The following is a 144,179-nucleotide window of genomic DNA, read 5'->3' as shown; positions in this document are numbered from 1 at the left end:
ATTTTTTGTTTCTCACCTAGTGGTACTTTATATATATTTTTAAATAATTTAGTAAAAGCTATGTTTTAAGATACCCAGTTCACATATAAATTCCACATAAAAGGGTACCTCCAATTATATAAACAACGTTCAATCAAAAGTACAAATTAAATATTGATAACAGAAACTTTGTAATACATCTAATTACAGAAAATACCTCTTTCTTCAGTTATCAGGTTCCTTTCCTCTTCTCTGTTTACTTATTCAGAATTCATCTCCAGAGAGGTAAACTGCTTTTCATCTTGACTGAGCAATCAAGTTGCCCAAAGAAGTCCTTGGGGAAGAGAAAGGAGACCAGCTGTTATGGTGCCTCCAATACAAGGCACACACAAAGAGAAGAGATGATCCTGATCTCTCTGAAGCATGGAGAACAGTACTGCATTACTGAGCAGTGTAGCTTTGAATCCAGAAATGTTGTGAAGTAGAAAATTTACTACAATGGGCAACATTCTCTGTGTGTCTCTCTAACTCTCACTAAGGTCCCTTTACACTGCCTGATGTTCAGGCAGATTATCGCTACTTAGCATTTGTTCTAAAACTCGTTAGCAATAATCTGCCAGTGTAAAGATGCTGCTGATTACCCAATGAATGCGGCAAAAAAAAACGGAACACTTGCCTGAATGCATTTTTTTTCCATTTGAATGTATTAGTGCCGCATTGCTGGATCTGGTATTGACACCGGAAAAACTGATCCGGTATTGCAATGCAAAAATGCCTGATCAGTCAGAAAAAATGACATGCGTTTGCATACAGTTTGCCTGATCAGACAGGCAGTTCAGGCAACGGAACTGCCTGCCGGAATCAAACAACGCAAGTGTGAAAGTACATTTCAGTACGCAACTGCTTTGGACCATGAAATAAGTATTTTTCCCCAATCCTGAGGCACGATCAAGTCCTCATTTATAAAGCCAGAGATGTTGAATTATAGCAGTGTGGATTAATGTTTATGGATTAGCTGCTTTAGACTGACGCATTGTTTGTTTAGTTTTTTGTTTTTTCAGGGGGGAGCTGGGTTGGGATGTGTTTTTTTTGCATTTCTTTGGGGCATTTTTTTGCTGTCAGTTTTTTTATTTAAAGAGTAACTAAACCTTTGTATCAAATTTTAATATGATGTCCCTAATGCCCTATTAAAACTTTTTCTAATATACTTTATTTATTTTATATTTTTCTTAGTCTTTTCCCTCCCTAAAGCTTAAAACTCAGTTCTCTGTACACCGCTGTCAGCTCAGCGGTGTATGGAGTACGGGCTGTGAAATTTATGAGGGGCCACAGCAGCGCTGTGAGTACTGGCGGGAAGGCATATTGCTGCTCCTGCTCGTGCTCCCCAAAGTATTACCCTGAGGTACCCTGTACCCATGTGCTATGCCAGGATTAGCTAAGTGGAGCGGGCTCCTGCTTCTGACTGCTCTGCTTAGCTAAAAGCTGCTATGCAGTGCTCTTAGCTTAGTGAAGCAGGCAGAAGCAGGAGCCCGCTCCACTCAGCTAATCCTGGCATAGTACATGGGTACAGGGTACCCATGTGCTAAGCCAGGAGCTAGTAATCCTCCGGAGAGCACGGGCAGAAGCAGCAATATACGCTCCTGCCTTTACTCACAGCGCTGCTGCAGCCCCATTGATAAAATGTACACTGTAAATCGGTGAGCTGTAAGCGGTGTACAGATAACTGAGTTTTAAGCGCACTGTGAATGCGCTTTAGGGAGGGAAAAGACCAAGAAAATACAAAATTATTAAATAAAGTATTTTAGAAAAAGTTTTATTAGGGACATCGTATTAACATTTTATACAAAGGTTTAGTTAATCTTTAAATAAATGCCAGCCCCAGACATTACACAGAAGTCTGTGGGAAATATTAAATTCAGGACAAAAACACACATTTTGTGAAATGGCATTTTTTCACCTTCTTTGAGTTAATGCCATTCTTTTTTTAAAATCCCTGCATACACTGGCTGAAGTATTTTTCTCCTCATTGCATGGCATTTGTCTCCAATAGACCTCTATTCTTGTTGTTTTTTCTGTTTAAAAAAATATGCATGTTCAATGTGTGTTGAAGTTTTTTTTATTTGTTTTTTGCATGGCGTTTTCTCAGATTACCCACCCACACCACCAAGAGTGAGATGGGGACTAAACACATTTTTTTTTTTCACCTTGATGTTTAACATGAGGACATATGTTAACAAAATGTCCCCCTTTTCCACAGAAAAAGCAGTCTCAGCTTAAGCCTAAAGTTCTTATTACCAGATCCAGGGGTAGCTCCCCCCAGCTGCATTGGCTTATCACCAGACATGTGCTCGTGTCTCTTTACCCGAAGTGTCAGAAGAGGCCGCCACCTTATATGATAGTACGTCCTGAGTGTGAGGAGCCTTAGATCTCTCCCTCAAACGTCTATCAATACGCACAGCAAGGGACATAGCCGCCTCCAATGACTCGCGATATTCGTGAAACGCCAATGCATCCTTCAGGCTCTCGGAAAGCCCTTGACAGAATTGACTATGGAGAGCAGGATCATTCCACTCTGTATCCGTAGCCCATCTCCTAAATTCAGAGCAATAGGTCTCCGCAGAACGCCCTTCCTGTCGTGAGCCACACAACTTGGTCTCGGCCAGGGAGATCCGATCTGGGTCATCGATAAGCCCTAGAGCTCTAAAAAATTAATCTACCGACTGGAGGGACTGTTATCCGGTCAGCAACGAAAAAGCCCAGGACTGAGCGTTTTACGAATGCTTTTCTTCTATACATCACAGGAGGGCCCATACATTTCTCTAAAAAATACACTGGGCATGCAGGTAGTAAAACACACTATATGGGCAAAAATACCGGGGGAAAAAAGCTATAAAAGCGCTGATAAAGTATGGCTTTGTTGTGGCCTTTTTTTTTTTTTGCAGAAAATTTGTTATAAGGAAAACTGTGAAAGTACTCGTAGGTTAAATATAAGGTCATCTAATACAGGGTCAGCTAATAAGTACCAAGGAAAACCAAATCAGGCTTCAATGACACAACTTTTCTGCTCTAGTCAATGGGATTCGTATAGACACCAGAACTTGCTCTATTCTCATGGGATTTTCCTCATGGAGAAGACTCAAACTCCTATTCAGTTAAACATTTACAATAAAGAAGATTTTAAGACGTTATCATCTCATTCTTTCCTACATACCCACCATCCATGAGCTTTTCTATTGTACCATTAAAACTAAAGACCTGGAAGTTCCACCTCCATGGTAGAGTAAATTATATCCCACTAGCTTGCTAATCTTCGTCATATTTGTTTTCCTTTTTGAAAAATTTTAACTTCTCTCATCGTGGATGGATGCACAGTACCTAAATCTATACATTTATGGTGACTTTTTGTGATATCTAACACATCAGATTACATATCTTTATAACTGTTCACAATGTTATTGTCACAAATAACGGGGAGGAGAGGGACACCAGAAAGACGACAGAAGGGAGAAGACAAATATCTAGGCCTCAAGGCTAGTGAGAAGGGAAAGGTCACCTCCTTGGAAATCCTACAAGTAATTCAATATAAATTTACGGTAGTAGTTGGTGAACCAAAAATTGCATGAACGCTTTTCGGATTTTCGGGTCGATCCCAGTCCAACACAGCATGGACTTTTTCCAGATCCATACGAAAACCTGAAGATGAGAGTAGGTAACCCAGGAATTGCACTTCCGGAACTGCAAATACACACTTTTCCATCTTAGCATACAATTTTTATTCTCTCTTAGGATCTGTAACACTTGTCTCACATGATCCTGATGAGTTTCCATGTCTGGAGAATAAATTAGTATATCATTCAGATACAGCACAACAAACCTGCCCACCAGATGATGAAAGATATCATTAATGAAATGTTGAAAAACCGCAGGAGCATTGGTCAACCCAAAAGGCATGACCAAATTCTCAAAATGACCTTCAGGGGGTATTAAAGACCATCTTTCATTTGTTCCCCTCCTTGATTCTTACCAGATTATGTGCCCTCCTCAAATCCAATTTAGAGAACACCTTGGCACCAATAATCCGATTGAATAAATCCGGGATCAAAGGAAGAGGATAAGGATCACGGACAGTAATGTGATTAAGCTCACAGAAGTCCAAACATGGCCTAACAGTTCCGTCCTTATTCTTAACAAAGAAGAACCCTGCATCCACTGTGGGTATTTGGATGGTCTAATATGACCTTTAGCCAAACTCTCGGTGATACATTCTCGCATGGCTACAATTTTGGGTTCAGAAAGATTATACAACTGAGACTTGGGCAACCTAGCTCTGGGAATAAGGTTGACTGGGAAATCATACTCCCAATGTGAAGGTAGCTCCTGGTCTCCACTTTCATATAGAAAATATGAAATAAATGAAGGTACAACTTTAGTGGTTTCAACAGAAAGCGATTTGCCAAGACAGTTGTCAATGCAATAATTACTCCAATCAAGAATCTGTCTTGCTTGCGAATCGAAGGTAGGATTATGTTTGCTTGAACCTAGCACCAAGGGAGCAGGCAGACCCTCCAGCACAAAATACGAAATAGATTCTTGATGAAAATCACCCACCGTTAAACGGATGTCCTTCACCATTTGTGATAAACATTTTTGTGTGAGAGGAGCGGAATCAATTGCAAACATTGAAATATTTTTATCCAATGCACTTGTTGTTAACCCATGCATACAAATGAACTGACCATCAACTAGGTTAACCCCTGCCCCACTGTCAATAAATACTTCAATTCTCACAGTTTTGGAGTTTAGCACCACCTTGGCAGGCAGGAGAAATAGCGTACTACCGGCAAAAGACAAAAGCAATTTCTCAGATTACCCACCCACACCACCAAGAGTGAGATGGGGACTAAACACATTTTTTTTTTTTCACCTTGATGTTTAACATGAGGACATATGTTAACAAAATGTCCCCCTTTTCCACAGAAAAAGCAGTCTCAGCTTAAGCCTAAAGTTCTTATTACCAGATCCAGGGGTAGCTCCCCCCAGCTGCATTGGCTTATCACCAGACATGTGCTCGTGTCTCTTTACCCAAAGTGTCAGAAGAGGCCGCCACCTTATATGATAGTACGTCCTGAGTGTGAGGAGATCTCTCCCTCAAACGTCTATCAATACGCACAGCAAGGGACATAGCCGCCTCCAATGACTCGCGATATTCGTGAAACGCCAATGCATCCTTCAGGCTCTCGGAAAGCCCTTGACAGAATTGACTATGGAGAGCAGGATCATTCCACTCTGTATCCGTAGCCCATCTCCTAAATTCAGAGCAATAGGTCTCCGCAGAACGCCCTTCCTGTCGTGAGCCACACAACTTGGTCTCGGCCAGGGAGATCCGATCTGGGTCATCATCGATAAGCCCTAGAGCTCTAAAAAATTAATCTACCGACTGGAGGGACTGTTATCCGGTCAGCAACGAAAAAGCCCAGGACTGAGCGTTTTAGCAAAGAAATTATTATACCCAGGACTGAGCCTTTTAGCAAAGAAATTATTATACCCACTCTGACTCTCATCCCCAGAAGAGCGTGGCCGCAGTTTAAAATATATTTTGCTCGACTCCCTGAACTGACTAAAATTGTCACTTCCCCCAGAAAATCTGTCCGGAAGAGCCACTTTGGCTTCAGGGCAGACCAGGTTCCCGCTATCGGAACCAGCCGCCTGTGGTGTCTGGATCCGTGAGACGGTCATGCTGAGGTCAGCTACCTCCAGAGACAGCCCCTGGATGGTCCGACCAGTGCAGAAATCGGATCCTTTGCTGCACTGATACAAATAAAATTGTTGTTTTACGGCGGTTGATAATGTCATGAATAATAGGGAGGAGAGGGACACCAGAAAGACAACAGAAGGGAGAAGACAAAGAACTATGCTTCAAGGCTAGGGAGAAGGGAAAGGTCACCTCCTAGGAAATCCCTAGATCTGGCCCTGACTCCTGTCAGTATGTATAGACCCTGAAGGTGGGAAAATACATACGCCGTAACCTAAACCCCAATAGCCCTAGGATGCCCTAGAGTTAGTGAAAGGGAATGAGACTACTGGTTCCTTCCCAGGTGAACGAACCAGCGTCTCCCTGAGGCCTAGTAACAACAAGCACAAGGGAACAACCAAATACAAAGAGCAGTGCAACTTATCTTATAGAAAATAGATGAGCAGGAACACAGGTAAGGTCCACACACCGTTAGACCAACCTATAAAGAAGAACTCACTCAAATGGTATGTAAGATAACACTGGGGTCTGGTATACTATACTCAACCAAACAAAAGAACCAGACCAATAACCCCAAAGAAGATGAAAAATGCACATATAAAATATATGTAATTTATTAAGACATATTCAAATAACAAAAAATAGAATGACATAAGGCACAAGGATAGAGGAGGGTGGAGGGCCCCCATGTAGCAGGGTCAAAAGCAACCACCCTCACAAAACCCAACTGACAGGGAAAAAGGGGTCACAGCCCTGGGTATGAGACCGCATAGATATGGGTGAACTGTAGGTACACCCAAAGTGACATATAATGGTAAGTATACTGCATGCTTATACAAGGTAAAAAAAAAAGGTCACACGTAGCCAAGATTGCCCACCCCAGAATAATAAAAAGGCTGCATGGAATTGCAGGTGGCCAAATCACACAGAATAAGGCAGGGCAAAAGTGCTAGGTGTGATTAGTATCCTTAAGATAACAAACTAACTAACAAGGCATGACAACAGATGCAAAGTTACCCATGGTATGCTGGAACCCAGAGTATGTGACCAGAGTTTGTTATCTTAAAGAGGACCTTTCACTACAGCATAAACTAAAAACTAACTAGATCAGTGGGCAGAGCGGCGCCCAGGGGTCCCCCTGCACTTACTAGTATGCCTGGGCGCCGCTCCGTTTGCCCGGTATAGGCTCCGGTGTCTGCGCTCCCTCTGACAGATTTTTTGTAGGAGGCGTGTCCCTTGCTGCAGCACTGGCCAATTGCAGCGCAGAGCCCATAGCCTGGCTATGAGCTGTGCGCTGCGATTGGCCAGCACTGCAGCAAGGGACACGCCTCCTACAAGAAATCAGTCAGAGGGAGCGCAGACACCGGAGCCTATACCGGGCAAACGGAGCGGCGCCCAGGCATACTAGTAAGTGCAGGGGGACCCCTGGGCGCCGCTCTGCCCACTGATCTAGTTAGTTTTTAGTTTATGCTGTAGTGAAAGGTCCTCTTTAAGGATACTGATCACACCTAGCACTTTTGCCCTGCCTTATTCTGTGTGATTTGGGCACCTGCAATTCCATGCAGCCTTTTTATTATTCTGGGGTGGGCAATCTTGGCTACATGTGACCTTTTTTACCTTGTATAAGAATGCAGCATACTTACCATTATATGTCACTTTGGGTGTACCTACAGTTCACCCATATCTATGCGGTCTCATACCCAGGGCTGTGACCCCTTTTTCCCTGTCAGTTGGGTTTTGTGAGGGTGGTTGCTTTTGACCCTGCTACACGGGGGCCCCCCACCCTCCTCTATCCTTGTACCTTATGTCATTCTATTTTTTTTTTATTTGATTATGTCTTAATTACATATATTTTTTTCTTCTTTGGTGTTATTGGTCTGGTTCTTTTGTTTGGTTAAGGTCCACACACCAACTGTTCCAAATCCGAGCAGAGAATATCAACCGCATGGTATGAAGTGTGAAACCAAACTAAATAGGGAAGCAGTAATGACTACCAGCTGCACCTGACAAGAGGTGTGGTCATTACCAAACAGCACTGAGAATTAAGAGACTGTCAGTTAGCTTCACGTGCAGTCAGTTTCTCTGATCTTCTAACCTCTGTCACAGAAGGTACCGTGACAGTTATAGCCTGTGACTTTATATCCTCGGAACTTCTACTTGCTCTCAGAACCATTTTAAAGAGTTTAAAAGGGCATCTGTCGGCAGGTTTGTACCTATGAAACTGACTGACCTGTTACATGTGTACTTGGCAGCTGAAGGCATCTGTGTTGGTCCCATGTTTATGTTTGCCTACATTGATGAGAAAAATGATGTTTTAGTTTATGCAGATGATCCTCTAAGTGCTACGGTGGCATTGTCATTGCAGATAGAGCTGAGCCCATTGCTCCTAGAGGCTAGAAATAAAATAACAGGGGAGTCATAAGAATAGATGCTCAAGAATTGTTATATTATGGGGAGTGCATTTAGCTACTACAACATACATGTCAGGAGAGATGGCAGGTTTTTAAGGTATACCATGTCACTGCAATGGGGCCCATAGTGAGAAGAGGGCCCAGCTCTGAACTCCTGCTGCTTCAGGACATAGAGCCATAGTATCTCCTGCAGCTACCCCTAGGGGGAGCTCAGTGCAAAGAGATTTTTACAGCTTTCATTAACTAGAGGACCTGTCAGCTTTCTTGAAGTGTCTGTTTTAGTCCTCCCCAGTAAAAATAACTATTCTGGAGCATTTTTCTGTAATAGGGTTGTGCAGGGATTTTATATTGATGACCTACTCTATGTGTCGTCTCCCCTGTATACCAGTGGTGTAGTGTAATTACAAGTTCTATTCAAGTGAATCAGGCGAGTACTTGTAATTACACTCACTTCCGAGGCAACAAGTGGTGTAATAAACAGGAAGCAGCGCTCATTTGGAGCGCCGCCTCCTTGTTAACCAGCTGATCGGCGAGGGAGCCGAGTGTCGGACGTCCGCCTGTCAGATATTAATGACCTATGTTCTGCCTAGCAGGGTTTGGGAAAATAATTATATTTCACATCAGCCAGGGTTTTAGTATTTCTGTAGTGATTAATGTGGTAATAGCACCATCTAGCGGTGTTAAATTGTATCTTTTTTTTTCCTTGTTTCGAAGACTGCTGTATTGAGGGTGGTGCAAAGCATTGTGGGAGTGCAAAGCATCCTGGGAAAGAGAAGTCTCCAGGACACAGCACAGAGCTGTCCTTCTGCATATCTCCTTCTTAACCCCTTCACGTCCGCAATCTGTCTATATACGTGATAACTACACATGCCCCGTGCAGTTATCACGTATATAGACGTCGAGACCTTTAATTAGAGGAAGCGCTGCTTCACTGCTCTATGCAGCGCTTCCCCGCAATGAAATCGGCTTCCTGCTTCTGCCCAGAGATAACCGAGCCTTTAGCTTCGGTTTCTGGGCAGAATATTTTCTGTGGACTACCATGATTATTGTCCAATCGTGGTGGTCAGAAAGCTTACATGAATCGGCGCTCCCCTGCAGCTTCCGACTCACTCCTCCTCCCTCCTCCTCCCTCCTCCTCCTCCTGAACAATTAAAACATGCCTCGATCTTCTGCCCAGGGATAACTGAGTTTCTGGGCAGAATAGTCTCTTTTGACCACCATGATTTTCGGCCAATCGTGGTGGTCATATTGCTTACATGAACCGGCGCTCCCCTTCAGCTTCAGCCGGGCCCCGACTCACTCCTCCTCCCTCCTCCTCCCTCCTCCTCCCTCCTCCTCCCCCCTCCTCCTCCAGGACATCAAAAAGTAAAAGACATGCCTCGATCTTCTTCTGCCCAGGGATAACTAAGTTTCTGGGCAGAATATATTCTGTTGACCACCACGATTGTCCAATCGTGGTGGTCAAATGTTTACATGACACAGCACTCCTGTCCTTATTTCAGCCCCCCTTCTCCCCCTTCCTCCTTCACAGCGATCCAGTGAAGGAGGACTGAAGACACAGTGTGACACTTCTCTCTATATCTTTATACATAGTATATAGATATATAGATCACCATATTATCTATCATTTGCCCCAACCAGATTAGTCAGGTAGGAAAAAAAAAAGAAAGAAAGATAAGGGTATCTCTCTCTCTCTCTCTCTCTCTCTCTCTCATTCTCTCTCTCTCTCTCTCTCTCTCTCTATCTATCTATCTATCTATATATATATAGTACACGTCACATCCAGGTAAATTGAAAAAAGTGGTGTCCTTTAGTGATGTTTCAGTTCTTTTACTGGAAATAATCCGCTTAACCCCTAGTAAGAGAACTGAATAACAGACACCACTTTTTTTTTTTTTTTCACTTCACCTTGATGTGACGCAGCTTTTCTTCATATATATAGTGTACATATATATATCAAAAGGAAAATTCAACCCACCGTCTTGAAATACAAGTTTCAGAAAGCGGACTGAAACGTTGCATGGGTGAATAAAGGACCTCACATTTTTTTCACCGATTGGAAGTGCTGCAGTCTTTTCTTCTTTGTATTTCAAGACGGTGGGTTGCGTCTTATTGCGGGCAATCCATACTTTGGTTACAATTTTGTGCTGCCTTGAATTTTCCTTTTGATATCTATACAGTATATAAAAAAAAAGCAGTGTCACATCCAGGTAAATTAAGTGGTGTCCTTTAGTGATGTTTCAGTTCTTTTATATAATCTGCTTAGTACCAGTAAGAGAACTGAAATATCGCTACTTGGGTGAATATAGGACGCCACTTTTTCACTTTATCTGGGAAAAATGTGACACCGATTTTTTTATCTTTTTTATACAGCAGATAATTGGTAAGGCACACGATTTATTCCTACACTGAGAGTGCTGCCCTAATTTTTATATATATATATATATATATTTTTTTTTTACTAACTTGATTAGGCAGAAATGGAAATAAAGTGACAGACAGAGTGATAGCAGTTTAGGTGGGGATCAACCATCTGACAGATAAGTCTCATTCACACATCCGTGTCCGTGCCCGTGCTCAAATCTGTGAAAATGTGGTCAGTGATGCATCCATAAAGGATCTGTCTTAGTTTTTTCGTTCTAATAATCCACGAAACACGGATGGCATTCTGCACACTTGCATGGAACACTGATGTGTGAATGAGGCTTTAGAGAAGAAAAAAAAAGCCGCACAATATCCAATTTCAGTGAAAAGAGTAGTGTCCTTTATTCACCCCATAAAGTTGGATGTGCTGCGGCTCATGCACATGACCGCATGAATTTTGCAGTCCGCAAAACAAGGATCCGCAATAAAATGTATAACTGCATGACACCTGTGTTGCATCCCTTTTACACAAGCGAGCTCCACACATTAGTCTCTCAGCACGTGTCAGCAAGAGCACCCATCCTGACCTTCCAGCACTGACGGGGTTACATAGCATTATATTGATTTATGATGCAGTGTAACCCTTGCATAATGCTGTCAGTGTTACTGTATGCAATACATTCCAAAACGGTAAGGCCCAGTTCACACTTCAGTTATTTGATCAGTGATTTCCATCAGTTATTGTGAGCCAAAACTTGTAGTGACTCCTACTCAGAGATCAGCTATGATGGAAAGATTTGCACCTAGTTTTGGCTCACAATAACTGATGGAAATAACTGACCAAAAGTCACATAGGGCTAATTAGGTTGCAAGGGGGGGGGTCACTCACATAAGCGTTTTGATTTCCGTATAACATGGTTATAATGAAAAATAACAGAATTGTTATAACGAAAAACAAAAGGAACACTTTCTGTTTTAATCCATCCTAATATAGTTAAATGGAGAATAAATAATAGTGTTCACTGATAGTTATTTTTTAAATTTTATTTCAGAAATATGTCTCAGAAACAGTACAGTGCAGATGAGGCTTACGAACTGCTGTGCTTAGACAGTGAGCTGTCTGATAACACTGATAGTGATGTCAGTTTCTGTGGTTTTGAGGAGAGCGACACAGAGAGCTCTGACAGTAGTGTGCATGCTGGACGATTATCAAAGAGGTGCAGAACCACCAAACCACAAAATTCTGACACGCCTAGCACCAGCAGAGACGTGCCAACTACAAGTGCACCAAGTTCAGACACGCCTAGCACCAGCAGAGATACACCAACTTCCAGCAGAGAGGCACAAGTGCCTGAAATGCTCCCTCAAATTGCATCTCTGAATTGGCAACCCCCAAGTACAGGCATCCCGTTTGTCCCAGAATTTAATGCTGTACCAGGTATTACAGTGGATGTAACTGGATTTTACCCACTACAGTTTTTTCAGCTGTTTTTCCCGGACAACCTTTTTGAGCTTTTTGTAAAAGAGACAAATTTATATGGTGCTCAATATATTTCAAATAACCCCTCCTCTTACTATGCCCGGCCTGGACAATGGACACCCACAAATGTGGAAGAAATGAAAAAATTTTTGGCCTTAACATTTTCAATGGGTATCGTAAAAAAACCTACAATACGGTCTTATTGGGAGGCAAGTCCCATTCATAGCACCCCAAGTTTTGCAACTGTTATGTCCAGACAGCGATATGAAATACTCCTCAAGTTCTTCCACTTCAATGACAACAGTCAGTGCCCCTCAAATTCTTCTCCGGATTACGACCGGTTATATAAAATTAGGCCGCTTCTTGATTACCTGTCAGAAAAATGTTTAACGGTTTATACCCCCTCTGAAAATGTCTCAGTTGATGAGTCACTTGTAAAATTTAAAGGAAGGTTACATTTTAAGCAATTCCTTCCATCCAAGCGGGCCAGATATGGCATCAAACTTTACAAGTTGTGTGAAAGCACAACAGGTTACACTTCTGCATTTCGAGTGTACCAAGGGAGGGACAGCGAATTAAACCCCCAAGGATGCCCAGCTGGTTTAGGAGCAAATGGAAAAGTTGTCTGGGAACTAATGGGTCCTCTGTTACAAAAGGGATACAAATTATTTATAGACAATTATTACACAAGCATTCCCCTTTTCCAGAGCCTGCAAGAAGCAAATACGGGAGCATGTGGCACATTCAGGAGAAATCGCAGAGGTTTTCCACAATCCCTGCTGGCAAAAAAACTACAAAGAGGACAATCTGATGCCCTTCGTAGTGGCAACCTGCTGGCACTACGCTACAAGGACAGAAAAGATGTACTTATGCTAAGTACGATTCACACAGAAGCCACAGTGCCAGTTAGAGAAAGGGGGTCAACGACCGATAAACAAAAACCGACTTGCATACTAGAGTACAATAAGTACATGGGGGGCACTGACCTGTCTGATCAGGTACTTAAACCATACGAGGTAATGCGCAAGTCCTATGTATGGTATAAAAAGTTATCAATCTATTTGCTACAGATGGCAATGTACAACTCCTATGTGCTGTACAAAAAGTCTGGGGGAACACAAACATTTCTTTGCTATCAAGAAATAGTTATTGAGAAATTAATGTACCCCATTAGAGGCCCCACCCTACCACTGGAAGTAGAAGAAATCAGGAGATTAGTTGAAAGGCACTTTATTGCAGCTATACCCCCAACACAAAACCAAACACATCCACAAAGGAGGTGCCGTGTCTGCTCAAAAAGAGGCATCAGACGAGACACAAGATACTTTTGCCCTGACTGCCCCTCTCGGCCAGCACTGTGTATTGGAAACTGTTTTAAAGTGTATCATACACGGGCACGCTTTTAAATTTTCTTGATGAAGAAAAAATATATATAATGCTGTTCTCTTTTGATATTTTTGGTACATAAAGTACTTATACTAGTATTTATTTATTTTTGTAGTTTGCTAAATCAGCAGCATAGTGAAAAAATGCAGTTTTGTTACATGTTCCAACAAAAGGTGTAAAAAATTGAAAAAGTTATTTTACAATAAACCTCTTGTTGAATACTTTGTATTGTCTATTTTACCCAGTAGTGTCCTTTTTGGGTGATTTTTTATGTTTTGGCTGCATAGGGCCACTGCAAAGACAACATGCTGCTATCTGATAGACTATGGAAAAAATGGCACTTTAAAGCTGAAAGGTATGCCTTTACTTCTGGGCGCCATAAAGTGCCCTGGGAATGGGCGACGTACACAATTGGGGTGTCATTTTGTGCAGGAGAGTTTCCTGCATTGATATTGGGGTGCTTTTTCTTGATAGCTTGCAGCATGTTTGCAGTAATTTGGGCTAAATTAGCAGCAAAGTGAAAAAATTCCATTTTTTTTTTGTTCCATTTTCCAACAAAAAGTGGGAAAAAATGGAAAATGGCATTTTTACAATATACCCCTCGTTGAATACTTTAAGATGTCTATTTTACCCAGTAGTGTCCTTTTTGGGTGATTTTTTATGTTTTGGCTGCATAGGGCCACTGCAAAGACAACATGCTGCTATCTGATGGACTATGGAAAAAATGGCACTTTAAAGCTGAAAGGTATGCCTTTACTTCTGGGCCCCATAAAGTGCCCTGGGAATGGGTGATGTACACAATTGGGGTGTCATTTTGTGCAGGAGAGTTTCCTGCATTGATATTGGGGTGCTTTTTCTTGATAGCTTGCAGCATGTTTGCAGTAATTTGGGCTAAATTAGCAGCAAAGTGAAAAAATGCTATTTTTTTATTTTTTGTTCCATTTTCCAACAAAAAGTGGGAAAAAATGGAAAATGGCATTTTTACAATATACCCCTCGTTGAATACTTTAAGATGTCTATTTTACCCAGTAGTGTCCTTTTTGGGTGATTTTTTATGTTTTGGCTGCATAGGGCCACTGCAAAGACAACATGCTGCTATCTGATGGACTATGGAAAAAATGGCACTTTAAAGCTGAAAGGTATGCCTTTACTTCTGGGCGCCATAAAGTGCCCTGGGAATAGGCGACGTACACAATTGGGGTGTCATTTTGTGCAGGAGAGTTTCCTGCATTGATATTGGGGTGCTTTTTCTTGATAGCTTGCAGCATGTTTGCAGTAATTTGGGCTAAATTAGCAGCAAAGTGAAAAAATGCTATTTTTTTATTTTTTGTTCCATTTTCCAACAAAAAGTGGGAAAAAATGGAAAATGGCATTTTTACAATATACCCCTCGTTGAATACTTTAAGATGTCTATTTTACCCAGTAGTGTCCTTTTTGGGTGATTTTTTATGTTTTGGCTGCATAGGGCCACTGCAAAGACAACATGCTGCTATCTGATGGACTATGGAAAAAATGGCACTTTAAAGCTGAAAGGTATGCCTTTACTTCTGGGCCCCATAAAGTGCCCTGGGAATGGGTGACGTACACAATTGGGGTGTCATTTTGTGCAGGAGAGTTTCCTGCATTGATATTGGGGTGCTTTTTCTTGATAGCTTGCAGCATGTTTGCAGTAATTTGGGCTAAATTAGCAGCAAAGTGAAAAAATTCCATTTTTTTTTTTTTGTTCCATTTTCCAACAAAAAGTGGGAAAAAATGGAAAATGGCATTTTTACAATATACCCCTCGTTGAATACTTTAAGATGTCTATTTTACCCAGTAGTGTCCTTTTTGGGTGATTTTTTATGTTTTGGCTGCATAGGGCCACTGCAAAGACAACATGCTGCTATCTGATGGACTATGGAAAAAATGGCACTTTAAAGCTGAAAGGTATGCCTTTACTTCTGGGCCCCATAAAGTGCCCTGGGAATGGGTGACGTACACAATTGGGGTGTCATTTTGTGCAGGAGAGTTTCCTGCATTGATATTGGGGTGCTTTTTCTTGATAGCTTGCAGCATGTTTGCAGTAATTTGGGCTAAATTAGCAGCAAAGTGAAAAAATGCTATTTTTTTATTTTTTGTTCCATTTTCCAACAAAAAGTGGGAAAAAATGGAAAATGGCATTTTTACAATATACCCCTCGTTGAATACTTTAAGATGTCTATTTTACCCAGTAGTGTCCTTTTTGGGTGATTTTTTATGTTTTGGCTGCATAGGGCCACTGCAAAGACAACATGCTGCTATCTGATGGACTATGGAAAAAATGGCACTTTAAAGCTGAAAGGTATGCCTTTACTTCTGGGCGCCATAAAGTGCCCTGGGAATGGGCGACGTACACAATTGGGGTGTCATTTTGTGCAGGAGAGTTTCCTGCATTGATATTGGGGTGCTTTTTCTTGATAGCTTGCAGCATGTTTGCAGTAATTTGGGCTAAATTAGCAGCAAAGTGAAAAAATGCTATTTTTTTATTTTTTGTTCCATTTTCCAACAAAAAGTGGGAAAAAATGGAAAATGGCATTTTTACAATATACCCCTCGTTGAATACTTTAAGATGTCTATTTTACCCAGTAGTGTCCTTTTTGGGTGATTTTTTATGTTTTGGCTGCATAGGGCCACTGCAAAGACAACATGCTGCTATCTGATGGACTATGGAAAAAATGGCACTTTAAAGCTGAAAGGTATGCCTTTACTTCTGGGCGCCATAAAGTGCCCTGGGAATGGCCGACGTACACAATTCAGATATTCTATATGTCCTGATCAGTAAGGTAATATATTTTGGTATCAATATTTGCATTTGTACTACTAATCAAGGGATTGTAGTGGCCAAATTAACAAAAAAAAGTTAAAAAAATGACTTTTTTCACTATTTCTCTGCTCATAATAATAAAAAAAACACAGTAATTTATTAAATCAGTCAATAAAATATTTACCCTATGTGTCTGTGAAAAAATAAAGTCAAAACAGTTATGATATGCAAAGCACTTGTAAAGATATTATAATTTAAAACAGTGCATACCAGAACTGTAAATTTTGACCTGGACATTGGGGCATCAATGACCCTTGGTCATGAAAGGGTTAAACTCCACCATCCTGGTAAAATCATATCTGCTGAGAGATCTAACTTTGTTTCAGAGACATTATGTTATGCAGAACTGTTCAGCTAGTTATCATTGTCACTCAGGGAGTTAATACTGTTAGCTAGCCATGGAATCTATGTTAAGCAGCCATTTTACCATGTGCTTCAGTGTTAATGTAATGTTACAGTACATGCTATGCTATATACTTATTCATGTTATTTGTATTCTTATAGTTTTACCATTAAATACTCCTGTTTTGCCAATAAACAAGTTAGACTACAAAGAACAGTCCTCCTATTTGGAAGACAGGAATGGTTTATGCTGAATGTCAGACTGCACACTTTGTGAACGTGTATGAAGACAGAACAACCTATCCTGAGGATAGATCATCAATATAAAAACCCCTGCATAACCCCTTTAAGTCTTTTATGTTGTGCCATTCCTCTTTTGCTGCTTTTTGAAATTCATGAATAAATTGACAACTGGGTTGTTATTTCCGCTACACCCTCCAATACAATCCAAAAAGTGCTGCAACTGTCAAATCGGATAGGTTCACCTAATTGACTTGGGGAATGGTGGCACATAATTGTCCATTTATTAATATATTTTTAGGAGGAATCACAAAGAGATGGTATTTAGTAAAACTGAAGAGCTGACCAGTCCCCCTCAAATTGATTGCTAGTTGTATAAATTCTTATGCAATAAATTCCAGTGGCGTAGCCAAGTGGGGGCCAGAGGGGGCCACAGCCCCCCTTACATCACGCTGTGCCCCCCATGTGCCCTCCCAACTAAAACTGAGCGGCTGCAGCCGGGCACAGGGAGATGAGCACTTCCATTGCGCTCATCTACATAGTCATCTGCCTGTGCTGCGGCGGGGCAGGGGAGGGGGAGGCGTGTCCCTTCCCCTTCCTCTTATAGGCTGCAGGCACTAGGCCAGCAGCCTGTCAGAGGCCAGCGCAGGCGGCGCGATGACATCATTGCGCCGCCTGAGCCATACAGCGCCGGACACAGGCCGGAAGAGGCCTGCATCGCATCGCTGACATGGAGGTAAGTATAAGTGTTTTTTTTTATAATAGTTTTACAGGCACATTAGGGGGCTCTTGTTACTGGGACATTGGGGGGGGGGCTTATTACTGGCACATGATGGGGGGGCTTATTACTGGCACATGATGGGCTTAAAACTGGCACATTATGGAGGGGCTTATTACTGGCACATTATGGAGGGGCTTATTACTGGCACATGATGGGGGGCTTATTACTGGCACATGATGGGGGGCTTATTACTGGCACATGATGGGGTGATCGGGGGCTTATTACTGGCACATGATGGGGGCTTATTACTGCCACATGATGGGGGTCTTATTACTGGCACATGATGGGGGGATTATTACTGGCACATGATGGGGGGCTTATTACTGGCACATGATGGGGGGCTTATTACTGGCACATGATGGGGGCTTATTACTGACACATGATGGGGGGCTTATTACTGGTACATGATGGGGGGCTTATTACTGGCACATGATGGGGGGGCTTATTACTGGCACATAATGGGGGGGTTATTACTGACACATGATGGGGGGCTTATTACTGGCACATGATGGGGGGCTTATTACTGGCACATGATGGGGGGCTTATTACTGGCACATGATGGGGGCTTATTACTGGCACATGATGGGGGGCTTATTACTGGTACATCATGGGGGGCTTATTACTGGCACATGATGGGGGGCTTATTACTGGCACATAATGGGGGGCTTATTACTGGTACATGATGGGGGGCTTATTGCTGGTACATGATGGGGGCTTATTACTGGCACATAATGGGGGCTTATTACTGGCACATGATGGGGGCTTATTACTGGCACATGATGGGGGCTCTTGTTACTGGAACATTGGGGGGGCTCTTATTACTGGCACGTGATGGGGGCTGGGCTCTTATTACTGCCACATTGGAGGGCTCTTGTTACTGGCAGGTGATGGGGGGGCTCTTGTTACTTGCACGTGATTGGGGGCACTTATTACTGGCACGTTATTGGCACTTATTACTGGCATGTTATTGGGGGCACTTATTACTGGCACATGATGGGGGCTTATTACTGGCACATGATGGGGGGGCTTATTACTGGCACATGATGGGGCGCTTATTGCTGGCACATGATGGGGGCTTATTACTGGCACATGATGGGGCTTATTACTGGCACATAATGGTGGGGCTTATTACTGGCACATTATGGGGGGCTTATTACTGGCACATGATGCGGGCTCATTACTGGCACATGATGGGGTGCCTATTACTGGCACATGATGAGGGGCTTATTACTGGAACATTGGGGGGGCTCTTATTACTGGCACATGATGGGGTCTGGGCTCTTATTAGTGGCACATTGGGGGGCTCTTGTTACTGGCACATTATTGGGGGCACTTATTACTGGCACATTATTGGTGGGCACTATAGGGGAATCTACTGAGGTCACAAAGAAGGGGTATTTTATATGGGGGGCTCTGTACAGTAGCATTTTATACTGGGACACATTATGGTGTGTACTATGGGGAAGGGGGGAGAGGAGTACTATTAAGTCATCTACGGGGCGCACTAAGAAGGGGTATTTTATACTTGCAAATTATGGGGGACACTGAGGGCATCTACTGGGGCACGATATATGGGGCATTTTATACTGGTACATTATGGGGGGCACTAGGAGGAAGGGGGAGAGGAGCACTATGGGGGCATTTACTGGGGGCACTATATAGGGGTATTTTATACTGGCACATTATGGAGACATTAGCTCAACTGAAGGCATTACAAGGGGGTATTTTTTGCATTGTCACATTATAAGGAGAATTATTTCTACTGGGGGGGCATTATGGTGGGCTTTATTACTCCCCCATGGTATGACTCCCCAGTAGCAGCACCAGCCTCTCCCTGCTCTGCTATCCCTCTGCCCCTTCTCCAAATCCTTATTATGAAATCTTTTTCATTAGGATAAAACACAACATCAGCTCAGCCGAGCCCCCCAGCCAAGTGTTGAAGTGGTGTTCGAAATCCCCAAGGGTCAAGCCAAGTAACTGTAAGTTTCATGTGAAATATGTTTATTTTACACATATAGCCTACACTGTGCCACACATTATACAGTATACCTCTACACTGTGCCACACAATATACAGTATACCTCTACACTGTGCACACAATATACAGTATACCTCTACACTGTGTAGTCTGTTCTATAAGCACCATTGTTCTGTGGCGGCGGACAGAAAATAATCTGGAAGTGCCCCTCCCGAGACTAGGCTCTAGATCCGCCACTGGACCGCTCACAGGAGTGTACATTTCTTCTAAACTGTAATCCGTATCCTCTGACCTGCAGAAATCAGCGCTCTTTCTGTAACAACTAACAAGCAGTGCCTGTAGGCTGTAGCCTGGCCCTGTTACTGAAGCTAGCCGAGTGGTGTAAGATTAAGGTACTAGTAGAGATGAGCTGCCGCTTAATCCTGATTTAAAGTTAAAGTTACTGCAGGATATGGATTACAGTTTAGAAATGTCAAATGTACACTGCTGTGAGCGGTGGGGAGGGAGATCTGTGGATGACACTGTTATAGGCAGGGGGATCTGTGGATGACACTGTTATAGGGAAGAGGATCTGTGGATGACACTGTTATAGGGAGGGGGATCTGTGGATGACACTGTTATGGAGGGGGAAATGGGGATGACACTGTCATGGGGTGGATCTGTGGATGACACATAGCATAAGATGCTACTGTCATCCACAGATCCCCCTCTCTATAAAAGTGTCATCCACAGGCAACTAGGACATGTTGAAATCTGAGTGATTGTTTTTCTTTAAACCACAGACTGCAGGACTTTTCTTCCCTGTTGCGGTTTTAGGTATTGGGTAAAGTATCGCAGCATTTCTAAGCGTACTTGTGTAAATGTATCGTTGTTATAGCTGCCCCCCTACTTTTTCCCTGGCCCCCAGTGTGCCCCCCCAAAATTTTAAAGCTAGAGACGGCACTGATAAGTTCCCCTATTGGTGGTTGAAGGTGGTCAGTTTTATCACGTACTGTATTGAGGGAAGCAAGGGATTTGGCTCTATAAGTGTATTATGCCCAATGTCTGGTGTAAATACATTGAAATATATGGTGATCAGGCCGGACCATGCAGTACTTGACTTATTAAGAAATGTCAAAGTGTTGGAAAAGAGCGCATTAGAGCAGCAAAGCGCCAGCATATACCGCTGCGCAGCAACTGATCCCTGAGTGAGCAAGCAAAGACACCTCAGCGGAGCTACAATAGAGGCCATAGAACGTGTGCATTAGTCAAACTGCAGCCGACTCTTAAAGTGGCAGAACGGCAAAGGCAAAATAGTCAGAGAAAGAGCGCCAACCCTTCTGCGATCCCTAGAGAGAGAATGGTGGGAGGCCAAAGTCCAGAGCTAGAGTGCCCGCACCGCTATCCACGGATAGACCACGTACTGCAGCCAGCTAGTTTCCCTCCTCTAGGCCCAAAGCCTGCAGCAGCGTATCCAAGCCAGAGCATCGCAAGTCATCACAGAGCATCCATCGCAAGTCATCACAGAGCATCAGAATAAGGTCAGAGCTTTCCTTTTAATACTTATCATTGCATATAGGCTTTGGCATAAAGGGACTTTTTCGTGTTTAGGAATAAAGTAAAACAAAGGACAGTTTGTATTACACGGAAGCTAAAGTATTTTAAGTGAAAGTCATTTATTGCCTGCATCTATTGCTATTGAATTTAAAGTATAACTGTCATATTTTTTTGGGGGGGGACTATTGGATTGTGGTGATTAATATCACCTTGGTGGCCTATTTCAACTTTTCACTGTATATTCAATTACCCCTTAATTCCACATTTTTGTTCCCTGTAGTGCCTACTTTTACCTGTGCTTAAAATAGGGTTGCTAGGCATGGTCCGTCTATCTGTTGAAGGACCGAGGACGCAGAAGCAGGCTGTGTGCAAGGTCAGATTACTGACAGCCAGGGACTGTAAGTAAATGATTAAAGCCAGGTCCTCCCCAGCAGCTGATAACAGTGCCTGGGCTGTGTGCACTTCTCCCTGTCCCTGCGCTTGGCAGACGCTCCCTCACTCAGCAGAGCTGGAGAAGTAGCGTTGAAGCAGCACAGAGCAGTGAAGGGAGATCTGCCGTCTGCTCAGTGTATAAATGAAAGCAACATGTGGTAAGAGGACCCCTTTGTGCTGCAGGAGATTAACCCTTTAGGGGGAGGGCTCTGGTTACTGACACTTTTGGGGGGCTATTGTTACTAGCTAGTGAGGGCAGGCGGGATTAGCCTCAGGGTGAGGGCAGTGGCGGCCATCTTAACTGAATAGTGAAATTTCAGTTTTATGCAGACTGGTTGCTAAGGGCTGAATCTTATTTAATATGGGGTGAGTCAGTCTAATAGTAACTGATTCTGGAATATCATGTTATTAGTAACTACATATATGAAAATTGAAATTAGGGTCTAAGTGTGACAGTTATCCTTTAAAGTGAAAATAATTTATTTCTGCATTTGTCAGTATTGCATTTAAAGTGAAAGTTTCTTTAATATTCGTATTGATTGTTATAGCATTTAAAGTAAAATCTCTGAACCTGATATTACTATGCCACTGTTAGAGGATGCAAAGATAGAGTAGAGGGGGAAGAGCAAGAGAACCTGTCTGAGTTAGAAGAGTCTGATGCAGCATTAGCCTTGCCTCAAACAAATCTAGCCCAAACAGATGAACTAAGATGTTCATCACGTGCCAGAAAACTGACCCTAAAGATGCTGGAGCAAGAAGCAGCATTAAAAGGAAAAAGTTCACCAGAATGTATGAGAGGTGGAAATTATACATTAATGGCATTCATGGAAAATTAAAGCAAGAAAGTATAAAAGGGAACTTGAGTGATATGGTAGAGACTGTAGACGAATCTGAATCAGAGCTTATGGCAGCATATGGTAACCTGCAGTCGCTTACGACACCTTCCCAGGACATTGTAAGGAACATGGACACGTATTGCAGTCACTAAAGATTTAGCAAAAAGAAGTTAAGATCATAGAAGCCAGACTTAGAGTACACAAAGAGGATATGAATCAGAGTAGTCTTAGGTTAAAATCTGTACTAAGTAAAGAAACGGACTCCCATTTTCCTCCATACGCCCAGGAGAATGAAAGGAAATCTCCAGCACTTAGCGAGGAAATAAGTCATTATCCTTCCGTCCTTGCTCAGAAAGACAAAGAGAGACCTAGTCCAGTGTTAGGAAAAAGGTGTGTGAACTTACCTTCTATCTCTAATGGAAAAAGGAAGAAGAGGACTCCCCTAATTCAGAACTAAATGAGGAAATAGAACTGGATGATTGTATTCCTAGATGTTACTGCAACGGTCAGGAGAATGTTACAACCATTGTCCCAGCAAGCCAACAGAGAACAATCCTCGCTACACTTCCTGTTCCGGAACCTACTGTATTTTCAGGAAACATACTGAAGTTCATAGAGTGGAAGGCAAGCTTTGAATTCATCATTGCTTCAGTCTAGTTGACAAGTTATTCTACCTTCAGAGATATGTTGGTGGAGAAGCCAAGGAAGTTCTTGAAGGTAACTTCTATAGAAGAAACAAAGAAGCCTACAAGCAAGCTTGGGAAAAATTAAATGCAAGATATGGTCATCCTTTCTTAGTACAAAGAGCCTTTAGAGAGAAACTGAATAACTGGCCTAAAATAGGTCCTAAAGAACCCTTCAGACTCCAAAAATATGGTGACTTCCTGCAAGCATGCAGCAATGCTATCCCACATGTTCAAGGACTAGAAGTACTGAACGACTATCTAGAAAACCACAGGATGCTAACTAAGCTACCTGAAGAAGTGGCTTCTAGATGGAATCGTTATGTGACTAAACAGATCTAGGTAAGAACTTCCCAAGTTTAAAGAGTTCTCTGAAGTCATCAATGAGGAAGCACGGATATATAATCCAGTAACATCATCTTACGTCTTAAAATCATTAGAAGAAAGGCCTGCAAGGGAGATAAGATGTGCCAGAGCAACTAGCTTTGCAACCAACACAGCAGCTAAAAGTCCAGATACCTACAAGAGCAAGTTCAAAGTGACTACTCGGATCAATAGAGAGACAGAACCGACAAATCTTCAGACTACCTTCAAATGGTATGTTCTTTGGAGAGACTCTATACACAAGTGCCAAAAATTTAAGGAGAAGTCCCCAGAGGAAAAGAAAAAATTTGTACTGGATTATCAACTGTGTTTCGGTTGTCTAGGAAAAGGCCAAGTTACTAAGGAGTGTAAGAAAAAGGCCACATGCACAGTTGTAAAGGATGCCATCCTACACCACTACATGAAGAACGTCCAAAGAGACATAAATCCTCAATACCTAAAGATATTGAGGAAGAAAAGAAAGTATCAGTATTATCTGTGAAAGGAGAAAGCAATGGCACATCAATGGTTGTACCAGTGTGCATTTCAAATCCTAAAATCCTAAAAGGAGGAATAAGAAGGTATACGCTTATGCACTACTGGATGCTCAGAATGATGTCACCTTCATTGATCAAGAAATCTGCAAGAAATTACAAGTAGCTACAGAACCAGTGAAGCTCAAACTCTCCACAATGACAGGAAGAGACACATTAGTGAACAGTCAAAAGGTCAAAGGACTGAGAGTTAGAGGACTTCATTCAAACTTCACATTAGATGTACCTCCAGCTTATACAAAAGGCGATATACCTCTAGATTGAGATCGTATACCTACCTGTGAAACAGCCAATAATTGGGAGCACCTGTCATATCTCATGAAATGTCCCACTGAAGGAGTTTGGTGTTGGACTTTTGATAGGCTACGATTGTCCCGAAGCCTTGGTACCACAAAGGTGATCACAGGAGGAAAGGGTGAACGCTACACTGTTGAAACTGATCTAGGATGGGGTGTTGATGGAGGAAAACAGCAGATCGCAAACTCAAGACAGGTGACAGGATTGTGTCATCGAATATCTGTCCAAGAGTTAGCAACTGTAAGTTCAGCAAAAGTAATCAAGATCCTTAAATCCGACTTGGCAGACATAAGTTCTAAAGTTCGTACGCACTCTAGAAGAAAGTATTCAGCAGAATTAACAAGGTCTTCTTGAAATGCCCTTACCTTTTAGAGAATGACCTAGTCTGCCAAATAACAGAAATCTTGCCTTAGCACGATTAAAATGTTTGAAGAAAAGAATGGGATGAGATCCCAGAATCAAGAATGATTATTTGAAATTCATGGAAGGCATCCTCGAAGAAGGACATGCAGAGAAAGTTAATAACCAACCTAAAGAAGGAGAAGTGTGGTACATCCCACATCAAGGTGTTTAGAACTCAAAGAAACCAGATAAGATTAGAGTAGTATTTGATTGCTCAGCAAAGTATGATGGTGTTACATTGAACTATCATCTACTAAAAGGACCCGATCTTACAAACACTCTGCCTGGAGTACTCTGTAGATTCAGAATGTATCCCGTAGCGGTCATGTGTGACATTGAAAAGATGTTCCACCAGTTTCATGTGAAGAATTAGGATAGAGATTTCCTATGGTGGGAGGACGGAGATACAGATTCAGAGCCAACAGAATACAGAACGAAAGTACACTTGTTTGGAGCAGCATCATTTCCAGGTTGCGCCAAATATGGTATGAAGTACCTGGCCAATCAGAATGAAAAGGATTGCCCATCAGCAGCAAATTTTCTGAAGAAAAACTTTTATGTAGATGATGGTCTTATAAATCTAGAGTCTGCAGAATCTGCAATCAAACTAGTGAAAGAAAGACAAAAGTTATGCGCAAGAGGAAACCTGTGCCTTCACAAATTTATCTCAAACAACAGAGAGGTACTCTGAACGTGCAGCAAAAATGAAGAATGTAGATCTAAATTATGATCATCTTCGAGTTCAGAACCTATTTGGATTGGGATGGAATGTAGAGAATGACATGTTCTTTGAAGTATCTATTGAAGAGAAAGTTGCAATTAGACGTACCATTATTTCCGCAGTGGCTTCTATATTTGATCCATTAGGATTCTTGGCCCCAGTAATCCTCAGAGCAAGAGAAATACTACAATAATTATGCAGACAGGATGGGATTAGCCCATATATGAAAATTTGAGGCCATGGTGGGAGAGTTGGATAAGAGACTTGCAAAACTTGAGAGAAGTTCAGATACCCAGATGTTTTGTACCTCATAATTTAGAAAAGTATAAGAAAATAGAACTTCATCACTTTTCAGATGCCAGTAGTTATGGCTATAGTCAGTGCTCCTACATCAAAGTTATAGAAGAAGATACAGTAAGATACACTGTGCCCTGATTATGGGGAAGGCCAGAGTTGCACCTACTAGTATTCAGACAATACCAAGACTTGAACTGACAGCAGCTGTTGTTTCAGCATCAGTAAGCAAGTTTCTGAGAGGAGAATTGGAGTTGAAAATAGATGTAGAATATTTTTTGACAGACTTGTTTGGGAAAAGGAAATCATGTCAAGTAAATGTTCGACAGAATTGTCTATGGATGATCCAGAAGTAAAAGTTGTACAAACATTGAGCACTGCTGCCAAGTGTCAAGATGACATATTTGAAAGACTAACCAGATGTTCAAAATGGAATACAGTCATAAATGTAGTAGCTCGAATTCAACGTTTGGCAAAGGGAATCAGAAAGAAGGAATTGTTGAATGTAGAAGAAAGAATGAAAGCTGAAGAAACAGTCATAAGACTCATTCAACAGATATTCTACAGTGAAGAGTTGAAGAGACTTATTCAAGAACCTAAAAGGCTTCCAAACAACCACCTATTGTACAAGCTTAATCTTGTTCTGCAGGATAGTATACTGAAGGTGGGAGGGAGACTGGAAAATGTATTGTTACCTAACAGAGTGAAGCATCCAGCAATTCTACCCAAAAACTCTACCATCACAAGATTATTGATCACTATCACAACAAATCCTTGCATCGGGGAAGAAGCTTTACCCAGAGCTGTTTGAGAGAAGATGGTTACTGTATAGTGAAAGGAAGCAAAATTATAGCAAAGTATATAAGTAAATGTGTAGTCTGCAGGAAGGCACGTAGACTTATAGAAGAACAAAGAATGGCAGATTTACCGGCAGATCGTGTAAACCCATCACCACCATTTCTTTATAGCGGAATGGATTGTTTTGGCCCATTCATCACCAAACAGAACCGCAAGAAGTACAAGAGATATGGACTAATATATACATGTCTGAGCTCTAGAGCAATTCACCTGGAAATGTTAGAGGATATGTCAACAGAAAAATACATTCTTAGTTCACGTTGGCAGCTGTTAGATGTGTTGAAAGCGTTTAGTGGCCTATTTTAGTACAAACAGAAAAATACATTCTCAGTTCACGTCGGCGGTGGTTAGATGTGTTGAAAGCTTTTAGTGGTCTATTTCAGTACAACAGAAAAATACATTCTCAGTTCACTTTGGCGGTTATACAGTTCTGTTCAAAATAATAGCAGTCAGACATCTAATCATTAACCTGATCAATCACTGTTTTTGGTAGAAATGATATTTCTACATGGCAAATAATTTACTAGCAGGTGTAGTAGAGTAATAGAAATCCAACAGACCCAACAGTCATGACATGCATGCTGCTGATTCTCTGTAATGCAATCACTAATTGAAAGGGGCATGTTTAAAATAATAGCAGTGTGGAGTTCAATGAGTGAGGTAATTAATTCTTTGAAAAACAGGTGGCAATTATTGTCCTTATTTAAGGAAGTTAGCAAATGTTGTACATGCTGGTTACAGTGCATTTCTCTCTGAAATTCTGAGAAAAATGGGTCATTCCAGACATTGTTCAGAAGACACCGCACCTTGATTAAAAAGTTGATTGGAGAGGGAAAAACATATAAAGAAGTGCAGAAAATGATAGGCTGCTGAGCTAAAATGATCGCAAATGCTTATTTATCGCATACCAGGGATCATGGATCAGTTTGAATACATCAGAATACTTGAAGAGGTCATGCTGCCTTAAGCTGAAGAGGAAATGCACTTGAAATGGGTGTTCCAGCAAGACAACGACCCCAAACACACCAGTATACGTGCAACATTTTGGTTCCAGACCAACAAGATTGACGTTATGGAGTGTTCAGCCCAATCCCCAGATCTTAATCCAATAGAAAACTTGTAGGGTGACATCAAAAATGCAGTTTCTGAGGCAAAACCAAGAAATAGAGAAGAACTGTGGAATGTAGTCCAATCATCCTGGGCTGGAATACCTGTTCATAGGGGCCAGAAGTTGGTTGACTCCATGCAACACAGATGTACAGCAGTTTTCAGAAACAGTGGTCATACAACTAAATATTAGTTAAAGGGAACCTGTCACCTGGATTTTGTGTATAGAGCTGAGGACATGGGTTGCTAGATGGCCCCTAGCACATCTGCAATACCCAGTCCCCATAGCAAGGAGCTAGTGGCACAGTCAGACAGCATGCATCGGCACCCGGGGTCAGCCAGACAGCACGCCAATCAACGCATGCTGTTGCCACCACCAGAATGCCGTCATTGCAGAGCTCAGCAGTGTGGCATTTTTTTTGTGTGTCTGCCTCTGACAACAGCAATGCCATTTGCAACCTGTGCCAAAAGAAACTGAGTCGTGGGAAGCCCAACACCCACCAGGTACAACTGCTTTGTGAAGGCACATGATCGCACATCACAAACGCCTATGGGATCAACACATGAGTGCAAGCAGCACACAAACTCAAAGCCGCCATCCTCCTCCTGGTCCAGCATCTTCAGGCACGTCAACCACTGCTGTCCTCCTTGCCCCCTCTCAACCATCCGCCACTCCGTCTCTCGCCTTGAGCAGTTCCTGTTCATCTGCCCACAGTCAGGTGTCTGCTAAGGACATGTTTGAGCGTAAGAAGCCAATGTCACAAAGTCACCCCCTTGCCCGGCGTCTGACAGCTGGCTTGTCTGAACTCTTAGCCCGCCAGCTTTTACCATACAAGCTGGTGGAGTCTGAGGCCTTCAAAAAATTTGTAGCTATTGGGACACCGCAGTTGAAGGTACCCAGCCAAAATGTCTTTGCACAAAAGGCAATCCCCAACCTGTACTCGATTGTGCAAAAGGAAGTCATGGCATGTCTGGCACACAGTGTTGGGGCAAGGGTCCATCTGACCACTGATACCTGGTCTGCAAAGCACAGTCAGGGCAGGTATATCACCTACACTGCGCATTGGGTAAACCTGCTGACAGGCGCCAAGCATGGAATGCGTGGCTCTGCAGAGGAGTTGGTGACACTGCCACGACTTGCAGGCAGGCCTGCTGCCACTTCCTCTACTCCTCCTACTCCATCCTCTTCGCTGAAGCGAGGCATAAATGTTCTAAACCTGAGCACCATCTGCATGAACAGGCATCTAAATGCAAAGCACGAGCTGCAGTGGAGTACACACCTGAAAAACCACAAAAGATCTCAGGCTGCTCTTGCTCCCTCTTCTGCTGCGGTCTCGGCCTCTTCCTCCCTCTCTGGAGTGATAGTGGCACCTGCCACCTCGAAAACAGAGAATGTGGCAGCAACACCACCACCTCCACCACCGTCAACCAGCATGTCCACTCTGTCCCATGGAAGCGTTCAGGTGTCCATCCCCCAAACACTGGAGAGAAAGAGTAAGTACCCCCCTACCCACCCGCGATCCCTGGCCCTGAATGCCAGCATTGCAAAATCCCTGGACTTTGAAATGCTGTCATTCCGTTTGGTGGAGACAGAGACTTTTAAATATCTTATGGCGGTGGCTGTCACACAGTACGTGGCTCTTTCCAGCCCCACTACTTTTCCAGGCGAGCCATCCCTGCCCTGTACAACTAAGTGGCTGACAAAATCAGGTGTGCTCTGCGCAACGCCATCTGTGGCCAGGTCCACATTACTAACGATACATGGACCAGTAGGCACAGGCAGGGACTTTATATCTCCCTAACTGCACACTGGGTAAATACAGTGTTGGCTGTGCCTGAGGTGGATAGCAGTTTGAAGCATGTCCTTCGGCCACCGAGGGTTGCAGGACGTTTCTCTTTGCCTCCTATACCACCTCCTCATCCAGTCAGCGTAACACCTTCACCACCAATGCCACTGAGCCTCAAGCCTGGCCTGGTGGAGTGCGATAACAGGCGAAATCTCGTAACAGCTCTGGGGCTAGCCAGTTTGACGCACATCCCTTGCCTCGCACATGTGCTGAATTTGGTGGTGCAGAGGATCCTGAATAATTATCCTAATATGTCAGAGCTGCTGCAGAAAGTGCAGGCCGTCTGTGTGCGCTTTCGGCGCTCTCACCCTGCTGCTGTTCACCTGTCCACGCTGCAGCGTAACTCCGGCCTTTCCACTCACTGCCTCATATGCAACGTACCCACAAGATGAAACTCCACCTTGCACACGCTAGAGAGACTGTGCGAGCAGCTGCAGGCGATAGTGGAGTTTCAGCTGCGGAACACATGGGTGAGTTGCTCTGCGGAACAGCACCTCTTTACTACCAACGAGTGGGCCTGCATGTGGGATGTGTGTGTCGTGTTGCACTGTTTCGAGTACTCCACCAACATGACCAGTGCCAATGACGCAGTCCTCAGCATTACTATCCCACTTCTCTATGTCTCCTTGAAAAAGCTCTTCGGGCGATGATGGAAGAGGATGTTGTCACAGGAGGAAGAGGAGGAGGAAGAAGGATAATTTGCCTGGTTATCAGGCCAGTCTTTCACAGGTGGCTCGGAGGGTGGGTTCCTGCACCATCAGAGGCCAGGTATACAACTGTCCAGCCAGGGCACAGTTCTGCAGGCTAGGATAAGGATGATGATGAGGAACCGTGTTCATAGCAGGATCGCACCCAAACAGCTTATGGGCATCAATGGGGCGTGGCTGGGGAGATACAGAGGACACAGACGATACACCTCCCACAGAGGACAGCTTGTCATTGCCTCTGGGCAGCCTGGCACACATGAGCAACTACATGCTGCAGTGCCTGCGCAACGACCGCCGATTTGCTCACATTCTAACAAGTGCTGATTACTGGGTGGCCACTCTGCTGGATCCCCCCTACAAGGACAATGTGCTGTCCTTAATTCCGTCACTGGAGCGTGATTGGAAGATGCCCCAGTACAAGCGCACGCTGGTATACGAGCTGCTGATGGCATTCACACCTGACAGCGGGGACTCAGTGAAAGCACAAGGCAGAGGAGGAGGAGGAGGAAGAAGTCGCCAACGCAGCTGGGGCACCGCCAGCACCTCAGAAGGGAAGGCTAGCATGGCCGAAATGTGGTAAAGCTTTGTCAGCATGCCACAACAACCAGCACCACTAGCTAATACGGAACGTCTTAGCAGGAGGCAGTATTTCAGCAACATAGTGGAACAGTACGTGTGCATATGCCTACACGTACTGACTGATGGGTCTGCCTCATTAAACTTCTGGGTCTCCAAATTGGGAACATTGCCTGAGGTTTACCTTTACGCCTTGGAGGTGCTGGCCTGCCCTACAGCAAGTGTATTGTCAGTACCTTGTGCTGAGTAGACAAGTATACCGGCCGCACCCAGCCATTGTTATACTCCAGCGCCCTTTCTTTTTGCATTCTCTTTTCTATTTCCAAATGTTTTGGGGTCTTCCCATATTTATAAAAAAAAATAAAAATAAAGGGGGAAAAAAACAAAAACAAAAAAAAACAGTGTTGGCTACCTCCTCCTCCCCCACCGCCGCTTCTACCTACACCGCCATGTCCACCGCGTCCTCAACCTCCTATTCTACTTTGACCTCTGCCTCCTAGTTCAAGATTATTATTTTTATTTTGCTTCCTTTTGCAGCCCTCTAGCCCTTACTACAATTATTTTAAAGCCATTTTAGTGCACAGAAGTTCAGGTCCCCATTGACTTCAATGGGGTTCGGGTCAAGTTCTGGTTCTGAACCCGAACTTTGACCCAAAGATCGGCCGAACCCGGTGAACCCAAACATCCACGGGTCCACTCATCCCTAATCCCCAGATCTTGTGGAATGCACACAAGGCTGTCATGAGAGGCACTCTCATCCAGTGCTGTGCACAGATGAAGAAACGCAATAAGGAAATCACAGACCTAATCTCCTCTATCCATAGTTTTGAGACCTTAAATAAGGCCTCCGTATCTGCCTCTCATTCCATAACTTTGAGGGATCTCAGAAGACGTCTTAAAGCAGTACTGGCACCCCAACATTAGTTCCTTTTTAAAAGATTCAGGTTGCAATGCTATGTACATAACAATAAAGCAGGGGCCTTGTTAGCTAATAGACTTAAACAAACCACTGCTTCTTCCTGGATGGGTTATGTATTAGACAAACTAGGAGTCTCTTTGCTCAGGGGGTATGGATTAATTAGCTTACTAGTGCGTGACACTTTGAGCCTAGAATATTGAACCTTTTCACAATATTCTAATTTTAAGTTGCATTAATGCAATTCCTTTTAAGTTGCATTACTGAAATAAATGAACTTTTGCACAATATTCTAATTTTACGAGTTTCACCTGTACATAGAATTAACCAACTATATGCACTGCACTCTTTTGAGAGTATAACTCGCAGCTTTGCTATTCCCCAAAGAGATTTGTATAAATATCTGAAGATCAGACATGCTTTATCTAGCCCTGATAAATCCTCATTCAGGTTCCCCATCCAAATTCAGGAATTCCTCTCATCCCCTAGAACTTCCACTAAAGGCATATCCTTTTTCTACAGCATCTGTATATCCCTGAATATAACAGTGAAACCTCCATTTGTACTCAGATGGGAAGGAGACTTGGGGGTGATACATCCTGTGGAGGATTGGTACTTACCTTTCCCCATTGTAAAGCAGGTATCCAAAGGTGCCACACATTGGGAGATAGCGTTACTACTTTGTTGGTACCTCACACCAGTACACATCAACAAACTCAACCACTCATACTCCGCCTGCTGCTGGAGAAATTGTGGCTTTACCGGTACTTACAAACATGTCTGGTGGGACTGCCCTCTTGTGTCCACCTTTTGGGAAGCCGTGTTCTTTCTCCTTCAGAAAGTTGTGGGACGGATCATCCCCATGCCCCCATCTCTGTCCTTATGTTTTGTGGGTCTGGCAGACTTTCCTTTGCAAATTAGAACAGTTTGTGGCCAGATCATTCTGGCAGCCAGGGCGATGATTGCCAAATCCCGGAAATCTAGTTCTCTTTGCCTTACGAATACACACTTGGGCCAAATTGATGCCTAAATGGGACCTATGTGCCAAATTCTCCAAATGATGATCACCATCTAACTTGCTAGTCACACTTCTGTTTGAGTAGCCATGCCACCAAAACCTAATTGCCTTCTCTCCTAATTGTAACTCACATGTTGAATGTTTTTGTTCTTTATTTTATTTATGCTTGCCTTAATGTATACTCTTACTAACATAACTTTAAGTCCCTCTGAGATCCCTGTGTGGACCTTGAAAGACGTGATATACAGTACGTGATTACTTACGTCTGTGGAATCAATATTGCTTTTCAATAAACAATTACATTTGGAAAAACATGTAGAATATTTTTGTGGGAAACCCCCTTTAAAGAAATTTACCTAAATGGATTTTCTTCCATAATTTGCAATGGTACTGAAATGGATGAGAATTGTAGCATTGTGTGGTTTTCTGAGACAGTTTTACATATGAGCCTAGGTATACCCATCTGCACGGTGTCCCTTTTACCTCATTCTTTCCTTGTCATCCTGCCTAGTTTTGTGAGATGCAAGTTATATTCATCTTATCTGACCCCAGGAAGAGAGGGAGGGCTTGGAATTGTTAAAACAAAGGAAACTGGACTTCAGACAGACAGCCTTTCCAGGGTTGGGACAGAAGGGAAGAGAAACTCCTGTTAAAACAACTACAGGAACCAAAGGGAATATAATTTAACTTTAGGACAGAAAATGAAATAGACTTTATGAAGACTTTTAGCTCCATGCTGAAATTCAGTTCAACCACTTTCCATTGACTTTAGTCTTTATCTAAGTTGGAGTCTTTTTTGGTTATTTTAAAAATGAACACTTGAATAGACATTTTATGGCACATTGGGTCTGGTAAATGGGAATTTTCCTGAATCTAAGCCATGCATTCTGAAGGCAAGAATAAGATGAATACTATTTGCTGAGGTTACATTCTGAATTGAGGAGGGAAGCGCTGCAGTAGAGCAGTCTGAAAAGAATACGTCCTACAATATATCTCAGGTAAATATATTTTGCATCACTGTAATCTTTCATCTTCATTATTTTATGGCACTATGCATGTGATGAAACGTCATTGTGGTTTCTGGTGTTGCCTGTGCTGTTGTGAAAAAGTTATTCTAGTGCTATTCCAATATTCACCTGCTTTTTCAGATTTGCTCTCATGCTTACTGTCAAATCTATAGTTTGTAATCTTTTTGTTTGAGGAACATGTATATAGGGATTCTATATTTTGAGCTAGTACAAGCCTATCCGGAGGGGTTCACTTAGATTATTAATCCCCCTCCTCCTTTTTTCTGTTTGAAGTAGGTATGGGAAACAATGCATGTAGTATCTTATAATAAAGCTTTTACTTTTGCAACCACTGGACAGAAACCGATTGGAGAACAGTACCTTGAGATTTACTGAACTGAGAGTATTAGTTTGTAAGCTTTTTCCTATATACTTTGTAGTTTCTCTTTCAATTTGCTACCACTTTATTTATGAACTGATCCTCAGTACAGCTACTATACATTTAGATAACACTTTTATTGTCTGTAGATGCTTATGTGTTACTCCAGTAAATCAGCTCTTAGCTACTTACAATCTAGTGTAAATTTAGATTACCCTGATGATTCAAGCACATACGCATGACTGGTGCATCCAGTTACTGATTGAATATGCCACAGTTTAATGGAATAAAATGTATGTCACATTATATGTATGTGTATTTGAATATGTACATTATATATTTCAAGAAATTTGCTTATATATATATATATACACTATATATACACGCTATATATATATATATTGTGGGGATTTGCTCTGGTAGTTGGGAAAAGCGGGTGCAGTACAGAGGCAAAGTACAGATTCGTAATTCAAATGTCCGTGGTTATTCACACATAAGGTAACACTCTTTGCAAGGATGGTGTTTGTTCACACCAAGTAGAAAGTTTGTGCATAACAAAAAAAAAGTCACCTTGTCGGTGGTTCTGCCTCCAGCAGTTAAAATGGAGGCTTTAGGTAGCCTGCTCTCCCAACACACACTCAGCTTTTCAGCCCAGCAGAGGGCTCAGTTCCCACACCAGCGATTGCCAGAGCTCCTCTGTCAGAGAGAGGTAATCCCTCACAGCTGACACTGCTGGCTGGGATTTTTATAGGCCAGTCAAGACCCGGCCTGGAACGTGAGGAGTAGTCACCCACCCATCACTTTGACTACTCGCAGTAAAAGCCGTCCTGGATCAGCTATATAGCCATACTAAAATAGTAAAGTGTCAATCAGCATTACCTTCCGCTGACACCTTGAAATACCGGCTCTTACTTCACTGAGGTCAGGAACCTTGGTGACACATACCTTTCGTCAACGACAAACCCTTGCGCCTTCCTACATACCTCCCCCCTTTGTTCAACCCTGATGGGGTGAACACTTGCCAGACAGTGTACCCAGAACAGGGCATACGTGTTTCCCTGTAATTGGCATGTCCTGTGTTCCACTAAGAATTTGAAGTTCTGTAATGACAAGAACCATCTGGTGACCCGAGCATTCCTCTCTCTGGCCTGGCTCATCCACTTGAGAGAGGAGTGGTCGGTCACCAGACGGAACTTTCTCCCAACAGATAATAGCAGAGAGATTTGAGTGGCCATTTGATGGCCAGGCACTCTCTCTCCTTGCGGCTCAGGAAAACAATGGGATGTTCCTCCCCATTGATTTCCTGAGAGAGTACAGCTCCGAGGCCTACTTCAGAGGCATCGGTCTGTACCACAAACTCCCTTTTGAAGTCGGGTGTCACCAAAACTGGTGACCCACACATGACTGACTTCAGAGCGGAAAAAGCCTCTTCCGCCTGGTTATTCCAGCGGACCATCACGGACTTCCGTCCTTTCAAGAGCCCTGTCAACAGAGCCGCTAAATGGGCAAAATGGTGAACAAACCTCATATAATAGCCCACCATTCCCAGGAACGACTTTACTTGTCCTAGTGGTGACAGGTCAGTGCCAATTCCGAATCGCCTCTATTTTATTCACTTGTGGTTTGATAACTCTACGTCCAATGAGGTACCCCAGGTACTTAGTCTCCTCTAACCCTATCACGCATTTCTTTGGGCTAGCAGTCAGTCCAGCCTTCCTAAGGGAGTCCACTACAGTCTGCACTTTGGGTAGAGGACTTTCTCAGTTGGTACTGTGGATGACGATATCCTCCAGGTAAGCTGATGTGTACTGATGATGTGGACGAAGTACAATGTCCATGAGTCATTGGAACGTGGCGGGGGCACCATGCAGACCAAAGGGTAACACTTAATACTGATACAGCCCCTCAGGGGTGACAAAGGCAGTTTTCTCTTTGGCAGCATTCGTTAAGAGCACCTGCCAGTAGCCCTTTGTGAGGTCCAAAACAGAAAAATATCGGGCTTGTCCTAACCTCTCAATAAGCTCATCTATCCAGGGCATGGGATACGCATCGAACTTGGAGATTTCGTTTAGTTTGCGAAAATCGTTACAGAACCGTAATGTCTCGTCTGGCTTGGGTATTAAGACTATCAGACTGGCCCATTCACTTTTGGACTCCTCAATGATGTCTAGTTGCAGCATTAGCTGCACTTCCTCCGCGATGGCTTGTTGCTGAGTCTTGGGTACCCGGTATGGTTTTAACCAGACTTTTGCCTGAGGCTTAGTGACAATGTCATGCTGGATTATGGAAGTGCGTCCAGGGAGGTCTGAGAACACATCTGTGTTCCGACTAATGAACTCCCTGGCTTCCTGATCCTGTTTACAGGAGAGGCTGTCAGCAATTTTTACTGTGGCAACTTCTTCTCTTGCATCAGACCAAGGAGCCTGAACCTTTTCTCCTACAAAACCTGGCTGCGGTCTGTCTTCAGTAGAGGACTCCCTATCTTTCCATAGGTTTAGTAAATTCACATGGTAAACCTGCTCTGGCTTTCACTGCCCCGGCTGGTGTACCGTGTAATTTACCTCTCCCACTTTCTCGAGTACCTCGTAGGGCCCCTGCCACCTAGCTAGGAACTAACTGTGTATGGTTGGTACCAGAACCAATTCTTGATCACCCAGGTTAAAGTTCTGGACCCAAGCCTGCCAATTATAGACCCTACTGGGCTCGCTGCGCTGCCTCAATATGCTCACTGACCAGAAGCAACACTGTCTCCATCTGTCCGTTCATCTGGGTGACGTACTCAATAACACTTTTGTGCAGTGTGGGTTATTGTTCCCATGCTTCTTTGGCTATGTCCAACAGCCTACGAGGGTGTTTGCCATATAGCAGTTCGAAGGGCGAGAACCCATTAGAGGCCTGGGGCACCTCTCGCACTGCGAACATGAGATAGGGCAGAAGAAGGACCCAGTCCCTCCCATCCTTATACACCACTCTTTTTAACATGTTTTTTAATGTTTTATTAAATCTCTCTACCAGGCTATCCATTTGCGGATGATACACGTCCGTAGTTGTTTTATGTGCAGCAACTTACAGAGTTCCCTCACGACCTTGGACATAAAAGGGGTCCCTTTGTCAGTCAGAACCTCTTTAGGTAGTCCCACTCGGGAAAACATCTCCATTAACTCCTTAGCTATGATTTTGGCTGATGTATGTCGCAGTGGCACTGCCTCCGGGTACCGAGAGGCGTAGTCGAGGATGAACAAGAGGTGTTGGTGCCCTCTTTCAGACTTCGGTACTGGGCCTACAAGATCCATAGCGATTCACTTGAACGGGACCTTGATAATTGGGAGAGGCACCAGGGGGCTCTAAAAATGTGGCTGGGGGCTATTTATCTGGCAGGTTGGGCAAGACTTAAAAAACTCTTCTACCTCTCTGAACACACTGGGCCAGTAAAACAGCTGTAGTATCCGGTCCTGCATTTTCTGCCACCTCAAGTGACCCCCAAGCTCCAATACGAGCTTGCGATATGCCTTTTTTGGCCAGTATACTCGTCAGGCCATACTAGTGTAGCTCTTACCAGCTCTTACCAGGGACACCAGACTGCCTGAGTCCAACAAAGCCACTGACAGAGTGTCAACACTTCTACCTGGCACAGGTGGTTATTGTCTATAGTCTCTGGGATACCTGATGCACACAGCTTTCTGGCGTACAACAAGTTGCGGTATCCATAGTTAGTCTCCATGGGTTTGCCCTGATGGGGACAGTCAGCCCTTACGTGGCCAGGCTTCTGACACCACCAGCATACTATCGGATCCGGGTCTACGGGGGGTACACCTTGGGCGGGCTTTGTTGGCACAAGTCTCTGGGTCTGGGATGGAGATTGCTGGGGTTTGGCTGCCCCCCCCCCCAAACAAACCCCCTTTCAAATTCCTGGTAGCTTCATAGCGTTCCACCAGATCCACCATCTCAAGGGCATTACCAGGAGACACCTGGTCGATCCAGTGCTGGAGGGGGTATGGCAAAGCCCTCCAGAACACAGCCAACTGACGGTCCAACATAGCAGTGGGATTCAGCACGTCAGGTTGCAGCCATTTTTGCAAGAAGTTAAGTAAGAAATAGGGTATAATACTGGGGCCTCGTGGGCTCAGCCGGGTTAAACTCCCACTGATGCACCCGCTGGGCCCGGTCTAATACATTCACCCCCAGTCTCGCCAGGATCTCACCCTTTACTGTCGGTTAATCAGCCGCTTGATCATCTGGTAAGTCCAAATACACCTGCTGGGGTTCAGACACCAGGAACAGAGCGATGACCTCAGCCCATTGCTACCGGGGTAGCTTCTCTCTCACGGCCCCCTTTTTGAAGATCACCAAATAGGTCTTGACGTTGTCTGCAGGGGTCATCTTGGGGATCGCCGCATGGAGCACTTTCCGGGCATCGTGGATGCTCTGGGATGCTCCTGCTTCTTGTAAAGCCATCACATGTTGTAACAGCAGCTGGTTTGTTTCCTGCTGTTGCTTATTGGCCTCTAGTGTTGAGCGCAAATATTTGAATATCATATTTTTTTTGCGAATATCAGCACTTCGCTAATTCGCGAATATTTCGAATATAGTGCTATAAATTTGATTTTTCTAATATTTTTTATTTTTTTTATTTTTTTATTGTTATATTTTTTTCTTTCCCACTTCCCTAAAGTTGTTCTTACCTTTCCTTAGGATTCCTGGCTTCCTGGCTGCTCCAGTCAGAGCCCGTTGCCGCTTCTGCCGACTTCCGTGCTTATGGAGCATCCCCATCACCATGGGAACGTCTCCATATACTAGAATGTACTGTCGGATTTGAGAATTACGTTGAAATCGCAATTCGATTAATTCAAGTTATAATAATCGAATTGCGATTTCAACTTGGACCTGGTTTACTATTCGTCATATTCCACAAAACGAAGATAACGAAGTATTCTGCATCTTCGTTTTAGCTACCTATTCATCAACTTCACTAATTCTAGCAATCATATAGGAAAGTTTACTATAGAGACAACTAAGTTTAATTCTTTATGCGATTATATTACTTTGCTTTATTTTTTAATAAATAGAATAATTATAATAATTATCAGGTATTTTAATTATTCTATTTATTTTTAAAAAAAAGCAAAGTAATGTTTAGGGCTATTGTCCTGCTGGAAAGTGAACCTCCACCCCAGTCTCGTCTTTTTCATCCTCTACCAGGTTTTCCACCAGCATTGCCCTGTAACAGCTTCCCTGTCCCTGCTGAAGAAAAGCATCCCCACAGCATGATGTTGCCACCACCATGTGTACAGGGTGCTGTGCTGTGTTATTTTGTTGTGTCTCCTAAATGGCTTGTGAAAAACTTTAAATGGGACTTCTAATGGCGTTCTTTCTTTTTGCCACTCTTCCATAATTGCCACATTTGTGGAGTACACAACTAATAGTTCTCATGTGGACAGATTCTCAAACCTGAGCTGAAGATCTCTGCAGTTCCTCCAGAGTGAACATGGGTCTCTTGGCTACTTCTCTAATTAGTTCTCTCCTTTCCTGGGCTGTCTGTTTAAGTGAACGGCCATGTCTTAGTACGTTTGTACTCCTTCCATTTGGTCCATTTTGGTTCAGTAGATCATGAATAAAACGTACTTTTATAATATGTAAATCACCTGTCTACCAGCAAGTAGGGCAGCTACTTGCTGGTAGCAGCCGCATCCTCCTATCATATAGATGCCCCCTCCACATGTTGATTGACAGGGCCAGCGAATGCGATCATCCTCTGGCTGGCCCTGTCTGCTATCAAGATCTCGCGCCTGCGCCGTAACGGTATTCAGTCGGCGCAGGCGCACTGAAAGGAGGATGCTCGCTCGGCCTCTCCATCCTCAGTGCGCCTGTGCTGATGACGTCACATCTACACCCGGCGCAGGCGCACTGAGGATGGAGCGGCCGAGCGAGCATCCTCCTTTCAGTGCGCCTGCGCCGACTGAATACCGTTACGGCGCAGGCGCGAGATCTTGATAGCAGACAGGGCCAGCCATAGGACGATCGCATTCGCTGGCCCTGTCAATCAACATGCGGAGGGGGCGTCTATATGATAGGAGGATGCGGCTGCCACCAGCAAGTAGCTGCCCTACTTGCTGGTAGACAGGTGATTTACATATTATAAAAGTACGTTTTATTCATGATCTACTGAACCAAAATGACTAATAACATTATGTATTCATATATCGCTGTATAGGGATTATAAGAAGCCACAAAAAAAAAGAGTTTAGTGGGGTGACAGAAGCCCTTTAACTGTGACTTTCACTGTGACCGCCCCTTTAACTGTGACTTTCACAGTGACCTCCCCTTTAAATGTGACTTTCACTGTGACCGCCCCTTTAACCACTTCAACCCCGCTAGCTGAAACCCCCTTAATGACCAGGCCACTTTTTACACTTCTGCACTACACTACTTTCACCGTTTATTGCTCAGTCATGCAACTTACCACCCAAATGAATTTTACCTCCTTTTCTTCTCACTAATGGAGCTTCCATTTGGTGGTATTTCATTGCTGCTGACATTTTTACTTTTTTTGTTATTAATCTAAATTTAACTATTTTTTTTTGCAAAAAAATGACATTTTTCACTTTCAGCTGTAAAATTTTGCAAAAAAAACGACATCCATATATAAATTTTTCGCTAAATTTATTGTTCTACATGTCTTTGATAAAAAAAAATGTTTGGGCAAAAAAAAAAATGGTTTGGGTAAAAGTTATAGCGTTTACAAACTATGGTACAAAAATGTGAATTTCCGCTTTTTGAAGCAGCTCTGACTTTCTGAGCACCTGTCATGATTCCTGAGGTTCTACAATGCCCAGACAGTAGAAAACCCCCGGAATACCTTGGGGTGTCTTCTTTCCAAAATGGGGTCACTTGTGGCGTAGTTATACTGCCCTGGCAATTTAGGGGCCCATATGTGTGAGAAGTAGTTTGCAATCAAAATCTGTAAAAAATGACCGGTGAAATCCGAAAGGTGCACTTTGGAATGTGGGTCCCTTTGCCCACCTAGGCTGCAAAAAAGTGTCACACATCTGGTATCGCCGTACTCAGGAGAAGTTGGGCAATGTGTTTTGGGGTGTCATTTTACATATACCCATGCTGGGTGAGAGAAATATCTTGGCAAAAGACAACTTTTCCCATTTTTTTATACAAAGTTGGCATTTGACCAAGATATTTATCTCACCCAGCATGGGTATATGTAAAATGACACCCCAAAACACATTGCCCAACTTCTCCTGAGTACGGCGATACCACATGTGTGACACTTTTTTGCAGCCAAGGTGGACAAAGGGGCACGTATTCCAAAGTGCACCTTTCGGATTCGCAGGCCATTTTTTACACATTTTGATTGCAAAGTACTTCTCACACATTTGGGCCCCTAAATTGCCAGGGCAGTATAACTACGCCACAAGTGACCCCATTTTGGAAAGAAGACACCCCAAGGTATTCCGTGAGGGGCATGCGGAGTTCCTAGAATTTTTTATTTTTTGTCACAAGTTAGTGGAATATGAGACTTTGTAAGAAAAAAATAATAAAAAATAAAATCATAATTTTCCGCTAACTTGTGACAGAAAATAAAAAATTCTAGGAACTCGCCATGCCCCTCACGGAATACCTTAGGGTGTCTTCTTTCCCAAATGGGGTCACTTGTGGGGTAGTTATACTGCCCTGGCATTCTAGGGGCCCTTATGTGTGGTAAGTAGTTTGAAATCAAAATGTGTAAAAAATGGCCTGCGAAATCCGAAAGGTGCACTTTGGAATATGTGCCCCTTTGCCCACCTAGGCGGCAAAAAAGTGTCACACATCTGGTATCGCCGTACTCAGGAGAAGCTGGGGAATGTGTTTTGGGGTGTCATTTTACATATACCCATGCTGGGTGAGAGAAATATCTTGGCAAAAGACAACTTTTCCCATTTTTTTTTATACAAAGTTGGCATTTGACCAAGATATTTATCTCACCCAGCATGGGTATATGTAAAATGACACCCCAAAACACGCCCTAAAGCGTGAGATGAAGTCTGGAATATAAATGTCTAAAAAATGTTACGCATTTGGATTCCGTGAGGGGTATGGTGAGTTCATGTGAGATTTTATTTTTTGACACAAGTTAGTGGAATATGAGACTTAGTAAGAAAAAATAAAAATAAAACATTTCCGCTAACTTGGGCTAAAAAAAATGTCTGAATGGAGCCTTACAGGGGGTGATCAATGACAGGGGGGTGATCAGGGAGTCTATATGGGGTGATCACCACCCTGTCATTGATCACCCCCCTGTAAGGCTCCATTCAGATGTCCGTATGATTTTTACGGCTCCACGGATACATGGATCGAATCCGCAAAACGCATACGGACGTCTGAATGGAGCCTTACAGGGGGGTGATCAATGACAGGGGGTGATCAGGGAATCTATATGGGTGATCACCCGCCTGTCATTGATCACCCCCTGTAAGGCTCCATTCAGACGTCCGTATGTGTTTTGCGGATCCGATCCATGTATCCGTGGATCCGTAAAAATCATACGGACATCTGAATGGAGCCTTACAGGGGGGTGATCAATGACAGGGGGGTGATCAATGACAGGGGGTGATCAGGGAATCTATATGGGTGATCACCTGCCTGTCATTGATCACCCCCCTGTAAGGCTCCATTCAGACGTCCGTATGTGTTTTGCGGATCCGATCCATGTATCCGTGGATCCGTAAAAATCATACGGACGTCTGAACGGAGCCTGACAGGGGGGTGATCAATGACAGGGGGGTGATCAATGACAGGGGGGTGATCAGGGAGTCTATATGGGGTGATCATGGGTGATCAGGGGTTCATAAGGGGTTAATAAGTGACAGGGGGGGGGTGTAGTGTAGTGTTTTGTGGTACTTTACACAGCTACCTGTGTCCTCTGGTGGTCGATCCAAACAAAAGGGACCACCAGAGGACCATGTAGCAGGTATATTAGACGCTGTTATCAAAACAGCGTCTAATATACCTGTTAGGGGTTAAAAAAATCACATCTCCAGCCTGCCAGCGAGCGATCGCCGCTGGCAGGCTGGAGATCTACTCGCTTACCTTCAGTTCCTGTGAACGCACGCGCCTATGTGCGCGCGTTCACAGGAAATCTCGGCTCTCGCGAGATGACGCGTATATGCGTCACTCTGCGCAGGGCTGCCGCCTCCAGACCGCACATCTGCGTTAGGCGGTCCGGAGGCAGTTAACTGTGACTTTCACTGTGACCGCCCCTTTAACTGTGACCTTCACTGTGACCCCCCCTTTAACTGTGACTTTCACTGTAACCGCCCCTTTAACTGTGACTTTCACTGTGACCGCCCCTTTAACTGTGACTTTCACTGTGACCGCCCATTTAACTGTGACTTTCACTGTGACCGCCACTTTTACTGTGACTACCCCTTCAACTGTGACTTTCACTGTGACCGCCCCTTTAACGGTGACTTTCACAGTGACCGCCCCTTTAAATGTGACTTTCACTGTGACCGCTCCTTTAACTGTGACTTACACTGTGACCGCCCCTTTAACTGTGACTTTCACTGTGACCGCCCCTTTTACTGTGACCGCCTCTTTAACTGTGACTTTCACTGTGACTGCCCCTTTAACTGTGACTTTCACTGTGACCGCCCCTTTAACTGTAACTTTCACTGTGACCGCTCCTTTAACTGTGACCGCTCCTTTAACTGTGACCGCCCCTTTAACTGTGACCTTCACTGTGACCGCCCCTTTTACTGTGACTTTCACAGTGACCGCCCCTTTAACTGTGACTTTCACTGTGACCGCCCCTTTAACTGTGACTTTCACTGTGACCGCCCCTTTAAGCAGTAATGAAATATGGCTGGGTTGTTATGGAAACCTGGAGTAAAACTGTGTTTATGGCAGTAGGGCTTTGAAGAGAAAGAATTGCAGGCTTGTATTTGAGGGGGGGCTAATTTTTTGGGAATGTCTCAGTAATGGTACGTCCTAGAGAGCTCAAACCCGGTCTAAAACCTTCCCGGACACCTGATGTACCTGTGTGCCAAATTTGGTAAAGATCGGTCCAGTCATTTGGTCGCGCATGAAGAACGTCTAGACAGACGGACAGAAATTCATTTTTATATATATATGAGATATACAGTGTGATGCAAAAGTTTGGGCCACCTTGTTAATCGTCATGATTTTCCTGTATAAATTGTTAGTTGTTATGATAAAAAATGTCAGTTAAATATATCATATAGGAGACACACACAGTGATATTTGAGAAGTGAAATGAAGTTTATTGGATTTACAGAAAGTGTGCTATAATTGTTTAAACAAAATTAGGCAGGTGCATAAATTTGGGCACTGTTGTCGATTTATTGATTCCAAAACCTTTAGAACTAATTATTGGAACTCAAATTGGCTTGGCAAGCTCAGTGACCCCTCACCTACATACACAGGTGAATCCAATTATGAGAAAGAGTATTTAAGGGGGTCAATTGTAAGTTTCCCTCCTCTTTTAATTTTCTCTGAAGAGTAGCAACATGGGGGTCTCAAAACAACTCTCAAATGACCTGAAGATAAAGATTGTTCACTATCATGGTTTAGGGGAAGGATACAGAAAGCTGTCTCAGAGATTTCAGCTGTCTGTTTCCACAGTTTGGAACATATTGAGGAAATGGAAGACCACAGGCTCAGTTCAAGTTAAGGCTCGAAGTGGCAGACCAAGCAAAATCTCAGATAGACAGAAGCGACGAATGATGAGAACAGTCAGAGTCAACCCACAGACCAGCACCAAAGACCTACAACATCCTCTTGCGGCAGATGGAGTCACTGTGCATCGTTCATCCATTCGGCGCACTTTACACAAGGAGATGCTTTATGCGAGAGTGATGCAGAGGAAGCCTTTTCTCTGCCCACCGCACAAAAATTGCCGCTTGAGGTGAGCTAAAGCATATTTGGACAAGCCAGCTTCATTTTGGAATAAGGTGCTGTGGACTGATGAAACTAAAATTGAGTTATTTGGCCATAACAAGGAGCGTTATGCATAGAGGAAAAAGAACACAGCATTCCAAGAAAAACACCTGCTACCTACAGTAAAATATGGTGGTGGTTCCATCATGCTGTGGGGCTGTGTGGCCAGTGCAGGGACTGGGGATCTTGGCAAAGTTGAGGGACGCATGGATTCCACTCAGTATCAGCAGAGTCTGGAGACCAATGTTCAGGAATCAGTGACAAAGCTTAAGCTGCGCCGGGGCTGGATCTTTCAACAAGACAACGACCCTAAACACTGCTCAAAATCCACTAAGGCATTTATGCAGAGGAACAAGTACAACGTTCTGGAATGGCCATCTCAGTCCCCAGACCTGAATATAATTGAAAATCTGTGGTGCGAGTTAAAGAGAGCTGTCCATGCTTGGAAGCCACCAAACCTGAATGAACTAAAGATGTTTTGTAAAGAGGAATGGTCCAAAATACCTTCAACCAGAAACCAGACTCTCATTGGAACCTACAGGAAGCGTTTAGCGGCTGTAATTTCTGAAAAAGGAGGATCTACTAAATATTGATTTAATTTCTTTTTTGTGGTGCCCAAATTTATGCACCTGCCTAATTTTGTTTAAACAATTATAGCACACTTTCTGTAAATCCAATAAACTTCATTTCACTTCTCAAATATCACTGTGTGTGTCTCCTATATGATATATTTACCTGACATTTTTTATCGTAACAACCAACAATTTACAGGAAAATCATGACGATTAACAAGGTTGCCCAAACTTTTGCATCCCACTGTATATGTCCAAGGAGACTGCACAATGTTATATACCAATTTTCTGGCAAATTGGAGCAATGTAATATCTCTAACGCTGGGTTCACACCTGAGCGTTTTACAGCGCGTTCCTACGCGCTGTAAAACGCACAACAGGCAAGAACCAATGATTCCCTATGGGAATGGTTCTCACCTGGGCGTTTTACAGCGCATACGATCGCGCTGTAAAACGCCCGACGCTCAAACAAGTACAGGAGCTTTTTTTGGCGCGTTTGACGAGCGTCTTTGGACAACACTGCTGTCAATCACCCAAACGCGCGTCAAACGCGCGTTAACTATTAAAAAAAACGCGCATAAAAACGCGCGACAAAAACGCGCATAGAAACGCGCGTTTGAGAAACGCCTAGGTGTGAAACCAGGGTAATAAAATGGCCCATATTTACTAATGTATAGTATATGTGCCAAAAACCTGTCTAAAAAAGTGGTGCAATCTGGTGCATAGAGTGTTTATGCACTTTTTCCCAACATGCTTAATAAGCGATTGGGGCTTAGTTGAAAGTTGACAGAACTTCTCTAGGTGGAGCCTGAGATCCGCCATTTTGTGGCAACATTTCAGAGCCAAGTAAGCCAATCATGGTATAGTCATAGAAAGTGTCTATTCCTGTACCAGATTTATCATCCAGCCTGAGCCACCATGATAAATCTAGTATGGGTCTACAACTTGTTTAGGCTTACACCATCTTTAGTAAATCTGGGCCAATGCCTTTCAGAAATGTTGGTGTTTCCTGAGTTTTGATCCTAAACTATACAATTAATAGGGGTTTATGTTATTAAGGTGCAATCTGAATTATAGCAATTCCTTTTTTTTATTTCTCAATGTAAGATGCATGTTCACCTGATAAGTCTGAATGTTGCACAAAATTGACTGCCTTTTTTCTTTCCTTGAACCTTTTCTAGTATGTTTCCCCCTATTGAAAAAAAATCTGAAAATTAAGAATAAAAAAAAAGTTTTGTTGCAATGTAAGATCACAATTAGATCAGAGCATTCCTTCAGATCCATAGGAAACTTGATTTTTTTTTCTTTGCAGTTTTGAAAGGGTTATACAATGTTTCACGAAGAGAAGAAGGAAGGAAGTCCTAGATTCGGGAAACTTCATTTTCCTGTGGGCCTCTGGATTAATTCTCCAAAGAAACACTTTGCCAAGCTAGGTAGACGGTGGCCTAGTGTTGGCTCCATCAAGTAAGAATCCAAATTTCCTTTTTTATACTTTTATAATTTTTTTTTATTATATCTGTACAAAGCAGAGACTTCTTAAAAGTTACAAGGTCTCAACAATGAGTAATTGTTTTTTTCACTTTAAATATACAGTATAACAAAATACACACTATGGAAGAGAGATTCTTGAATGCAGTCTAACAGAGAAGCTGCCCTTATTGCCCTTGGCAACCAATCATAGTGCTGCTTTCATTTTCAAAAACACTATAAGAAATGAAAGCTGTGCTGTGATTGGTTGCTATGGGCAACAAAACATTTTCTTGCAGCCATCACAACTCTTCTCCTATATACTGTATATATATTTTTAAATGAAAATAAGGTAGAATTACCTGTGTATATTCACTAATAATATCCCCAGCTGCTTACGGTCTGTTTCATCATATGGAGTTAATAATATATCTTTATATATTTTATATACTTTCAACCTTTACAGTGTTAAACTTTACGGGGTCATTGAGTTTTCAGAAAATGCATGATATAGAGACTTGAGATGACCGAAGTATTAAAAAATTTGATTTGGCTGCTTCACTGAATTTTAGAAAAAAAAATAGCTTCATGATTAATCACTTTGCCATGAAGCGCTTTTCGTAGTAAGTAGTGGTTGCAATGACAATGTGCCCGTTAGACGCTGCGTTCATAGCTGATCATGGCATCTGATAGTTATAACAGAGTAATAATAAAAAATAAATAAATAAATCATACCTCATCCAGTTGCTCGCGACGGGCCAGCCGTAGCCATAATGATTGAAGATCTGGCGTGAAATCTTGCGCGGCCCATGATGACGTCATCATGTCGATTGGTGTGGTGATGTCATACATCACAGCTAGGGATGAGCGAACTCGAACTGTATAGTTCGGGTTCGTACCGAATTTTGGGGTGTCCGTGACACGGACCCGAACCCGGACATTTTCGTAAAAGTCCGGGTTCGGGTTCGGTGTTCGTCGCTTTCTTCGCGCTTTTGTGACGCTTTCTTGGCGCTTTTTGAAAGGCTGCAAAGCAGCCAATCAACAAGCGTCATACTACTTGCCCCAAGAGGCCATCACAGCCATGCCTACTATTGGCATGGCTGTGATTGGCCAGAGCACCATGTGACCCAGCCTCTATTTAAGCTGGAGTCACATAGCGCCGCCCGTCACTCTGCTCTGATTAGCGTAGGGAGAGGTTGCGGCTGCGACAGTAGGGCGAGATTAGGCAGATTAACTCCTCCAAAGGACTTGATTAACTGATCGATCTGCAGCTGTGGATCATTGAGCTGCTGATCCTCAATTGCTCACTGTTTTTAGGCTGCACAGACCGTTTGTCAGTCTCATTTTTCTGGGGTGATCGGCGGCCATTTTGTGTCTTGTGGTGCGCCAGCACAAGCTGCGACCAAGTGCATTTAACCCTCAATGGTGTGGTTGTTTTTTGGCTAAAGCCTACATCAGGGTGAAGCTGTCACACCAAGTGCATTTAACCAGCAATAGTCTGTTCATTTTTTGGCCATATACAAAATCAGGGGCAAGCTGCGCCTGTCACCAAGTGCATTTAACCCTCAATGGTGTGGTTGTTTTTTGGCTAAAGCCTACATCAGGGTGAAGCTGTCACACCAAGTGCATTTAACCAGCAATAGTCTGTTCATTTTTTGGCCATATACAAAATCAGGGGCAAGCTGCGCCTGTCACCAAGTGCATTTAACCCTCAATGGTGTGGTTGTTTTTTGGCTAAAGCCTACATCAGGGTGAAGCTGTCACACCAAGTGCATTTAACCAGCAATAGTCTGTTCATTTTTTGGCCATATACAAAATCAGGGGCAAGCTGCGCCTGTCACCAAGTGCATTTAACCCTCAATGGTGTGGTTGTTTTTTGGCTAAAGCCTACATCAGGGTGAAGCTGTCACACCAAGTGCATTTAACCAGCAATAGTCTGTTCATTTTTTGGCCATATCCCAGTCTAATTCTGTCACTAAATCCATACCGGTCACCCAGCGCCTAAATACTAGGCCTCAAATTTATATCCAGCTAAATCTGTCCCTAGTGCTGTAGCTGGGCGAGTTATTTAGTGTCCGTTCAAGCACATTTCTTGTTCTGGGTTGAAATACAATTCCCAATTTAGCAATTTCATAATTTAGTGGTTCCTGCTATATCAGAGCTCTTTGAAATCTATCCCAAAAAGGGTATATAATATTGAAGGTGCACATAGGGTCATTCAGAGTAACTTCACACACACCCGCTACTGTGTATTTCCAAGTCTAATTCTGTCACTAAATCCATACCGGTGACCCAGCGCCTAAATACTAGGCCTCAAATTTAATTCCCTCTAAATCTCTCGTTACCCACCGCTGTACTGTTGTTGCTGGGCAAGATATTTAGTGTCCGTCAAAGCACATTTTTTGTTCTGGGTTGAAGTACAATTCCCAATTTAGCAATTTCATAATTTAGTGGTTTCTGCTATATCAGAGCTATTTGAAATCTATCCCAAAAAGGGTATATAATATTGAAGGTGCACATAGGGTCATTCAGAATAACTTCACACACACCCGCTACTGTGTATTTCCAAGTCTAATTCTGTCACTAAACCCATACCTGTCACCCAGCGCCTAAATACTAGGCCTCAAATTTAAATCCCTCTAAATCTCTCGTTACCGTTGTCCTGTTGTAGCTGGGAAAGTTATTTAGTGCCCGTCAAAGCACATTTTTTGTTCTGGGTTGAAGTACAATTCCCAATTTAGCAATTTCATAATTTAGTGGTTCCTGCTATATCAGAGCTATTTGAAATCTATCCCAAAAAGGGTATATAATATTGAAGGTGCACATAGGGTCATTCAGAATAACTTCACACACACCCGCTACTGTGTATTTCCAAGTCTAATTCTGTCACTAAATCCATACCGGTGACCCAGCGCCTAAATACTAGGCCTCAAATTTAATTCCCTCTAAATCTCTCGTTACCCACCGCTGTACTGTTGTTGCTGGGCAAGATATTTAGTGTCCGTCAAAGCACATTTTTTGTTCTGGGTTGAAGTACAATTCCCAATTTAGCAATTTCATAATTTAGTGGTTTCTGCTATATCAGAGCTATTTGAAATCTATCCCTAAAAGGGTATATAATATTGAAGGTGCACATAGGGTCATTCAGAATAACTTCACACACACCCGCTACTGTGTATTTCCAAGTCTAATTCTGTCACTAAACCCATACCTGTCACCCAGCGCCTAAATACTAGGCCTCAAATTTATATCCAGCTAAATCTGTCCCTAGTGCTGTAGCTGGGCGAGTTATTTAGTGTCCGTTCAAGCACATTTCTTGTTCTGGGTTGAAATACAATTCTCAATTTAGCAATTTCATAATTTAGTGGTTCCTGCTATATCAGAGCTCTTTGAAATCTATCCCAAAAAGGGTATATAATATTGAAGGTGCACATAGGGTCATTCAGAGTAACTTCACACACACCCGCTACTGTGTATTTCCAAGTCTAATTCTGTCACTAAATCCATACCGGTGACCCAGCGCCTAAATACTAGGCCTCAAATTTAATTCCCTCTAAATCTCTCGTTACCCACCGCTGTACTGTTGTTGCTGGGCAAGATATTTAGTGTCCGTCAAAGCACATTTTTTGTTCTGGGTTGAAGTACAATTCCCAATTTAGCAATTTCATAATTTAGTGGTTTCTGCTATATCAGAGCTATTTGAAATCTATCCCAAAAAGGGTATATAATATTGAAGGTGCACATAGGGTCATTCAGAATAACTTCACACACACCCGCTACTGTGTATTTCCAAGTCTAATTCTGTCACTAAACCCATACCTGTCACCCAGCGCCTAAATACTAGGCCTCAAATTTAAATCCCTCTAAATCTCTCGTTACCGTTGTCCTGTTGTAGCTGGGAAAGTTATTTAGTGCCCGTCAAAGCACATTTTTTGTTCTGGGTTGAAGTACAATTCCCAATTTAGCAATTTCATAATTTAGTGGTTCCTGCTATATCAGAGCTATTTGAAATCTATCCCAAAAAGGGTATATAATATTGAAGGTGCACATAGGGTCATTCAGAATAACTTCACACACACCCGCTACTGTGTATTTCCAAGTCTAATTCTGTCACTAAATCCATACCGGTGACCCAGCGCCTAAATACTAGGCCTCAAATTTAATTCCCTCTAAATCTCTCGTTACCCACCGCTGTACTGTTGTTGCTGGGCAAGATATTTAGTGTCCGTCAAAGCACATTTTTTGTTCTGGGTTGAAGTACAATTCCCAATTTAGCAATTTCATAATTTAGTGGTTTCTGCTATATCAGAGCTATTTGAAATCTATCCCTAAAAGGGTATATAATATTGAAGGTGCACATAGGGTCATTCAGAATAACTTCACACACACGCTTCTGTGCATTTCCAAGTCTAATTCTGTCACTAAATCCATACCGGTGACCCAGCGCCTAAATACTAGGCCTCAAATTTAAATCCCTCTAAATCTCTCGTTACCCACCGCTGTACTGTTGTTGCTGGGCAAGATATTTAGTGTCCGTCAAAGCACATTTTTTGTTCTGGGTTGAAGTACAATTCCCAATTTAGCAATTTCATAATTTAGTGGTTCCTGCTATATCAGAGCTATTTGAAATCTATCCCAAAAAGGGTATATAATATTGAAGGTGCACATTGGGTCATTCAGAATAACTTCACACACACCCGCTACTGTGTATTTTCAAGTCTAATTCTGTCACTAAACCCATACCTGTCACCCAGCGCCTAAATACTAGGCCTCAAATTTAAATCCCTCTAAATCTCTCGTTACCCACCGCTGTACTGTTGTTGCTGGGCAAGATATTTAGTGTCCGTCAAAGCACATTTTTTGTTCTGGGTTGAAGTACAATTCCCAATTTAGCAATTTCATAATTTAGTGGTTTCTGCTATATCAGAGCTATTTGAAATCTATCCCTAAAAGGGTATATAATATTGAAGGTGCACATAGGGTCATTCAGAATAACTTCACACACACGCTTCTGTGCATTTCCAAGTCTAATTCTGTCACTAAATCCATACCGGTGACCCAGCGCCTAAATACTAGGCCTCAAATTTAAATCCCTCTAAATCTCTCGTTACCCACCGCTGTACTGTTGTTGCTGGGCAAGATATTTAGTGTCCGTCAAAGCACATTTTTTGTTCTGGGTTGAAGTACAATTCCCAATTTAGCAATTTCATAATTTAGTGGTTTCTGCTATATCAGAGCTATTTGAAATCTATCCCTAAAAGGGTATATAATATTGAAGGTGCACATAGGGTCATTCAGAATAACTTCACACACACGCTTCTGTGCATTTCCAAGTCTAATTCTGTCACTAAATCCATACCGGTCACCCAGCGCCTAAATACTAGGCCTCAAATTTATATCCCGCTGAATTTGAATACAATACATTGGGCCAAATAATATATTTGTTGTTGTGGTGAACCATAACAATGAGAAAAACATCTAGTAAGGGACGCGGACGTGGACATGGTCGTGGTGGTGTTAGTGGACCCTCTGGTGCTGGGAGAGGACGTGGCCGTTCTGCCACATCCACACGTCCTAGTGTACCAACTACCTCAGGTCCCAGTAGCCGCCAGAATTTACAGCGATATATGGTGGGGCCCAATGCCGTTCTAAGGATGGTAAGGCCTGAGCAGGTACAGGCATTAGTCAATTGGGTGGCCGACAGTGGATCCAGCACGTTCACATTATCTCCCACCCAGTCTTCTGCAGAAAGCGCACAGATGGCGCCTGAAAACCAACCCCATCAGTCTGTCACATCACCCCCATGCATACCAGGGAAACTGTCTCAGCCTCAAGTTATGCAGCAGTCTCTTATGCTGTTTGAAGACTCCGCTGGCAGGGTTTCCCAAGGGCATCCACCTAGCCCTTCCCCAGCGGTGAAAGACATAGAATGCACTGACGCACAACCACTTATGTTTCCTGATGATGAGGACATGGGAATACCACCTCAGCATGTCTCTGATGATGACGAAACACAGGTGCCAACTGCTGCGTCTTTCTGCAGTGTGCAGACTGAACAGGAGGTCAGGGATCAAGACTGGGTGGAAGACGATGCAGGGGACGATGAGGTCCTAGACCCCACATGGAATGAAGGTCGTGCCACTGACTTTCACAGTTCGGAGGAAGAGGCAGTGGTGAGACCGAGCCAACAGCGTAGCAAAAGAGGGAGCAGTGGGCAAAAGCAGAACACCCGCCGCCAAGAGACTCCGCCTGCTACTGACCGCCGCCATCTGGGACCGAGCACCCCAAAGGCAGCTTCAAGGAGTTCCCTGGCATGGCACTTCTTCAAACAATGTGCTGACGACAAGACCCGAGTGGTTTGCACGCTGTGCCATCAGAGCCTGAAGCGAGGCATTAACGTTCTGAACCTGAGCACAACCTGCATGACCAGGCACCTGCATGCAAAGCATGAACTGCAGTGGAGTAAACACCTTAAAACCAAGGAAGTCACTCAGGCTCCCCCTGCTACCTCTTCTGCTGCTGCCGCCTCGGCCTATTCTGCTGCTGCCGCCTCGGCCTCTTCCTCCGCCTCTGGAGGAACGTTGGCACCTGCCGCCCAGCAAACAGGGGATGTACCACCAACACCACCACCACCACCTCCGTCACCAAGCGTCTCAACCATGTCACACGCCAGCGTTCAGCTCTCCATCTCACAAACATTTGATAGAAAGCGTAAATTCCCACCTAGCCACCCTCGATCCCTGGCCCTGAATGCCAGCATTTCTAAACTACTGGCCTATGAAATGCTGTCATTTAGGCTGGTGGACACAGACAGCTTCAAACAGCTCATGTCGCTTGCTGTCCCACAGTATGTTGTTCCCAGCCGGCACTACTTCTCCAAGAGAGCCGTGCCTTCCCTGCACAACCAAGTATCCGATAAAATCAAGTGTGCACTGCGCAACGCCATCTGTAGCAAGGTCCACCTAACCACAGATACGTGGACCAGTAAGCACGGCCAGGGACGCTATATCTCCCTAACTGCACACTGGGTAAATGTAGTGGCAGCTGGGCCCCAGGCGGAGAGCTGTTTGGCGCACGTCCTGCCGCCGCCAAGGATCGCAGGGCAACATTCTTTGCCTCCTGTTGCCACCTCCTCCTTCTCGGCTTCCTCCTCCTCTTCTTCCACCTGCTCATCCAGTCAGCCACACACCTTCACCACCAACTTCAGCACAGCCCGGGGTAAACGTCAGCAGGCCATTCTGAAACTCATATGTTTGGGGGACAGGCCCCACACCGCACAGGAGTTGTGGCGGGGTATTGAACAACAGACCGACGAGTGGTTGCTGCCGGTGAGCCTCAAGCCCGGCCTGGTGGTGTGTGATAATGGGCGAAATCTCGTTGCAGCTCTGGGACTAGCCAATTTGACGCACATCCCTTGCTTGGCGCATGTGCTGAATTTGGTGGTGCAGAAGTTCATTCACAACTACCCCGACATGTCAGAGCTGCTGCATAAAGTGCGGGCCGTCTGTTCGCGCTTCCGGCGTTCACATCCTGCCGCTGCTCGCCTGTCTGCGCTACAGCGTAACTTCGGCCTTCCCGCTCACCGCCTCATATGCGACGTGCCCACCAGGTGGAACTCCACCTTGCACATGCTGGACAGACTGTGCGAGCAGCAGCAGGCCATAGTGGAGTTTCAGCTGCAGCACGCACGGGTCAGTCGCACTACAGAACAGCACCACTTCACCACCAATGACTGGGCCTCCATGCGAGACCTGTGTGCCCTGTTGCGCTGTTTCGAGTACTCCACCAACATGGCCAGTGGCGATGACACCGTTATCAGCGTTACAATACCACTTCTATGTCTCCTTGAGAAAACACTTAGGGCGATGATGGAACAGGAGGTGGCCCAGGAGGAGGAGGAGGAGGATGAGGAAGAGGGGTCATTTTTAGCACTTTCAGGCCAGTCTCTTCGAAGTGACTCAGAGGGAGGTTTTTTGCAACAGCAGAGGCCAGGTACAAATGTGGCCAGCCAGGGCCCACTACTGGAGGACGAGGAGGACGAGGATGAGGAGGAGGTGGAGGAGGATGAGGATGAAGCATGGTCACAGCGGGGTGGCACCCAACGCAGCTCGGGTCCATCACTGGTGCGTGGCTGGGGGGAAAGGCAGGACGATGACGATACGCCTCCCACAGAGGACAGCTTGTCCTTACCCCTGGGCAGCCTGGCACACATGAGCGACTACATGCTGCAGTGCCTGCGCAACGACAGCAGAGTTGCCCACATTTTAACCTGTGCGGACTACTGGGTTGCCACCCTGCTGGATCCACGCTACAAAGACAATGTGCCCACCTTACTTCCTGCACTGGAGCGTGATAGGAAGATGCGCGAGTACAAGCGCACGTTGGTAGACGCGCTACTGAGAGCATTCCCAAATGTCACAGGGGAACAAGTGGAAGCCCAAGGCCAAGGCAGAGGAGGAGCAAGAGGTCGCCAAGGCAGCTGTGTCACGGCCAGCTCCTCTGAGGGCAGGGTTAGCATGGCAGAGATGTGGAAAACTTTTGTCAACACGCCACAGCTAACTGCACCACCACCTGATACGCAACGTGTTAGCAGGAGGCAACATTTCACTAACATGGTGGAACAGTACGTGTGCACACCCCTCCACGTACTGACTGATGGTTCGGCCCCATTCAACTTCTGGGTCTCTAAATTGTCCACGTGGCCAGAGCTAGCCTTTTATGCCTTGGAGGTGCTGGCCTGCCCGGCAGCCAGCGTTTTGTCTGAACGTGTATTCAGCACGGCAGGGGGCGTCATTACAGACAAACGCAGCCGCCTGTCTACAGCCAATGTGGACAAGCTGACGTTCATAAAAATGAACCAGGCATGGATCCCACAGGACCTGTCCGTCCCTTGTCCAGATTAGACATTAACTACCTCCCCATAACCATATATTATTGGACTCCAGGGCACTTCCTCATTCAATCCTATTTTTATTTTCATTTTACCATTATATTGCGATGCTACCCAAAGTTGAATGAACCTCTCCTCTGCCTGTGTGCTAGGCCTAAATATATGCCAATGGACTGTTGCAGTGGTGGCTGACATGAAGCCTGATTCTCTGCTATGACATGCAGACTAATTCTCTGCTGACATGAAGCCAGATTGTCTGTTACGGGACCTCTCTCCTCTGCCTGGGTGCTGGGCCTAAATTTATGACCATGGACTGTTGCAGTGGTGGCTGACGTGAAGCCTGATTCTCTGCTATGACATGCAGACTGATTCTCTGCTGACATGAAGCCAGATCGTCTGTTACGGGACCTCTCTGCTCTGCCTGTGTGCTAGGCCTAAATATATGCCAATGGACTGTTGCAGTGGTGGGTGACGTGAAGCCTCATTCTCTGCTATGACATGCAGACTGATTCTCTGCTGACATGAAGCCAGATTGTCTGTTACGGGACCTCTCTGCTCTGCCTGTGTGCTAGGCCTAAATATATGCCAATGGACTGTTGCAGTGGTGGGTGACGTGAAGCCTCATTCTCTGCTATGACATGCAGACTGATTCTCTGCTGTCATGAAGCCAGATTGTCTGTTACGGGACCTCTCTGCTCTGCCTGTGTGCTAGGCCTAAATATATGCCAATGGACTGTTGCAGTGGTGGGTGACGTGAAGCCTCATTCTCTGCTATGACATGCAGACTGATTCTCTGCTGACATGAAGCCAGATTGTCTGTTACGGGACCTCTCTGCTCTGCCTGTGTGCTAGGCCTAAATATATGCCAATGGACTGTTGCAGTGGTGGGTGACGTGAAGCCTCATTCTCTGCTATGACATGCAGACTGATTCTCTGCTGACATGAAGCCAGATTCTCTGTTACGGGACCTCTCTCCTCTGCCTGTGTGTGTGCTGGGCCTAAATATATGCCAATGGACTGTTGCAGTGGTGGCTGACGTGAAGCCTCATTCTCTGCTATGACATGCAGACTAATTCTCTGCTGACATGAAGACAGATTCTCTGTTACGGGACCTCCCTCCTCTGCCTGGGTGCTGGGCCTAAATATATGCCAATGGACTGTTGCAGTGGTGGCTGACGTGAAGCCTCATTCTCTGCTATGACATGCAGACTGATTCTCTGCTGACATGAAGCCAGATTCTCTGTTACGGGACCTCTCTCCTCTGCCTGTGTGTGTGCTGGGCCTAAATATATGCCAATGGACTGTTGCAGTGGTGGCTGACGTGAAGCCTCATTCTCTGCTATGACATGCAGACTGATTCTCTGCTGACATGAAGCCAGATTCTCTGTTACGGGACCTCTCTCCTCTGCCTGTGTGTGTGCTGGGCCTAAATATATGCCAATGGACTGTTGCAGTGGTGGCTGACGTGAAGCCTCATTCTCTGCTATGACATGCAGACTAATTCTCTGCTGACATGAAGACAGATTCTCTGTTACGGGACCTCCCTCCTCTGCCTGGGTGCTGGGCCTAAATATATGCCAATGGACTGTTGCAGTGGTGGCTGACGTGAAGCCTCATTCTCTGCTATGACATGCAGACTAATTCTCTGCTGACATGAAGACAGATTCTCTGTTACGGGACCTCTCTCCTCTGCCTGGGTGCCGGGGCCTAAATATCTGAGAATGGACTGTTCCAGTGGTGGGTGACGGGAAGCCAGATTCTCTGCTATGGAACCTCTCTCCAATTGATTTTGGTTAATTTTTATTTATTTAATTTTTATTTTAATTCATTTCCCTATCCACATTTGTTTGCAGGGGATTTACCTACATGTTGCTGCCTTTTGCAGCCCTCTAGCTCTTTCCTGGGCTGTTTTACAGCCTTTTTAGTGCCGAAAAGTTCGGGTCCCCATTGACTTCAATGGGGTTCGGGTTCGGGACGAAGTTCGGATCGGGTTCGGATCCCGAACCCGAACATTTCCGGGATGTTCGGCCGAACTTCTCGAACCCGAACATCCAGGTGTTCGCTCAACTCTAATCACAGCCCACCAGATTTCGAGCGAGATCTTCAAGCAAGAAGGTGGTGGCCGGCCGGTTGCGAGCAAATTGATGAGGGGAGTATCATTTTTTAAATTATTTTTTTTACACTATTTCTGGTAAGATCAATTAATTTCCATGAAGCACGGGGAAATTCAGCTTCATGGCAAATCAAATTTATCCTGAAATGCGGATCTAAGTCCACAAAGACATATCAAACGTTTTGATCAATGGGGGTCTGATCGCTAGATGGAGGACAGAGAAGAGCTCACACATCGCATTATATACCCTTGCTGCAGAGCACAGAATCGAGATGGGCTCATAGAGCTTCTGTTGAGTCTGTTTCGCTTCATGAAGCGGAGGGAGAGTGTGATATGTGAGCATCTCTCTCCTCCTTCTAGCAGGTGTCAGCGCTTGGACCCCCACTGATCAAAACTTTTGATATGTCTACTATATTTCACTCCTATAGACTATTTCATAAAATGTTGATGATAAATTCCATCTTTTTTGTATTGAGCATCTTTAAAAATCAATAACAATTGGTACTTCATTATACTATATTCGGTATTATATACTGAATATAGTATAATGTAGTAGGGCAAGATAACTCCTACCTTGATTGTTCGTAGAAATAAAAATAATTTTTTTTCCAGAATTTCTTTGTTTGCAAAAAATGCTGCAGCCAATAATGAAATATAAATTGAACTACAAACAATGCTTTTTGTTTGTAGAGTTTTTCTTCACTTTTGGTACAGTTTTGAGGCCCGTAGTCTTTTACCATAAACATCTCTATAGGACTTGAAACACACTTGAATATACCACATGCTAAAATTGGCTAGATACAAAAAAACTGCCACCAAAAAACTGCTTATAAAAAATACATGGAATTCATGGAATTTTTTTTTACAAGACAATTATAATGCCACCATAAAGCTATGTGTGAAAGAAGCCTTAGCATTGATTTTTACATGTAAATTTTTTTTTGTAGCATTGTGAGTGTGAGATCCCTCCACCTTCCTTTCATCCGGTAACATAGTCATATGACAGATAATGAAATGAAAGAATGGAATGACAGGAAGTTAAAGGGGTGGGGGCCTTGTACTGTATCATTTCCGCAAGGCCTTGAAGCTAGGAATACTACAGAAGACTGGAGAGAGTTTCTGGCAAGTTACTATTGTCCAGAACTCCCTCTGAAGGTTTAACAGTTAATTACCAGTAGACCAGTCACTTGTCATAGCTTATTTTCTTTAGCTTCTTTTCAACATACATTTATTTTATTTTTTGCAATTAAAGGGAATTTGTCACCAGGAAATTCACTGTTAAACCAGGCTCCGCTCTTGATATCCATCTGTGCCAGACTTGTCATAAACTAAGTGCATTCTAGAATGAAATCTGCAACTTGTAGCTGGCATAGATTTGAGTCATTTACACCAGAAAGCTGGCACGTAAATGATAATACATCTGATGGGGATGATTGTTCCACCCACACAACACAAACCACGCTCCTTTTTCAGAAAGTGGTGAGGACAAAATCTTTTGTGCAAATGCTGCTTGAAGAATCACAAACTCCCAAAACCCAGTTTTCAGACTTAGGGTCTTCATCTATGAGCCTCACTGCCTTTTAGGGTTACATCATCTGAATGTAATGGTCATCTAGTGTAGTGATCCTTTGCTGTCACTTAGTGATCCTTTATTTCAGTATGGAAAAAAGCACTGTTAATCCATATGAAAATAAATAGTTAAATACACCGAGGGTGGGTCCAAGCTCCTCAGTGCACCCTTGCTACTTCTGCTTCATTTTGCAAGTTCCTCCCTCTTCCTCTTGATTGAAAGGACCAGTTTCATGCATAATCATCTCACCTGGCCATGTCAATCAAGAAGGATGCTAGCAGATGAAGCAGGAGGAGCATGGATGCACACAATGGCTTGAGCCCACCCTCAGTGCACTTAACTGCTCATTTGCATGTGTATCAAAAGTACTTTTTCTCCAGAATAAAGCAATGGATTGCTAATTGAAATTTTTCTTTACATTCAGCTGAGCTAGCCCTACAAGTCATTGGGGGAGATTTATCATGACGTTCCCATGTGCCAGTCTTGATCTCACTGCAGTGGAGTAAGATGTGCCTAAATTATTAAGAGGCAGATGACTTTTAAAAAATTAGGTGCATCTCCGCCACTCCATGTGCCAGAAACTCAACTCTACAGTAGCTAGGAACTGGTGCAGATCTGAGCTACAAGTTAAGCCAGTTTTTGGCTTCAGTTATAGTACATTCAGTGGGCCACACTAAGCCTCAACCCTCATGATAAGCACATAATAAGTCACAAATTATAGCACAAATATGGCTTGTGCCATAATTTGTGACTTTTTCAGGACACAATGGCATAAAAGCATTAGTAACTGTTCCCCACTGTGCCTGGTTTAACAGCAAATTTCCTGTCCTGGGGATAGACTCACTTTAAGCCTTTTTAAGGAAAGGATAAATTCACAATCCTAAAAATAAAATAAAACATATTTGAATTATTAGTCAGTGCTGTGTTTTGGCCAAGCCTAAACTTTTTTTTGCATATCATGCAAAAGTTGGATGGCAAGGTGTCCTTGACTATTTGGCCAGAAATTTTGTTTTAGTCGAAATGTCTTTTTTCAGCTGGCCCTCTGTAAACACAGATATGTTCGTGTCCTGTTTGATAGGATAGCTGCCACCACCACACCAGGTGTAGAGACAAGGAAATTCCAGAGGTCAGAAAAACTTCTAAAGAATCTCCTAAACAAATGGCTGAGTGAAGAAGCATTTCCACTTTACTGATGTAGGTCGAAAAAACCACAGTGATGCAAAAATGCTAACTATTTAATCAAGTATCTTCAAGATGTTCTTATAAGACCAAGTGTTAAGCCTGAAATACAAAGAAGTTTATGCTGCCTGTGACAATCAGATTTATAGGAGGTCTACCACTTTATATATAATATGTACAAAAGACAGGGTAGGGAGGGATATATTTAATATGATGTTTAGAATTTTTCCACCGTTCTCCAGAGCCATGAAGTGCCACCAACTTGTCATCCAGGTCTTCTCTGAGGAGAGTCCCATTAGCCCTGTCTATTAGCGTCTCCCATTGTAAGCACCTCAGTAGCTTCTCATCTATGATTTCCCACTAGGAAACTAAGGAGCAATGTATTACAATAGGAGTCACTGATGGACAGAATCGCACCAGGTGTGCTTCCACGAGTAGCCATTTTTAGGATTAGAGTAGCAGGGTTGTCAATCAAAATGACCTAAACGATGTGTGCTGACACTTCACAGTGCTTGAGAACTGCGCAGAAATTTTAAGTTCTTTATATTAGTAAGCTATACATTTCCCCCTTTCCCACTTTTTTTGTACATATTATTCATTAAGTGGCCAACCCTTTAAAGGGGTTATGTCATGAACATCAGACATCATACGGTACATGGCAATACCTTTTTTAACAAAGCTAGAACCAGCCCTGTACCTCACATGGGTCTAGAGATCTTCACTTTCACTGCTCCAATTGCTCTGCTACATTATCTTCAGTCTGAAAGCTCAGGGGGAGTGTCCTTTATGCTGCACCTCTCTCCCTGTAACTGCCACAGCTTCTAACAAAACATATGGCTGGTGGAAGCTGAAGATTTAAACTGTGCACATTTGACCAACTCAGTGAGACGGACCAAAAAATAAGGAAAAGTACAAACAGCAGGTGGCGGTATACAGATACATATTATTGAATAGCTCCCTGGCTATACAAATTTTTTTATTACATGCAATTATAAAAGTATTCAGATCTAGTTGCTGCTTTGAAAAATGTAGAATATGTATCATGAATTAATCCTCTTCCTGACATGGCAACTTTCCCTTTTTGCTTTTTCTTTTATTACTCCCTGCCAAAACTATTTTATTTTTCCACTAACATGGCCATATCAGGGCTTGTTTTTTACAGGACAAGTTTTCATTTCTAATGGCACCACTTAATATTGCATATGATGTAGTTGTAAGCTGGCAAAAAAAAATCAAAATTGAAATTGGAAAAATAAAAGCCCCATAGTTTTATGAGTTTGGTTTTTACAATGTTCACTGCATAGAAAATCTTACCTGTGCCCTTCATTTTCTGGATCAGTATGATTGCAACAATACCACATTTGAATAGTTTTTCTTGTGTTTTAGTAGTATGTGTCTAGGGAGTGGTTATGTCTAGGGAGCTGTGAAAGGGCTCATTTCTGTAAGATGAACTGAAGTTTTTATTGATACTATTTTTGTATGTATGACTTTCTGATCACTTTTATTAATTTATTTTATTGAGGAGGTAAAGCAATGTAAAAATGGCAAATCGGCCATATAGATTTTTTTTCCATCATGCCATTCACCATATGGAATTAAAAAAAATTATACTCTAATAGTACGGCTGTTTTAGGATGAGGCAATGTTAATTTTTGATTGTTTATTTCTTTTAATTTTAATTTTGGTGAAAGGGGAGTGATTTGATTTTTTAGGCCCCCAAGTGGACCCCAACATGCAATCATTAGATTGACTTTTCTATAACGTAATGTAATTTTAACCATTACAGTATACCAAGATCAGTATATTCCAATGCTACCACCTGCAGGCCTGCATTGGGATATACCAGTAATTGGCCTACAATTCTTGTACAGGCTCTGGCCTATTGCTACTATGAAATGCCTTCCCCGATCTCAGCCAAGAGAAGGAGTTCCTGCCTAGGTTTTTTGCCTTTCAGATGCCGTTGTCACATTTGTCCATGGCATCTGAGAGGTTAAACATCCAAAATTGGTGTTATTGCCAATTGCAGACATTAGCCCTGGGTGTCTCCATTCTGGATCAAGCGCAAGATTTAAAGACCCAACATCCGCTTTACTATTACAGCAGATGTCGGGAATTGGTTTAAGAGGTTGTTCAGGTTAGAACTGAATAGAACCAAGCTACAGTACCAGGCCCAGCCCATGTGCAAGTGTGGTGCTGCTTTTTTAGAATCTTTAGCATGTAACAAAGAAGAAGTCAATGGCAACTGATCCAATTTAATTTAATTTGAATATAATGGCAAAGTTTGAGTTTGGATTCATAAAAAGGCAATAAAGATTAGTTTGAAAAATTAAAAATGTTTGACCAATTAAATATTTACATATCCTTGATTTAGGGCACAGACCTCTTCAGCACTTTCCCTGCACAGCGAGGACAGATAGTTGTATTTGTATCCCGTAGAGCTCAAGGATATCTATTATAGACCCTACAGGAATTGTGACACAGCCCAAGGCTATGACATACATACACAAAAATTTGAAAAATGTAGGCACCAAGACAAAGATGAAAAAAGGTGTACTTTTTTATCCATATTGTAGCAGTCCATATACATGCAACTTTTCAGCTAAGACATAGCCTTTATCAAGCATACATACACAGCTAGTCATGTAATGATACATCAGCTTTTCACATATCGCTGTATAACTATTTATCCTTGTGGAGAGAACCTAGTAGGTGTTTGGGTTCTAAGTAGGCCATGCAATGCTCGTCTGGGAAAAGGGTACGCAAATTAGCTCTCTTTCCACTAAGAATGTCTCAAGGTTTGTTTAAAAAGTTGATCATTAACTTCTAAGATATCTGCCTTGCAACTGGTAGCACTAGAAGCACAGCTTTTCTTTTTGGAAAGAGAGCTAATTGGCATACTGCATAACAAGGACACTGCCTGAGAGGACGCCATATCTTTACATATTTCTTGTACTTTACAGGTCTACCTCCTCAGACACAGCAAGTCGCAGCAATGAGACGGTGGAGTTACGTCAACCCACAAAGAATAAAAACAATCGTCACAAACGTCTATCTAACATCTTTCACCGTGGTACAATACTGATGACTGGTGGTAGTATCAGTGCCGGTAGTGCAGCAGGGCGTTGGGCTAGTGAGAAGAAATTATCAGAGATTATTGATTCAGTGCCAGAAGATTTGGTTGAGCTTTCCAGTCAGAAAAATTTGCCTGGTATTCTGAAAATATTCGGAGATGACATTTCTTCTGGCACCAACTACAAAAGTGTTTTAGCTACCCCACGGTCCATGGCACGGGAACTAGTAAAAGAAGCCCTGGAAAGATACGCTGTGGCAGATTCAGACACAGAGGCCTTTGTCCTTTGCGATGTGGTAGGGCGTTTTGTAGGGCATGATGGTGAATGGAAGATGGAGTACCTACGCATTGTTGGGGACAATGAACGACCCCTGGTTTTACAAGAAATGTGGAAGCCTAAAGCTGGGTTCTCTCGAAGGTTTGAAATCAGGAGAAAGCAAGAGGTGGAGAAGATGACTACAGCAGAAGATATCGAGACTGCAGGTGGGCATGGTGTGTAAAACTTATATATTAACTTTGACTGGTATTCATTTATGTTTTGTGCTGCATTAAAAATGGCAATTATTATTGTGAAATAATATAAATGAGAGCTAGATTTTTTTTACTGTTCAAAAAACATTACAAGTAGTAATCCCAGCAATTAAAGGGAACCTGTCATGTGGATATTTGATTATAATCTAACTAATTATATACAATCATTAGCTACTAAAAAGTGCCTTAGATGTATTCACTTACTGGTGTGACAGATGGTTACCTCATAATATACACACAAAGATGCCACATGCTAATGAGATGATTTGAGTCCAGCGTGATGTCAGTGTGTCCAGCGTATATTTAATTCAGAGCTAAAGCCACTCCCCTGCCCACCTGCTGCTGATTCATATGGAAACAAACTGTCATTCAGCAGCAGGTGGGCGGGGAGAGTCAGGAGCTCATAAATATTCATGACTCATCATTATGAGCTGGAGCTTTTCAATACAAGATGTTGGCAGATTGACTGGGTCAATTAAAGAAAGTGACCCAGCATTTTGCTAAAAGAATCAGTCACTTATTTATGTTGCCCTTAGTTGACTGGTGACAGGTTCCCTTTAACTTCGTCCCCTTCTCCTTCTCAACTGGCCACCCTTTACTACAGCAGGATGATTTCATCATGGGCATATACCGTAAATGGCAATAGATGTCATGGGATCTTTTTTTTTTATTATACATGAACAATTGACCATCAATCAAGTCATTGTGTGGTAATGGTGAACAAAAAAATCTAATATTATAGTGGCAGATTATATGTTTTTAATCAAGTCAATCAGCAAGCGTAGTCCTGAAGTGTATGCATTGATTGGCTGTCTATTGGCATCTCTCAGTATGGTACTACATGTTCTGTGCTGCTCTTTACCTGTGCCAGCAGGAGCTTCTTCTGAGGGCATGTTATTTTTCTAGTACATTGTATTTACAGTACATGACCCTGAAAAAGCTCCTGTCCTCTACATAGAAGATCATTTATAGCCTACAACAGCTCTTTCTGTCTTATGCAAGGTCCTTCTTTATCTTGATTGGCTATCTGCTTTGTATTTTCAGTCTTTATTATGTATTATTTTGGGATGATATTTTGGGGGCTTTGGAACCATTTACTAATTTCCATAGCGAATTAAGACTACCTTTTTTGTAAAAAAAAAATGTCTATACTGATTAACTGATAGAACCATTTTCCTCCACATGTTAATGATATCTCCTTGTCCATTGTACAATTTTTTTAATGAATATCCCATAATGCAAATGTATGTATACATATATATATATATATATATATATATATATATAATAGTGAAGAAGCCAAATTTTGAATCACAGGTTTTAGCTCTCATTTTATTGGCTTTTGCAGCTGCTGCTTGACATTGAATGTTACTGTTTGCCTATTATCCAGTATTTCAAAGACCTTCTCTTGCTCAGTTATCCTTAGCTACATTCTAGTTAATGTATGTGCAGCCATATTATTACTAAGTGCGTTAGTTTACATTTATGAACAAAGTCTTTCTGTAATATTTTACAATGACATACAGGTGAAGCTTGAAAACTTAGACTAGCGTGCAAAAGTCCATTTATTTCAGTAATGCAAATTAAAAGGAATTTCATTAATGCAGCTTAAAATTAGAATTTTGTGAAAAGGTTCAATATTCTAGGCTCAAAGTGTCACACTCTAGTCAGCTAATTGATCCATACCCCCTGAGCAAAGGGTGCCTCAAAATTGTGACTTTGGGGTTTCATAATCATCCAAATTATAACAAATAAAGGCTTGAAATATCTCACTTTGCATGTAATGAGTCTCTTATATGTTAGTCTCACCTTTTAAGTTGCATTACTGAAATAAAATAAACTTTGCACGATAAAAATTTGCACGATATTCTAATTTTTCGAGTTTCACCTGTAGTGTCATAGCCTACACACCTTTGTGTCATCAGTAAAACTTAACAATTTCCTTTTTTCCATCAACAAGGTAATTAACTGGTTCTGCACTAGAGATAAGTCAATCCATTCCAAAGAACTGGATTTGTCTCTGTAACTAGACTTCTTCACAAAGCACCCACCTACCATATGATTGATAGGGCCGGACATCCCGCATAGCCCTCAGAAGCTAAAATTTGGCCTCGTTAGCGCCTACTGCGCTTCTGGGTAGCATCACATGTGCAGTAACTGCTGCAAAAGCCAAATTTGGTAGTGGTGCAAGCAGGAGATATTTGGCAGGTGGGAGCTTTTTCACCTGTGGGGAGAGCCCCTCATAGGTGAAGATATCTGGCTAATGAGACAAGTCAATTTGTTAGAATCCGTTTGCTCATCTCTCATGTGCACAATTCAAAACTAGTATCATAAACGAATGCTGTGTCCTTTTTACATGGGAGGGTGTGTCATATAGATATGGAGACATAACTGTCACTTCCAATTAGTGGATACCCCTTTAACCTCAGCATATATTGTCCACACTTGACATACCATCCACTCTCCAATGTAAATAGTATGCAAAAGAGCATGACTGTATCTGTGGCCTGGATTCTTGCTCATTTAGCAGCATTCTGACACCTAAGGTTTGTCTATTTGGGGTGTTTTCTGCACTAATCAGGTATACCATGATCAATGTAAAAAATGAAAATCAGACATTATATAATACTTAACAAACCATCCCTGTACCACACATAGATCCAGAATTTTTCCTATTCATTTACTCCAATTTATCCAGTAGATTTTCTTCAAGTTTGCAGCTCAGGGGACTAGTCCATTCTAAGAGTGTGTCCTTTCTGCTGCAGCTCTCTCCTTGTAACTGTCACAGCTTTTAACAGTTGATGCAGTTGGTGGCAGTGAAGGCTAAACGCAAGCACTGAGCATGTGTGTCCACCTCAAAGATGTTACTGAGGAGGACAGAGAAAGAAGTAAAAACAGAAAAACAAACAACGTGACACAATAGGCATAGATTTCATTGAATAGCTCAGTGGTTAGACAAAATGTATAATTACATGCAATTACAAATGTGATCAGATGTAGGTGCTGGTTTGAAAAAAGTTTAACTCTCAGAGATCTCAGAGGGTTTATGTACTCAATGTAGTGGGCATGCATATGTTGAAAAGCATCAAAGTTTGTGAACATCCACACAGGTTCTTCTTGGAGGTAAACGTGAAGTTATTGGACAAAACCACTAACAAATTGGCTCTGCAATAATTAATCTAACAAAAAGTTCACATACCTTTTATTTCTCCCTTTGGCATATATATTTTTTTAACTGTGAGCCTATTTCAAATCCTCCCGTATCTCAATGGGATTTAAATCCAGGCTTTCACTTGGCCAATCCAGAACCAATTCAGTCATTATCTATTTATTTAAGTTTGAGGTCATTGCATGTTGCAATGTCCATTTTCAGTTGAGCTTTAAGGTGGCCATATGCATTAGAGGAACGTCAACGGAACCTGCAGAACTTAGCGGCATTGGCCAACCATCTAATATGCAAGTGGGAGAAGGTAGCAGGTGAGAGAAAGGAGCGTTGGCCATGTTGGATTTCAACATACTCCATCCTTTGTTCTCAAGGGAGATAAAACATAGGTATCTGGCAGCAGCTTGCTCCTCTTTCTGTATTGAGAACACATTCATGATTGGTCAATGTGAGGATGTATGTGTATTGGGAAGTGAAGGGATAATTAGCAGCCCCAAACCAGAACATTTCCATCATCATACTTTACATTTGCTATTAGTTACTTTACATTTGCTATTAGGTACTATGGTAAAATAGTGGCCCATCACTGATTTCCTCAAAACATGTAGGGGTCAAATAATTGGACATAGCTGGAGCACATTATTTGAGAAGTCTTACCAAACTAGCAAAAGTAGAGGTAGTACTGTACTTCAATAAGTCCAAATGGCTGTGTAAATATATTCAACCATAGTTAAGCAATGCAATGTTTCAGCTCCTCCATGGAGGCATTTTCAAATTTACACAAAATTTCAGAATTTTTGGGGTACTACCTCTACTTTTGTTTGTGTGGTTTGACATTAATAAAGTGCAGTCTAGTTCCATGGGTCCTTGCACCCTCTGTCACAGTGCTTTTTCACATTTTGCCTGCTGTTTCAGAACACCTGGTGCTTGACTAGGTGTGGGTGGGCTCAATTTAGTCTTGCCTTGATATTCTGAAGTGATTCTAGTGTACTTAAAGAATTTCAGCAACTGGCATTTTGCTTGTAGGATTGTTGAGGTGGTCTAGCCTGAGCAGTTTGGCATTTTTTCCTAGCCAATTACAGATGAACTCCCAGATAGGGGAACATTTCCAAACCAAGCAGATCAGGTTCTCAGTATGTCAAAAGTTGTACAGTACCTACTTTTTCTCAAGAAGGTAACAACATATCTGTGATTTTTTTTAGTTTATTTAAGGGGTCCTCCAGCCATTTCACCTAATCCATAGTTTTTACTAACCTGTGGAAGGAATATTTTTTAGATAGTACTAAGGCTACTATCACACTAGCATTTTTAATGGATCTGGCACGGTTCAGCAAAAACGCTTCCGTTACTGATAATACAACCGCCTGCATCTGTTATAAACATTGCCAAGTCATGAACTCCATTGAAAGTCAATGGAGGACGGATCAGTTTTCTATTGTGGCAGATTGTGGCAGAGAAAACAGATCCGTCCCCATTGACTTGCATGAGGGGTCATGCCGGATCTGTCTTGCTCCACATCCCAGGACAGAAAGCAAACTACAACATGTTGCGGTTTCCTCTCCAGTATGGGAACACAACTAAACGGAACGGAATGCATTTTGGAGTATTCTGTTCTGTTCAGTTCTGTCCCCATTGACAATTGGGGGCAAAACTGAAGCATTTTTTTCCTGTATTAAGCCCCTATAATGAATCTCAATACCGGAAAACTAAAATGCTAGTGTGAAAGTAGCCTTACCCTTCTTGGCACCACTGATTCTGCTGTCCATTACGCGTTTGCACAAGCTGCAGGCTCTTCTGCCGCGTCTTTTCCTGTTCAGCTGCATTAGCTGACACATCTCGTTAGGACACTGGCAGAAGACCCCTCAGCTTGTGGAGCCAGAGGAGCCAGGATGGATAAGTACTATCTAAAAGATCTTCCTTCCACAGTTTATTAATAACTATGGATTAGGTACCATAGTAGATTGTAAGCCCTCACGGGCAGGGCCCTCTTTCCTTCTGTACCAGTTTGTAACTCGTCTTGTTTATGCTTAGTGCAATTATCTGTATTATGTATGTATACCCCTTATCATATGTACAGCGCTATGGAATGAATGACGCTTTAATAATAAATAATAATAATAATTAGGTGAAATAGCCAGAAAACCCCTTTAAATTATTGAAAAATCACATTGTTATAGTTCTTTTGTTCCATTACATCACCTTTATATTTATATCCTTTTTTTTTTACTTATGTTCACATATATCAAATATTTGCATGACGGACACAAACAGTTCAAATACCATTGCTATTTTGTCCAGCATTTTTTAATCAAATCTGTAGTGGAACCCCCTAACAGAGCTTCCGACGCAGATGTAAAAGCATGCAAACGTTTGGGCACCCCTGGTCAAAATTACTGTTACTGTGAACAGTTAAGCAAGTTGAGATGAAGTGATCTCCAAAGATATAAAGTTAAATATGACACATTCCCTTTGTAGTTAAAGCAAAAGCATTTATTTTTATTTTCATCTTTTACATTTTCGAAATAGCAAAAAAGGAAAAGGCCCTGAAGCAAAACTTTGGGCACCCTGCATTGTTAGTACCTAGTAGAATCCCTTTTGGCAAGTAACACAGCTTGCAAGCACTTTTTGTAGCAAGCCAAGATACTTTCAATTCTTTTGAGGGATTTTCATCCATTCTTCCTTGCAAAAGTCTTCCAGTTCTCTAGGATGCCTGGGCTGTCTTGCACTGCTCTGTCTATGTACAGATTTTTAATAATATTCAGATCAGGGACTGTGAGAGCCATGGTAAAAACTTCAGCTTGTGCATTTTGAGGTAGTCTATTGTGGATTTTGAGGTGTATTCAGGATCACTATCCATTTGTAGAAGCCATCCTCTTTTCAGCTTCAGCTTTTATAGTTGGTGTTAGTTTCCAGAATTTGCTGGTATTTCATTGAATCCACTCTTTCCCATTTCTACCCGTGAAACGTTCCCTGTGCCATTGGCTACAAGACAACCCCAAAACATGATTGATCCACCGCCATGCTTAATGGTTGGAAAGACGTTCTTTTCATGAAATTCTGTGTCCTTTTTTCTCCACACATACCTTTGTTCATTGTGGCCAAAGAATTGTATTTTAACCTTATCGGTCCACAGGACTTGTATCCAAAATGCATTGGGCTTGTTTAGATGTTCTTTGCAAACTTCTGCTGATGCTGAATTTTGTGGAGAGAACGCAGGAGCGGTTTTCTTCTGATGACTATAGTTTGTCACATTGTATGCATAGTTGATTGCAGACATTTTGCATGCCTTAGATTCTGTATACTCACGAGAATTGCATTTCTGCTCACTCAGGAAATTACTCACTGAAGTCATGCTTGTGGAATTCTTCCTTTAGTTATGACGTAAATAAGCTATTACATTAAGCACCATGCAGTAGCCAAGATTTTTTTTTTTTTACTAATATGGGACTATACTGAAGTATTACTATTTTAGGTTAAGATTAGGCAGCACTGTTTGCAGCTACATTTTTTTTTACATGGAGTAATTAGACATGAGTGAATCGATTCTATATGAATCAAACTTATTACAAATTTCCCAAAAGCTTCAGTTTTCAGAGTGTCCCAAACTTTTTGGATTCGTCCTGCATAAATTACTCAAAATGATGGCTGCCATTTTACAGATTATAAGACAGAAAAGAGGACGGATCATATGACCTAGGGGGAGGCCCAGGCTGGTGGGCTTACCCAGAATGCCTTTTAGACAGACTCAACCAATCATAAGGAACTATAGGTCTCAATCTTTGTTGACTCAGTGGATGAGTCATAGACATTATGGGAGTAATTCATTATCCAGAAATATGCCCATTTGGCATATTTCTGGCGCAGATTGCCACACAAAGGTCATTTGTGCTGCAATCTGTGACTTTTCCCCGCTCACATCAGGTCTCAAAAAGTGGGCATGGCATGAGCTGGGAAGGGGATGGGCCCGTCTCATTCATCATTTTCAGTTTTAGGCATAGAAAATGGTCTAAATCTAAGCCAAGGAAGCTGGCTCACATTTAGACTGACGCTGGATGCGCCTCTTCAATGCCGGTCTTAGTAAATGACCCCCTATGTAACATCCCAACCCAAAAAATCTTGTGTTTGCTAAGGTTATACACTGCCTGTCCCAAAAAAGTCGCCACCTGGATTTAACTAAGCAAATAGGTATGAGCCTCCTATAGAATAATTACTGCATGGGCGATTATCTTTCAGCTGGCAACAAGTTATTTAACCCCAACTGGTGCAATGAGTTGCTTTTCATTTCTTAAACAACCATGTTGAAAGACACATCTCGTGGTCGTGGAAAAGATGTTAGTCTGTTTGAGAAGGGTCAAAACATTGGCATGCATCAACCAGAGAAAACATCTGAGGAGATCGCAGAAACTACTAAAATTGGGTTAAGAACTGTTCAACGCTTTATTAAAAACTGGAAGAATAGAGGGGACTCATCTTATTCGAGGGAGAAATGTGGCGGAAAAAAAATCCTGAATGATCGTGATCGGTAATCCCTTAAACGTTTGGTGAAATTGAAGAAAAACAACAGTAGAACTCAGGGCTATGTTTAATAGTGAAAGCAAGAGAATTTCCACACGCACAATGCAAAGGGAATGCAAGGGATTGGGACTGAACAGCTGTGTAGCCGTAAGAAAACCACTAATCAGTGAGGCAAACCAGAAAAAAAGGCCTTAATTTGCTAGGTAGCATAAAGATTGGACTCTGGAGCAATGGAAGAAGGTCATGTGGTCTGATGAGTCAATATTTACCCTGTTCTAGAGTGATGGGCGCATCAGGGTAAGAAGAGAGGCAGATGAAGTGATGCACCCATCATGCCTAGTGCCTACTATACAAGCCTGTGGGGGCAGTGCTATGTTCTGGGGTTGCTGCAGTTGGTCAGGTCTAGGTTCAACAACAATATGTGCTCCAAGAATGAGGTCAGCTGACTACCTGAACATACTGAATGACCAGGTTATTTCATCAATGGATTTTTTCTTTCCTGATGGCACGGGCATATTCCAAGATGACAATGCCAGGATTCATCAGGCTCAAATTGTGAAAGAGTGGTTCAGGGAGCATGAGACATCATTTTCACACATGGATTGGCCACCACAGTCCAGTACCTTAACCCCATTGTGAATATTTGGGATGTGCTGGAGAAGGCTTTGCGCAGCAGTCAGACTCCACCATCATCAATGCAAGATCTTGGTGAAAAATGAATGCAACACTGGATGGAAATAAATCTTGTGACATTGCAGAAAACATTGCCACAGCGAATGTGTGCCGTAATCGAAGCTAAAGGCAGTCCAAAATATTAGTGTGTGACCTTTTTTTCTAAGTTTTAATTTAAACTTAAATCCTGATGCCAATGGTGTGCCACTGCCAGCTGATACAGAAGTCATAAATGTGATGTTACTCGTTTTTCATATATATCTAAAAGCTAAAATTGAGCTCTGAGGGTGGCGTCAGTTTATGGCGGGGCACAGGAGCCTCTGGCTTCCATCCCTGCCATTCAGCTTCATAGGCCTCACGCCACTAGGACTGAAGCTTATGAGTCAGTAGAACAACGCAGGAGATCGCGATTACATCACCATATCCTCCTGTGCCAGGTCTCGCAGGATGATGTCATGACATTCATGACGTTATCATGTCATCACGTGAGACCTGGAGCTGGGGGGGGGGGGGGGCGGCACTGTGATGTCAGAGGGGTATTCTATATACTACAGAGGGGGCCATTTTATATACCACAGAGAGGGGCATTCTATATAATACAGAGGGGTCCATTGTATATACTATAGAGGCTTACATTATATATACTACAGAGAGGACCATGATATATACTACAGAGGGGGCTTTTATATATACTGTCAATACAGAGGGGGCATTATACTACTGGGGCCAGGTGTAGATGAGAGCAGTATACACAGCACTATAGGAGGAATTATAATACAGGTGGCATTATACGTATGGGCAATACAGGGGGCTGAATTATATGTAATGGCACTACAGGGGCATCATAATACAGGGGCCATTGCAGCGGGGCTTTAGAAATACTGGTGCTACTACAGGGGGCATTATAACTACTAGGGATACTATAGGGGGCTTTATTACTACTAGGGGCCCTATAGGGGCATTATTAGTAATGGGGATACTTTGGGGGCATTATTATTTGGCATAATATGAAGGGCAGTCTGGGAGTACTATTACTATGGGGGGACTATCTGTATAGTATTATAATACAGTATTGTATTGGGGAGCACAGTGGGCATGCAGAGGTTTTTGTCCGACCTGTATATTTGATGCGCTGCGGCTGGATCTATGTTGCTCCCCATTATGGTGAATGGAGCCGGGCGGACTTCCGGCAGCACATGTGTGTACACTATAGTACAGATATGGCAGACTGTTCCACTGCCTGAACAGTCTGCCAGAAAAAATAAATGCCAGTGTGAAACTGGCCTAATACAACAGCAAGAACCATTAACTTTACACCACCTAGTGGTTGGCTTATTTTAAGTCAGAAATTTAGGCCAAAATTGACTTATTTAAGCCACTTCCTTTTCTGTCAGACCACAACTTCTTTTTCAGCTATGCCATACCCTCTTGTTGGGCAAGTTAAAAAAGTACCTACAACACAATAAATGTGAGTGGTACAAAGCATGTATCTCAGACCTCAGACCAGACCCCGTAAACAAATTCAGACTCCAGATCAGATGAAATGAAAAAAATCACATCCCTAACCCCACTATTTACCACTCACACGCCTCACACACAGAGTCTACATGCACAAACACTATGCTCCACTTCACATATACTACACTATATACACCCACTATACTTCTACACTACTTACAACACAACACTGGCATGCATCCCATAGCTGCCTTTATGAAAAACTTGTCACAGAACAGCTTTTAATTGACATTTTTAAAAACTAAAGCTGTACTGTCATTGTGATAAATGAACTGGGCACTCTCAGGATATAGGGATCAAACAGATATTTATTGATGTATAAGACAATAAAAACAACAATAAAAGAGAGAATGTGGCCCTCCTATAGGAAATCTATGTATAAAACAGCACTTGCTCACTGTAGCTGGCACTCTGAATCTAGATGGGTATTATAAACGACACATGGCATATTCCTGCAATAAAACAACAATAAAAAGGTACATCACAAATTATTCACACAATAAAAAAATCCCACAATAAAAACGCATACATATCGCAGATGCTGAATGTTCACTGGGAAAACTACATTGTGAGTTGTTCCCCAACTCACTGACAAAGTTCTGAAGCTCCAAGGTAACAGTTAGAGGCACCGTGACGTGATAGTCCCACAACAAACAGGTATAGCGACGTCCCGCTCTATATTCAACCAGTAGCGTCCCACTGGGCTAATAGCATTTAAGTCTTGTTAAATCTCGTGTCAGCAAATATTTGATGAAAAAGATAGTCTTACCGGAAAGGTTCTCCTCACCACTTCGTTGCCCACCGTCACTCTGCTGGGTCGTGTTTTTAATTACCTCCAGATTTTTTGAGCGGTCAGGTTATTGAAATCCCACGTAGGTAAAAGTTTGGCATGTGCAGCCCGGACTCTGCTGTAGGCTGTCACGGATTCCTTATACGTGAACCTTATCGTGGTGTTGAGAAGTATGGTACGAGGTTCCGGAACTATCTGTTGGTCCTCACTCCTTAAAAATTCGGGGTCCTGTTAGAGCTAGACGCGTTTCGGGGCTTAAGATTGCCCCTTCCTCAGTAGAGCTAAAACATTATATGCAAGGGCATATATGGGAGGGCATTATATGCGACGAATAAGCATGTTGATAAGATGGAAGAGGAGGAGGAGGATGATGAGAAAAGGAAGATTCAACCATATACCCTTGTTTGTGGTGGTAGGGGTGCATGGGAATACAGTGTATTCAGTACATTATAAACACATTTAACGTGCCTTTATGTTCATCAGCTTTCCTCTGGTGGAGTCGAGAAGTCATGGTCAATCCAGGCCTTGTTCATTTTTATAAGAGTCAAACTGTCAGCATTTTCAGTTGACAGGCGGATACGCTTATCTCTTATAATGCCACCAGCAGCACTAAATACCTGCTCAGACAAAACGCTGGCAGCAGGGCAGGCCAGCACCTTCAAGGCATAGAGTGCCAGTTCGTGCACCAGCTTGGACACCCAGTAGTTGTAAGGCACTGAGAAATCATTGAGGACGCTGAAACGGTCTGCTATGTACTCCTTCACCGTCTTCCAAAATGTTTCCCTCCTTGTGACAGTAGGTCGCGCATCAGGGTGAGGGTGCTGGCGGGGTGTCATAAAAATTGTCCCATGCATTGGAGAGTGTTGCTCTGCCTCTGTTGGAACTGCTGTGTGTTCCCCTTGTCTCCCCTCATCGGTTGCCCAAGGAACTACGGACCCTGCCTCCTGCATTGTCAGATGGAAATTTTTGAAACAATTTTTCAACAACGACCTTCTGATATTGCACCGTTTTGCTCATCCTCTCCACCAGAGGAATGAGAGATGAGAAGTTATCTTTTTAGCAAGGGTCGAGAAAGGTGAACAATCAGTAATCCGTGTTGTCTAAAATGCGTATAACGCGTGGGTCGCTGGATAGGTAGCCTAACATGAAGTCAGCCATGTGTGCCAGCCTTCTCCTGCTCCTCTTCCTCATCCTCTTCATTGTCCAATTCGCACTGAGAAGACGAACTGAGGGTGGTCTGGCTATCACCCTGTGTAATGTCTTCCCCCATTTCCAACTCTTCCACATGCAAAGCGTTGTCCTTAATTGTGGACAGCAAGCGTTTGAGTAGACACAGAAGTGGGATGGTTATGCTGATAATAGCGTTATCGCCGCTCACTATCTGTGTTGATTCCTCAAAGCTTCTTAAAACCTCACAGAGGTCAGACATCCATGCCCACTCAACAGTTGGTGAGCTGGCAATTTACGGTGCTGCTGCAGCATTGACAGACCGGCTGAAGCTGTCGATGACTTGCGGAAATTTGCAAACGCGGCGCACCTTCACCAGTAGCTCAGGCAAATTGGGGTAGGTTTTGAGAAACCGCTGAACCACTAAGTTTAAGACGTGGGCTAGGCATGGGATGTGTGTGAGCTTGCTGAGCTCCAAAGCCGCCACCAAGTTCCGACCATTATCAGACACAACCATGACTGGTTCTAGGTTGAGTGGCGAGAGCCACAGCTCAGTCTGGTCTCGTATCCCCTGCCACAGCTCTGCGGCGGTGTGCTATTTGTCCCCTAAGCATATCAGCTTCAGCACAGCCTGTTGCCGCTTCCCCACTGCAGTGCTACACTTCTTCCAGCTACAGACTAATAGCTGACTGGTGCTGCACGCGGATAATTCGGAGGTGGAAGTGGAGGAGGAGGCGGAGGAGAAGTTGGGTTTGGAGCCACTAACGTAGGTGCTGGCGGAAACCCTGATGAAATTAGGGCCCTCAATCCTCGGTTGCACCTGTGCCATCCCAGGGTACGACTCAGTCCCGGCCTCCACAACGTTTACCCAGTGTGCCGTCAGGGAAATGTAGGGTCCCTGGCTGAATGCACATGTCCATGTGTCCGTGGTTAAGTGGACCTTCCCAGTAACTGGTCAGGGCACGTGTGATGTTACGAGTCACATGTTGGTGTAAGACGGGCATGGCACACCTTGAAAAATAGTGGCGGCTGGGGACTGCATAACGTGGGACGATCGCCGACATCAGGCTGCGGAAGACCTCAGTGTCAACAAACCTAAATGGCAACATTTCTAGGGCCAGTAATTTGGAAAGTTGCGCATTTAGTGCTATGGCCTGTGGGTGGGTGGCTGGGTATTTGCGCTTGGGTTCAAATGCCTGGGGTAAGGACATTTGTATGATGCACTGGGACACGGACGTGGATGTGGTCGCTGATGGTGCTTGCAAAGGTCCAGGTGCAGGGGGGAGGCATCCGGGCCTGCGCCTTCAACAGGGGATTGGCCAGAACGTAACACAGGGGAAGAGGAGGCAGTTGTGTGACCCGCAGACAGAGATTGTGGACACAGGCGTTCGTCCCATTCATTACAGTGCTTGGATGCCATGGCCATGGCGGTGCAGCAGATCCCTCCCCCTCTGTACAGCTGTCCTCGCTCGGCTTTCCACCTTCCCAGGTTGGGTCAGTAACTTCATCGTCCACCACCTCCTCTTCCACTTCCTCACTCTGCTCATCCTCCTGACTTGTTGACCTAACCACAACCTCAGTGATTGGCAACTGTGTCTCATCCTCTTCCTCAACCTCTTGAGACAGTAATTGCTGTTGACCTATGTGTCTCATCATCATTCACCTCAATAAACAGTAATTGCCGTTCCCCACCATCATCTTCTTGTGACTGTGGATGCTCAAGAGTTTGGGAATCAGAGCTCCCTCTGATCTGTCCCTCTTCAAGCGTGCTTGGCAAGAGTGCCAAATCAAGGAATGGCGCTGAAAAGAGCTCCTCGGAATATCCAAGGAGGATCAGGGTGAGGATTGTGTTGAGCTGACTCTTGGCTACTAAGACTGGACTTGGTGGAAGACAGAGTGGTGCTTAACCGACTGGAAGCATTATCTGCTGCAATCCAACCGACCACCTGGTCGCACTAGTCTGACTTGAAGAGTGGTGTCTTGCGCAGCCCTGCAAACTGGGACATGAAGCTAGGTATCATGGATGATTGTTTTTCTTGTGCTCTGGCAGCAGGTACAGTTTTACCGCACCCAGGGCTACGGTCTCTGCGTGCACCATCAGCATCACGGCCACTGCCTGTCCCTTACTGCTCGCCTTCTTCATATTAAATGTTATATATGTTTAAAAGTCTGTCATACGTACAGTAGCATAGGATTTGGAAGTGTGCAACGTGCCGGTCCGCAGGGGTAGAACACGTGAGGTTCATGGTGGGCCGAAAAGGTACAACAGTTCATCGGGTACTCACGGTTAGCAGATGCCTCCCTGAACAGTGCAGTGAAGGGGAGAACAGCACTGGATTCTCCAGGACGCACTCTATTACAGGGGACACCGGCCAGTTGGTGATTGAGGTGCCCTTGATGGTGATTGGGTTTCTGAGTGCTTTTGCAGCTGGTCCCCTTAATTAAGTAATGTTGTGACTCCAGCACCTTGATGGTGCAAAATGTTGAGAGTGGTAGGCGTATGAGATAGAAGAATGAGGCAGGTTTGAATCCAACTGAGAACTTTACTATAACCAGGTTCTTGATAACAATTTGCATCCAGTAATAAAACAGTCTCTGATACACATGCAGGTTGGATGTGATGAATAACAGATTCACAGTGCACACGTTACACTGCAGATGTGGCACTGGTAATGTCACTGTCAGAAGCGGACTTCTTCTATTGAAAAAGTACACTGTATGTCACAGATAAAAAATTTTAGCGCACACATTACACTGCAGATGTGGCACTAGTAATGTCACTGTCAGAAGCGGACACCGTCTATTAAAAAATAGTGTTGATCACGAATATTCGAATTGCGAATTTTAATCGTGAATATCGGCACTTCGAGAATTCGCAAATATTTCTAATATCGCAAAATATATTCGGAATTGCGAATATTAGATTTTTGTGAAAATACCAGTTTATGCAAATTTTATGCAAATTTTCGCAATCAAGAAAATAATGCCTGGAGATCATGAATTCGCGAATTCTCAAATATATGGCGAATATCGCAAATTCGAATATTGCCCCTGCCGCTCATCACTATTAAAAAAGCACTGTGTATGTCACAGATATTTTTTGGATGCGCACACGTTTACACAGGAGATGTGGCGCAGCTAATGTCACTGTCCGCAGCAGACACCGTCTACAGAAAAAGTACGCTGGATGTCACAGATAGTTTTGTGATGCGCACACTTTACACAGGAGATGTGGCGCAGCTAATGTCACTGTCCGCAGTGGACACCGTCTACGGAAAAAGGACACTGGATGTCACAGATACATTTTTGAAAAGGAAAACTGTCAAGTGCCATATACGGTTGTTGTCAGTAGCTCTGAAAAAGGAGGGGGGGAGGAAAAGGGAGGAAGGGGGGGAGTATTGGATATAAATGCAAAACAAGTGCAATACGTCAACCTAGGGTTAACATCAATCAAGTAAAATTGTGACAAACATAGAAATAGTGCAGCGTAACATTCAAGATGATCGTGACATCCCAAGGGTGTACAATAAGAAAGTATAGCCGGAGGCATTTCAACTTCAGATGCCCCGGCAAGTGAGACCCAACAGGTCTATCATACATGGTGTTTCAAAAGTGAGAAAGAAAAGGGTGGGGAAATTGTAAAAGGAAATCTGGACGAAGTCGAAAGGGGCCACAAGGAGTTGTGAAGATGCAGAGATAGTGGTGAGATAGATGAGTAAGGCAGTAGACGATGTAGGACAGCGTTGGCCTAGTGAAGAATAGTGCACTAAAGAAAGGTGTACAAATAGGTAGGAGTATAGAAGGAGGTGTTAACCAGAGGCATGCCTGCAATGTGGTCTAAAGCCCAAAGAGGCTAATACCTTGGTAGGGAGAGCAGAATTCAAGAGAGCGGAGCGGAAGACAGATGTACGAAAGACAAGAGAGGAAACAATTGCTTTCAGCAAAATGTAATTAAGGATCTCTGGGATATCAGAGAACCATGAGTGAAAATGGGGCGATTCTAGTGTCAGTACACCTATTCAGATGATATCCAAGGTGACGCCGCCTAACGTCAGTCACTCCGCTTCTTCTTGGGTTTCCCAGAACTCCCATGCGTTACTTCTTCCCAGGGAGCTTTTGGTTTCCTAGGTCTTTCACCACCGCCCAGTCAGTGATTTGTAAGTCCGAAAGTTCTAAAGCTTTGTAGATCACCGGAAGATCCGCAGCTGTTCGGACGAGAAACTGTCTATTCCCAAATGAGAACATGAGACCAAAAGTAAACCTCCAACTGTATGGGATGTTCTTAGCACTGAGAGCTTCTGTCAGCTGTTTAAGGGTTCTCCTCTTTTGTAGCGGTTGCGGAGATAAATCCTGATAAATTTGTATTTGGGTACTCTCATATTCAATCTGAGTAGAAGATCTGGCCCACCTCGTTATTTGTTCTTTGACATTATAGTTAAGGAGGCGACAAACAATGTCCCTAGGCGGTTCCGAGTCTTTAGGTTTCCTCCGTAATGCCCTATGCACACACTCTATTATGATGTCCTCAGTGTGAGAGCCACCCAGGATAGTGCGAAAAATTTGTAGAACAGTTGAGTGTAGAGCTGTTGTTAAAACAGATTCTGGGAGGCCTTTTATCCTCAAATTGTTCCTGCGGTTCCTATTTTCCTGGTCCTCTCTAGCATCAAAGGCCGCTTTGAGGTAGTTTTGGCAGGACGACATTGTAGCCACGACAGCAATGCTGTAATCACATATGGCAGCATGTGACATCTCAAGTTGTTCAACTCTAGTCCCTATATGTTTCACATCTTGCTTAATGTCCTGTAAATCTCTGTAAAGGGGCTCAAGAGCTTTAGCAAGCGCTTTATCCAGGGACTTCTGTAGGAAGGAACGAGAAATAGGAAGGGAGTCAGCTGTGGAGACAGCTAGGAAGCACCCATACCGGTGTTTTCAGGAAAGATATGCAGTGATGATGTCTCCAACCACAGCAGGTGTGAGCTGGAATAGACCGGGGCCCGGCCACGTGGGGATCCTCCTTTCGGTCCGTCTGGTGGTGGGCAGTGGTCGTTATTGCGGCTGGGGTAGGACGTGCTTCAGGAGGTATAACTGCACAGTGGCTTTACCTTGCGGGGATTTAAGTTAAGCGCACACGTTACACTGCAGATGTGGAACTAGTAATGTCACTGTCAAAAGCGAACACCGACTATTGAAAAAGTACACTTTATGTCACAGATGAATTTTTTTTTGCACTCGTTACACTGCAGATGTGGCACTGGTAATGTCATTGTCAGAAGCGGACACCGTCTATTGAAAAAGTACACTTTATGTCACAAATACATTTTTTCAGGGCCCACGTTACACTGCAGATGTGGCACTGGTAATGTCATTGTCAGAAGCGGACACCGTCTATTGTAGGACTTTTGGGTCTCTGAAAAGTTTTTCTAATAAAAATATTCCTATATTACTCCCTACACTGCCTGTCCCTTCCTCAGGACAGCTCTCTCTGACTAAGACTGAGCCGAACATGCGTTATCGGGTGCTATATAGCACCCGATAACGCGTTTTGTCCAGCCAATCACTGTAATGCCAATAACCAACATGGCTACGGCGTTACAGTGAGGGAAGTACTTACCCGCACGTTTATCTGCTGCATAGCAGCCAAGAAACGTGTGGGGTGGAGACTCGAGCATTTTGGCCGAATACCAGCATGTGCCAAGCATCGAGATGCTGGAGCTGAACTGGTGTTCGGCTGAGCATGCTCGATCAGCACTAATTACAGTGTAAAATAAAAATAAATAAATAACAAAATCATAATAACCCTCATCCATTTGATCAATAAGAGCTGGCCGCTGCCTTGTTAAAGGGTTTCTACCACTTGAATATCACATATTTGGTGTTCAGACACTAGCGATTCGCTAGTGTCTGTTCTTGCCTACAAGCTAATTATCACATTAATCCGGGCTGCCGATACCTCAAAAAAAGCACTTATATCTTTATGCAAATGAGCCTCTAGGTGCTATGCAGGCGTTTTTCTAAGCACCTAGAGGCTCCGTCTACCTTGCATTTTGCCGCCCTGCGCCTCGCTCCAGCACGCCCATCTCTCACTGTAATCGATCCTCCCCCTGCTTCAGCCTTCCGAAATCCCGCGCCTGCGCCGTCCGTCGCGGCATTCGGAGGCATTCGGCGCAGGCGCAGTCAATGTCTGACCGCTCCCTGCTCAGACATTTCAACTGCGCCTGCGCCGATGACGTCACAGAGCTCCGTGGGACAGACGAAGCCCAGCAGCAAGCGGTCAGACATTGACTGCGCCTGCGCCGAATGCCGCGACGGACGGCGCAGGCGCGGGATTTCGGAAGGCTGAAGCAGGGGGAGGATCGATTACAGTGAGAGATGGGCGTGCTGGAGCGAGGCGCAGGGCGGCAAAATGCAAGGTAGACGGAGCCTCTAGGTGCTTAGAAAAACGCCTGCATAGCACCTAGAGGCTCATTTGCATAAAGATATAAGTGCTTTTTTTGAGGTATCGGCAGCCCGGATTAATGTGATAATTAGCTTGTAGGCAAGAACAGACACTAGCGAATCGCTAGTGTCTGAACACCAAATATGTGATATTCAAGTGGTAGAAACCCTTTAATGGTAGAAATCTCACACGGCCTGTGATGAAGTCATCATGCCCACCGACGTGACGGGATGGGATTTCACACAGATCTTCAATCAAGATGGCAGCGGCCGGCTTTTTGCGCTGAAACAGATGATGTAAGTATTATTTTTTTTATTTTTTTCTACCGCCATTCAGGGGAAATTGATTCGTTATCACGAAGCACGAGGAATTCAGATCAAATTCCACGTGGAGTTTGATTTGCTCAACACTAACTGTAACCCCTGACTCCAAGGCATGGTGCCAGACTCAGAAGTGATATCTACATTATTCTGTCATGACTGAGAGAAGATGTGAGCCATCCAGTCCACAATCTCATCCTATTTGTCCTCAATAATAATGTGGCACCTATCGGAAGCCAGGGGAACTCTGCTACTGCTAGTAGTGGCCACTAGAGTTGAGCGAACACCTGGATGTTCGGGTTCGAGAAGTTCGGCCGAACATCCCGGAAATGTTCGGGTTCGGGATCCGAACCCGATCCGAACTTCGTCCCGAACCCGAACCCCATTGAAGTCAATGGGGACCCGAACTTTTCGGCACTAAAAAGGCTGTAAAACAGCCCAGGAAAGAGCTAGAGGGCTGCAAAAGGCAGCAACATGTAGGTAAATCCCCTGCAAACAAATGTGGATAGGGAAATGAATTAAAATAAAAATTAAATAAATAAAAATTAACCAAAATCAATTGGAGAGAGGTTCCATAGCAGAGAATCTGGCTTCCCGTCACCCACCACTGGAACAGTCCATTCTCAGATATTTAGGCCCCGGCACCCAGGCAGAGGAGAGAGGTCCCGTAACAGAGAATCTGTCTTCATGTCAGCAGAGAATTAGTCTGCATGTCATAGCAGAGAATGAGGCTTCACGTCAGCCACCACTGCAACAGTCCATTGGCATATATTTAGGCCTAGCACACAGGCAGAGCAGAGAGGTCCCGTAACAGAGAATCTGGCTTCATGTCAGCAGAGAATCAGTCTGCATGTCATAGCAGAGAATGAGGCTTCACGTCACCCACCACTGCAACAGTCCATTGGCATATATTTAGGCCTAGCACACAGGCAGAGCAGAGAGGTCCCGTAACAGACAATCTGGCTTCATGTCAGCAGAGAATCAGTCTGCATGTCATAGCAGAGAATGAGGCTTCACGTCAGCCACCACTGCAACAGTCCATTGGCATATATTTAGGCCTAGCACACAGGCAGAGCAGAGAGGTCCCGTAACAGACAATCTGGCTTCATGTCAGCAGAGAATCAGTCTGCATGTCATAGCAGAGAATCAGGCTTCACGTCAGCCACCACTGCAACAGTCCATTGTCATAAATTTAGGCCCAGCACCCAGGCAGAGGAGAGAGGTCCCGTAACAGACAATCTGGCTTCATGTCAGCAGAGAATTAGTCTGCATGTCATAGCAGAGAATCAGGCTTCATGTCAGCCACCACTGCAACAGTCCATTGGCATATATTTAGGCCCAGCACCCAGGCAGAGGAGGGAGGTCCCGTAACAGAGAATCTGTCTTCATGTCAGCAGAGAATCAGTCTGCATGTCATAGCAGAGAATGAGGCTTCACGTCACCCACCACTGCAACAGTCCATTGGCATATATTTAGGCCTAGCACACAGGCAGAGCAGAGAGGTCCCGTAACAGACAATCTGGCTTCATGTCAGCAGAGAATCAGTCTGCATGTCATAGCAGAGAATCAGGCTTCACGTCAGCCACCACTGCAACAGTCCATTGGCATATATTTAGGCCTAGCACACAGGCAGAGCAGAGAGGTCCCGTAACAGACAATCTGGCTTCATGTCAGCAGAGAATCAGTCTGCATGTCATAGCAGAGAATGAGGCTTCACGTCAGCCACCACTGCAACAGTCCATTGGCATATATTTAGGACTAGCACACAGGCAGAGCAGAGAGGTCCCGTAACAGACAATCTGGCTTCATGTCAGCAGAGAATCAGTCTGCATGTCATAGCAGAGAATCAGGCTTCACGTCAGCCACCACTGCAACAGTCCATTGTCATAAATTTAGGCCCAGCACCCAGGCAGAGGAGAGAGGTCCCGTAACAGACAATCTGGCTTCATGTCAGCAGAGAATTAGTCTGCATGTCATAGCAGAGAATCAGGCTTCATGTCAGCCACCACTGCAACAGTCCATTGGCATATATTTAGGCCCAGCACCCAGGCAGAGGAGGGAGGTCCCGTAACAGAGAATCTGTCTTCATGTCAGCAGAGAATCAGTCTGCATGTCATAGCAGAGAATGAGGCTTCACGTCAGCCACCACTGCAACAGTCCATTGGCATATATTTAGGCCTAGCACACAGGCAGAGGAGAGGTTCATTCAACTTTGGGTAGCCTCGCAATATAATGGTAAAATGAAAATAAAAATAGGATTGAATGAGGAAGTGCCCTGGAGTCCAATAATATATGGTTATGGGGAGGTAGTTAATGTCTAATCTGGACAAGGGACGGACAGGTCCTGTGGGATCCATGCCTGGTTCATTTTTATGAACGTCAGCTTGTCCACATTGGCTGTAGACAGGCGGCTGCGTTTGTCTGTAATGACGCCCCCTGCCGTGCTGAATACACGTTCAGACAAAACGCTGGCTGCCGGGCAGGCCAGCACCTCCAAGGCATAAAAGGCTAGCTCTGGCCACGTGGACAATTTAGAGACCCAGAAGTTGAATGGGGCCGAACCATCAGTCAGTACGTGGAGGGGTGTGCACACGTACTGTTCCACCATGTTAGTGAAATGTTGCCTCCTGCTAACACGTTGCGTATCAGGTGGTGGTGCAGTTAGCTGTGGCGTGTTGACAAAAGTTTTCCACATCTCTGCCATGCTAACCCTGCCCTCAGAGGAGCTGGCCGTGACACAGCTGCCTTGGCGACCTCTTGCTCCTCCTCTGCCTTGGCCTTGGGCTTCCACTTGTTCCCCTGTGACATTTGGGAATGCTCTCAGTAGCGCGTCTACCAACGTGCGCTTGTACTCGCGCATCTTCCTATCACGCTCCAGTGCAGGAAGTAAGGTGGGCACATTGTCTTTGTAGCGTGGATCCAGCAGGGTGGCAACCCAGTAGTCCGCACAGGTTAAAATGTGGGCAACTCTGCTGTCGTTGCGCAGGCACTGCAGCATGTAGTCGCTCATGTGTGCCAGGCTGCCCAGGGGTAAGGACAAGCTGTCCTCTGTGGGAGGCGTATCGTCATCGTCCTGCCTTTCCCCCCAGCCACGCACCAGTGATGGACCCGAGCTGCGTTGGGTGCCACCCCGCTGTGACCATGCTTCATCCTCATCCTCCTCCACCTCCTCCTCATCCTCGTCCTCCTCGTCCTCCAGTAGTGGGCCCTGGCTGGCCACATTTGTACCTGGCCTCTGCTGTTGCCAAAAACCTCCCTCTGAGTCACTTCGAAGAGACTGGCCTGAAAGTGCTAAAAATGACCCCTCTTCCTCCTCCTCCTCCTCCTCCTCCTGGGCCACCTCCTCTTCCATCATCGCCCTAAGTGTTTTCTCAAGGAGACATAGAAGTGGTATTGTAACGCTGATAACGGTGTCATCGCCACTGGCCATGTTGGTGGAGTACTCGAAACAGCGCAACAGGGCACACAGGTCTCGCATGGAGGCCCAGTCATTGGTGGTGAAGTGGTGCTGTTCTGTAGTGCGACTGACCCGTGCGTGCTGCAGCTGAAACTCCACTATGGCCTGCTGCTGCTCGCACAGTCTGTCCAGCATGTGCAAGGTGGAGTTCCACCTGGTGGGCACGTCGCATATGAGGCGGTGAGCGGGAAGGCCGAAGTTACGCTGTAGCGCAGACAGGCGAGCAGCAGCAGGATGTGAACGCCGGAAGCGCGAACAGACGGCCCGCACTTTATGCAGCAGCTCTGACATGTCGGGGTAGTTGTGAATGAACTTCTGCACCACCAAATTCAGCACATGCGCCAAGCAAGGGATGTGCGTCAAATTGGCTAGTCCCAGAGCTGCAACGAGATTTCGCCCATTATCACACACCACCAGGCCGGGCTTGAGGCTCACCGGCAGCAACCACTCGTCGGTCTGTTGTTCTATACCCCGCCACAACTCCTGTGCGGTGTGGGGCCTGTCCCCCAAACATATGAGTTTCAGAATGGCCTGCTGACGTTTACCCCGGGCTGTGCTGAAGTTGGTGGTGAAGGTGTGTGGCTGACTGGATGAGCAGGTGGAAGAAGAGGAGGAGGAAGCCGAGAAGGAGGAGGTGGCAACAGGAGGCAAAGAATGTTGCCCTGCGATCCTTGGCGGCGGAAGGACGTGCGCCAAACAGCTCTCCGCCTGGGGCCCAGCTGCCACTCTATTTACCCAGTGTGCAGTTAGGGAGATATAGCGTCCCTGGCCGTGCTTACTGGTCCACGTATCTGTGGTTAGGTGGACCTTGCCACAGATGGCGTTGCGCAGTGCACACTTGATTTTATCGGATACTTGGTTGTGCAGGGAAGGCACGGCTCTCTTGGAGAAGTAGTGCCGGCTGGGAACAACATACTGTGGGACAGCAAGCGACATGAGCTGTTTGAAGCTGTCTGTGTCCACCAGCCTAAATGACAGCATTTCATAGGCCAGTAGTTTAGAAATGCTGGCATTCAGGGCCAGGGATCGAGGGTGGCTAGGTGGGAATTTACGCTTTCTATCAAATGTTTGTGAGATGGAGAGCTGAACGCTGGCGTGTGACATGGTTGAGACGCTTGGTGACGGAGGTGGTGGTGGTGGTGTTGGTGGTACATCCCCTGTTTGCTGGGCGGCAGGTGCCAACGTTCCTCCAGAGGCGGAGGAAGAGGCCGAGGCGGCAGCAGCAGAATAGGCCGAGGCGGCAGCAGCAGAAGAGGTAGCAGGGGGAGCCTGAGTGACTTCCTTGGTTTTAAGGTGTTTACTCCACTGCAGTTCATGCTTTGCATGCAGGTGCCTGGTCATGCAGGTTGTGCTCAGGTTCAGAACGTTAATGCCTCGCTTCAGGCTCTGATGGCACAGCGTGCAAACCACTCGGGTCTTGTCGTCAGCACATTGTTTGAAGAAGTGCCATGCCAGGGAACTCCTTGAAGCTGCCTTTGGGGTGCTCGGTCCCAGATGGCGGCGGTCAGTAGCAGGCGGAGTCTCTTGGCGGCGGGTGTTCTGCTTTTGCCCACTGCTCCCTCTTTTGCTACGCTGTTGGCTCGGTCTCACCACTGCCTCTTCCTCCGAACTGTGAAAGTCAGTGGCACGACCTTCATTCCATGTGGGGTCTAGGACCTCATCGTCCCCTGCATCGTCTTCCACCCAGTCTTGATCCCTGACCTCCTGTTCAGTCTGCACACTGCAGAAAGACGCAGCAGTTGGCACCTGTGTTTCGTCATCATCAGAGACATGCTGAGGTGGTATTCCCATGTCCTCATCATCAGGAAACATAAGTGGTTGTGCGTCAGTGCATTCTATGTCTTTCACCGCTGGGGAAGGGCTAGGTGGATGCCCTTGGGAAACCCTGCCAGCGGAGTCTTCAAACAGCATAAGAGACTGCTGCATAACTTGAGGCTGAGACAGTTTCCCTGGTATGCATGGGGGTGATGTGACAGACTGATGGGGTTGGTTTTCAGGCGCCATCTGTGCGCTTTCTGCAGAAGACTGGGTGGGAGATAATGTGAACGTGCTGGATCCACTGTCGGCCACCCAATTGACTAATGCCTGTACCTGCTCAGGCCTTACCATCCTTAGAACGGCATTGGGCCCCACCATATATCGCTGTAAATTCTGGCGGCTACTGGGACCTGAGGTAGTTGGTACACTAGGACGTGTGGATGTGGCAGAACGGCCACGTCCTCTCCCAGCACCAGAGGGTCCACTAACACCACCACGACCATGTCCACGTCCGCGTCCCTTACTAGATGTTTTTCTCATTGTTATGGTTCACCACAACAACAAATATATTATTTGGCCCAATGTATTGTATTCAAATTCAGCGGGATATAAATTTGAGGCCTAGTATTTAGGCGCTGGGTGACAGGTATGGGTTTAGTGACAGAATTAGATTTGGAAATGCACAGTAGCGGGTGTGTGAAGTTATTCTGAATGACCCTATGTGCACCTTGAATATTATATACCCTTTTAGGGATAGATTTCAAATAGCTCTGATATAGCAGAAACCACTAAATTATGAAATTGCTAAATTGGGAATTGTATTTCAACCCAGAACAAGAAATGTGCTTGAACGGACACTAAATAACTCGCCCAGCTACAGCACTAGGGACAGATTTAGCGGGATATAAATTTGAGGCCTAGTATTTAGGCGCTGGGTGACAGGTATGGGTTTAGTGCCAGAATTAGACTTGGAAATACACAGTAGCGGGTGTGTGTGAAGTTATTCTGAATGACCCAATGTGCACCTTGAATATTATATACCCTTTTAGGGATAGATTTCAAATAGCTCTGATATAGCAGAAACCACTAAATTATGAAATTGCTAAATTGGGAATTGTATTTCAACCCAGAACAAGAAATGTGCTTGAACGGACACTAAATAACTCGCCCAGCTACAGCACTAAGGACAGATTTAGCGGGATATAAATTTGAGGCCTAGTATTTAGGCGCTGGGTGACAGGTATGGGTTTAGTGCCAGAATTAGACTTGGAAATACACAGTAGCGGGTGTGTGTGAAGTTATTCTGAATGACCCAATGTGCACCTTGAATATTATATACCCTTTTAGGGATAGATTTCAAATAGCTCTGATATAGCAGAAACCACTAAATTATGAAATTGCTAAATTGGGAATTGTATTTCAACCCAGAACAAGAAATGTGCTTGAACGGACACTAAATAACTCGCCCAGCTACAGCACTAGGGACAGATTTAGCTGGATATAAATTTGAGGCCTAGTATTTAGGCGCTGGGTGACAGGTATGGGTTTAGTGCCAGAATTAGACTTGGAAATACACAGTAGCGGGTGTGTGTGAAGTTATTCTGAATGACCCAATGTGCACCTTGAATATTATATACCCTTTTAGGGATAGATTTCAAATAGCTCTGATATAGCAGAAACCACTAAATTATGAAATTGCTAAATTGGGAATTGTATTTCAACCCAGAACAAGAAATGTGCTTGAACGGACACTAAATAACTCGCCCAGCTACAGCACTAGGGACAGATTTAGCGGGATATAAATTTGAGGCCTAGTATTTAGGCGCTGGGTGACAGGTATGGGTTTAGTGCCAGAATTAGACTTGGAAATACACAGTAGCGGGTGTGTGTGAAGTTATTCTGAATGACCCAATGTGCACCTTGAATATTATATACCCTTTTAGGGATAGATTTCAAATAGCTCTGATATAGCAGAAACCACTAAATTATGAAATTGCTAAATTGGGAATTGTATTTCAACCCAGAACAAGAAATGTGCTTGAACGGACACTAAATAACTCGCCCAGCTACAGCACTAGGGACAGATTTAGCGGGATATAAATTTGAGGCCTAGTATTTAGGCGCTGGGTGACAGGTATGGGTTTAGTGCCAGAATTAGACTTGGAAATACACAGTAGCGGGTGTGTGTGAAGTTATTCTGAATGACCCAATGTGCACCTTGAATATTATATACCCTTTTAGGGATAGATTTCAAATAGCTCTGATATAGCAGAAACCACTAAATTATGAAATTGCTAAATTGGGAATTGTATTTCAACCCAGAACAAGAAATGTGCTTGAACGGACACTAAATAACTCGCCCAGCTACAGCACTAAGGACAGATTTAGCGGGATATAAATTTGAGGCCTAGTATTTAGGCGCTGGGTGACAGGTATGGGTTTAGTGCCAGAATTAGACTTGGAAATACACAGTAGCGGGTGTGTGTGAAGTTATTCTGAATGACCCAATGTGCACCTTGAATATTATATACCCTTTTAGGGATAGATTTCAAATAGCTCTGATATAGCAGAAACCACTAAATTATGAAATTGCTAAATTGGGAATTGTATTTCAACCCAGAACAAGAAATGTGCTTGAACGGACACTAAATAACTCGCCCAGCTACAGCACTAAGGACAGATTTAGCGGGATATAAATTTGAGGCCTAGTATTTAGGCGCTGGGTGACCGGTATGGATTTAGTGACAGAATTAGACTGGGATATGGCCAAAAAATAAACAGACTATTGCTGGTTAAATGCACTTGGTGTGACAGCTTCACCCTGATGTAGGCTTTAGCCAAAAAACAACCACACCATTGAGGGTTAAATGCACTTGGTGACAGGCGCAGCTTGCCCCTGATTTTGTATATGGCCAAAAAATGAACAGACTATTGCTGGTTAAATGCACTTGGTGTGACAGCTTCACCCTGATGTAGGCTTTAGCCAAAAAACAACCACACCATTGAGGGTTAAATGCACTTGGTCGCAGCTTGTGCTGGCGCACCACAAGACACAAAATGGCCGCCGATCACCCCAGAAAAATGTGACTGACAAACGGTCTGGGCAGCCTAAAAACAGTGAGCAATTGAGGATCAGCAGCTCAATGATCCACAGCTGCAGATCGATCAGTTAATCAAGTCCTTTGGAGGAGTTAATCTGCCTAATCTCGCCCTACTGTCGCAGCCGCAACCTCTCCCTACGCTAATCAGAGCAGAGTGGCGGGCGGCGCTATGTGACTCCAGCTTAAATAGAGGCTGGGTCACATGGTGCTCTGGCCAATCACAGCCATGCCAATAGTAGGCATGGCTGTGATGGCCTCTTGGGGCAAGTAGTATGACGCTTGTTGATTGGCTGCTTTGCAGCCTTTCAAAAAGCGCCAAGAAAGCGTCACAAAAGCGCGAAGAAAGCGACGAACACCGAACCCGAACCCGGACTTTTACGAAAATGTCCGGGTTCGGGTCCGTGTCACGGACACCCCAAAATTCGGTACGAACCCGAACTATACAGTTCGAGTTCGCTCATCCCTAGTGGCCACATGTCTGGTGCTGCTATTGGTGCTAAAAACCACATTCTGACCTTCAGATGACGACCTGGCATTTTATTATGAGGCCTGTAAATGAAAATTCACAGATTATGAAACTACACGAGCAAAATGACAAGCATTTTTTTTCTATTATTATTTTTTTTATAATTTAAAGATAGAAGTGCAATTAAATGTCCCTACTCTTCTACAAACACACTGCACACTGGCATTGACAATTTACTTTGATAATTTTTATTTTTATTTTACAGTAAATGTGTTTGACCTACATGGTATGCTGCAGTAATGCTTTCATTAGGGCTCATGCACATGACCGTTGGTGTACCGTGCCCGTGCTGTGGACCGCAAATTGCGGTCTGCAAAGCACGGGCACCTTCCATGGGGCAGGCGCATGGGGATCGCAATTCCGCAAAAAGATAGAGCATTTTCTATCTTTTTGCGGTGCAGAGGCAAGGAACGGAACCCCAGAAAGCACTCCGTAGTGCTTCCATAGTGTTCCGTTCCGTGCTTCTGTTCCGCACTGTTCCGCATCTCCGGATTTGCGGACCTAAATGAATAGGTCCGCATCCGTGATGCGGAATGACAACGGAATGGTGCCAGTGTATTGCAGATCCGCAAATGCGGTCCGCAATACGGGCACGGGACACCAACTATTGTGTGCATGAGCCCTAACACTGGTGTAAGAAAGAAATATTTGCAGCAAAATGTTTTACAATTATGTGTTCACTATCATGGGTATAACGATGCTGTTTTTGTCTTTGAAGTACATGTTCTGATGATGTATCCATTTACTAACATGAGTATAACAATGCAATGCTTGCAGTAAAATATATTTTAACTATTCATTCAATAACACAGGTACTGTTTTAAAATGCATTATTGCAGTATTGTTCTATAACTAAATGTTATCTTGCAGTAATATGCAATGTGTTTAATAATATGAGTATAACAATGGTGTTATTGCTGTAAAATACTTTAGCAAAAAAACACTATTTTGCACTAATATGCAATTAATAACACAGGTATAATGGCGTTATTTGCATAAAATGCTTTTGCTATAAATACCTGTTAAAAATGCAATGCTTGCGGTAAAATATCTTTCAAATATGTGTTCAATAACAGGTATAATAATGGGATTATGGCTTTAAAGGGATTCTGTCACAAAGTTTTGGCCTATAGAGCTGCGGACATGCAAAATGATTTTATAGATATGTAAATTAGTGTTGTATGTGTCCAAGGGGCTGTACTAACCTTCGTGGAGCCCAGCCATGCCCAGCCACAACCGCCTGTGAAGGAGCCCAGCACCGCCTATGTCCTCCGAATAGATTGCCGTAATCTTGAGATGCGCGAGCTCCCGCATGCGCAGTGCCGGTATAGTGTTCCTTCCCTGTGCTGGCATCAGCCTCAGGGAAAGAACTGCGCATGCGCGAGCTTGCGTATCGCGAGATTACAGCAATCTATTCGGAGGACATAGGCGGTGCTGGGATCCTTCACAGACGGGCGTGGCAGGACATGGCTGGGCTCCACGAAGGTTAGTACAGCCCCTTGGACACATACAACACAAATTTACATATCTATAAAATAATTTTTTAAAGACATTAAAAGCACACAGCCCTATAGGACAGATATATTGCGGACATGCTAGCGGCAATCTAGCCGTGTATGTCCGAAAGTCTATAGGCCAAAACTTCGTGACAGAATCCCTTTAAAATGCTTTTGCTCAAACTAAACCTTATGTTCCAGTAATATGCAATGCATTTAATAACACGGGTATAATAATAGTGTTATTGCTGTAAAATGCTTTTGCCATAACTGAACGATATTTTGCAGTAATATGCAGGGCGTTTAATAACACAGGTATAATAATGTCATTATTGCTGTACAATGCCTTTGCAATAACTGAACGTTATGTTGCAGAAATATGCAACATATTAAATAACAGATATAATAATGTTAAATAACATAGTTATTGCTGTAAAATGTTTTTGATAGAACTATGCCTTATCTTGCAGTAATATAAAACGCGTTTAATAACATGTGTATAATAATGGCATTAGTGCTATAAAATGCATTTGCTACAACTGAACATTACCTTGCAGTAATATGCAACACATTTAATAATACAGTTATAATAATGATGTTATTACCATAAAATTCATTTGCTACAATTGAACATTATCTTGCAGTAATATGCAACATGTTTAATAACACGGGCATTATAATGGTGTTATTGCCGTAAAATGCTTTTGCTATAACTATTTAGCATCTTTCAGTAATATGCAACTCATTTATAACACTGGTATAATAATAGGATTATTGGCATTAAAATGCTTTTGCTATAACTACCCGTTATCTTGCAGTAATATGCAACGCGTTTAGTAACACGGGTATAATAATGACGCTATTGCTGTAAAATGCTTTTGTTATAACTAGAGATGAGCGAATCGAAGTTGATGAAGTGGAATTCGATCAGAATTTCAGGAAAATATATATTCGCATAACGAATAACGAATCGCATTTTTTCCTAAAATGGCTGCTGCACGTGTTTGGACATGGATCAAGGAACTCTGGGAACGAGGGATCACCCACAATGCCATGCATGCAGCCAATCAGCAGCCAGCCAGCCCTGTGATGTCACAGCTGTATAAATAGCCTCAGCCATCTTGGATTCAGCCTTTTTCCAGTGTACTTAGTGCAGGGAGGGACGTCAGCAGGCGCTAGGGACAGTGGTAGAAAATACTTTAAAACTTTTATTTTGCTGTATAGAAGTTCAGCAAAAGGATAGGGAGGAATCATTCCACAGTATTGAATAAAAACAGGGTTCAGTAGGGGAGCTTAAAGCCTGGGTAATAGGAACAAGCCTATTACACCTTGCTGCACTGACTGCGGATCCATTATACAGCTATGTAATTTCAGAAAACTGTTCTTGTTATTGGGGTGCAAGTGCTGTTTGATACAGCCATCAACAGGGTTTATTACAAGGAAATATTTCTACATCTTATTTGCCTTTATGCAGTTATATGTTCTAAGCATTTTTTGGCTTGCATTAGTGGGAAAAAAGGGCTTATTAGCCGTTGTGTGGTGAAATGAAAAAATGACAGCCCTTTTTGTTGTGTATTAGTGGAAAAAAAAAATTGCCGTTCAGCGGTGCAGTCATATGTTCTAAAGCCCTTTTTGGCGTGCATTTAGTGGCAATTATTTTTTTTATTATTTGCCATTCAACGCTGCAGATATATGTTTTAAAGCCTATTTTGGTGTGTATTAGTGAAAAAAATAATAATATTGTTTGTTGTTTGCTGTTCAGTGGTGCAGTTATATGTTCTAAAGTCCTTTTTGGCGTGTTTTAGTGGCAAAAAAATATATAGTATTTGCCATTCACCGGTGCAATTATATGTTCTTAAGCCTTTTGTGGCGTGTATAAGTGAAAAAAATAAGGGCTTATTTGCCGTTCAGTGGTGCAGATATATGTTCTAAAGTCCTTTTTGGCGTGTATTAGTGCCGTTCAGTGGTGCAGTTATTTGTGGTGTGTATAAGAGGAAAAAAATAAGGGCTTATTTGCTATTCAGTGGTGCAGTCATATGTTCTAAAGCCCTTTTTGGCGTGTATTAGTGAAAAAAAAAATATATATTTTATTTACCGTTCAGCATTGCAGTTATATGTTCTAAAGCCCTTTGTATCACTATACAGCGAGGACAAGCTACTAGAGGACAGTCAGCAGCTACTGGTTAGCCTGGATGTGGAGGAGACATCCGCCGCTTCCTCCGGTAGGTGGGCAAGTAGTGATGAGAGAGTGGCGTGGGAGCTGGTGTTGCGAGTGGTCAGGCTCCTGACCCAGAGACCGTTGAGGAGGACATCAGTGACTTGCAGACAGGACTTGATGATGATGATGATGTAGCTGATTGCAGTTGGGAGTGGCAGTGTTGCAGTTTTTTGTTAGGCCTCCAGAGGAGGTGAACATGGCCATTTGTAGAATCTGTGGGCAGAAGGTGAAGAATGGCCAGGGTGCCAATGTTGGCACCATGGCCCTGCGTCAACATATGCAGCGTCACCATAAAGTGGCCTGGGAGAACTGTGGCTTCGATGTGGTGGTCTAGCCTGAAGCAGCAACCGCTGCATCACCCAGTTGCATGCACCCGATTTTAGACTGTCAAGGCTCTACCACCTCAGCCTAAAGGAGCGGTCTGTCCTTTCCATCATCTGCTGGTCCTGATGCTCCTGCTCCTCCTTGTCAGTCATTCCATCAGTAATCGATCACCGAAGCAATTGCCAATGGACATTGTGCTCCTGGCCAAGTTGCTGGTGCTGCATTCCCTCCCTTTCCAAGTGGTGGACTTTCAGAGAACTGATGGCTTGTGCCGAGCCAAGGTGGAAAGTCCCAAGCTATCATTTTTTTGCCAAAAAGGCAGTACCAGCTCTGCACATGTATGTAGAACAGAAGGTGGGACAGTCCTTGAGCCTGTCGGTGTTGCCAAAGTGCACGGCAGAGCTGACGTGTGGAACTGTAACTACGGTCAGGGACAATACATGTCCTTTACGAGCCACTGGGTGAATGTGGTTCCTTCACAGCCACACCAGCAACTTGGCCAGATGATGCCGCGTCCGCCTCCACGTTCTCACGCCATTGGTCCTGCGACTACGTCCGCCTCTGCCTCCTTATCCTTTACCATGTCCTCAGCCTTCACTGCAAGGACAATTCACAGTGCTCCACCAGCAAACCACATGTGCAGGGCATGGTGGTGTCACGCTGTTCTGCACCTCATTTGCCTGGGCGAACGGAGTCACACAGGGAAGGAACTGCCCGTGTCCTTCATCAAGAAATCGAATCTTGGCTTTCTCCATGACAACTCAAAATCGGAACCATGGTGATCGACAATGGGAAGAACATTGTGTCGGTGCTGTGTCAAGGAGGGCTGAACCATGCGTCCTACATGGCACATGTGTTCAATCTAGTTGTCAAGCGGTTCCTGAAGTCTTCCACCCATCTGCAACACATCCTGAAAATGGGCAGGACACTTTGCATGTACTTCAGCCCTTGTACACCGCAAAGCACACCCTCCTTGAGCTTCAGCTGCAGAACGGCATCCCCCAACATAGTCTGATATGCAACGTTTCCACCCGTTGGAATTCCACCCTCCATATGTTGGACCGAATATACAAACAGAGAAAGGCCATAAATGATTTCTTGATGATCCAAGTGGACAGGAGTACTCCCCTGTGTAACTTTGATGTCAGCCAGTGGCAGCCAATGCATGACACCTGCCGTTTGCACAGGCTCTTTGAAGAGGAAACGTTATATGTCAGTCACCAGGACTACGGGATAACCAACGTCAATCCACTGCTTCATGTCCTGGAACAGATGCTGGAAAATATGGCTGGTCAGGGGACTGGAGACGTGGCGCCTATATTTCACGGAGCACAAGCAATGTGTAGCGAAATGGGTGGTTTTTCTATACAGGTGACAGGAAAGGAGGAGCAGGAGCAGCCAGAGAAGCTACAGGGCTATGAGGAAAACGAGGAAGAGGAGCAAGACACACTGTGGCAGTATACAGTGTAGATGGAGGCAGGGAGTCCCTCCATGTCACTTGCACAAATGGCCCGATGGATGCTCACTTGCTTGCGTAGTGACAGCCGAATTGTTACCATTCAGCAAAGGGATGACTCCTGGCTCTCCACCTTGTTGGACCCTTGTGACCAGTCCAAAATGGGGGCCTTTTTTACACCCACTGAGAGGAAGGACAAACTGAACTACTATAGAGACATCCTATGTAGTCAGTTGGCCGCTGCCTATCTGCTCCATTGTCCATCCTCTCGCAGGTCTGACCGAGGGGGCCCTCTGTGCTCACGTTCCTCTGCCATGGCTGCTTTGGCAGGGTCGGGGGGTAGCAGCAGTTCCAGCTCCGTCAGCAGCAACTTGAGTCTAGAGTCTCTGATGAGCAGCTTTATTCACCCACCTAGTGAAGAAACTACTCACCAGTAGCAGCTAGACCTGGAGCAGGACCAGAACCAGCAGGTGGTGGCATACTTGGACAGTACCCTGCCACCCCACATTGAAGATCCGCTGAACTATTGGGCAGCGAAACTGGATTTGTGGCCGCAGCTGGCAGAGTTTCCCCTGGAAAAGCTGTCCTGCCCGGCCAGTAGTACGGCATCAGAGCTGGTGTTTAGTGCGGCGGGGGCCATAGTTACCCCAAGAAGAAATCGCCTGTCCACCAAAAATGTGGAGAGACCAATATTCGTCAAGATGAATCAGGCGTGGATCAGCCAGGATTTCCACCCACCAATGCCTGATGCATCAGACTAGATCATCCATGGTGCCACACCAACACTTTGACAAAAGAGACTGGTTTCTTCTGGCTACCTGCCTCAGCTACTATTCTGATGCTGCCATCCGCCTGATGCCACACATGTGATGCCAAGTGCTGCTTCTTTTACCCACCATCTTCAGCTGGTACTGGTATTGCCACCCACCTTCCAACTCTGTCACCGGGTCACTCTGTGGTCTCCTGATGCTGCTGCCATCTCCTCACTATGACACCTTGACACTCTGTGGTCTCCTGATGCTGCTGCCACCTCCTCACTATGTCACCTTGCCACTCTGTGGTCTCCTGATTCTGCTTCCACATCCACACTAAGTCACCTTGTCACTTTGTGGTCTCCTGATGCTGCTGCCACCTCCACACTATGCCACCTTGCCACTCTTTGGTCTCCTGATGCTACTGCCACCTCCACACCATGTCACCTTGCCACTCTGTGGTCTCCTGATGCTGCTACCTCAACACTATGTCACCTTGCCACTCTGTGGTCTCCTGATGCTGCTGCTACCTCAACACTATGTCACCTTGACACTCTGTGGTCTCCTGATGCTTCTTCCATCTCCACACTAAGTCACCTTATCACTCTGTGGTCTCCAGATGCTGCTGCCACCTCCACACTATGCCACCTTGTCACTCTTTGGTCTCCTGATGCTACTACCACCTCTACACTATGTCACCTTGCCACTCTGTGGTATCCTGATGCTGCTGCTACCTCAACACTATGTCACTTTGCCACTATGTGGTCTCCTCATGCTGCTGCTGCCACCTCCACACTGTCATTGTGCCACTCTGTGGTCTCCTCATGCTGCTGCTGCCACCTCTACACTGTCATTATGGCACCCTGTGGCCTCATCCTGATTCTGCTGCCGCCACCTCCACACTCTGTTATTGTGCCACTCTGTGGCCTTATGATGATGCTGCTGCCACCTCCACACTCTGTCTTTGTGCCACCCTGTGGCCTCCTCCTGATGCTGCTGCTGCCACTTCCACGCTCTGTCATTGTGCCACTCTGTGGCCTCGTGATGATGCTGATGCCACCTCCACACTCTTTTAGTGTGCCACCCATTGGCCTTCTCCTGATGCTGCTGCCACCTCTACTTCCAATGCTGCTGCTGCCACCACCTCCACACCATTTCATTGTGCAAATCTGTGGCCTCCTGATGCTGCCGCTACCTCCACACTGTCATTGTGCCACTCTGTGGCCTCCTCCTGATGCTGCTGCCACAACCTCCAAACTCTGTCATTGTGCCACTCTGTGGTCTCATGATAATGCTGCTGCCACCTCCACACTCTGTCATTGTGCCACCCTGTGACCTCCTCCTGATGCTGCTGCCACCTCCACGCTCTATTATTGTGCCACTCTGTGGTATTCTCATGCTGCTGCTCCCACCTCCACACTGTCATTGTGCCACCCTGTGGCATCCTCCTGATGCTTCTGCCGCCACCTCCACACTCTGTCATTGTGCCACTCTGTGGCCTCATGATGATGCTTCTGCCACCTCCATACTCTGACATTGTGCCACCGTGTAGCCTTCTCCTGATGCTGCTGCCACCTCCACACTGTTATTGTGCCACCCTGTGGCCTCCTCCTGAGGCTGCTGCTGCCGCCACCTCCGCCCTCTTTCATTGTGCAAGTCTGTGGCCTCCTGATGCTGCCGCTACCTCCACACTGTCTTTGTGCCACTCTGTGGCCTCCTCCTGATGCTGCTGCTGCCACCTCCAAACTCTGTCATTGTGCCACTCTGTGGCTTCCTCCTGATGCTGTTGCTGCTGCCACCTCCGCACTTTGACCATGCTGCTTCCACCTCACCACTATGCCACAGGGCCACTCTGTAGACTTCTCATGCTGTTCCCACCCTCCCCACTTCATGACTGGGTTACTATTTTGCCTTTCATCCTGGCTGACATCATCATTTATTTGACCCTTCTGATCTGTCAGAAGGAAGGAAAAATAAGACGCACAACGGATCCTGTCTATGTAACAGTTGTAAGGCCTGCATGACATGGTCCCTATTTTGCATCAGAATTGGCTTAAGATTTGGTAGCCAAAAGCAGGAGTGGGTATAAAACACAGAAGACATGCAAATATTCTATTTACATGTCATCTCTGTTTTGGATCTGCTCCTGTTTTTTTGGCTCTAGCAATACTGATGGATTACTGACCAAATGCTGACCGAGTGTAGGCGGATGCTCCACAGACAGGATCCGTTTTTTGGGGGTTATTGTTCTGACTGAACAGAGGAAGGGCAAAATAATCAGTGACGTCAGCACAAGCTTACTGCTGATACACTCTCCACTCTACTTGTATAAGCGTTTAATAGAACAGGTTCTGTAGACATCTATATGGAATCAGCTGCTGACGGTGTAAAAGGAGTGCGCTTCTTCTTGACACTAACATTGACCTGTAAGGCTGAGTTCACACCTGTCATCTGCATGTCATACTGACTCACAGTATTGTTTTACTACCACAGCAGACTCCCTATGCGTGTTACTGCAAGGCAAAGTGTTCTACACCACTATAAAGGCTCTCTGCAGCCAGGAAATAGCCGTTTATAACACGATTCGCCACAAATAAATTCGGATCGAACAAAAAAAATAGTCGAAGTTTTGAGAAATTCGCTCTTCTCTAGTTATAACTGAACGTTATCTTGCAGTAATATGCAACAAGTTTAATAACACGGGTATACGTGCACCGAAATGGTTTTTAGAAAGAAAATGTGCAATTGCTCATCATTTGCAGCAGAATACTATTGGGGTGCTGGCAATAAGCCTATGAACACTGTACAGCGCCAGGTCATAACATGTGCCTATACCACTACATTATGAAGCTCTTCGCTGTCAAGACACAGTGTAATTCCAGCACCTGGAGAAGAGAACCATGGAGCTCCCCTTCCCCAGATAGGTAGCAAGATTGTCGACTTTAGCCATTGTCCTATAGATAGCTGCTACTGAGCATAGCCTGAAACAGTGGATTTTTGCCTTCTGTGCATCACATGGGCAGCCATTCATCTGAAAAAAATAAAATAAAAATACTACATATGATGATGACATAATGGCCCTGATTTATCATGTCTTCCCTCCATAATTCTATCTTCAAAAAATCACAAAATGGGCACTTTTACTTTCACAAAAATGTTGGCACTTTTTGCATTTTTACACCACTTCATTCATTTCTGAAATACATGTGGGAAAGTGGGCATGGTTAGCTATGTTAATGAATTTCATTCCAAATTTATCACCAAGGCTTTTTTTTTTAAGTCGCCATCTCACTGCATTATGAGGGTGGAGTAGGAAAACTGGAGTATCTTGTCTAGACAAAAGTGTTGCCGTATATACGTAGCTCCACATTGTAATAGTCCCGTATGAACAAGGTTCATATTTACCTCCAGTAGGCTGGACACTTCCTTTTCTTCTTCATAAGGTTGTTGTTTATATAAAAACTGTGATGAAGCAACATTTGTGTTAAGCTTTATAATGTGTATTTATGTGAGTCCATACATTATCTGGAATAGAGGATCTCCCCATTTCACCCCCCTCCACTGAATCCCCTCTCCTCTCCTCCCCTTTTTTGTATCATATATTACTTTAAGTCAATGCTTATGCTGTGTACTTGAACAGTCTGCTGAAGATATACTTGACTTTTGTTATTGTTCTTCATTATGTTAACATTTAAAATAAAGGATTTACAAAAAAAGTGTTATGTTTAAGGATAAGACAAATTTATCAAACAACATGCAACATTTGATAAATGTGGCATAAAGTACGCTAACACAGACTCCAATATTCCCCTCATGATAAATTTTTTCCTATAAAATATTTTCTTAGCTTATTTTTTTATTTTACAGAATAGATAGAATATGGTTTATTTGTATGCTAAATCACATTTTTATTCTATTACAGTTTTCTTGTATTACTGGTACTAAGAAATGTTTGTAGGAACTTTTGATTTATTTTATATAATTTGTCAACAGGAATTAATGCTCAAGCACGAAAACTACAAAAAAGTCGGTCTCGTGCAGCCTCCGGTGGAAATGCTCCATTACGAGAGAGGGAAGACAGCATCTCTCTTCGTCGCAGTATAAGTGATATCAACCTAAACACCAAGAAACGTAGAGAGAGGAAAAGTATAAAGAGTATGGTGGCTAATGATACGGACCCTGGTCAAGATGGAGGGTTAAACCAAAATGATGGAAACATACAAAACTCAACAGAACGCAATAGCAGTGTAGATTGTCCAGAGGATTCTACTGATCAGATTGATTTAGACTTTGAACGCCTCTCTCAGTGCCTAATTCAACCACCTTCAGAACATCCATACTTCCTCCTTTTGCAAGGTTACAACAAAGATGTGGTAAATTACTTTATAACTATCTATATCACTATTATAACTATCATTATGATAATTCTTGTGATTCATAATATTATATATGTACTGTATATATTATATATGATTTAGAAGGGTTATTTGAGATTTTAGGGAAGGTGCCTAAGAGCAGAAAATGGTATGGAAAAAAAAGAAGTTCATATATATCATTCATGTGACCACTGCAGCTTTCTTTTTGCCTCAGTGATCAGGTGCTGTGGAATGGAGTTGGGTGAGTAATGCTTTTTTTTTTTTTTATCCTATACCATTTCCTGCTCTTAGGTACTTTTTTAAATTTATTTATCGGTTGCAAAATACGGTCATGTGCATAAGCCCTAAAGTACTTGTCTAAGATTAGTCAAATAGGGCTGTTTTTTAGAAACAGTGCTATTCTTGTCCATGGGCTAAGGCCGCTTTCAGAAAAGCAAGTGTCACGTTCCAAACTCTCAGCACAGTACCTGTCCTGAACTCCCAGCACTGCCGGGGTCGCATAGCATTTTATTGATTTATGAGGCTATATAACCCTTAGAGGTCTGGAATGTATTGGATAACACTGAAATAATGCTCGCTCGTCTGAAAGCAGCCTAAGTCCTCTTCCACACAAACGTTGTGTGCCCATGGCCATATTGTGGCCCGCATACAGTGGTGTTTACTTGAATTGGTCTGCAATCACGGAGATGCGGAATAGAAGCACGGATCGGAACCCCACGGAAGCACTACAGAGTGCTCTCATGGTGTTTCTGTCCGTGCCGCGGCACCGCTAAAAAATAGAACTTGTTCTATTTTTTTGCGGTGCGGACAGATCACGGACCCATTCAAGTTGCAAGAGGCCTTCATGTGCAAGAGGCCTAAGTCTGAAATTGCAGCTGGACATTTGATTGCAATATCAGACACAGACACTCTATGAACAAGAGTAGCACAGGGCGGGGGCAGATTATTATTATTTTTGCAAATAACCTTTTTTATTTATCTTCTTAGAATTTTGATAAATTTAGTAGGTGTTTAAAATAGTTGACAAATAAGCCATATTATGTTAAGAAAAACTAAATTGGTCTGTAAATGTCTATGTATTCTTTGTATGATAGGACTTTATTATATATGTGATGACCAGGAAGAAGCATCTGTTTGGAAGATCAGAAAAAGCTTCAAGAGACAAAGGTCCTTATGTTGATACCTTTCTATCTGCTCCAGACATACTTCCTCGTCACTGTTGTGTATGGCGCTTGGATTCTTCTACACAAAAAAATATAGTTCGAGTAAGGCCTTATCGGGGGGCACTTGTTACTCACAATGGAGGAGTCCTCCAAAGAGAAGCTGAACTGCATACTGGGGACTTGTTAGGGCTTGGAGAGCACTTTTTGTTCATGTACAAGGACCCTAGAGTAGCTCAAACACGGCCTGCTTGGCTTCCGCAGTCCTGGTCTACCTCTGGCTTGAGTGGAGCATTTTCATGTCAGATGTGTGGCAGATCACTTCAGGAGCGTCAAGAGGCTGTTCAGGCCTACATAGAAAGCAGAGATTTAATCCTACAATATCGCTCTCAAGAAGAGGATGCTGTACTAAAGGAGATTATTGAAAAATCTGGTAACTCGAAAACTGAATTTAAGATGGCTCCTGCATATCTCTTTAGCCTTTGCATTGAGCATTCCACTCGAGCACTGGACCCTGGACACTTTCCTAAACTAGTAATGAAGATCGCCACCATGATAAAGGAAGTAGTTTGGGTAAGACTATTCATTTACAACCTATATCAGCTTTTTGGTTTTGGAGATATCCTTCTGCCTTTCATTGTGTACTCTTCCCTTATGACTTTTCCTCTAGAAGTCATTCAGTCTGAAAACAGGAAATGTAAACTTCACAGAAAAGTTGAAAGTCTCCTGGTCCATTATCATGGGGCTGAAAGGTTCACACATTATTCAGTTCATGCAGATGTGTCCTTGCTTACCTTCCCTCTTGGCTTGAAATATCCTGAGATGAGTGGTATGAGATCACCAGCTTTAAAAGAAAAATTTTTGTGTTATTTGCTAGGAGTTTTGAGTAACGTGTAAGTTTAATTTTAAAGCTGGTCATCTTGCGCCACTCAACTAGGAATATCTTTAACCAAAGGTTAGGAAAGGACACAACTATATAACATAAGTAAAATGTGTTCATTATTTCAACAGATTTTTTTCATAATGATTCATATCAATTAAAGTCAAATGATAATAACCTTCAAACTTGATGTTATGCCCAAAAGTTTTGCTTTTTTATTCATAAGTCTACTAAATAGGCTTTCTCATGGGAATTATTGCATTCTATGTCTTGTTTGGTTAGGTTTTTTCTTTAGAAATAGCTCAAGAATTCTAAAAAAAAGTAGAACTTTTTTTTGCTTAATGCTCTGTAAAATAAATGTATTAAATGACTTTTCCCTACAGTAGTTTTGAGGTATATTTTACTACAGTTTTTGGCATAAATTTTTAACAGGACATATAATCTCTGCTGACATGTCTGTTTTTGTACATACTCGCATTCCCCATGTAATAAAGATTCTGGGGCATATATTCGTATGACTCTATGTTCTGCCATTCCTTTATTGTGCAATGACAATGATAAACTTTTGTAATGTGACTTCCCTAGTTAGTCAGTGGCTGCCATATAGTTGCTTGACCTCAACACAAAATGCAAGACAAAATGCCAAATTTTGCAGGAAGTCAACTTGCCTATTTCTATATTTATAATACCAGGTAGAAGTTATAAATAAATTACTAGCACTGTGCAAAAATGGTCAACATTGGTGTTACAAGTTTGGATGGGGGGTGCCACTGAACTGATTGTATAAGGTCAGATTGTGCAGAGACACACCGCTAAATGGTAATACCCATCTGGATCTTTATTGCAAACTGCTATTAATTCATGGAATGGCACAACACAGAGTCTTAACAATAGATACTCCAGAATTGTTAATATTTGGGAAATGCAACGAGTTACTAAAACAGATATGTCAGGAGAGGTTACAAGTCCTCTTTAATAAATGTGCCAAGCTGCCTAGGTCCTGCTCCACACACTCATTCCTTGTCCTGTGCTACCCACCTTTTGAAAAGTGGCAAGCACAAGACAAACCTCGCCAAAAAGTTGCACATTGGGGGGGTTTGCACCAAAATGTGTACTTTTTTTTGACAAAAGAAAACTGGCATAAGGAATTTGGTAAAAGTGCCCCAAGGTGTGTCATATGATTACAGTATACAACTTTCGGTGTGCTTATAAAGACAAAACAAACAAAAAAGAACCCCCAAATCTTCAAACAGCTTTGTGGCAAAGTTATTGATCAATGCATGAAAGTGTCTGGGGCAGTGAATACTGTAATTAAATTAAATTAATGGAACAAAAAATAAAAAAATATGGGCTTAGGCACCATTCACACGACTGTATCCATTTCAGTTTGCATCCATATGTCCATTCTGCTAATTATAGACTATGTCCTATCCTGGTGCTCAAAATGCAGTCTGCTAAATAATGCAAATGAACATTGATGTTATCCATATTTTGCAGATCTGCCTTTTATGGACTGCAAAAACGATACTGTGCATTAGGCCTTAGTAAGGAGAACTTTAAAGTAGTTCCTCTGGCTATACGTTTTTTATATAGTCTGCTTATTCAGACATTAACCCCTTAGCGAGGCAGCCATTTTTTGTTGTAATCTTTTTTATTTCCGCCTTCTAAGAGCCATAGCTTTTTCCTTTTTTACATAAGCATAGTTGCATGAGGGCTTGTTTTTTTGTTGGACAAGTTGTATTTTTTTTAGTACCTTCAGTTTTCTAATTCATACTTTTTTTTATTTTGTTGGCGTGAAATAAAAAAACGGCAATTCCACCACTGAGTCATTTTAAGGAGTTTACTATGTGTTTAAAATGACACATTACTGTAGCTTTATTCTATGGTTCAGTGCGATTACAGTGATAGCAAATATATAATTTTAGTCAAGTATTACAAACAAAACCCTTGCCATATACTGACAGTAGAGATTTGATTCTTGATTCGTCTAATGTTTCAAAAACTTTGATTTGTGTCCGAATCGATTCTACCCACATCCAAAGTACTCCAATTGGCCTGAAATTGGTATATGAAACTCTGAGGTCTCATAAAGATCATATTATTTCTCTCTTGTCTTTCATTTTCTCTTTTATTTTCAAATTTTTTCTCTTTCTCTCCCCCTCCCCCTCCCCTTTTAACCTCTTTAACACAATGACAGCAATAGCAAATTATATCAGAGTGATACTGATATATATGTAGCTATGGGTAAACGCCTGGTTGACTGTGTTAACAAACAGTGTATTTAAAAACACACTGCACCATCGCATTTGTTATGCTTTTCATATTAGAAAGCTTCTAAAAATTGACCCTTATTGGGGGCAGATGATGTTTAAACACACATAGTGGCTTGTTGGGAACAGGCATCCAAATACTTTGCCTTAACAGAAGCAGAATGATGACTGCCCATATTTATACATACATAAGTGTTACTTGTCAGAAGAAACAGTGGCTTTTTATGAACAAACCTTGAAATTGACTCCCTTATTTCTGGGAGCAGCAGCAGTACAGTGTGGATATGGAGAGGGTATGAGTAAGGTGTGTAGGGACATGTGACAGAAATAGTAGCAACAGCAGTAGCAATACAGCATGGAACAGCCACCGGTTTAGGGGTAGTTATATTAGTGCCCTCTTGGTAGGGGTAATGGTAGTGGCATATAGTGACTTTGTTTGTTTGAGTGTGATGACATCACCTGGTAAACCCTCTCTTAGATGTTACTGGAGGTTGGACAAGCCAGTCTGGCTGCCTATAAGTCCATGGGGTCAGAAAATATGGTATGTATGAGAGAAAGGCCAAAGTCGAGGTATGACTGAATCTGGTTGTTCAGGCGGTACATCTCGGTTTGCTGATTTGCGACAGCCTAGCGAGGCACCTGAAAAAAGCTGCTCCATCACGGTTATGATAATGAACCCCAAAATCTTCAAACAGCTTTGTGGCAAAGTAGCTTCTGCTACTTGTGGTAGGAGAGATGATGGGAGGCGGTTGACTTGGTGTGGGACAGAGAGGGGCCTACTGGTCAGACATGTGGGCGGCAGGTGTCTGCTCGCAGAAAGCTATGGTACACTGTATACACAGTGTATCCCAATAATACAGCATTTTGGCCTCCTTTTTGGAAGCAAGAAAACATACCACCTTTTTGCTTTGATACCAAGGGTCTAAAAGCATGGCTATCCATCCAGTAATCATAAGATTGCTGGATGCTAACAATACACCTGTCATTACGTAAGCAGGCCATGCTTGCCTGCACGCGTGAGGACCCATCTTTTTCAGGCTCTGCTTCCACTGTGATGATTGGTCATTATGGCCAGTGTCATCATAAAATCAGCAGCAGCCTTGTGCTACTCCACCACCGACTCCTCCTCCTCCAGTGGTAGCTCCTCATTCTTCTTCTCCACTTCCACCTCAATGGGACTTTCTCTGTGTGGGTCCCCAACAGCTACAGGGTGGCCAGCAAGATGCAGACGCTGATTTTCTTCAGCAGACTTTTGTTGCATAAGTGTGATTGCCTAGTCTAAGAAAAATATCAGGGGGATGACATTGTTGATATGGCAGTTATCCCTACTGATAAATCTGGTGGCCTCTTCAAAGGGCCTGAGTACACAGCACATATCTCTGATGAGCTCCAACTACCTGACCTCAAAACAACACATTCTCTCTGCTGATATGGTCTGGTGCATGAAAAAATAATTTGACGCTTTATGCTGCTCGTACACATGGCAGATCAGGGAGCCATCACTAGGTCCCTTTCTGCCATGATAACCTCTTGGCATTCTGTAATAATGTTGCATGTTTCAGGGGGTCTTTGATGTGATCACGTGACAGAGGAAGCCCCCTCCGTCTAACTGTTAAGATGCTGCTGTTACTATTGACTGTGCCATGTAAGGGGCTGTTTATCTAGGTGTAGAGATGGCCTTGCAGTTCGCCCAGCGGTCGAACATGCGAACATATGGAGAAATTTGCGCCCGCCATATTCTTTTACATTGTGAAGAACTTTGACCCATGACACATCCATCAGGTGGTACAGGACAGCCAATTCAGACATTTCTGCACATGGACACACACCCTTATAAATAAACCCGATCTGGCCACCATTTTACATTCAGTCTTTTGCCAGTGTAGGGAGAGGTTGCTGTGTGGAGCAGGGACAGATTGTTAGGGACACCAAACACTAGCTAATAAGGCCACAAAAGTCATTTTAAGCACTAGTATAGGTGTGCTATCGATAGGTGTGATACACAGAGGGGTGCAATATACTTATAATATACTTTTATAATGAGTCAAAAACACAGATCTATAGAGTGATCACCTGGAAGTCAGGGGGCTAGGGGCTTACTAGGGCCATTTTTATACAGGGAGTGCAGAATTATTAGGCAAGTTGTATTTTTGAGGATACATTTTATTTTTGAACAACAACCATGTTCTCAATGAACCCAAAAAACTCATTAATATCAAAGCTGAATATTTTTGGAAGTAGTTTTTAGTTTGTTTTTAGTTTTAGCTATTTTAGGGGGATATCTGTGTGTGCAGGTGACTATTACTGTGCATAATTATTAGGCAACTTAACAAAAAACAAATATATACCCATTTCAATTATTTATTTTTACCAGTGAAACCAATATAACATCTCAACATTCACAAATATACATTTCTGACATTCAAAAACAAAACAAAAACAAATCAGTGACCAATATAGCCACCTTTCTTTGCAAGGACACTCAAAAGCCTGCCATCCATGGATTCTGTCAGTGTTTTGATCTGTTCACCATCAACATTGCGTGCAGCAGCAACCACAGCCTCCCAGACACTGTTCAGAGAGGTGTACTGTTTTCCCTCCTTGTAAATCTCACATTTGATGATGGACCACAGGTTCTCAATGGGGTTCAGATCAGGTGAACAAGGAGGCCATGTCATTAGATTTTCTTCTTTTATACCCTTTCTTGCCAGCCACGCTGTGGAGTACTTGGACGCGTGTGATGGAGCATTGTCCTGCATGAAAATCATGTTTTTCTTGAAGGATGCAGACTTCTTCCTGTACCACTGCTTGAAGAAGGTGTCTTCCAGAAACTGGCAGTAGGACTGGGAGTTGAGCTTGACTCCATCCTCAACCCGAAAAGGCCCCACAAGCTCATCTTTGATGATACCAGCCCAAACCAGTACTCCACCTCCACCTTGCTGGCGTCTGAGTCGGACTGGAGCTCTCTGCCCTTTACCAATCCAGCCACGGGCCCATCCATCTGGCCCATCAAGACTCACTCTCATTTCATCAGTCCATAAAACCTTTGAAAAATCAGTCTTGAGATATTTCTTGGCCCAGTCTTGACGTTTCAGCTTGTGTGTCTTGTTCAGTGGTGGTCGTCTTTCAGCCTTTCTTACCTTGGCCATGTCTCTGAGTATTGCACACCTTGTGCTTTTGGGCACTCCAGTGATGTTGCAGCTCTGAAATATGGCCAAACTGGTGGCAAGTGGCATCTTGGCAGCTGCACACTTGACTTTTCTCAGTTCATGGGCAGTTATTTTGCGCCTTGGTTTTTCCACACGCTTCTTGCGACCCTGTTGACTATTTTGAATGAAACGCTTGATTGTTCGATGATCATGCTTCAGAAGCTTTTCAATTTTAAGAGTGCTGCATCCCTCTGCAAGATATCTCACTATTTTTGCCTTTTCTGAGCCTGTCAAGTCCTTCTTTTGACCCATTTTGCCAAAGGAAAGGAAGTTGCCTAATAATTATGCACACCTGATATAGGGTGTTGATGTCATTAGACCACACCCCTTCTCATTACAGAGATGCACATCACCTAATATGCTTAATTGGTAGTAGGCTTTCGAGCCTACACAGCTTGGAGTAAGACAACATGCATAAAGAGGATGATGTGGTCAAAATACTCATTTGCCTAATAATTCTGCACTCCCTGTATAGGGTAAGGTTCGGGATGAGGTCGCTCTTACCAGGGCGGGTGGTCTGTGGTTAGGCCATCAGGGCCAGAATAACACCCCCCTGTAGGGCAATATCAGGGACAGTTCTTTGCCCAACCTGTCCTTCAATACCACATCATCATCTAGCCCAGGGATAGATGTTTTTTTGTTTTGTTTTGTTTTCCCTCCTGGATTCATCGATGTGCACTGGACCCCCCGCAATTGCAGACAAGATCAGGCATTTTCCATTATAGTGCCAGCGTTGTGCGGTCCACAAATTGCGGAATGCATATTGTCGGTGTCCGTGTTTTGCGGATCCACAAAACACTCACGGACGTGTGAATGGACCCTCATAGTAAAATGATTAAAAGTTAAGTTTTATCTTCATGTATATTCTAATGGATTGCCTTCCTTGTACAATGTTATAATATACTTTCTGTTAGAAAGTATATTATAGTGCATTTGTATTCTGCGGCAGTTTTGTGCGGTACTGCTGCGATACTGCAGGTATATAGAGCGACAAGCGTTTTTGGAACAAATAATTTCTACTGTTGTGATATACCAGTCGTCCCCAAAAAAACAGATGGAAGGGGGGTGTTATATACCAATATACTTTCTTTATAGTGCATTTCGGCACTGTATAGTTCATTTGCGCATGTGCGTACACGAAAATTGAATTGCCGATATTTCGCATCGAAAAAAAAATGAATGGAGATCGCAAATTCGAATAATACATCTGGTATGTCACTGTCCATGTTGTGGGACTATTTGTGCATTTCTAGTAATTATTTCTTGGCTGCAAATATGAGCTGAAGGTTTTTCAGGTTCGCCTGCCATTAAAATGAATGGGACCCGCCGCAAACTCGTGGTTCGCGAACATTTGATCGTGTTCGCGAACCGTCCCGGCAGATGTTCGTCCATCACTATCTAGGTGGATATCAGCTGTATGACACAGCCAGCACAGCGAGTACCTGCTGCTTATGAGTGGATTTATCTGCTGAGACATATGGTTTGAAATAAACTCCATCCATAACCCCTTAATTGTCACTGCATGTAAATATTACAGTGGTGCTCATGCATGTACAAGCCTTCCTCTGATTCTCTCAACATACAGGACACCCATACACTGCTCAGACAGTGTGTCCCTGCTGCAGTCATGTCACAAACTCTCAGTATACGACACAGTCACCACAGGGACACCCTTTTGTATAATGATGTCGTAAACAGGAAGGGAGGAAGTTTTCTTGAACACAAGTAATTGGAAAGTCAAGGCTAAATAAAAAAAAGTATGTACTATGGAGAACTCCTTTAAGATCTATAACACCACTGATCGAGTCTGATCGAGAAAGACTTTTAACTGTTGCATGGATGCCAAGCTATGCAACAGTAAGGAAGTATTCACACGAAACTGATTTGTTGCTGAAATATGTGCAACAGTCCTGTACATCTGAATAGGGTTTGCTGAAGTCCACACACATGCTGCGGACACAATCCAGTTCAGATTTATGAAACAATTGTCACGTGAAAAAAATGTATGCAACAAATCACGGTGTGTGAACATAACAGAGAAAGCTAGGCCCTGATTTATCAAAACCAGCATGTGCTATGCTGGTCTTGATAGTCCCAGCACTGCTGGAGGATGCATTTACGATAAGTCGCAATGGCGTTAAAAAAGTGGCAAACCTGGGCTTTGTGACTTTTTTACACCAGAAAACTGCCAAAAAGGAAAGAGAAATCTCATATTTTATCTAAGGGCTACCAGAGAACATCTGAGAGTGTGTGAAATTAAGTGATTTTATAGCCCCTGCCTTTAACTGTTTAGATGCTGCAGTTACTAATGACTATGGCATGTAAGGAGTTTGTGGCAAACCTAGGGTTTGTGACTTTTTGTACATCAGAGTACTGCCATAGGGGAAAAATAATTCTCCCCCTTAATGCTCATATTGTATCAAGGGGCTACAATTTACCAGAGCACATGTGAGAGTGCCTGAAATTAGGTGATTTTATAGCCCCCCCCCCCCCCCTAACTGTTTAGATGCTGTAGTTATTAATGACTATGCCATGTAAGTAGTTTGTGACTTCTTTTACACCAGAAAACTGCCATACTGGAAAGATAATTCTCCCCCTAATGCTCATACTGTATATGGGGGCTACAATTTACCAGAGAACATGTGCAAGTGCCTGAAATTAGGTGATTAGGGGATTTTATAGCCTCTCCCTCTAACTGTTTAGATGCTGCAGTTACTAATGACTTTGCTGTAAAGGGCTTTGTGGCAAACCTGGGGGTTGTGACTTTTTTACACCAGAGAACTGCTGTTGGGGAAAGATAAATCACCTCCTTAATGCTCATATCGTATCTAGGGGCTATAGTTTACCAGAGAACATGTGAAAGTGCCTGAAATCAGGTAATTTTATGACCTGCTCATGCAAACCAATTTTACAGTACGATGAAAAAAATGCTGCACACAGGAATAACTTCAAAATATAGATATATACTGTATATACCAATGTTTCTACTATGTGGCCTATTTGCAGTGTACAAGATAATGGAGGCAGAAGTATGGATTTATATTCCAGGCAACACTTGAAAATTTTTAGTTAGACCTTTACTGTGGCTTGGACAGTTTGGCAAAGAAGAATAAAGGTGTCCATAAACGTTCTGAGTGTATATGTGTTTGCATTGGGGAATATGGAAAAAGATGCTTTTCTGCCCATTCCTTCTCTCCCTCAACATCATATGCTGGGGGGGAAGTTGGCAGCTCCCATACACATTCGATTGTTGTCCAGTCCTGGCAAATATACATGGGCCAATGATCAGGAACAAACAGTGTGTGTTCATCATGTCTGCCCAATCATCTGACAAGCAAACACTCAGGCGGTCACATCTTTTATGTGCACCAACCATCATATAAAGTGGGGAGTGCTACTGAAAAATGAAAGCTGTATAAGGATTGATTGCATTACCGATTGTCCATCCTCTTTCTAAAGATAATTGCCACATGTAAATATTGGTAATGAGTAGTGTTGAGCAAAGAGAAGAATTTGAAGAGGAATTTGGTCTGAAATTTCTGAAAACTTCAATTCATAATGAAACCGAATTTTCTCTCGCTTCGTGGTAACGAATCAGGTTTTCCTAAAATGCCTGCTGCTCATGTTGCAAAGTGAAAGTAAGAATTCAGAGAACGCGTCATCACCCATAATACCATGCAGCCAGCCAAACTGCAGATGGCCATCTCCTGTGCCACAGCCCTATAAAACCCTCGTCCCACGCGGTCTCCGCTATTACCCTATGAGCTGAGCATAGAGAGAGACATGACAAGAGCTCATGCGCCAGGAAAAGTGTTGCTGCAATAAACCAGTGGCCATGTTTGATCCACCCATCATGTTTGGCCATCTGGTCTTAACCCTAATCATTTTAAAAGCAAAACACCACTAGGTTCATAGTAGGAAGGGATCTGGACCTTATGGAGGGATTATGGTCATCCCTATTGTGGATCCCTCCATTTTATTGCTTTGGGGAAGATTTTCCCACCTCAATGCTGTGTACTATCTCTGGTACCATCGCACAGGAGGACAGGGGCTGCTGTTTACATGCTCCGGCTCCCTTGATCCCAGACAGGGGGAGCCAGAGCACACATGGGTGTTCACAGCATCTGAAGGGTCAGCGATCGGAATTACCACTGGTCATGGACATTAGTGCACATGCCAGAGGGCGCCATTTTTAAATGCCTGACTGCCAATGTAAATTTACTGTCAGTGATCGGGAAAGGGTTTACTTCCAAGCCTTCACACTGAGATTGGACCGACAATTAGGAAGAATAGGATTAGACAGAGTGGCCTGGGTATACCTGATTTATAGCGATTTGTGACAAATTAATTCGGAACAAATCAAATTTCTTGGTGAACTTCGCCAAATGGCCCGAAACAAATTTTTCTAAACCTTCGCTCATCTCTAGTAATGAGCACTAATTGATATTCTGTTATCGTGGATCATTACTGGACAGAATATCTGCCCATGTAAAAGGACCCTGATGAAGACCTACCCAAACAGACTCACTCTTCTGCTGCCAAAGCTGCTGTTACTATATGAAGTATTGACTTTATGAGATGAATTCTGAAGCCCTTATTCACCCGTGCCAAAAATCTTCACTAAAACCACTGTAGTATTATTCCACAATATACAGTAACATTGCAATGTCCAGGGGGGTAATGACTTATAAAGAATGTATTTACATATTGAGTATGGGATTGTTGCAGAATATTTCTTTTTTTTTTTAAACAGTGTTGAATTTACCTTGTTTTTGAATTTTATAGGAGAAGATTAAAGAGATTGGAGACAAACAACCTGAAAAGTAAGTTGTGATCAGTAATAGTGACTAGGACTTGTATTTACTATACATTCTACTGTCAGACCAATTCAAACTGATTGACAAAGGGATGTTTTTAGAAACCTTGTACTCTGGAGTATTTATGTAGAAACACTAGTTGTCCTGAACAAATGTTCAATATTAGGATCTCGTCACATCTGGTTATGAGAACACAAATGACATGTGCTCTGGGAGAGCTCCGGACACATACTTAAAAAATATCCATAGGGCCCCATGTATTTGGCATATGCTAAATGAGTGCCCCCTTGACATATCCTGCTGGTGTGCCTTGGTGTACCTTTTTACAGCATAGGAATGCATTGCCTGTTGTGTCTGTTTGGACGACTTATACCAAAATGCCTGTAGTTTGAGATATACAAGAAAGAATACTCCCAACATATACTTGTGGTGGAAGGAAACAAAGACATATAAACAGAGCCTTAGATTTCTATGGAAGTTTGATAGCTAATCATTTCTTCAGTTTGAAATGTAGGCCTATACGGTCAAGTAAAGAGATAGTATGCAGACTTGACTCATTTCATTGTCTGCCTGGCACTGACCTACATTTCTATTTCCTTGCTGAACATTTTAAAGGTTTCCTGTAGGAATAATTAGATGCTCCATCCTGTCCTAAGGCTACTTTCACACTAACAATAATACAACCACATGCATCCGTCATAAAGGGATCCGGTTGTAGTATGTCTTCTATAGCCATGACGGATCCGTCTTGAACAGCATTGAAAGTCAATGGGGGACGGATCCGTTTTCTTATGTGCCAGCTTGTGTCAGGACAGACATAAAAACGCTGCAGGCAGAATGCAGTAGGAAAAAAACTCAATGAAAAAAGTGGCCTAAACGGGTAGAAATGCTCCAAACCCAGACACTGTAGCGTGTCTATAATCGGGTGAGCAATTCCTCCGCATGCGGTCCGCAGACAACGCCAATCCCAAGGCAAAAAATTCGTACAATGGAGGATGGCGGGGAGGACCGCATGCGCCACAAGGACATCTTACGCAAAATGATACATTGTGCAGATAAAAAAATATATAACTACAAAAATCACTGCAAAAAATGCCCCAAAATGATTCGCAACTGACAATACTAGCTAATTCCTCAGGCCGATGTTGAAAGCTAAGAACTTTGCCAATATCTTCCAGTCAGGAACATATCGGAGCCCCTCATGCACCACGTCACGGTGTCTCAGCACGCATGGGGTCCTACCACTAAACTGCCCGTGGTGTGTGAACAGGGTCTGAACAGAGCTAGAAATTAACTCACAGCCAGGCTCTCACATGCCTCCATAGTGGTATCACCAATGCACTGTGAGGTAGGATAAAGCTGTGAGCCGCACCCACAACAGACCATGTGACACAGAAGCTACCAGGTGCAAAAGAACGTTACCAGCAAATTAAAGTGGCACATTCCATACACATAAGGACAACAAACTCACTGAAAAAAGTGGCCTAAATGGGTAGAAATGCTCCAAACCCGTTTCTAGCACTGTTCATACCTTGTTTTTTTTTCTTGTTTTTTTCAAAACTGATCCATGACGGCTCTCACAAACAGAAAGCCAAAACGCGAGCGTGAAAGTAGCCTAACTTGGAAGCCTGATGGGTTGTTTTTTTCATTTCTCTTTTTTTTAAGTTAGAAGTTCATAATTTCTTTCTAATTTCTTATCTAGAATATGTGTTTGTTATTAAAACTTAAGTTTCATTTCTTGGTACACAAGTATTTTATCTCTTTAAATGTTCCCTCTGTGACCAGCATTTGTGATCCTGAGGTTTTTCTTGCTTGAAGAATGTATCTTCATTGTCCTGCATGATTCCTATTTCCAAAACATTTTCTGTATTTCCACCACCAGTTATAATTGCTTGTAGATATATTTAGTTTCAGCTTGAAACCAAAGTTTTCTAAGCATGCTCTGTGACCAGTGCGGAGGTCAGGGGGGAATAGACAACTGGTGATATCAGGCATTGTGAATGGTGGATCCTGTCTTATCTATATAGAGGTGTTACTTGTAATTGCAATTCTCCCTGTGGTGATAATGATAGTGACTACTAAGTTACTTGCATAGAACAGGAAATCATGACCTATTAGTCCTAGTGGCCAGTGTGAAATTTGCAGGATTATATCTTTTTTTTTAAATATAGATAGTGACATGGGAAATTAAAACATTCTTTAAATATATGTGTAACATAAAACATGATTTAGACAACAGGTCATTTTCTAATAAAACATTCCCTTTAACTACTTTTGTGTTAAAAAGGACAAAGCTCTATTAGGGACAGGGACTGTGCCATACGACCTTGTCCTCCTTGGGGCTCACAATCTGAATTCCAAATAACCTCAGAACATACAACCTCCATGTAGATTAGGAATGGTCAGATTCAAACTCATGACCCAGCACTGCAAGGCACCAAACATAAACCCGTGCAAGCACAAAGATGTTGCCTCTGATTGGTCCATGCCTCCATTTTTATACTAGCTTTTAGTGCATATTGAGAATATTTAATTTAGAAATGCTTTTTAACTATATTACCAGTTAAAAACAAATATGCAGTCACTTCTTATGTGTGTGATATAAACCTTTTCTTTTGTTATTCCAGTCAGCAAGAAAAAATGTTAGGGAGTTCTTTAGGCATTGAAGAGGTGGCCTCGGACCTGCAACCATTAATGCTGTGGATGGCCAACTCTATGGAGCTTCTCAATTTTGTACAGAGAAAGATTCTAGACATGGAAAAGGAATGGGAGTCAGAAGGTAAGCCAAATTTCTTATATACAGTATATTTATTATTATTTTTTTATTAATTTTTTTTCTCTTCAAATTTCATTAGTAAAAGGACAGTGTTAGCTAGGAGTAACAGGAGAGATGGTCAGTTATGGAAATTTTCTTCCTGCTGTACAGGAGGCGGCTCAGCTACAGATGTTGGCTGGTCTCGTAGACTGAGGACATCTTAGGCCTCTTTCACACGAGTGTGACGGATTAGGTCCGGATGCGTTCAGGGTGCGTTCAGTGAAACTCGCACCATTTTGCAAGCAAGTTCAGTCAGTTTTGTCTACGATTGAGTTCAGTTGTTCAGTTTTTTCTGCGCAGGTGCAATGCGTTTTGATGCGTTTTTAACGTACGTGATAAAAAACTGAAGGTTTACAAACATCTCTTAGCAACCATCAGAGAAAAACGCATTGCATCCGCACTTGCTTCCGGATGCAATGCGTTTTTCACTGAAGCCTCATTAACTTCTATGGGGCAGGACTGCGTGAAAAACGCAGAATATAGAACATAATGCGTTTTTCAGAACTGATGTATGAAAAAAAAAAAAGCTCATGAATGGGTCAGGATTCAGTGCGGGGGCTATGCGTTCACCTCACAAATTGCACCCATGCAGAAAACTTGCTCGTGTGAAAGGGGCCTTACTGCAACTCCAGCCTCTCTTGTGTCTGCACAATCACCTTGTGTTACAACCCATGCCCAGTACTGTACACTGCATCATCCCTTTTTAACTGTGACACAGCATGGCAGTAAGACTTTGGCCATCTTCACTATAGCACTTCTTTATCTAAATCAGTGGTGGTGAACCTATGGCACGGGTGCCATAGGTGGTACTCAGAGCCCTCCCTGTGGGCACCCAGGGTGCACTATGAACAGCACAGGCAGTGCATTGAATGCAGGCAGGCTATTACAGCTAAATGATAAAGTACATGGAAGATATACTATACTGGACTGTAGTATTCAGGGTAAATTGCCGAGTTGGCACTTTGCAATAAATAAGTGGGTTTTGGGTTGCAGTTTGGGCAGTCAGTCTCTAAAAGGTTTCGCCATCACTGGTCTAGAGTATGTAGGATAATCTTGAAAGAAGCAGGGCAAAAACCAATGTGAAACCAGCGTTAGACCTCATTCATATGGCCATTTTCTGACTCTGTACGACCTGAGTTGTACTTATAAACGTGTGTGGGACCTTACTGTAGTCTCTGGTTTCATGTAAGGCTTTCACAGGTTTTTCTGTGGGATTCCATATTAAAAAGAAATCTGTACCTATCAAACTGGCTGACCTGTTACATGTGCGCTTTGCAGCTGAAGACATCTGTGTTGGTCCCATGTTCATATGTGTCTGAATTGCTGAGAAAAATGAAGTTTTAATACATGCAAATGAGCCTCTAGGGGCAATGGGGATGTTACCGTTACACCTAGAGGCTCTGCTCTCTCTGCAACTGCTGTGCCCTCTGTGCTTTGACAGGTCCAGTTGTGATCATTGTTTTCACTGCCTGGCCCTGTCAAAATCAAAGTGGAGAGAGCGTGGCAGTTGTTAAGAGAGCTGAGCCTCTAGGTGTAATGGTAACGCCCCCATTGCTCCTAGAGGCTCATTTGCATATATTAAAACTTCATTTTTCTCAGCAATGGGGGCACATATGAACATGGGACCAACACAGATGCCTTCAGCTGCCAAGCACACATGTAACAGTTCAGCCAGTGTCATAGGTACAAATCTGCTGACAGGTGCATTTTAACCTCCATTGTATGCTGAACAATACAGTGCCGCACTGCATCACGTGGATTGCCTGTGTCTGGAGGACTGTCGTACAGCTTCTTGCTCTTGTCTGCCAAACCAATGTATGACTAGTTACAACTTAGATTTCTACATCAGTGGCATTCTGTATATAACAGGCACCTAGAAGATGGGAATGCTGCATGATATAGTTCATACATGACATTATCAAAGGAGGAAGTACATGAATCTCATAGAGTTCAAAGGAAAGAGCCGTGCATATAAACAATCCAGAGGTGGAAGCACCAACGATCGGACATGAATAAGAATGAATACCCTTTTCACCCCCATTCTTTTGGAAATCATTTATTTTTCAGGCACTTCACAAGATGCTTTGCTCTCAAGTGACTTAGAAGCATGTGAGGAGTCCATGGCACTTCTTGATGAGGTCATCATGTACACATTTCAGCAGTGTGTCTACTACTTAACCAAGGTAAGAACTAAGGATCACAACCAAAAAGAATTAGATGGAGTTAATGGGAATGTATCACCAGCGACCTCCCTGTCCAGCTGTTTGCATGTACACAAAGCTGTGGTTTGCCTGATTAAAATGCTGTTTTTCTTTGGTTGATCCAAGGCTCTGATCCCGAGTTATATTACGTTTTCCTTATATGCAAATTAAGCATTTGGTGCACTGGGGGAGTCACCATTGTGCTCATTACACCCAAGCTTTCTGTGGCCAGTTGCTCCATTGCTGCTTTACCACTGCCTGGCCCAGTCAATAAAATCAGTGAGGGAGGATCTGGCCGAAAAAAGGAGTGAAGCTTGGGTGCAACAAGAGCAACCGTGATACCCTCATAGCACCAAATGCCTAATCTGCATATTAAGAAATAGTATCATGACTCATAAAAAACTTTAGGTGAACCACAGCTATGTCTATGCATACAGCTAGATAGGGAGGTCGCTGCTGATAGGTTTACTACACCTTTTTACATGAACTGACAATATTTTAAAATCCCCCCTGTATGCTAAATCTGATGCAGCGAAATTCCAAAATATAATTTTTTAAAACGCCAAGTGCTGTATGCAAATTACCATTGAAGAGGCATGGTGGAGGTGAAATTATTAGGAACTCACATTTTCCGAATCTTGCATATGTGCTGTTGTTTTGTAGTCATCTAGGATGTACCTTGCTGCACTGTGCATGCCCTGGGTGAGGCTAGTAGTGGCATTGTCCTCTCTATTAGTTTTAACTGTGGAATGTCGGGATTGCTTTTTTGTGCCGTTCACCTTTCTTAAAAATATCATATAAATTTACCACTACAATGTACTGTATGTACCTAAAATGGTGCCTAAAAATATACAACTCACCCCACAAAAAAACAAATCTTCAAATAGTTATGTGGCCTTAAAAGTAAGTAATGGTTATTAGTGAGTTGTCAAAAATGAAAACCTTTTCTTGGTCTTTAAGGCCAAAACTGACACAGACCTTGGAAGGGTTTTTGGCCTGGACTACACTGCGACTTTTTGTAGCGCAACTGATTAATTTTAACTATTGAATAACAGCTGTGTAGACCAGGCCTTAAAGAGGTTGTTTGCTTCAAGATATCTCTTCTAATTAAAAGAAGCCTAGAAAATAAACTGATCACTAGGTGACCCTTTGAGACTCCGATCAATCTGCTAGTGTTCAGTTCCCTTGTAGCACCATCACAGGGGAAAAAGCGCATTACTGTTTTTTTTTTCTAAAATTGGTTATTCAGGAGTCTTGAAAAAGTATTTTCTGTTTGCAGACATTATATGCAGCTTTGCCTGCCCTCCTGGAGAGCAATCCCTTCACGGATCCAGGCAGTCTATCAGATGTAGGCGAGTTAAACAACATGCCGGAAGGCACCCGTGGCACCCTTTCCATTTACCAGGCGACACTGGATTTAACTCGAGAGTGTGAACTACATCCAGATCTCGTCTCTCAGACTTTTGGCTATCTATTTTTTTTCTCCAATGCTTCACTCTTTAATACTCTTATGGAAAAAGGTAAAGCTATGTCATTAATGAAATTAAAACAATGCAGTTTTAAAAATTTTATGAAAAGTAATTGCCAAGAAAATATATATTTACTACTTCTAAATTAAGGTGCTCTCTTCCTAAGGAGAGTTAGTTCCCCCCTTGCTACTTCTAAATTGTTATGTAGGATTAAGACTCTGAAATTATTTGGCTGTCATGGCCATTAACGTTTGCTATCTTATATTTCAGCGTACTACAGATTTTTATTAAGAGGGTTTTCCAGGATCAGGATTTTGCTAGCCAATCCTCGTGATAGGCCACCAATATCTGATAGGTCTTTCATTTGTTTATATTGGTCTGTCTACCAGTACGCAGTCTACTTTGTAGTGGTGGAGCAGGATATTGCAGTTTCATCCCGTACAAGTAAATGGCATCAGACAGCCATTCCCTGCACAGCCTGAAGTTAAGAAGGGGATGCAGTGTTAAATCAGCACTGATACTTCTTGATTCTCATCATCGGTTAGGGGGTTCCTGAAGTGCAACTTCTTACGGATCATGAGGGGATGGCATCTCCAAGTTATATGCCATCACCTTTACAAGATTGGAATACCCTTTTAAGAGGCATCCATGTACATTTATGTAATATATATGCATAGCAGCCATTTTCCAAGTTCCTTTGGCTCGGAAGAACTGTCTACACAATCAAAGTTGTGGATCTGAGGGTATCTTGTCTTCTCTGCTTAGCTTCACTCCTTTATTTTATTTGACGGTATACTGTGTCATATTGTTTTAATATATTTTATGATTTAGAGTCATTGGAAATTGGTTAACAATTTCATATTATTGTAGTATTACAATTAATAGTAGTAGTAATAGATTTTGATGCATGTTTTCTGATTGCATATAGTGTAATTTGCTGTACGTAGCCTGAAAAGTTCCATCCTTCTGCTTTAAAGCATCTTTGACTAATTATTTCACTCATCTTGCCTGATGAAGGAAGGATTGGTCCTATGACTGCATCCATGAGTTAGCAGTTCCTCTAATTGTCCTGGCAGATTATCTGCAGGAAGTTGTGTGCTTCCTCCTTGCATTGCTCTCAGCACTGCCGAGAGCATTTTTTCCCTTCGCAGCAGGAAGCAGAAGGTTGCCTGCACTGAAAAAAAAGAATGACGTGCTTTTATTTTTCCATAACAGCATCTGAACTTAACCCATTGCTTGTTCCAGATGGACTGTACAACTTCTTAATGGTTATATGGTGTAGGGACGCCAATAGATTTTTGTATGTACAGTATGTATACATGTATATACAAATAGCTGAAAAAAAAGCTGCCATTCTATAACTGCCAGCCGATTGCACGTTAGATCAACAGCAATCTCTACTGACCTCCCTACACATATACAACCGCTTGAGTGTGCATGTGTTCTCACCAGGAAGGGTGGAGCAAGCAGTTACCAGACTCCTCTAGGGGCAGCCGAAAACAAAAGGATTAGACATGCTGAAACCCCAAATCTCAATCCTTCTCTTCCACAACATCTGCTGTTGGGGGAGAATAGGAAGGCACCCACAAAAATCCAGCGGGTTCAGCAAACATCGAACGTGTACGACAAGCTTTAGTCCTTCAAACACATATTCACAAAAAATTCATTTTTCAGCTTTGGGTTTAATTATCTAATTTAATTTAATTTATTTATCAATCTTTACATATTTTGCAGGCAATGGAGAACCATTTTACCAGTGGTCAAAGGCTGTTCAGATTCGTACAAACCTTGACCTTGTACTTGATTGGCTTCAAGGTATAGGTCTTGGTGATATAGCCTCTGAATTCTTCAGAAAGTTGTCTACAACTGTGAACTTGCTGTGCATTCCTAAAACCAGTCTTTTAAAGGTAGGATATGCATTATTGTCTGTACACTAAACTCATAATAGAAAGAATTCTAATCTGTGGCAGCTATAGCAATGCACATACTGGTGTATGTTCTATAGAAGCTGTCCCTGAAAGTGCCATGAGGGCCACCGCCTGTTTGGTCCCATTCCCTTAGCTACTAGGTATACAGATGATCTTCATTGTTAGAAACAAGAGGGTGGTGAATTGGACAAAAGTTAAAGTGAAGAGCAAAGACGGGCATATCAACATCAGATCTATTCTATCCTGGGTGGCAAAAACAGGTACCATAATGGCCCAGCTAGGTAGCCTTTATAGGGGAACTCTATGTACAGATGTGTCTACTTTTACCTTGTGGTACAGTAAATGGTTCCAATTTCTTACAGTGTAAATTCAATACACAACTTCCTAGCAAAACCTTCAACAAGCTGCAATTCACATCACAATCACTGGGTGGACACATATAGCATAAACAAATCCCAACCAAATATCGTGAAATCATATGTTTTTTCAGTGCTGCTCATCTCGTCCCACTCATCTCAGGATATGCCGAGCTAAGAGGAAAGGTAACAAAGGACACATCTGTATAGCAATGAGATATAGTTGTTATAGCCGCACAGAAAACATAACTGTCCATACAGTCAACTATTATACAACAGTTTGCTAATACGCCATTGTAAAACAGTAATTGAGTAGATAGATGAGACGTTTCATATACAGTCCTGATCAAAAGTTTAAGACCACTTAAAAAATGGCAAAAAATCATATTTTACATTGGTGGATCTTAACAAGGTTCCAAGTAGAGCTTCAACATGCAACAAGAAGAAATGAGAGTGAGACAAAACATTTTTTTGAGCATTCAATTAATTGAAGATAATGATTAAAATTAAACAGGCTGTTTTTCAGCTGATCCAAATTTTAGGACCACATGCCTTTAAAAGGCCAAATCTGTGCAAAGATGTCGATTCATTGTCATTTTCTGTCAGGTAGTCACACGTTGTAATGGCAAAGGCAGAAAAACTCTCCCTTTTTGAACGTGGTCGGGTTGTTAAACTGCATAAGCAGGGTCTCTCACAGCGCGCCATCGCTGCTGAGGTGGGACGCTGTAAGACAGTCATTTGCAATTTCTTAAATGATCCGGAGGGTTAAGGAACAAAAAAGTCAAGTGGAAGACCCAAAAAAATGTCATCAGCACTGAGCCGGAGGATCCAATTGGCTGTCTGTCAAGACACTGGATGATCCTCGACCCAAATTAAGGCCCTTACTGGTGCTGACTGCAGCCCCATAACCATCAGACGGCATCTGAGACTGAAGGGCTTCAAAAACAAAAAACGTCTTCAAAGACCTTGTCTCCTTGAATGCCACAGAACTACTCGTTTGGACTTTGCAAGAGAGCACCAAACATGGGACATTCAAAGGTGGAAGAAAGTTTTATTCTCTGATGAGAAAAAATGTAACCTTGATGGTCCTGATGGTTTCCAACGTTACTGGCATGACAAGCAGATCCCATCTGAGATGTTTTCTACGCGCCACAGTGGAGGGGGCGCCATAATGGTCTGGGGTGCTTTTTCCTTCAGTGGAACAATGGAGCTTCAGGAAGTGCAGGGGCGTCAAATGGCTGCTGGCTATGTCCAGATGTTGCAGAGAGCATTCCTCATGACTGAGGGCCCTCATCTGTGTGGTAACGACTGGGTTTTTCAACAGGACAACACTACAGTACACAATGCCCACAGGACAATGGACTTCTTCCAGGAGAATAAAATCACTCTTTTGGCCCATCCTGCGGGTTCCTCTGATCTAAATCCAATTGAGAACCTTTGGGGATGGATGGCAAGGGAAGTTTACAAAAATGGACAACAGTTCCAGACAGTAGATGGCCTTCGTGTGGCCGTCTTCACCACTTGGAGAAATGTTCCCACTCACCTCATGGAAACGCTTGCATCAAGCATGACAAAACAAATTTTGGAAGTGATAAACAATAACGGCAGAGCTACTCATTACTGAGTTCATGTTTGGAAGTTGGATTTCTGTTTTTTTTGGGGGGGGGGGGGGGTTAGTTTTTTTTGGGAGGTGTAGTCCTAAACTTTTGATCAGCTGAAAAACAGCCTGTTTCAGTTTATTTGTTGTTTTCATTAAATTGAATGCTCAAAACATGTTTTGTCTCACTCCCATTTCTTCTTGTGGCATGTTGAAGCTCTACTTGAAACCTTGTTAAGATCCAGCCATGCTAAATATGATTTATATATATATATATATATATATATATATATATAAATATATATATATATATATATATATATATATACAGTATATATATGTTTAGTGTGCCTTTTATGCACTATGAATTGTACAATGTGCTAAGAATGTATTAAAATGTGTTCAGTAATAATACATTTTTGTAAAACAGCTTTCCTGGAGCAGTCTTCGAAGTGAGTATTCTGCGATTAGCAGTGCTCAGCTCAACCACTTGTTAAGGAACTATCATCTGGGAGTGGGACGATCACATCCAGCTGCTTGGGACCCCCCTGAGGAAGAAAAGGATGAGATCACAAACAGTGAGTGCTGCCTGACCTTGCTCCATGCCCTAAACTCTCTGATTTAATTTCCTTCTTAAAGTAAAAATATTTAATTCAAAATGCATCTTGTAGTCAAGATGCTGAAAACATGTTTGTGTCATATTTCATATTTTCAGCTCATCAGAGCTTAGTGGGCAGTCTATGATGACTAGTAGGGATTTTACAAGAGAGAAATTGAAGGTGAAAGCAACTGTTCACTATGACAAAAGTATCCAACATTCCCATGACTGGGCACCTCTCTGGGAGTCATAGGCCTCAGATGTCCTTACTTGGAGGAGATGTGAAGGATTGCATCCCCAGTGTCAGGATACTCTACCTCAAATGATGGTTTACCTATATAATAGTGTAGACTGCTTTCCAAATTATTAAGAAAGGAGATTTATTGTACTTATCACATAATAAAAGTCAGAGGCACGCTGATCCCTTTTGTTCTCCCTAGAGATTCTCCTCTCTCACCATAGACAACATACACATTCATCTGAAGATTTTGCATCTATAGGAAGTCAGGAGAGATATCTGTTTTGCTAACGTGTTCCAGGCTTCGACAGCTGCTGCAGGTGTATGGGCACCTTTAGATATCTGTCAGCTGAGGGGGGTGACAGCTAGTGTTGTACAGTAGGTATCCTCAGCAGAGAGAGAGGAATAAGTCACTGACACACCTTGATTATTACTACATTTATAAGGAGACACTGGCCCTGGGTGACTGAGCAGTGAGCGAACGAGCTTCTAGCTCAGTAAAATTCAGATTTTGATTTTGACACTGTATATGCCCACAGGCTTTAGTAGAAGTATAGCAGTAACCAGGTAGATAAACTCTGGAATTACAGTTGCAAGAAAAAGTATGTGAACCCTTTGGAATGATATGGATTTCTGCACAAATTGGTCATAAAATGTGATCTGATCTTCATCTATGTCACAACATTAGACAATCACAGTCTGCTTAAACTAATAACACACAACAAATTAAATGTTACCATGTTTTTTTTAACACACCATGTAAACATTCACAGTGCAGGTGGAAAAAGTATGTGAACCCTTGGATTTAATAACTGGTTAAACCTCTTTTGGCAGCAATAACTTCAACCAAACGTTTCCTGTAGTTGCAGATCAGACGTGCACAACGGTCAGGAGTAATTCTTGACCATTCCTCTTTACAGAACTGTTTCAGTTCATTCTTGATGTCTGGTGTGAATCGCTTTCTTTCAGGTCATGCCACAGCATCTCAATCGGTTTGAGGTCAGGACTCTGACTGGGCCACTCCAGAAGGCGTATTTTCTTCTGTTTTAGCCATACTGTTGTTGATTTACTTCTATGCTTTGGGTCGTTGTCCTGTTGCAACACCCATATTCTGTTGAGCTTCAGCTGGTGGACAGATGGCCTTAAGTTCTCCTGCAAAATGTCTTGATAAACTTGGGAATTCATTTTTCCTTCAATGATAGCAATCCGTCCGGGCCCTGATGCAGCAAAGCAGCCCCAAACCATGATGCCCCCACCACCATATTTCACAGTTGGGATGAGGTTTTGATGTTGGTGTGCTGTGCCTCTTTTTCTCCACACATAGTGTTGTGTGTTTCTTCCAAACAACTCAACTTTGCTTTCACCTGTCCACAGAATATTTTGCCAGTACTGCTGTGGAACATCCAGGTGCTCATGTGCAAACTGTAAACATGCAGCAATGTTTTTTTGGACAGCAGTGGCTTCCTCTGTGGTATCCTCCTATGAAATCCATTCTTGTTTAGTGTTTTACGTATCGTAGATTTGCTAACAGGGATGTTAGCATATGCCAGAGACTTTTGTAAGTCTTTAGCTGACACTCTAGGATTCTTCTTCACCTCATAGAGCAGTCTGTGCTGTGCTCTTGCAGTCATCTTTACAGGACAGACACTCCTAGGGAGAGTAGCAGCAGTGCTGAACTTTCTCCATTTATAGACAATTTGTCTTACCGTGGACTGATGAACAGCAAGGCTTTTGGAGATACTTTTATAACCCTTCTGAGAGCTCTTTTGTGCGAGGCATCATTCACATTCGGCAATGCTTCTTGTGAAAAGCAAACCCAGAACTGGTGTGTGTTTTTTATAGGGCAGCTGTAACCAACACCTCCAATTTCATCTCATTGATTGGACTCCAGTTGGCTGACAACTCACTCCAATTAGCTCTTGGAGATGTTATTAGTCTAGGTGTTCACATACTTTTTCCACCTGCACTGGGAATGTTTACATGGTGTGTTCAATAAAAACATGGTAACATTTTATGACCAATTTGTGCATACATCCATATCATTCCAAAGCGTTCACATACTTTTTTTCCAACTGTATATTGTACTGTACACAAGTAGCGATGAGCAGACCCGTGGATGTTCGGGTTCGCCGGGTTTGGCCAAACTTTAGGTCAAAGTTCGTGACCCGAACTTGACCTGAACTCGAACCCGAACACCATTGAAGTCAAAGGGGACCTGAACTTTGGTGCACTAAAATGGCTGTAAAATAGCCGTAGTAAGGGCTAGAGGGCTGCAAAAGGAAGCAAAATGGGGGTAAGAGCTGGACAGTTGCCCTGCAAACAAATGTGGATGGGGAAATAAAAAAAATAAAAAATAATAATCTTGAACTAGGAGGCAGAGGACAAAGTGGAGTATGAGGTTGAGGAGGCGGTAGACAAGGCGGTGTAGATGGAAGCGGTGGTGGAGAAGGAGGTAGCCAACACAGTTTTTTTAATTTTATTTTTATAAATTTGGGAAGACCCACACACATTGGGAAACAGAAAAGAGAATGCAAAGAGAAAGTGCTGGAGTATAACAATGGCTGGGTGTGGCCGGTATACTTGTCTACTCAGCACAAAGTACGGACAAGTCCTGTGGGATCCATGCCTGGTTCATTTTAATGAACATGAGCTTGTCCACATTGGCTGTGGACAGGGAGCTGCGCTTGTCTATGATTACCCTCCCTGCCATGCTAAACACATGTTTTTACAATACACTTGCTGCAGTGAAGGCCAGCACCTCCAATTTGTAAAGGGCAAGCTTAGGCCATGTGCCCAAGTTAGAGACCAAGAAGTTAAATGGGGCAGACCCATCAGGCAGTACATGTAGGCATGTGCACACGTACTGTTCCACCATGTTGCTGAAATGCTGCTTCCTGCTAAGATGTTCCGTATCAGCTGGTGGTGCTGGTTGTTGTGGCTCCACATTTCGGCCTTGCTAACCCTCCCTTCTCAGGTGATGGTGGTGCCTCAGCTGTGTTGGCGACTTCTTCTTTCTCCTCCTCTGCCTTCACCCTGTGCTTCCACTGAGCGCCCGCTGTCAGGTGTGAATGTCATCAACAGTGCGTCTACCAGCGTGCGCTTGTACTTGCACATCTTCCGATCATGCTCCAGTGACGGAATTAACGCTCCAGTGACGGACAGCACGTTGTCCTTGTAGCGGGGATCCAGCAGGGGTTCAGCACTGGTTAGAATGTGAGCAACTCGGTGGTCATTGGGCAGGCACTGCAGCATGTAGTCGCTCATGTGTGCCAGGCTGCCCAGAGGCAACGACAAGCTGTCCTCTGTGGGAGTTGTATCGTCTGTGTCCTCTGTATCCCCCCAGTCATGCTCCATTGATGCCTATAAGCTGCTTTGGGTGCCACCCTGCTGTGAACATGGTTCCTCCTCCTCATCATCCTCCTCCTCCTCATCCTGCAGAACTGTGCTCTGGATGGAAAGTTGTGTACCTGGCCTCTGTTGGTGCAGTAACCCACCCTCCGAGCCACTTGTGAATGGCCTGATAACCGTGGAAATGATCCCTCTTTCTCCTTCTCTTTCTTCTGTGCCACATCCTCTTCCATCATCGCCAGTGCATCCTCAGCACTGGCCATGATGGTGGAGTACTCGAAACAGTGCAACACGGAACACACGTCCCGCATGGAGGCCAACTCGATAGTGAAGTGGTGCTGTTCGGCAGAGCAACTCACCTGTGCGTGCTGCAGCTGAAACTCCACTATCGTCTGCTGCTGCTCGCATAGTCTCTCCATCATGTGCAAGATGGAGTTCCACCTTGTGGGTTCGTCGCATATGAGGCTGTGAGTGGGAAGGCTGAAGTTATGCTGCAGCATAGACAGGCAAGCAGCAGCAGTGTGAGAATGCCAAAAGCGCGCACATATGGCACACACTTCATGCAGAAGCTCTGACATATCGGGGTAATTATTCAGGAACCTCTGCACCACCAAATTCAGCACATCCGCCAGGCAAGGGATGTGCGTTAAACTGGCTAGTCCCAGAGCTGATACGAGATTTCACCTGTTATCGCACACCACCAGGCCAAGCTTGAGGCTCAGCGGCACCAACCACACATCGGTCTGATCCATGCGCGTCCACAGCTCCTGCGTTATGAGTTTCAAAACAGCCTGTTGTCGTTTCCCCCTGGCTTTGCTAAAATTGGTGGTGAAATTGTCACGCTGACCGGATGAGGAGGTGATAGAGGAGAAGGCGGAGTAGGAGGAGGAGGCAACATGAGGCAAAGAGAAAAATGTCCTGCAATCCTCTGTGGTGGTAGGACATGCGCCAAACTGCTATCCGCCTCAGGCCCGTCCGCCACTGCATTTAGCCAGTGTGCCGTTATAATGTCCCTGCCTGTGTTTACTGGTCCATGTATCGCTAGTTATGTGGACCTTGCCACACCTGATTTTGTCCGCCACTTGGTTGTGCAGGGTAGGAATTGCTTGCATGGAAAAGTAGTGGCAGCTGGGAACCACATACTGTGGGACAGCCACCACCATAAGGTTTTTAAAAGTGTCTGTCTCCACCAGACGGAATGACAGCATTTCAAAGGTCAGGAATTTTGAAATGCTGGCATTCAGGGCCATGGATCGTGGGTGGGTAGGGGGGTAGTTCCTCTTTCTTTCCAGTGTTTGGGGGATGGACAGCTGAACGCTTTCATGGGACAATGTGGACATGCTGTTTGATGGTGGTGGAGGCGGTGGTGTTGCTGCCACATCCTCTGTTTGGGGGAGGAAGAGGACGAGACCGCAGCAAAAGAGGGAGCAAGAGGAACCTGAGATAATTTGTGGTTTTTCAGGTGTGTACTCCTCTGCAACTTGTGCTTTGCATTTAGATGCCTGGTCATGCAGGTGGTGCTCAGGTTTAGAACATGTATGCCTCACTTCAGGCTCTGATTGCACAGTGTGCAAACCATTAGCGGCTGGTCTTCAGCACATTGTCTAAAGAACTGCCATGTCAGAGAACTCTTTGGAGCTGTCTTTGGTGTGCTCAGTCCCTGGGTGCGGTGGGCAGTAGCAGGCATACTGTCTAGGCAGGGCCGGTGCAAGGATTTTTGCCAACACAAGCGAAGCTACATTTTGGCGCCCCCCCCCCCCCCATGGCACATCGCCCCCCCCCCGTCCGGACCTGGCCCCATCCCATGAGCACCCCCTATTGTGTCACATTCCCCCCCCCCCCCCCCGCCCCCCCGCCCCGGCCTATTGACAATAGGGGGTAATAATATGATCATGGATGGGGCCAGGGACGTCCAGGCGGGGGAATGATGTGCCATGGGGGGGGGGGGGAGAAATGTGACACAATAGACTATTGTGTCACATTTCTACCCCCCATTGCACTTAATCCCTCCCCAGCCCGGACAGCCCTGGCGCCATCCATGATCACATCGTTACCCCTTACTGTGTCACATTTTAACCCCCCCCCCCCAGCCGACCCTTCCTGGCGGCCTGGCCCCATTCCCATGTCACATACTCAGAGTACTGTACAACATTTACATTGTACCCCCTCCCTCCATCATGTCACGGTCACACAAACTAGCGCCAGAGCAGAGGCGCTCAGGCTTTTAGCACGGCATTCAATGATGTGTTTAAAAAAAGTAATTACAAAACAACAATCATTAATATTGGGGGGGGGGGGGCCAATATTAATGATTGTTGTTTTGTAATTACTTTTTTAAAACACATAATTGAATGCCGTGCTAAAAGCCTGAGCGCCTCTGCTCTGGCACTAGACTAGCACTTATGGCCTCATTTTATGATTTTGAAATAATTTTAAATGATCATATTAATTATTATATACAATACATTCAATTCGGAACAGTTCAAACTTCAAGTGACCTACCTTAAGTCCTGAGTCCACTCCTGACCTGCCTGACTCCTGCTGCTGCTGGCTGCCAGTGCGTCTGGTGGTCTAATCTGGCTGACGGCTGTGTGTGTCTGTGTGAGTCAGACACAACACAATCAGTCAGCTCGAGCCTCGCCTATTAGTCCCTGCCATACCCGCCGGCGGTGCAGCTTACTACCAGTCAGGCCCCCATGGCAGGCTGAGCACATGTGACCGGTGTGTTGCCGTGACTCTGAGCGGCCGACACACGCAGGCTGGGGGCGGGCGCAAGGCGGCGGCGCTGCGGCACAAATTCAATAAAGTTATAAAAAAAAAAAAAAAAGAAGGGCATTCATTTTTCCGCCCTGCGCAGGGCGCGCCCTAAGGCAGCCGCTTGGTCTGCCTTATGGTAGCGCCGGCCCTGTGTCTAGGGGACGGCCACTCTCCTTTTGCACCCTACTCCCTCTTTTGATGTGCGGTTGGTGCTGTGTGACCACCAGCTCTTCCTCCGAACTGCACACGTCGCATGACCTTGATCCCATGTGGGGTCTAGGACCTCATCATCCTCCACATCATCTTCCACCCAGTCTTCACCCTTGCCCTCTTTGCCGGTCTGCACACAGCAGAAAGCCACAGCAGTTGGCACCCGTGTTTTGTCATCATCATCATCATCATCAGAGATGTGCTCCTATGTCCTCACCCTGAAACATAAGTGGTTGGGCATCAGTGCACTTAATCTCTTCCACTTCTGGCACAGGACTAGGTGGATGGCCCACGGAAACCCCACCAGCAGAGTCATCAAAAAGCATAAGAGACTGCTGCATGACTTGGGGCTCAGACTGCTTGCCTGATTTGCAAAGGGGTGAGGTGAAAGACCGATGCCCATGGGCTGCAGGTGCCAATTCTGTGGTTTCAACAGGGGACCGGGTGGGAGACTATGTGAAGGAACTAGAGGCACTGTCAGCCATCCAATCGACTACTGCCTCTACTTGTTCTGGCCTCACCATTTGTACACGGGTATTCGGGCCTACAAAATGATGCTGAAGGTCCTGACGCCTACGTGCACCTAAGGAAGGTGTTTCATTTGGGCGTGTAGCTGGCACAGATGGATCACATCCTCTCCCTGCAACAGGAGCTCCACCAGCACCAGCAGCACTATGACCAGGGCCACATCCCTTATTTGATTCCTCATTCTTTGCGGTCACCCACCGAACTAATAGACGAATTAACTATATTAATTTCCCTGTCACATATGCAGTGCACATGTGTCTCACACCAAAAATGGGTATATGTCACCTGCCAAACTAACAGTCAGATTAACTATATTAATTTTGCTGTCACGTATAAAGTGCACGTGTATCTCACACCATTAATGACTATTTGTCACCCACCATACTAACAGACTGATTAACTATATTAATTTCCCTGTCACATATGCAGTGCACCTGCATCTCACACCAAAAATGGGTATGTGTCACCCACTAAACTAACAGACGGATTAACTATATTAATTTCCCTGTCACATATGCAGTGCAGGTGTACCTCACACCAAAAATGGGTATATGAAACCCACTGAACTAACAGACGGATTAACTATATTAATTTCCCTGTCACGTATAAAGTGCACGTGTATCTCACACAAAACATGGGTATATGTCACCCACCAAACTTACAGACGCATTATCTATATTAATTTCCCTGTCATGTATGCAGTGCAGGTGTACCTTACACCAAAAATGGGAATTTGTCACCCACTGAACTAACAGACAAATTAACTATATTAATTTCCCTGTCACATATGCAGTGCATGTGTATCTCACACCAAAAATGGGTATATGTCACCTATTAAACTAACAGACTATTATATTTTTTGGTCAGGGGTACAAAAATGGTGCACCCACAAAAAATCACTATAGGTCACCCACGGAATTAACAGCCAGATTTATTATTATATTTCTGTGTCAGAGGTGCAAAGCTGGTGTATTGCACCCACAAAAAATCATTATAGGTCACACACAAAACAAATAGCCAGACACTCTCCCTCACTTCAGCTGCCTGCTTCCTGTACCTGCACTACTAAGAGCTGATGGCCGGTACTACATGTTATCCAGCTTGTATAGAGGCTGGGTCACATGATGCACCAGCCAATCACAGCCATGCCATTACTTGGCATGGCTGTCATGGATTATAAGTGCCCACAGCTTAAAAGCTTGTTGACTGGCTGCCCTGCAGCCTTTTAAAAGCTTTATTAAATGCCCGAACACCGAACTCAAACCCAAAATTTTCCGACAAAGTTCGGGTTTGTGTCCAGGTACCCAAACTCGCAAAGTTCGGTACAGACCCGAACTTTACATTTTGGGTTCGCTCAACACTATATACCATAGCTGAGCACTTGCATGTAAATTTTGTGGTCTCCAGCTTGGGGGGTCTTCTTTTCAGAAATAGTGTACAGCTTTGTAGTAGTATTGTAGAAGCTGCTCAAAAATGTACCTGTTGTGTCCTAGCAAAGGTTCTGCACACATGGGAGGGGAGGAAAAAGGGAGGTCAGACCATCTGAGATGAGCCTATTTTATAAGTTCCTTGATACTTGCCTTCTTAACAGTTGCTCAAGCAACAGTAGTGTTTCAAGGTACAGTATGCTCTGGTTATAATATTTTTCAAAATGGATATTACCTGCTTATTTTTGCTATACATTTCTTTTAGTCTAACCTACTTCTTTGTTCACAGCAGACATTTTTGAGAGCTTCACTGATCATCCTCCATTGATTCTACCATGTGACAACTTCCGTATGCAACTTTCCCAGCCCATGAATAATGATGCCTTTCACAAGCAGTTGTGTCAACTCAGACGGTTTGTTTGGGACCTTGAGCAGAAATCACTGCCTGCCAACCAGAGATCTTTATACCGGGTCGAGAATAGCCAGTAACAGAGCATAACTAATATGGTGTTCCCAAGAATACAAGCAGAAAAGATTGTGGTGACTATATATTTTGTGTCATTTACATTTTATAATGGACAATATGGATCAGAAAAAAATTAAACAGTTCACTTGTGAGATGATAGCACCATGTTCTGGATGTCTTCTCATTCCATTATCTAACAGGATATATGTAAGGTAAAACAAGATGCTTTATAAACTTACCGAATGCTAGTAGCTCTTACATTAATTTATAGCCTCACATACAGACGTGGACAAAATTGTTGGTACCCTTTGGTCAATGAAAGAAAAAGTCACAATGGTCACAGAAATAACTTTAATCTGACAAAAGTAATAATAAATTAAAATTCTATAAATGTTAACCAATGAAAGTCAGACATTGTTTTTCAACCATGCTTCAACAGAATTATGTAAAAAAATAAACTCATGAAACAGGCATGGACAAAAATGATGGTACCCCTAACTTAATATTTTGTTGCGCAACCTTTTGAGGCAATCACTGCAATCAAACGCTTCCTGTAACTGTCAATGAGACATCTGCACCTCTCAGCAGGTATTTTGGCCCACTCCTCATGAGCAAACTGCTCCAGTTGTGTCCGGTTTGAAGGGTGCCTTTTCCAGACTGCATGTTTCAGCTCCTTCCAAAGATGCTCAATAGGATTGAGGTCAGGGCTCATAGAAGGCCACTTTAGAATAGTCCAATTTTTTCCTCTTAGCCATTCTTGGGTGTTTTTAGCGGTGTGTTTTGGGTCATTGTCCTGTTGCAAGACCCATGACCTGCGACTGAGACCAAGCTTTCTGACACTGGCTAGTACATTTCTCTCTAGAATTCCTTGATAGTCTTGAGATTTCATTGTACCCTGCACAGATTCAAGACACCCTGTGCCAGACGCAGCAAAGCAGCCCCAGAACATAACAGAGCCTCCTCCATGTTTCACAGTAGGGACAGTGTTCTTTTCTTGATATGCTTCATTTTTTCGTCTGTGAACATACAGCTGATGTGCCTTGGCAAAAACTTCGATTTTTGTCTCATCTGTCCACAGGACATTCTCCCAGAAGCTTTGTGGCTTGTCAACATGTAGTTTGGCATATTCCAGTCTTGCTTTTTTATGATTCGTTTTCAACAATGGTGTCCTCCTTGGTCGTCTCCCATGTAGTCCACTTTGGCTCAAACAACGACGGATGGTGCGATCTGACACTGATGTTCCTTGAGCATGAAGTTCACCTTGAATCTCTTTAGAAGTCTTTCTAGGCTCTTTTGTTACCATTCGGATTATCCGTCTCTTAGATTTGTCATCAATTTTCCTCCTGCGGCCACGTCCAGGGAGGTTGGCTACAGTCCCATGGATCTTAAACTTATGAATAATATGTGCAACTGTACTCACAGGAACATCTAGTTGCTTGGAGATGGTCTTATAGCCTTTACCTTTAACATGCTTGTCTATAATTTTCTTTCTGATCTCTTGAGACAGCTCTTTCCTTTGCTTCCTCTGGTCCATGTCGAGTGTGGTACACACCATATCACCAAACAACACAGTGATTACCTGGAGCCATATATATAGGCCCAATGGCTGATTACAAGGTTGTAGACACCTGTGATGCTAATTAGTGGACACACCTTGAATTAACATGTCCCTTTGGTCACATTATGTTCTGTGTTTTCTAGGGGTACCATCATTTTTGTCCATGCCTGTTTCATGAGTTTATTTTTTTACATAATTCTGTTGAAGCATGGTTGAAAAACAATGTCTGACTTTCATTGGTTAACATTTATAGAATTTTAATTTATTATTACTTTTGTCAGATTAAAGTTATTTCTGTGACCATTGTGACTTTTTCTTTCATTGACCAAAGGGTACCAACAATTTTGTCCACGTCTGTATAAGCGCTCTTTGCCATGATACAACTACAAGTATGTTATATTCTATTGTGCTTACTCAAAATGCACTCTTTTAGATGTTTCTGGAAAAAAAATGTGTCAAATGTATTCTACAATAAATGACCACTTACTTTGGAAGCAAAGTCTGAATTTCTATGTATATTTTCTTTATATTAAAACGACAACAAAGTACTTAAATGCTATTAATAAAAAAAAATCTTCTAATTTGGTATTCAGTATAGTTTTAGATCAATTGGACAACTTCTAGCAATCTCATTAGTTGAATTAAGCCCCTTTAAAGGAGTCATCTGCTTTTTTTATACTAATGAAGTATAATGAAGAGAAGGCAGTGCTATCCTGAGGATAACTCATCAATATAAAAAAAAGCGGACAACCACTTTGAGGCTACTTTCACACTAGCGTTCGGGTTTCCGTTCGTGAGCTCCGTTTGAAGGAGCTCACGAGCGGACCCGAACGCAGCCGTCCAGCCCTGATGCAGTCTGAATGGAGGCGGATCCGCTCAGACTGCATCAGTCTGGCGGCGTTCAGCCTCCGCTCCGCTCGCCTCCGCACGGACAGGCGGACAGCTGAACGCTGCTTGCAGCGTTCGGGTGTCCGCCTGGCCGTTCGGAGGCGTGCGGATCCGTGCGGATCCGTCCAGACTTTCAATGTAAGTCAATGGGGACGGATCCGTTTGAAGATGCCACAATGTGGCTCAATCTTCAAGCGGATCCGTCCCCCATTGACTTTACATTGAAAGTCTGAACGGATCCGCGCAGGCTACTTTCGCACTTGCGCACTTGCAATTTTTTTTAAAGTTATTAATGCAGACGGATCCGTACTGAACGGAGCCTCCGTCTGCATTAATATGAGCGGATCCGTTCAGAACGGATCCGCCTGAACGCTAGTGTGAAAGTAGCCTAATACTAACTGATGTTAGAAATATACAGGTTATAACTACACAGTTCTCACAAATCAGATTAAATTAGAGATTAAGAATGCTGGCCCAAATTTACTAATTCTGTCTAATTTGTAGACCATGTAAACATAGAATGGTAGTCTAACAATGTGCCAAATTTATTACAGCAGCTGATGCTGGATGATAAATCTAGTGCATCTTTAGAATGCCTAGTCTAGTTTATACCACCTATTTGTCGACAAATTATTTTCAACTCTTGTCTGCTGTTCTTGCTGCTTTCTATGAAGCGCAAACATGGCTCCACTTCTTCTCATACCATGTGACAGCCACAAACTACATTTCCTAAAGGCAACAATATACACAGGCATTTTTAATTTTACTTATTTCATTGGAGATTCCCAGGATCTGTGACGCATGCTTAGCTACAGCTGCTACACAGCCAGGAGCGCTTACTGACTGCAGGAGAGAGCAAGGATGTACAGAAACAAATGTTCTCTGCACTTAGTTATCCAGTGCTGAAGATATCGAAACCGGGCATGCACAGTTTCCTTCTGCATCCAGACATAGCCATTGAATAGTAAAATAGGGTACAGAATCTACACATATTCAGCTGCCAAGAAAAAAACTACTGCAGGATGTCTCCTGTAGCAACAGAAGGTTAATAAGGTATACAATTGGGATGTTTAGAAAGTTAATTTGTTGGTAATGGTACATTTTTGAGAAATATTAGTATTTGCAAAGATTGATCATTTTAGGTTTGTAACCAACTGAGAAACCTGTGTCATCTTGGGAATACCTATTTACAGTATTTCATAAAAGTGAGTTCACCCCTTAGGGTACTTTCACACTAGCGTTTTTCTTTTCCGGCGCTGAGTTCCGTCCTAGGGGCTCAAATCCGGAAAAAAACTGATCAGTTTTATCCTAATGCATTCTGAATGGAGAGTCCGTCCCTCAGGATGCATCAGGATGTCTTCTGTTCAGTCTTTTTGACTGATCAGGCTTTTCAGAAAAACGTAGCATGCAGTATTTTTACCTCCGGCCACAAATCCTGAACACTTTGACTGAACGCCTGATCAGGCTTTTTTCCCATTGACTTGCATTAACGCCGGATCCGGCCCCGTGTGTTCAGTCAAAACGGATCCGGCTTTTGCATGTTAAACCCGAAAAATAGGAAAAAAAAGTTAAAGTCCATAAATGGCGGATCCGTTTTTTCCAATGCATTTTTCCATTGTGATCGAAAGCCTGATCAGGATTCAAATGTAATCAGTTTTCACACGTTTTTCCGGATCCGGCGGGCAGTTCCGGTGTCGGAATTGAACGCCGGATTCAAACAACGCTAGTGTGAAAGTAGCCTTACATGTTTGTAGATATTTTATTATATAATTTCATGAGATATGACACTTTGATACAATGTAAAGTAGTCAGTGTAAAGCTTATTGAATAGTGTAAATTTGGTGTGCCCTCAAAATAACTCAACACACAGCCATTAATGTCTAAACCACTGGCAACAAAAGTGAGTACACCCCTAAATGAAAATGGCCAAAATGTGCCCAATTAACCATTTTCCCTCCCCGGTGTCATGTGACTAGTTAGTGTTACAAGGTCTCAGGTGTGAATGGGGAGCAGATGTGTTAAATTTGGTGTCATCGCTCTCATACTCTCTCATACTAGTCACTGGAAGTCTAACATGGCACCTCATGGCAAAGTACTCTCTGAGGATCTGAAAAAAAGAATTGTTGCTCTACATAAATATGACCTAGGCTATAAGAAGATTGCCAACACCCTGAAACTGAGCTGCAGCATTGTGACCAAGACCATACAGCGGTTTAACAAGACAGGTTCCACTCAGAAAGAAAAGGCCTCGCCATGGTTGACCAAAGAAGTTTACTGTACATGCTCAGCGTCATAACCAGAGGTTGTCTTTTCAAAATAGACGTATGATTGCTGCCAGCATTGCTGCAGAGGTTAAAGGGGTGGGGGATCAGCTTGTCAGTACTCAGACCATACGCCTCACACTGCATCAAATTGGTCTGTATGGCTGTTGTCCCAGAAGGAAGCCTCTTCTAAACAGTTTGTTGAAGACAAACAGACTAAGGACATGAATTACTGAAACTATGTCCTGTGGTCTAATGAAACAAAGAAAAACTTATTTGGTTCAGATTGTGTCAAGCGTGTGAGGAGTACAAAGACATGTGTGCCTTGCATACGGTCAAGCATGGTGGTGGGAATGTCATGGTTTGGGGCTGCAGGAGCTAGAGTTCATTTAGGGAACCATGAATGCCAACATGTACTGTGACATAATGAAGCAGTGTGCGATTCCCTCCCTTCAGAAACTGGATCATATGATAGTGACCCCAAACACACCTCCAAGACAACCTCTGCCTTGCTAAAGAAACTGAGGTTAAAGGGGCTGGACTGGCCAAGCATATCTTCAAACCTAAACCCTATTGAGCATCTGTGAAGCATCCTGAAATGTAAGATGGAGGAGTGCAAGGTGTCTAACATCCACAAGCTCCGTGATGTCGTCATGGACGTATGAAAGAGGATTCCAGTGGCAACTTGTGAAGCTCCACGCCCAAGAGAGTTAAGGCAGTGCTGGAAAAAAGTGGTGGCCAACTGGCCACACAAAATATTGACACTTTAGGCACAATATCGCCATTTTAATTTAGGGATGTACTCACTTTTGTTGCCAGTGGTTTAGACATTAATGGCTGTTTGTTGAGTTATTTTGAAGGCACACCCAAATTTACACTGTTATACAAGCTGTACACTGACTATTTTACACTGTATCAAAGTGTCATATCTTTAGTCCAGTTCAGTTGTCCCATAAAAAAGATATAATAAAATATTTTCAAAAATGTGAAGGGAGATACTGTAAAAAGATCTGGATTTTTTTATGTAATAATTAGGATAAAGTTTTTTTTTTTTTTGCAAATTTAAAGTTGTGGTCCAAAACGTTGCTTAGATTAAATAGTCATATATACAGGTCCTTCTCAAAAAATAAGCATATTGTGATAAAGTTCATTATTTTCTGTAATGTACTGATAAACATTAGACTTTCATATATTTTAGATTCATTACACACAACTGAAGTAGTTCAAGCCTTTTATTGTTTTAATATTGATGATTTTGGCATACAGCTCATGAAAACCCAAATTTCCTATCTAAAAAAATTAGCATATTTCATCCGACCAATAAAAGAAAAGTGTTTTTAATACAAAAAAAGTCAACCTTCAAATAATTATGTTCAGTTATGCACTCAATACTTGGTCGGAAATCCTTTTGCAGAAATGACTGCTTCAATGCGGCGTGGCATGGAGGCAATCAGCCTGTGGCACTGCTGAGGTGTTATGGAGGCCCAGGATGCTTAGATAGCGGCCTCAAGCTCATCCAGAGTGTTGGGTCTTGCGTCTCTCAACTTTCTCTTCCCAATATCCCACAGATTCTCTATGGGGTTCAGGTCAGGAGAGTTGGCAGGCCAATTGAGCACAGTAATACCATGGTCAGTAAACCATTTACCAGTGGTTTTGGCACTGTGAGCAGGTGCCAGGTCGTGCTGAAAAATGACATCTTCATCTCCATAAAGCTTTTCAGCAGATGGAAGCATGAAGTGCTCCAAAATCTCCTGATCGCTAGCTGCATTGACCCTGCCCTTGATAAAACACAGTGGACCAACACCAGCAGCTGACATGGCACCCCAGACCCTCACTGACTGTGGGTACTTGACACTGGACTTCAGGCATGTTGGCATTTCCCTCTCCCCAGTCTTCCTCCAGACTCTGGCACTTTGATTTCCGAATGACATGCAAAATTTGCTTTCATCCGAAAAAAGTACTTTGGACCACTGAGCAACAGTCCAGTGCTGCTTCTCTGTAGCCTAGGTCAGGCGCTTCTGCCGCTGTTTCTGGTTCAAAAGTGGCTTGACCTGGGGAATGCGGCACCTGTAGCCCATTTCCTGCGCACGCCTGTACACGGTGGCTCTGGATGTTTCTACTCCAGACTCAGTCCACTGCTTCCGCAGGTCCCCCAAGGTCTGGAATCGGTCCTTCTCCACAATCTTCCTCAGGGTCCGGTCACCTCTTCTCGTTGTGCAGCGTTTTCTGCCACACTTTTTCCTTCCCACAGACTTCCCACTGAGGTGCCTTGATACAGCACTCTGGGAACAGCCTATTCGTTCAGAAATGTCTTTCTGTGTCTTACCCTCTTGCTTGAGGGTGTCAATGATGGCCTTCCGGACAGCAGTCAGGTCGGCAGTCTTACCCATGATTGCGGTTTTGAGTAATGAACCAGGCTGGGAGTTTTTAAAAGCCTCAGGAATCTTTTGCAGGTGTTTAGAGTTAATTAGTTGATTCAGATGATTAGGTTAATAGCTCGTTTAGAGAACCTTTTCATGATATGCAAATTTTTTTAGATAGGAATTTTGGGTTTTCATGAGCTGTATGCCAAAATCATCAATATTAAAACAATAAAAGGCTTGAACTACTTCAGTGGTGTGTAATGAATCTAAAATATATGAAAGTCTAATGTTTATCAGTACATTACAGAAAATAATGAACTTTATCACAATATGCTAATTTTTGGAGAAGGACCTGTACAGCTAAACTAGATTAATACCTATCAGATTATTACAATATTTGTCTTACACCATGGCATGCAATGTTTCTACAGTTTACTGTATGTGTAAATATACAGCCCTGTGTCACAAATTGACATCATATCATGATGCATTATTTATCATCAGAATGTATTATAAGCAATGCAGTTAAAAAATGCCATGTCACAGTGTTAGGGCCATTTACATGGGTTGATAATTGTAAAATAAAATGTTCTTTCCTGATCACTGCACAATTTAAATATGCCACCAATCACCCAACAAACAAGAAAATGCTCATTTGTCACGTCATTGTATGTGGGAAAAGTTGTTATGGTCTGATGAAACCAAGGTTGAACTTTTTGGCCATAATTCCCAAAAATATGTTTGGCGCAAAAAAAAACACTGCACATCACCAAAAGAACACCATACCCACAGTGAAGCATGCTTGTGGCAGCATCATTCTTTGGGGCTGTTTTTCTTCAGCTGGAATTGGGGCCTTCGTTAAGCTAGAGGGAATTATGAACAGTTCCAAATACCAGTCAATATTGGCACAAAACCTTCAGGCTTCTGCTAGAAAGCTGAACATGAAGAGGAACTTCATCTTTCAGCATGACAATGACCCAAAGCATACATCCAAATCACCAGAAGAAGATTACATTTTGGAATGGCCCAGCCAGAGCCCAGACCTGAATCCGATAAAAAGCTGTGGGGTGATCTGAAGAGGGCTATGCACAGGAGATGCCCTCGCAATCTGACAGATTTGGAGTGTTTTTGCAAAGAAGAGTGGGCAAATCTTGACAAGTCAAAATGTGCCATGCTGATAGACTCATACCCAAAAAGACTGAGTGCTGTAATAAAATCAAAAGCTGCTTCAACAAAGTATTAGTTTAAGGGTGTGCACACTTATGTAACCATATTATTTTTATATTTTTTTCTTCCCTCTACCTAAAAGATTTCAGTTTTTTTTTTTCAATTGAGTTGTACAGTTTATAGGTCACATTAAAGGTAAAAAAAAGTTCTGAAATGATTTAACTTTGTCTCATTTTTTTACAGCACAGAAACCTGACATTTTAACAGGGGTGTGTAGACTTTTTTTATCCACTGAAGATGTCTACAGAACCTGTTCTATTAAACGCTTATACAAGTAGAGCCCCCCTGACAGAGTAGAGAGGGTGTCATCAGTAAGTTTGTGTTGATGTCACTGATTATTTTGCCCTTCCTCTGATCCGCCAGAACAATAACCCCCCCAAAAATGGATTGTCTGTTGAGCATCCGCTTTCACTCGGTCAGCTTTTGGTCAGTAATCCAGCAGTATTGTTAATGCCCAAAAAAACAGGAGTGGATCGAAAACAGAGATGACACATGAATGGAATATTTGCATGTCTTCTGTGTTTTGTACCCACTCCTGCTTTTGGCTACCAAATCATAGGCCAATTCTGATGGGACCATACAGGCCTTACAGCTGCTACACAGACAGGATCCGTTGTGTGTCTCATTTTTCCTTCCTTTGACAGATCAGAAGAAGGGTGAAATAAATGATGATATCAACCAGGCCAAAAAGACAAAATAGTGACCCGGTCATTAAGTTGGGAGGGTGGGAACAGCATGAGAAGTCCACAGAGTGATCCAATGACATAGTGTGGAGGTGGAAGCAGCATCAGCACAATGACAGAGTGTGAAGGTGGCAGCAGCAGCATGATGAGGCCACAGAGTGGCAATGTGACATAGTGTTGAGGTACGGTAGCAGCAGCATGAGGAGACCACAAAGTGGCAGGGTAACATAATGTGGAGGTGGCAGTAGCATCAGAAGGCCACAGAGTAGAAAGGTGACATAGTGTGGAGGTGGCAGCAGCAGCAGCATGAGGATGCCGCAGAGTAGCACAATAACAGAGTATGGAGGTAGCAGCAGCAGCATGAAGAGGTCACAGAGTGACAAGGTGATATAGTGTTGAAGTAGCAGCAGCATCAAGAGACCACAGAGTGGCAAGGTGACATACAGGTGTATC

The 144,179-nt window shown here is 43.5% G+C and overlaps 2 protein-coding genes across 4 annotated transcripts; both read left to right on the top strand.

Moving 5' to 3' along the window:
• The first annotated feature begins 12,234 nt into the window (after window positions 1-12,234).
• Window positions 12,235-13,392, top strand: LOC122926138 (piggyBac transposable element-derived protein 4-like). The gene has a single exon (XM_044277517.1). It carries the CDS (start codon window positions 12,235-12,237, stop codon window positions 13,390-13,392), a length of 1,158 nt encoding a protein of 385 aa, XP_044133452.1.
• Window positions 13,393-33,330: 19,938 nt separating this feature from the next.
• RASIP1 (Ras interacting protein 1) lies at window positions 33,331-135,060 on the top strand. 3 transcript variants are annotated; one of them, XM_044278114.1, is made up of 12 exons: window positions 33,331-33,700; window positions 46,920-47,071; window positions 63,787-64,379; window positions 102,090-102,469; window positions 103,567-104,205; window positions 114,777-114,814; window positions 117,436-117,587; window positions 119,691-119,806; window positions 121,104-121,344; window positions 123,028-123,200; window positions 125,605-125,752; window positions 134,570-135,060. In XM_044278114.1, exons 2-12 carry the CDS (start codon window positions 46,938-46,940, stop codon window positions 134,767-134,769), a joined length of 2,814 nt encoding a protein of 937 aa, XP_044134049.1. In that variant the 5' UTR covers window positions 33,331-33,700; window positions 46,920-46,937; the 3' UTR covers window positions 134,770-135,060. The 3 variants fall into 3 exon arrangements, with proteins under 3 accessions (XP_044134049.1, XP_044134048.1, XP_044134047.1); XM_044278113.1 differs by having other exon boundaries at window positions 63,787-64,388; window positions 134,573-135,060; XM_044278112.1 differs by having other exon boundaries at window positions 63,787-64,388.
• The last annotated feature ends 9,119 nt before the right edge of the window (window positions 135,061-144,179 follow it).

Source organism: Bufo gargarizans, chromosome 2 (genome assembly GCF_014858855.1).
Source record: "Bufo gargarizans isolate SCDJY-AF-19 chromosome 2, ASM1485885v1, whole genome shotgun sequence".
Taxonomy (NCBI): Eukaryota; Metazoa; Chordata; class Amphibia; order Anura; family Bufonidae; genus Bufo; species Bufo gargarizans.
The sequence above is the reverse complement of the archived record's forward strand: the minus strand, read 5'-3'. Positions and strand labels throughout refer to the sequence as shown.

Bases quoted from the DNA above. Each gene is read 5' to 3' on its own strand.
- LOC122926138 (XM_044277517.1), top strand. From the start codon at position 12,235: ATGTCCAGACAGCGATATGAAATACTCCTCAAGTTCTTCCACTTCAAT.
- RASIP1 (XM_044278112.1), top strand. From the start codon at position 46,938: ATGTTTCACGAAGAGAAGAAGGAAGGAAGTCCTAGATTCGGGAAACTT. The intron at 64,389-102,089 runs GTGTGTAAAACT...ATTTGTCAACAG, and splicing joins CGAGACTGCAGGTGGGCATG to GAATTAATGCTCAAGCACGA. The intron at 125,753-134,569 runs GTGAGTGCTGCC...CTTTGTTCACAG, and splicing joins AAAGGATGAGATCACAAACA to CAGACATTTTTGAGAGCTTC.